The sequence below is a fragment of the Apodemus sylvaticus genome, chromosome 1 (assembly GCF_947179515.1).
Source record: "Apodemus sylvaticus chromosome 1, mApoSyl1.1, whole genome shotgun sequence".
Taxonomy (NCBI): Eukaryota; Metazoa; Chordata; class Mammalia; order Rodentia; family Muridae; genus Apodemus; species Apodemus sylvaticus.
This window is the reverse complement of record NC_067472.1, coordinates 75,450,777-75,594,955: the sequence shown is the minus strand read 5'-3', so window position 1 is coordinate 75,594,955 and position 144,179 is coordinate 75,450,777. Positions and strand designations below refer to the sequence as shown.

General features: G+C 46.3%; 1 protein-coding gene across 3 annotated transcripts; it reads right to left on the bottom strand.

Moving 5' to 3' along the window:
* Window positions 1-26,458: 26,458 nt before the first annotated feature.
* Window positions 26,459-131,935, bottom strand: Fgfr2 (fibroblast growth factor receptor 2). Of its 3 annotated transcripts, none has more exons than XM_052197289.1 (18): window positions 131,459-131,935; window positions 127,348-127,665; window positions 107,975-108,241; window positions 106,813-106,890; window positions 94,721-94,890; window positions 85,001-85,124; window positions 66,745-66,935; window positions 64,208-64,352; window positions 62,037-62,233; window positions 51,237-51,388; window positions 47,795-47,916; window positions 45,463-45,573; window positions 42,860-43,050; window positions 36,799-36,921; window positions 35,663-35,733; window positions 33,787-33,924; window positions 31,775-31,880; window positions 26,459-28,144 (listed from the first exon to the last, which is right to left on the bottom strand). In XM_052197289.1, exons 2-18 carry the CDS (start codon window positions 127,511-127,513, stop codon window positions 27,980-27,982), a joined length of 2,517 nt encoding a protein of 838 aa, XP_052053249.1. In that variant the 5' UTR covers window positions 127,514-127,665; window positions 131,459-131,935; the 3' UTR covers window positions 26,459-27,979. The 3 variants fall into 3 exon arrangements, with proteins under 3 accessions (XP_052053249.1, XP_052053268.1, XP_052053259.1); XM_052197299.1 differs by lacking the exon at window positions 26,459-28,144 and adding an exon at window positions 28,154-28,236; XM_052197308.1 differs by lacking the exon at window positions 107,975-108,241.
* Window positions 131,936-144,179: the final 12,244 nt, after the last annotated feature.

The following is a 144,179-nucleotide window of genomic DNA, read 5'->3' as shown; positions in this document are numbered from 1 at the left end:
GTGAGCACCATGCTGTAGATCTATTGTGTCTGAGAAAGCAAAGGGATGGGACACTCACGTGCAAGCTGGCCTTGAGTCCCAGCACAGTGAGTCACAAAGTGAAAGAGGTAAAGACAATGATGGGGCCCGGGATATAGCCGAGTCAGAAAATGTCTTAACCACACAAGCACAAGGACCTGAGCTTAACCACCAGCACACATGTGAAAAGCTGGGTGACGTGACACGTAATCATAATTCCAGTGTTGGGGAAGTGGAGGCAGGGGAATATAATTTCTTGGGGTTCACAGAACAGCCAGCCTAGCTTTCTTGATGAGCTGGAGGCTGGTGAGAAACCTTGTCTCAGAAAACAAGGTCCCAGAAAAATGGAAGCCAAGGTTGCCTCTATATACATACATACATGCATACATGCATACACACACACATACATACATACATACATATTCTCTCTCTCCTCTCCCCTCTCCCTCCCTCCTCCCCCCCCTCTCTCTCTCTCACACACACACACACACACAGGAACCAGACTAGACCATGATGAAGTCCTATGACTGAAAGCCTTTTGCGTCATTGCTTATGTGAGGGGCAGACATTCATTCCCCCACAGAAAATGAAGCAGCGTTTAACCATCACAAGGAACAAAAATACCTTTAATCTTTGCCTGGAGTGAATTGGCAGTAGAACTCCACTCCGGGGAGCCAGGAACAGAGCTTGAAGCTAAGGGAGATGTTCCTAGGGAAGGGATGGAACGGGCATGCCTTAAATAAACTGCAGGTTTTGTTAGACATACTTTCTGCCCTCTTTTAATAGTTAACTTGACCCCAGCTCAGGAATCCAAGATAGCAAAGCATCTATTGTGCCCCTGGAGAAAGCTTTGCAAATCTGGATGCCTTACAGTCTTGGCTACAGCCATTTGTCCCTGTGATTCACGCATGGCCCTTCCCTCGTGGATCTTACAGCCCTCCAGACCCACACGGAGCTTATCTCCAGCAGGAGACTCAAGGGTTTATGATTTTAAAACATAACTTGAGTAAGTCTCCTTCTTATCTCAGAATGAGTTTCCCTCTCACTCTGCGTCCCAGCTGCTTCTTGCTGCCCAGCCAGACTCCTGCAGAGATAAAAATACAACTCATTTAGGTAAATGATTAAATTGAAAGTTACAATATTACCAATTAAGTTTGAACAAAGAAGGGGGAGAAGAAAGCAAATTGTTTGAGAGGGTCAAGAGAGTGCCTGTCCTCCCATGCAACCCCCGGGGGGCCCTCACCCTGGAGATCGATGAAGGTCTCATGAAAGCCCTTGGGAGAGCCTCCCCTACTGCCTGTCACTGGGCTCTCCACTTTCCACCTCAGAACAACTACTTATTGTCTCGTGTGTGTGTGTGTGTGTGTGTGAGAGAGAGAGAGAGAGAGAGAGAGAGAGAGAGAGAGAGAGAGTCTCTGAGTCTCTGAGTCTCTGAGTCTGTCTGTTCATTGGGCCATGGAAGGAACCTTTCAGAGTTGAGCATAGTTCTTGAACCTACCAGTTCTGAGGTTTCTGGGAAAGAAGATGCAGGGTGCATGAATAGAATTAGGGTGATGGCACATGGTGGATTACTTAGAGTAGTAAAACTGACTGTAACGAATACAGATAACAGACAAAGATAAAATAGCCACCAGGGCATATGATAGGGCAGGACCAGGATGGGGGCACACGTGGGGTGAGGGGAGAAGTCCCTTTTGTGCCCAATGTTATCCCTCTCAAAGGCCAGCCCCACATCGGCACAAACCCAAGCCTGAGAATCAGTGTCTTCCCTATACCAGAAATGCTGGGTATTGCTCTTACTACATCCTTACTCCAGCTCTATTACCCACAGATTCCCAAAGGTCAGAACAGGATCCATCCCTCCACCTGAATGTTGTGTGATAGGAGAGACACATTCTAGCAAGCCAAAACTTGTCTCTCCATCCTGGCCATGCACCGGCAATCCCCACAACTTCATCCTAACTTCTGTTGAATTCCTAATCGCAGGAACCCCCAGGTAGCCTGGACAAGAAGATCTGGGGCACCCTCCAGATCCTCACTGAGAATATAAGAAGCCATGGAAAGTGACATCCATTGTTCTTGTTTCATTTTGCCCTAGATCCCAGCCCTGCACTGCTGCTGAGGATGGGCAAAACAATATGCCCTCATTGAACCAAGCCAGCTGTCACTCAACCGTCTTCTAGAAATTAGTCACACCCCCAGGAAACCAGCGCCACAACTCTAGCTTTCACCACTGCAGCCGCTGGGATGCAGAGGTTGATGGGAGAACCAATATGTTGCAGGAACATGTGTCAGGAGAACAGTGTGTACGTGGAACCAGTTTTGAGAGTGGAACAGTTTCCTGTGTGGTGGTCCACTCAGAACACTGGTCTGGAAGTTTGCATTGACCCTCAAACCACACAGGGTCCCTGACCATGACCCAGCTTGACCTTAGCCTTGGGGGTTTCATTTGATTCTTCTTCTTCTTTTTTTTTTTTTTTTTTTTTTTTTTTTTTTTTTTGGTATAATGTTTCATTTGCTTTTTAGCTACAGGGAAAAAAATGAGTAGACAATACCAAGTTCCCTTTGTTAGCATTCTAGCTAAGCTCCACCCCACAGTTACCTGGTAGGCCTGACCCACTGTAAAAGGGCCTTCTTGCCCCCTTCTCCCTCTCTTGTTCTCTTACACTCTCGTTTCTCTCTTGCCCTCTTGGGCTCTTCCCTTTCCTTCCTCCTCTCTGCCCCAAATTAGCAGAAGTATGTTATCTCCGATTTACCAAGACAAGTATATATGATCTTATTTTTCCTCTTTAAAATGATGTTGGTAGAGAAGTAGAATCACAACAAAGCTGAGGTCACAGCTTTACCAAGTCTAGTCAGGAACATTCAACCCCCATGCATTACAGGATATTTGATCACACTCTAAAACCCAAGATTGTGTTGTTTACTGGAAAAACCTGTTTCTGATTGTGGTGTGGCTTAGCCTTAGCACACATCTTTAATCCCTCTGGCTGGAATACAGACACACCCTTAGTACACACCTTTAATCCCAAACATTGAAGGTAAAGCTAGTTTGTAAAAGGAAGCACCCATGTATGAAAGTGATACTAATTGAGTGGTAGACAAAGTGATGAATCTGAGAAAGATTTGACAGAATGGGACATGCCCAACTCTCACAAGAACAGAGAAAGAAGAGAAGCTACTTAAGAGAAGGCAGTACAGAGAGATGGAGGAGGCAGTTTTACTGGGACAGTTGTACAGAGACAGATTGCAGAGAGAGAGAGAGCAAGCTAGACACACATGAAGACAGGACAAGCCAGAGAATAGGAAGGAACCAGAAGATTAGAACAGATTGCTAAAGGAAGTATGAAGCTAAGCAGAACAATTTAGTCAGAACCTGAGAGAGAAGCCAGTTTGGATCAGTCAGCTGGGTGAGGAGTTTGGGCCAGAACGGCTGAGTTGAACCAGCCAGCCAGAGTTCAGAAAGACATAGGAAGGGGTGAGCTTATTCAGCAGCAAGTCTCAGAGGCTGAAAACATTCTAGGCCTAGATTAGATTGTACAGAGACTAGAAACTTCCAGGACTAGGCCTAGGTCAGTATACAGAGGCAGTAAGCCTCTGAGACAACTATTACATCAGGAGAATAAAAGACACTTTTTCATCCATGCCCCCCCCCCCGCCCCGCCCCAGTCTCTGACTAGAATACAGCATTCACTGATCACCATTACAGCTCTTGTCAGGATCCCACAGCAGAGCTGAGCTCAGTGGTACTCTAGTCTGACCAACAGGGACAATGGCAGAGAGTGGAGGCCTCATCTTGGACCCTTGTGTGAGAGTAACTAGGTTGGATACAGTTGATATCCACATTACACTGAACTTGATAGGAGATGAGAATGGCCAAGGGAAGGCAAGACATAGCCACACCAAACAACTGCTCTCAAAGTGTCACCAAGGCAGCCGCTGGAGTTCCCAGGACTTTCTCCAGGGCTCCTGAGTGTATAATAGTTTTCATAGCAATACTGTGAAATACTATTCCATCCTCATTCTTGAAACACCATACAAACAAGGTTTCCTGTCCATATGATATGCTATTTCTCAACAGATTGAATACATAAGCAGTTATAAAAATCCCAACTGTCTTCTGTTAAAGCAGACAATAAAGAATTTTTCAAAAAGTTTTTTAAAAAAATAGCCACTTTCCCCTTTTTAATATATTTTATTATGTGTATTTTATGTGCACTCATTTGTATATGTGTGGGCATGCATATGACAGGTACATATGTGGAGCTCAGAAAACAAAGTGGGTTTGGGGATTGAACTTAGGTTTTCAAGCTTGGTGGTAAGGTCCCTTACCCACTGAGGCATCCTACCTCTCGCCCTTCTGTTTACAAGAGTCTGAACGAAGCTGAGAAGAAGCAGTGGGCAGAGCCTTTTGGACAGGCTAGCAGCTGACAAACATCTGGGCACACACCAGGCACAGCATGCACACAGGTCTACAGAGAGCAAGGGCTCAGAGGGAGAGGTGCTTTCCTACACAAGCGGAAGTAATTACATCCAAAATTCAAATTTCTAGTAACCATGCTATAATTAACCAGAGTTGGGGACATCATATAAACAATCTGTTACCAACAACCTTCTGGGATGCACCACAACCTTGTCTCAATCCAGACTCCATCCCAGGAACTGGGCATTCACGTAACCAACATAACCACTGGATACCACTCATTTGCTGATTGCTCAAGTCATGCTTATTTATTTAAGCCCTGTGTAATCAGAGGCATAGAAGGCACCACAGAGATACTGAGAGACCAGGTCCCTGACCCTAGGAGATGTGAAGTGCAGTGGAACATTCTGGAAGGTTGTTTCATTATAAGAAGTGGTAAAGATTTCAATCCCACATCTCATATGTGTTAGAACTGGTAGGAAGCCAAGTCCGAATGCCTCTCATCCACCCTGACATCTCTGGAGGTGAGGCATGCCTCCTTGCAGCCTCCTAGGCAATCCCTTCTGTTCCCTCTCATTAATAGAACTCCTTTACCAACTCCAGCACTCTCGCTTCTGGCTCCAACCTTGGACCAGAGTGTCGCCATTTCTCACAACATACCCTTTTCACGTGTGTAAAACCCCTATTATTTCTATAAAGAAGAATCAGAGTAGGAACAAGATTACTCATGTATCTGTCTCCACAGGCACGTTTGGATGACCTTAAACTTCTGATCCTTCTGTCTTCGATTCTCAAGATTAAAGACGTGCACCACTACACCATGTTTGCATAGTGCTGGGTCTAGAACCTAGGACTTCAAGCATGCTTGATATAAATTCTCCCACTCATCTACAATCCCCACCTCCTGAATGCCTCATCTTGCTCTGGGAAGGCAAAGTGCCTGGATCTCCCCTGACCCAATGGCTTCCTCGAGTCTCCCTGTGCTGTTTCTGTTTCTGTGATTCTGGATGCAGACCCAGGCTCCATAGCTCTTCTTGCCCTTGCAACAGTCATAACTTAGAGATAACAGGAGCCCCCACAGTTCAGCTAGGTGGCCAGGCTCCCCCTGGGTGGGGGACACTCACTAGGAAAGGTCAACATGGCTTTGTTAGAACAGAGATAACCCTCCTGAGTAGAGAGGATCCCAGCTATCTAATCAGCTGCTTTCCCAGGCCTTCCTCTTGGACTGTATATGCAGTTGTAAAAGAGAACAGCCCAGAGCCAAGGGCACTGCATTCCTTTCTTTATTTCCTTTTCCTTTCCTTCTTTTTAGCCTAAGAATTAGGTCCAGGCATAGTGCAACATTTTATCTTCCTTCCTTTCTTTTTTTTTAATCGAATAGCTGTATCAAAAATGCTCAAAGTATGCAACGTGACCCAGGATGAGCCAGTCCCCTGAGCTGGCCCCAGGCTGCACTCTATACTATCTGTAGCAGGGGCTCCTGGGACATGTATGGGAAAGGTTGCCAAAGCATGTGTGGAGGGAGTGGGGCAGGACTCCATGCTGGGGTATGGAGGATGCCAAATATAGTTAACAGGGCTGGGGGACAGCAGAGGGGCCAGGCCCGGGTGAGAAGGCCATTTCTAAGAAAGTTTTGAAGTCCTTCCTTCTTAAAACCTTTAGCCAAGCCAAGACCACGAGAAAACACCTGAACCCAGGGAACAGTGGAGCCCACATCCCTGCAACATGTGGTCTGCTAACATCCAAATCTTGAAAATACCTGCCAGGGAAGAAAAGAGGAAGATTCCAGCACAGGCCTTGTCTGCTTGTGCACACACGCGTGCATACACACACACTTTCATTCCCTCTGCCTTTCTTCTGAGGATCTGCATTTCAGCTCCTATGTTATAACCTAGTCACATCCCTATTCCCTATTTTCAAGACACAGATAGAAGCTTGGGTCTTTAAAAAAAAGGAGATATCTGAGCTGTTGAGCTAGAACCCTTCTCCTGCAGTCATTTATTTCCTGTGCATTCCCTCACCTTGGTGTTAGGTCTTAAAGCCAGGACAAGTCTCACTCAGACCCTGTGGGTCCTCCCGGCCCTTCTCACCCCACCCCAAACCTCTCCCTCCCAGGAGCTGGACTTTCTGCTTGCCTACCCTCAGCCTGATCACCAGCTAACTCAGCTAACTCATTTTGGCTACTCAGATCTCAGATTATTTGTTTGTTTGTTTGTTTGTTTTCATTCAGGCAGTGTGTAAATTTCCCTTGCCCTGGTATGGTCAGAACCACGCATGCAGTAGATGCTTAATACATGAGGGTTAGGGTGAATATGAGTCCATAGATGATATCCCCTTGGGGAAATTTAGAGATCCTCTGTGTTCGCTCAGTGGGTTGTCAACCAAAGGCACAGCCTTAGTTTCCCTCTCTAAACTAATAATTTCCTAGGACCTGAGACCCTGGGTTTCCTCTGCCCTTCCTCCTATCAGGACCACTTGCTGATAGCCTCAAAGAAGACCCTGTTAGATCCTAACTTTTAACTTCAGTCTCTCCTGCCCTGGAGCTTCAGAGCTTAGGACTTGGGGGAGTTCATATAATTGCTGCCCATAGCTCCCCAAGACCATCCCTGGGTGGTCCCTGAAGACCTCAGGTACACAGGACTGGGGGTTCAGAGGCCTGACTCCCAAGCCCTAGCAGATGGCGCTCTGAAGGAGGAAACAGGCCTGCAGTTTCCTTTCTCAGTATCTTTGTCACCACTACCTGCTGAGCCAAGTCATCTCTCGAAATGAGCGGTCAGCTCTGAACAGGCTGTTCTCAGGCCTGTGCCACTTAATAGTGTATCCCTGGTTCTAAGATGCTTAAGAGAGGTGTACCACAGAGAGAGACTCAAAGGCCTCCCAGATGCCTGGGCCGTTCCAGCACCACACCGTGGGCATTTATTTCCAGCTTGCTGGTTCTTCAACCCACATCCTGTCTCCTCTCTTTCTCCTCAAGCTGTGCTATGCTGATTTCCTTCTGAGGAAAGAGCTCTTTGTCACTTGGACACAGTGTAATGGGGACTGTCATTCCTGACATATAACCTCCTCAAGCCCAACCACAGACTCCTGACGCCCCAAGCAGAGTATACACAGTCTCCCAGGAATCTAACAGATGAGCAGAGCCAAGGTGCTGCCCCTACCCTAGCCGCAGCTCTATGGCTACCTTCCGTCTGCTTCCACCAAGGGTACCCTCAGGGAAGCCAAGTCTTCATGCATTTGCCCTCACAGCCCAGTCTTCTCTCTGATGCTTCCAACTGCCCCCATGTCTTCAACTTCCTGCTCTGTTTCATGTAACCAGTAAGCCCTAAATGATATGCTGCATCCTAGGGCGAAAGCAAGGAGATCATACCTTTCACTGTTGTGAGCAGTCTGAGCCACACTCATGCTATGGTGGCAGAGGTAGAGCTGGGGCAAGCCAGAGCTCTAAGCCTGACACCACCTACTGCACAGGCTTGGTCTAAGGACTCACAGCCATCTCTAAAATGGCAATGTATTCTCTCCTTGTGGCACTGGGGTGTGTGTTGATAAAATGTACAGAGGTCACTTGGATGTAGTCAGGAGTGGCCAGTGGGAGTCACAGGTACAGTCCTCATCTGCACATTCTCTATGCTCCCCCCATGCGTTCATCCCAGGAGGCATCTCATCTGGGAATTCTAAATCCGCCTCCTGCTGATCAAACACACCAGAGTCACCTCCGTGCTTCTGGGCTGTGCAGAAACAGGGGTTGTCCCAGCAGAGCCTTCCAAAGCCCCTCTCAGAAAAAGGCTTTTCGACATAAGAGTAGGTCGGCTGCCAAGTTGAAACAACACATAAACCTTAGAACCCGCAGATTTGAGGGAATTCTAATCTTGGCCTAAACTGGCAGAAGGGGAGGTATGGGGGGAGGGGAAGATGAGTCAGAGATTCCACCCTTCTGAGGGGGCAGCCTAATATGGCGTTAGGGAGCCAAGGGAGACGACTTAGGTATGCCTGGATTTTCAGACTGGAGCCATGACTCTGGCCAGGGACCAGCTGTGCACCCCCACATGCTTGCACACACCTACCTCGCAGACACACAGAGTAGAGCTTGGGATAGCAAACAAATCAAAACTGAGGACCAGATCAGCTTGGAAGAAGCCAGATGACCTACTTGCAGCTTGACACATGAGGTGACAACAGCCAGCCTCCACCCAGAATGCACTGGGGCTCAGCCCCATGTGGCCCTGTATCAGCCCATGGCTGACTCTAAAGTCTCCTAAATGAAGCTGCCTTTGGGTCTGTGATACAATACACATGCTGTGAGTAATGAGGCTTCATCCCAAAGGGCCTCTCAGCATATGTCAACACTAGGAGGGAAAGGCTTCCAGAGGTGAGATTTCAACTCCCACCATACTCTATAGCTTATGAAACACGAGTCCAAGATGGCATTTGAAGGAGCAAGTGGGGAAGTTAGTCCAATCCTGGCTAGGCTCCTTCTAGCCGTGTGACTGTGGGCATAAGCTTTGACCACCTATAAACTGACGGAAGTGAGTGGAGGGATGCTCCTCATATCCAATGCTACTGAGAAGCATCTGGAAGGGAGTTTTGCTGAGCCCTGGCTCTGCAGACTGGGGAAGAGCCTAAGAATCTGCATTTCCAACAAGTCCCTAGGGCTAAATTAAGAGGGGGAAAGGGTGCTTTATCTTGGATCCACATCCTAAGTCCTCTAATTAAACCAACTTAGATCACATGTCTGGCCAATAGTATATGGCCACCTTGTGGTAACTGGCCAGGTCAAGGTCCTGGGCTCCATCCCTGGAGTCAGAATTAGTCAACACCCCCTAGAAACTCAACCAACAGGAGTAGGGTTGTTGGAATGAGTCAGGGGAGGTGAGCAGTAATTGCCTATGGTGGCGGGCACGGCAGAGATATCATGGAGTCCAGACGGCTCTGTTCCCTCCAGAATGCCTGTCTAGTTGTTTGGATCCTCTGTTGAAGAGATCAGATCTTGGTGGTGTTCGCTAGATGGAGCTTCTGACTAGGGTGGGAACATTCTAGAAAGATACCTTCTTCTCCCTCAGTAAGGACAAGGCCTGTTACAGGGGAATTTGGTTTTCCTGCAGAAAAACCTCAGCAATACTCCCTAGTCACCTGAATGCTCCAACTTCAAACCCATGCTTTGAAACAAACAGAAAACTAGCTTAGTCTCAGATCCAAAGATGTTTATTAATTTTTTTCTAAGAAAATGTGAACAAACACCTACCTTCCCCACAGAAGGCACCCACAACAGACCAAAGTGTAACCACTGACCTCCATCTTGGCAAACCAGCAAGGCTACCTGGCCTACTTAAAGAGCAGAAGTGAAGGTTTGCTTCCAAGAGAATGGGTGACCCCCCAAAATAGAAGAACCAGTAAAGAGTCTTACCCAGCATGCATGACAACTTCTCCTTAGCTGCAGAAATGGAAGCTCCTCTTCAGCAAACCTCCCACACATACTCTCTGAACACTCTCCCCTCCCAAAACCTTGAGATGAAGTACAGCTGGTGCAGAACTGCACACAGCTGGGTGGGACATATAAGGGGTGGCTGAATTCAATGGTGAGGATCTAATGTTCCTTCTCTAGCCTCTCTTTTTATAAGGGAACACCAACAGGCCTCATCTTGAGGGTCTTCTCCAGGTAGTCCTAGGAGGATATTGTTGATACATGAAGTCTGCTTCTGACCTCAGCGAGACTCCTGAGAAATGAAGACGATGATGGTGACAATGATGATGATGACGATGACAACGATGACAATGATGAGGTTGTTGCTGCTGGTGGTAATATGCCTCTCCCTTTGTCCTTGGGGGCTTTGGCACTTCCTCCGCGGTGCCCTTTGGGACCCAGAGGTTCAGGTTTGCACTTATCTGCTTTAAACAATTTGCCTTCCTTTCAGACTGGGCCTGAGCTGGCCCACCCAGGTCCACTAGTCGAGGATATAAAGATAACAGACTAAATCCTGTACCAGGAGTGGCTCTCAGATTTAAATCTCAATTGTATTCAATCAGGCTTGAGACCCATTTACTGAAAATAATTAGAGAGTACCACCATAGTGGAGGCCCTGGCTCAAGAAGGCTGAATTGAATAAAACAAGGCCCCATGACCTTGTGTAACCTCTGCTTCCATCTCCGGACTTCCATTTCCTCAGCACCCAACATAATTGTAAGCATTTTTCTCTTGTAGGTGTCCGCGAGTATCTGATAAGAACTGATAAATCGTAGCAATGATCATTTGATGCGCACAACATTGATGAAGCCCTTCCTATGGGTCACGAGCTCTCGGACCAGTTAACACATCTTCAAGCTCTGGAGTCTTGGAGAAGATAAGACTTGAGGATAACCCACAATTCCCGCCTTCACTGAGCCTTGCATAAAATGGGAATTCTGCCTGGAAGAAAGCTGGGCAGGCTTTGGAAGGGTAGGATATCTGACAAAGGCCTTGACTCCCTTACCACAAAAGGGTATCTGAAGGGGAAGGCTGTAGATAGAATGAGCCAAAGGTATGTTACCAGCAGCCTGTTTGTCAAGGGGGTGGTGGCTTCAGGGTGGCCGGAATGTGAAGTTCCAAAGGGGAAGGATATGACAATATCCTGGAAAACTGGTTGTTTAACATGCATTAATTTGGGCCTTGCCCCGGGGCAACAAGAGGCAACAGGAGTTTGAAACAAGAGAAAGGAATGGGATTGTAGGGTTTAATAAACAAAACAAGAAACAAAACTGAAACTGGTAATAGAGTAGAAAATGGGGACAGAGAGAAAGAGATGAGGCCAATTGGGAGGCTAAAGCCAAGCAAAGATGCAGACAAGGCCTGACCGTAGAAATGGGAAAGAGGGCCTGGGGTTAGTACATTTTGTAGGAAGTGGTGGCCAACTGAATATTATATATACACAAATATATATATATGTATATGTGTATATATATATACACACACACACAGAGAGAGGCAGAGAGGCAGGGAGAAGAAGAGACAGAGAGACAGAGAGACAGAGAGGCAGAGAGATATCTCTAGCTTAGGAGGCTAGGAGGCTGGGTAGACATTTTGACAGAGTAGGAAGTACAAGAAGTAGGAACCGTGCAAATGGAGCTTGTGGGCAAGTATCAGGAATAGTTACATTTCCTTCAGGCCACCACCACACACTTAGCACAGCCTAGCTCTTTAAAACAGAAAGAGACTCGGGAAAGAAAGAGTCAGCTTTTAAAACTTTCCCTGAGAATACCTCCGAGAGGCCTCAAGCTCCATTTTCTGATCATTCCATCCAGATTGTTACAAATACATCCCTAGGATAAAACACAACCACAAATGCAAACCGCTCCTCGTAGAGGGCCGAAGCATGCCCGGGTATTCTCCTCAGCTACCATTAATTAACACACTTAAGAAATATTATCTACTTTAAAATTCTGCCAAAGTCCAGCATCTGTCTTCAGCTCACATGGGAGTCCTCCTTTATGTAACCCTGACCTTGTAGGGGAAAAAAGAGAAAATGCCGATCTTAACCATGGAATAAATATAGGGATGATGGCTTTAAAATTAGAGGTTGGAAGAATGGTATACTGTGAAATCCCAAACCTCGGGCATGGTCTAGGGAGCCACAAACCACACAGATTTGAACTTCAAGAGGAGATGATGTTTTGAAGGGCTTGGAAATAAAGAGACCCAGGTTCCGCTGGGGAAGGATGGATTCTCATCCAAAATGCATCTTTATGGCTGGGCTCTTGGGCCCGGAAAGTGTTCCTCATGGAAATGCTGAGCAGTCTCTGCAAATCCTACACCAGCGAGGTCTCCAGTTTGAGAAAAATCAGACTTTCCCTGCAACTAGGTCAACTGGCTGGGCAGCAGGAGGTTCCCTGGGAGTCTGGGTTTTCCAGGACTTTAAAGAAAGACTCCATTATGGACAGGAATGTCTCTCTTTCTTTAAATGTTTTTATTCCTTTACAATGTCATACATACCTCCCTCTCCATTATCCCCTCTCTTTTACTTCTCCTCTCACAGAGACATTTCTTCTCAACAAGCCCCACCCCATTTCTTGTCTTGTTTTTTTGTTTGTATCATGGCCCGCTGCAAAGAACTAAGGTTGCTTGTTTGAGCATGAAAGGTTATTTATTTGAGTAAGGACCATTTACCAAAGGCTATGCCACTGAAGACTATGACACCTCTTCAGGAGCCTGGCCCTGCCTCCGCTGCCGCCTCTGTCAACCATTAACTCTCACTATAGCTCCTTGAGGAGAAATAGAGCCCAGGGAAGTCTCTCTAATCCTTGATGAGATGTGAACTGACCCAGCCTTATGCAGATTGGCAGTGCTGCGGGCTCATGTGTGCCACAGCCTTGCCACTGGGCTGAGATTTCTTACTAGCTTTGCTTCCTTTTGAAGCCCAGTGAACTGCTTGTGAGAACAAAGAGGCAACCAGACAAAAATCTCTTGTCCAGAGATGTTGTTTGTGAGCTCTATATCATCAACAGTCCTGAACCACTAAGCACCACTCAGGAGTCCAAAGCTCAAGTGTCACAAACACAAGAAGATACATCTGAGGAGTGATGCTGGGTGGTAAGACAGACATTGGCCAGACGAGATATTTTGTGCCCAGCCTAAAAGGAACACCCTCTTACCCACCCCACCAGGGACTGTGGCTGTAAGGAAAAGCAAGCCAACGGCACCAACACTGACATTTCTAAAAGACTCGTTGAAATATGCACAACCCCTTGAAAGCCTCTAAATTTTAACATCGAGAACAAGTTCCAAAATATCTTAGACATAACACGGGCCAAGCAAAGCACAGCACACTGGCGCCCTTCAAGATCTGGGCTCTGTTGCCTCCCAACGTTATCAAGACAGAATTTCAACGCGTCAGTGGAAGGAGAGTGAGTCCTTGTAGCATGCAGGGTGAGGGTACAGCCAACTTCCAGCCTAAGACCCTACCTACCAACACCTGTGTGGTTCAGGCTCCGTTCCTCAATCTGTGAGGAGAGGGGAAGGGCAAGGGGAACATCAGGGACTGTCTACAGCCAGGAGTCTATACCTGTGGCCAATAGAGCCATTCACCGAATAAGGTATTGAGAAGCCCTTAAGCTTATGATGATTCAAGATTAGGTGTAGCCCTGGGTGAAATGGGTACCAGGTTCCAAGTCTCAGGGCATAGCTCATGGGGACTCTTCAGAAACTCTGGTTGAAACTGGACTGAGAAGAAGAAGCCACGACATTTGAGATACAGTGGCTACGCCATGTTTGTACAGGTATCAGACCTCAGCTATCTCTTTCATCCTTATCTTTACAAGAGGCTCAGAAGGCAGGGGCCTTATCAAGGCCTTTGTCTACATTTGGAAGAAGAGGAACTGGAGTTTCAGCAGGGCTAAGGCAGGCAGGCAGAAACAAGAGCAACAAGGAAAACACAGAAAGGCAAAATACTTCTTCACAATTGCATCTTATCTGGTTATTTTCCTCTACTAACATTAGTTAGTATACTCAAAAGACTTCCACTTTAACATTGGCTTGGGTTACTAAGAGGGAAAGGGAGGCAAAGACCTTAATCATGGAATAAATATAGGATATAGTAGCTTCAAAAGGTCACTAGCAAGAGGCTAGAAGTAGGTTATGATAAACTGGGGGCAGGTCTCTGTAAGGAAAAGCCACTCTGTCTGGGCAGTAAGCTCCCAGCTTCTATTGGAAGAATAAGGCCTACTGTGGAGAATGGGTCATTTTTAGACCCATCTACACCCATTCGGGAGCTGTGTTCCAGTTAGTGTAACAAACTCCCCTTCAACCTAGACTCCATTTCTGTCTGTCTGTTTTAAATTCTCATACCACTAGAATACTCTTCTCTTACAACTCAGTTTAAAAACAAATGAGTTAAGTCTAAAATGAAGGAGGCTCTCTCCTCTCTCTGATATTATCCTTCACACATTGAAGGTGGGAAGGGTGGAACTTTGTACATGTCTATTTGATATCTGTGAAAGACAGGTCTGCTGGACCACCCTTATGTCTGGGCATCCTACTATCAGGGCGGACATAGTGGATGTGTTTCTATCTCCTGTCCCCTGAGAGAAAAAGTGTCCCTTTCTCCAGCGTTTGCCCTTGGAACAGCCAGAGCCATCCGGGGAACTCCTCTCTGGCTTAGCATAGGCAACTGTGTCTCAGGAGTTTATACCCTTAAGCAAATCTTGGAAAGGAACTTGAATCTGTGCCTTGCGTCCTTTCCATGCTCTGTAGTTGACAGTTTCAATTATTGGTACAGGGTCTCATTCAGTAGCCCAGGCTGGCCTTGAGTCCTACATCTTCTTACCTCAACTTAGAGAGTGCTGTAGTTGCAGATGTGGATCACCATGCTCAACCTATCAAGTATTCTGTCATATTTGTATGTTCACTTCTTCTGCAGCCATGGGGGTGAACCCAGAGCCTAGCAATGGAGTCACATCCCCGGCCGATCTGCTCGGATTTCTTATTTGCACACACACATGTTTCAGATTTTTGTCTCTTCTCAGGGTTTTCTCAAGGTTGCCTGAGAACAGCCATCTAGAGAGCTGGACCAAAGGTTACAGTCTTGCCCTTCTGCTATGCTTGGGAAACCTGGGAACACAGGGCCTGAGTATTCAGTAGGGTCATCTGGATGGTGGGGGCCCGAAGTCCAACTTGTAGACTCATTGATGCTGTGTTTCCTGACTACTGTGTCATTTCTTCTCAGCTTTCCTTGAAAATGAAGGGCTCCTGGTATCCCACACAGTGAATATCAGAAAGAGGAGGCAAATGCTGGCTTTGAAGCCAGCAGCCACTCAAAAGTTACCCTACAGGCCTGGGAAAGCAAGACTGTACCCACAGCTCATGCCTTGATCCATGAGGAAACCTAGTTTGTATATCTTCAGTAGATAATATCTAGGATTAACTATGACAGCATGGAGAGAGAGAGAAAGAGAAGAAGAAAGAAGAAGAAGAAGAAGAAGAAGAAGAAGAAGAAGAAGAAGAAGAAGAAGAAGAGGAGGAGGAGGAGGAGGAGGAGGAGGAGGAGGAGGAGGAGGAGGAGGAGGAGGAGGAGGAGGAGGAGGAGGAGGAGGAGGAGGAGGGGAGAGGAGGAGGAGGAGGAGAGGAGGAGGAGGAGGAGAGGAGGAGGAGGAGGAGAGGAGGAGGAGGAGGAGAGGAGGAGGAGGAGGAGAGGAGGAGGAGGAGGAGAGGAGGAGGAGGAGAGGAGGAGGAGAAGGAGAGGAGGAGGAGGAGAAGAAGAAGAAGAAGAAGAAGAAGAAGAAGAAGAAGAAGAAGAAGAAGAAGAAGAAGAAGAAGAAGAAGAAGAGAAGTCATTATAGCCTTGTGTGTTATACTGATATGTTAAATTATCATTTGTTATTTGAGTTCACTGAGAAGCTGACTCTGCAGCTAGGGTTGCCCTCCCTGGTTTTAGACCCTAGCATAGTTATCTCAAAGCATCTTCCCAAGCCTCTTGTCCAGGTGTGGGCTTCCCCTATGACTCTGTGACAGGGGAGGAGAGAGAATAACAAAGGAACTCAAGCGTGAAAACAGTGTGTCCTTAACAACAACTAGGAGGTGAACATTTCCATCGGGGGAGTGGGGCAGTTATTATTTTTATCCTATCCCATGATATGCAAGCAATCAGTAAGGGAAGCCAGAATCTACCGCAGCTGCTCATCCACAGAGAAAGCTCCGCCAGGAAGTCCAGCTACTGCCTCAATTTCCTCAGTTGGGTTTTCCTGAATGTTGTGAGAACTTGATATGATGCTGTTGTCTCAATCTGTTGCTATTTGTTCTTTGGCTTGGAGGACACCTTACCCAAGGGGACATGGGGACATACCACTCCATTTGGGTACTCTCTCAGCCGAGTGTCTCAATGGGACATTCTCAGTTTATTTCTGCAGAAGGTTTTAAGTCCCTGGTTTGATGGGGTCTTTCTATCCATCGTCATTTATCAAAGGACCTCTTGCTGTTTATTCTTTTACATTGGCTTGATATATATGTAATAAACTCATTCATTCAGAACTGAAAGTATGGCTGTCATAGATTGTTTCTGGACTGTGGAGAAAAGAAAAATGAGTTGAGGACATCACACCCTTCCACCATGACCAAATTCACACCCAAGCTCCAACTATCAACATGACTGGTTTTGGATTGGGTTGGTATTAAGGTTGAAAAGGGTTGTAAGGGTAGGAACTTCGTTACTTTTCTTCTTGCTGTAACAAAACAAAACAAAAACAGCAAATGCAACCTATGTCAAAAGGCCCTGTTTGGCTCACGGCCCAAGGGGACAGCTGCAGGACTTTGAGGCAATCTGTCAGGTTAGGAAGCTGAGAGTGATGGCTATCCACCATGCCCTGCTAGCTTTTTCTTTTTTATGCAATCTGGGACCCAGGCTTAGGAAATGTTACCATCCACTTTAGGGTGGGTCTTCCTACCTTAATTAACCTAGTCAAGATAACACCTTACAGGCGAGTTTAGAGATGATTTGTCTTCTGGGGGTTTTAGATCCTGTCAAGTCGATGATATTACCCATCATAGGCCTTATCCAATAGGATTCCAGTAGGAAGAGTCTCTCTCTCTCTCTCTCTCTCTCTCTCTCTCTCTCTCTCTCTCTCTCTCTCTCTCTCCCTCTTCTTCTCTCTCTCTCTCTCTCTCTCTCTCTCTCTCTCTCTCTCTCTCTCTCTCTCTCTCTCTCTCTCTCCCCCTCACACTCTATGTCCTTCTCTCCTGCCTTTCTGGCTAAGTACCAAAGAAAGACCACATGAGGATTCCGAAACATATGGCCATCTGTAAGCCAAGAAGAGAGAAACTTCCAGAGCCCAGCAGACGGCTCCCTGAACTTTTGGCCTAAAAGACTGTGAGGAGATAAGGTTCTATTACTTAAGCTTCCTGACTGAAGGATTTTTATCCTGGCAGCCAGAGCTAGAATTATGAGGATGAAACTAAAAGATGAGGGGGAAAGAGACTTTGCAAGGGCCAGGTACCACCCAGGGGTCTTTCTGCCTATTGCCCTCTTCCCTGCCTCAAAAACCACAAGAGATCCTATTCTCATCTATGAAATGCCTTTCCTCTCATGGAAATAGGTTGTGGCTACACATATACCAAGAGTATACCAAGGCCCTTGGCTCTGCCGAGTAGCAAACACTTTCCCGGCAGGGGCTACGTTAAACATACACCTGAGTCTCCCTTCACCTGTAATTCTGAGGTCACTTTAGTTTTGCAAGCCTCAATCTATCTGTATCCCTCTGGAGATCAGCCTGGGCTGTTAGAAGCTTCCTCAAGGAGATACAAGGGATTTAAGCAGGGTGGGAGGAATACCCCATCCTCCTTATCTTCAGGATTGGAGAAAAGGGATGCTCAGAACTTGGATACAGCTGGCTGCTTGGGAGAAAGACTGAGATCCAAAATACTCCAGCTAAGTTAGACTCCAACATGTGTTGAGGTTAGAGTGCATAGTCAGGGAGCCATCTTGGCCTCTCACATTCAACCCCCACCAAAACTATTTTGGTTTATACAAAATCAGTGTGCTTGGTGTACAAATGTGCTCTGAGTCAAATCCCCAACTCCCCAAGCCCCTTTCCATATAGATCTCAGTCAATTTGTACCTAAAGAATTTCCAGAACCATCCATGCCTCCCCTGATCCCATACCCCACCACCCTTTCTCACTAACTGCTCTCCAAGCCCTTTGAACTCTCCTGTTAAGATGCTCCAAGGCCACGTAAAGGATCTTAAGTAACCAGCTGGTCCTATACAATCCACGCCATAAGAATCGTGAATGTTCTTATTGTTCTGAGAAGCTGTTGAAGCCTCATCTCCAAGAGAGTGTGTGTGCTCGCACAGACAACCATAAGCGGCTCTTCTCAGGTTCTTCTCGGGGTCGTCCCCAGCCCACAGGTGCCCTGTAAATCAGGCCAGGCCAACAATGCACACCTTCGCCGTGTTCTCTGCATCTTCTTCTCTGGTAAGCCCGCCCAGGCTTTGAAAGGGGGTCTAAGTTTCCACCCTGGGGATCTGCACAGGGCTCAGCTTCCCTAGAGTGGCTGTGTACCCAGCTTCCTTTATGAAAGGTCACCCCTTTGTCTCCTATCTCCTGCACTTGACTAAATTTACCCACTGTCAGGTCAGTAAAATAAGAGCTGAGGGCTTGATCAGCTTACAGCCTCATTTGGGAGACAAGGGGTTGTTGAAACTGGATCTGAGCACTTTGATTATCAGTCTCTGTCACCTGTACACATTACAGCATATGGAGGCTTTTCTGTGGATCTGTTTACACGGGGGAGTTGTGTGTGGATTTATGGGGCAAGTGGCTCTTGGGTCATTTCACGTCTGCAGCAACTAGAGCTTTGTGAATACTTTTAACTGCAGTTGTTGAAAAGAATAGAAAAATGAAAGAAAGAAAGAAAGAAAGAAAGAAAGAAAGAAAGAAAGAAAGAAAGAAAGAAAGAAAGAAAGAAAGAAAGAAAGAAAGAAAGAGAGAGAGAGAGAGAAGAAAGAAAGGAAAGGAAAGGAAAAAGGAAAGGAAAGGAAAAGGAAAGGAAAGGAAAGGAAAGAAAAGAAAGGAAAAGAAAAGAAAGAAAGAAATCACTCCTAGTTATGTGTCCAGGTGAACTACAGTGGCTCCGATAAAGAGCTATCCTGTGTGATCTTTGCATTCTGAAGGGAAGGCAACAAAAGGCCTCAGTCACAGAAATCTGAATTCACACAATAGCACCAAAGCGAGGGAAACCACAACTAGGCCAGCAAGCCCATGAGAGAGTCATCCCCAAGCCCATGAGAGGGTCATCCCCAAGCCCATGAGAGAGTCATCCCCAAGCCCATGAGAAGGTCATCCCCAAGCCCGTGAGAGGGGTCAGCCCCCTGTCCCTGCTATTCCAGACCAGTCAAGGAAGATAGTATTACAGGGCAGGGTGTTCCCTCAGTATAGAGGCCTGGTTTTCATCTTGCCAAACAAGCAAGCTGAATGGTAACCTCTCACCCTCTCTCCTTCTGGTAGAACAGTCACTTTGACTTAGCCCTTGGTTTGTGGATCTCTGTGGTAACCTTCCTTTGAAGAACAGTGGCATGTTGCTACGTGGTACTCTGGGGATGAAATGGTGTCAGGGGGGCAGGTTAGACATCTGTTATTGTCAAAGCACATTAAAAAGAGCTGCCTGGTCAGAGGATGTTTGGTGTGTTTACCACACCCCTCAGGTCTCTCTCTCTCTCTATCTCTCTCTCTGTCTCTCTCTCTCTCTCCTTATTTATTTTTAATGTGTAAGTGTGTTGCCTGTATATATATGTATACCACTCCTGTAGTCTCCATGGAGACCAGGAGAGGGTATAAGATACCCTGGAACTGGAGTTTAAAGCCACATCATGTGAGTACTGGGAACCAAACCAGGTCCTCTGCAGCAAGTGCTTTTAACCACTGAGCCATCTCTTCTGTCTCATCAGCTCTCTCTTTTGATCTGATGGCATTCTTGAAGCATCATCCACTTTCAGCACCTTGATACCTCCAAAGCTCTTACCTATGAACCACCTTCAAGGGCCCAGCATCGCACTGGCACATCCTGTCTGATGCAGGGGCCACCACAGTTTTTCCACAAACAACAATGGGTGGCTGGCACACATTCTCAGTCTTCTCACAGGCCCTCTCTGTTCAACCACTCCACACTGCCATCACCCACCAAGGCTACCTTAGACATTATGTAAATGAAGAGGTATGGCTGGCTCCCAGTAAAGCCCTATCTATGAACATTGAAACTGGAGCTTCAATGTATATATCGCAAAATATAAAAAAAAGTTTTACCCATTAAAAGATTAAGTGTTGCTTATCATACAGGAAACACAAAAGTGGGCAAGAGGTCCAGATGGGTCCAAAGATCTCATTTCATCACTGATCTAAGCATGACAAACAGGCTTTCTCACTACCACACTCCCAGTCCTGTGATTTGCCATGGGTTTTACAGGTTAATATTTATTAATTTTCCTTTTCCTTTGCCCCTCTGGCTATTCATGGTGACAGCAGCAACCCATGAGATGTCTTCTACGTTTTGGTTCGACCTAAAGTCAGCAAGAGGCCACCACCAAAGGGCTGGGCCCCTAAGAAGAGACCATGCCAGGAAAGAGGTTTCCTATTATGATTTCTGCAGTAAAAATTTGTGCAAGAAACACGCAACATTTCCCACAGGAAGCAGCAAATGCCATGTGGAAGGGGCCCTGGGTCTGTGTGAGCCTCCAGTCCAGCTGCCTTTTTCTACTGAAAACTCAGCCAAAGGGTAGGGATGTTGGTACAGTGCTCATCTATCATGCAGGGGCCTTAGCATATGTGTTTCAGTCCCCAGCATCACATATAAGTGTGTACAGTGGCACACACTTGTGATTCCAGCACTTAGAAGATAGTGGCAAGAAGATCAGAAGTTCAAGGTCACTCTTGGATTTATAGAGGTTCTGAGCCAGCCTTGGATGTATGAGGCCTTGTATTTAAAAAGAAAGAACAAGATACTTTACTGTTAACCAGGGCCCAGACAACTTCCCGGCCTGACGCATAACAGTCCATCCACACAGCTGAGTCAGCCTCTGACTTGAAGAATGCCAGTCTGCTTGGTTCTTCAGTGTAGAATCTCCCTCTGTCAGAGGTATTCACTGTGGTTTGCTCATCACAACACCACACCTGGATCTAGAATCTTGCCTTGGAAAAACCTTCCAGAACTACTAACCCCATCTGTTCTGGCTTTTGGATCAGGGTACAAAATCCACTCACCAGCTTGGTGTGTTCCATTCTAAAAATGGCGAATGGTCCTTGAACGACCGGATGGACGGAGGCCCCTTGCTTGGCTACGGCTTGCCTACAAAGGTGAGCTGAGCAGGTTGAATGCTGTGCAAACATCATGATCATTTGAGATTTTGATCATTATCTTCAGTAATTTAAAACACAGTGGATGTTTTTGTTTGATTTAAAAGAAGAGCTCACCAGGTAGTTCACTGGGTGAAGCGCCCAAGTCTGACAACTGAGTGTGACCTTTGTAATCTGTGTAAAGAAGGAAAGATAGAATTGTCCCTACAGAGTTTTCCCTTGACCTCCATAAGTGTGCCACGGCATGTGCTTGCCCACACACACATGACACTTAAAAAGTAATAAATTAAATACATTTTTAAAAAGAGGCATTCCAGGTAGCTGAAGTGGGTTCAAGATACCCCAAGACTAAGTTCTCCACACAAAGGAGATTTATTTGCCCCAGAGGGACAGAGGGCAGAGAGAAGGGACAAAGACAGGAGATACAAGAAGAGGGAGTAAAGGGGAGAGGCAAGGGGGAGGGCTAAGAGGCTGGAAGCGGTATCTATCCCTGCAGGGAGTGGGGGCATGACAGTGACCAAAGGACTGTCCTCGGATGGTCAGGAGACAAACATGGCCCATAGGAAAATGGCAGTTTGTAGAGCTAAGAGGGGGAAAGCTGTGTTAGGATGAGGTATTTCATTTTGATTGGGCATGTTAATTAAGTGAGCCAAAGGGGATTTTGATTGCAGAAACTGCAATACTTTGATAGCTAGACCTTGGTAGCCAGTCTCAGGAGGAGAAAGTGGCCAAATAAGGGAATAGACCCTGGTAGCTAGCTTTAAAAATGTAATCTAATGGTTTTTAGCAAGGCAGAGGGAATCAGGGAGAAGGGCAAGGCCTGCCAGAGCCGTATGCAGTGGGCTAGAGTCCCGTTAGATGTGGGAGAGGGACATGGTCCTGGTCATACTCACAACCAAACAGCAGTAAGGATGATGATGATGATGATGATGATGATGATAATGATTGTGTGTGTGTGTGTGTGTGTGCGCGCACACGTGCGCGCATATGTGTGTCACACACATCTGGAAGTCAGAGGACAACTTGAAGATGTCAGCTCTCTCCCTTCACCTTGTGGGTCCTGGGGACTGAATTCAGGCTGTCAGGCTTGGCGGCAAGCATGCTTGCTTACCCACTAAGCCATCTTGCTTTTTGTTCATTTGTTTTTGAGACAGGGTCACTCTATATGGCCTATCCCACTGACCTCAACCTTGAGATATTCCTACCTCAGTCCTGCTTCCTGAATACTGGGGTCATTACATTACATCGCCATTCTAAACTCCTCCTCTATTCTTGGTTTATCTACTGATGTGTTCTAGTTCCAAGTACATCAGGCTATACAGTTTGACTTACGTACGTCTGATACAGGCAAAATTCACTTAAGTACTCCAAACAAAGGAATTACAAGAGGACCGAGAGCCTGAATAGACATACCCAGGAGGACACAGAGTTCTTTGTGGAGAAGCAGAGTCACTTGTCCACATATATTTTAAACTAAACGTTATCTCTGAACTGCTCTGTTCCTAAGGCTCCACGTAGAAAATATTTGGCACTGCTGACTGTATGTCCACTATCTGTACTGTGACTCTCATGACTCCTAAGTCTGAACTGCAAAGTAATTTTGAGGTGTCTATTCAAAACTTCCCCCAAAGTCTCAGGAAAACAGAAGCTAAAGGGGACCTGTTCAGAATGCCATGTAAGATGTGGAAAGTTTCTCCTGTCCTTGCCCAGAATTGTCTGCCAACTCCCTTCAAGGCTTCCTAGGATAAACTGTAAGAGGAGATAAGCTCCGCTTTCATCTCCTAAAAACATCAAAATAATAAATAAATAACCTCAAAACACAGGCTGGAGGACTCCCATGTGCATACACAAGCAATGGCACATTCATCAGTCCCACAGGCTGCTCAAGGCTGCCCGGCTATATTTGGAAGAAAACTGGGGATTCGAGGTAGAGATGAACCAGAAAGTGTCTTACTGTCATCAGGTGCTGGCTTCTTCCTTCATCTCTCAGCCAGGAGGGAAAGGATGGAATATTTGACATCTCAGTATTGTGTAGCTTTTCCTGGGACCACATAGCCAAGTGCCTCCTCACTGCAGAGACTACACCAACAGACCAATGGAACATTCTCGCCCAAGTCTGACAATCTACTGGGCTTACTTATAGGAACGTGGGTGAAGGATTCCTTACAGGAGTTTGGGTGAACTCCGTCAGATGGCTGTATCACCAAAGTCACCCAGCATGGATAATGACTTCCTCATATCTACAGCTAAATAGCCCCTTCAGTTAACCTATACTCTCCCAAGACCATGTGTGGCAGGGGCAGAACTACATACAGCTAGGAGAGAAGCACAGGAGGGAAGGGAGAGCTGGAAACTCAGGTGAGTGTCTCTGGGGAAGAGGGTAAATCACGACTACTCTGGTTAAGGTGGTAACGGCTGCTACATCAGAGGACAGCATCAGCAACACTCAGCCTTTCCATTCCATAAGAACTCACAAGACCTCCCAGTTACTGAAACTAACTGTAAGTGTGGAGAGCAGACCAAATCATTTGGAAGAGAGTAGTCTTTTCTTAAAAGCCCAGTAAGATAGTATATGCCTTTGACCCATGATCTGAGCAGTACCCACCCCCTCAGCTCTAAGTCCAGAAAGCAGACACTTCATGCCTATGAAGATGCAATAATAAAAACGTGGACAATAGCAAGTGTGATCAAGGACGTGGGAAAACCGGCACATTGTTAGTGGGAACATAAAACAGGGCAACGGATTAGGAAATGAGATGATAATTCCTCAAAAGTTCAGACATGGAGTTATCCTATGACCCAGCAATTCTACCACTAGGCCTATGCCCAAGAGAAACAAAAACACATGAACCAACTCCCACCACTACCACTAAAAATAAATAACCCACCTCTACATGGATGTTAAAAAGCACTGTTATTTATAAAGTTCATCAGTAGGGGAACAAATACTGCAATATATCCATGTAATAGAATTTAATTTGGAAACAAGATGGCACTTGCTACAATATGAATGAGCCTTATGCTAAATGAATGACACCAGACACAGAAGGTCACCTACTGTAGGAACCAATGTGTGTGAACTGCCTCATCAGAGAACAGATGAGAATTGCTAGAAAGAGTTTGGAAAGGCTGCTAATGGGTCCTGGGTTTCTTTTTGGAAACTGGAAATTAAATCAGAAGACATTCAGATATTATGGTAATGATGGCCATATAGCACTGTGAATATACTTTACAAAAACCACTAGCATGTATAAAATATCACCAGGAAGAGAGGGACCGTCTGCAGGAGATAAGCCCCTACAGGTAATCCTTCTGGTGAGACCTATAATGAATATCTAGATAGAACCTGGGACTTGCCCAACACAACCAAGGCGTATGAAGCATGCCAGTTGATTCTACTCCAGCTTGCTTACCAAGCCTCTCTATGGCACTAGGCAGAGCCATGGTCTTAGTTGTTTAGACTATTTCCTATTTGGGTGACTCTTAGAAACCTACAGTTCAGTTTCAAGTTTCTATCTGCACTAGCTAAGCTCTCTGGAATGTTCTAGAAACCTTTATTAGCCAGGACAAGTTGGCAGCACTACTTCAGAACGGTGTTAGGACCTTGATCCACAGCTGCACACATCTGTAGTGACACTGTACTGTGAACTTGTTTTCATTTCCTGAGTGTGAGGTTCAGAAACATTCTCCAACACCAGATAGCGAGAAGTTTCCTGGGTAAGAGGCTAAGTGGTGGACAAGGAGAGCCTCGTATGCCCAAGGAACCCACTGAACTCTCCCAAAGAGCTGTCTTTGTAGCCCAACAGTCCATCTTCTCTTCACTATTACAGGCCACAATTATCATGGGAATTTAAGACACCCTTCTGAATGTGTTCTTCCTACCTGGAAACAACAGGGCCCAGGACATACCCCAAATACCTGCCGTCTTTTAGTTCTTCACAGATAAACTGATTTCCAGGTTCACTGACAACCATCTACTCCCCAAAGCTTTCCTTCAGTATTGGGGAGTGGCCCTGAACTGCAGGATTCTTAACAAGCTCTGTGTATATTTTTTTAGGGCAGGTTTAAAAAACAAGAAGCTATTCCTATCTTTTTCACGAATGTCCTGTTTTCTTTCCCTCCGTGACAAATCTCTCAAAATAATTCTAAAACTAAAATGGCCAATAACTGCTTTAGGATTCCTGTTGACCCAGCTCCCTGAAACAGACAAGAAGTTCAGCAGTTTGCACCATAGTCTACAGAGTTGTAGCCACGGTATCCTGGGAGATGTGCAGGGCTGATCTGCTGGAGATTAATGAACATTAGCTCCCCAGCCTGGGCTTAAATAGACCTACATCAGCAGCAGGTCCATTCTGCCCCACACCAAGGGCATCCAACGTTGGGAATAGCCAGCCAGCAGCATAAGCAGCCTGCACCCAGGTGACTGTTTTCACACCCTTTCTTAACGCTCTGCTGGAGATGGAACCCAGGGCCTAATGCTTGTAAAGCAAACACTGGGCTGCTGAGCTACAGCCCAGCCCATGAACTTTATTTTTTTACTCACATTCTTTTGGTGGGGTCATTACCTTGCTCTACTAATAAGAAACAGAAGCACAGACCAGAACCAAATGCCACCCTCCTGGGGCCTTTGCTTTACCCACGACCCAAGTCCAACAGGGACAGCAGGACAGCATGTTTAGTGACTGACCAACAGCCCCACACCACCGCAGCTCCATCTGTGCATCTCCCTATCTAAGTGAAGAAGCTGTTCCTAAGGAAATCTAATGGTAACTGATAGGTCCTAGATCCGCATGTGCAGACAAGAAAAACACTCAGTTTTAGTGGCAGGAAATGAATTCTCTCTGTGTGCATTATAAGGAGGGTAGCCTGGAATGTGGCAGGTCCCAGCACCCAGCCAATCTGAGTGTTGTCACTGCTACCTCCCCATCCTTAAGTCATCCTTAAGGTCCTCTCTGTGCTGCTCCTCTGAAAAGTCTGAAGGACCCAGGAAGAAACCCTGTCTTCCTCTGTTGAGATGATGGCATGGAGTCTATCCAGGGTTGAATCAACTTCTGGCTCTTCACTCATCAACCTGTCCCAGGCACTGCTGTTCCCAGGCAACCCCTCTGGCAAGTCACCCCAACGCATGGCCTATTAGCTTTGCCTCTTGGGCATCCACACCACCAAGTACTATCCACACCTCCAAGCGCAGGAAACCATTTGGTAAGACACGAATGTTAAAAAAATAAGCTGCGTGACATTTATTTTGTCTTGTTAACATTAATATCTGTAGAAACATTTTTTATTGTCAGTATAAAAATTAACAGGTTTTATTAAATACTTTCTCCAATTTCAAAACACATAAAATCAGTGTAATCTGCATTCATGTCGCATGACTGTAGCAAAGTGAGTGGGTGTATCCAAAGCAAAACACAATACTTGAATACAGAGATCAACATCAACAATCAACGTTATCTTGTCGGATGTAGCTATTGGGCCAGATCTTTTAGTGAGGTGAGGTCTTGTAAGAAGTGAGTAGAAGCCTGAAACAAACCCTTAAGAAGATGGAAGGAGGTCCCAAACTCTCAACAGAATGATGCTGGGCTTTTGATATTCTGAGAGGATGGAGATTTCCTCAAAGGGCTTTGGATGCTGAAGAACCTGACGCTGTTATTAAAACTCACGGAGGAGACACAAGGCAAATGTGATGGGTGTGTGACTCAGGCAGAAGGCCAGCTGCTAAACAAGAGCCACCTGCTATCATTCCAATGGAAGTCTGTTCTCCAGAGAGGTGAGGAAGGCATCTTGGGATGAGGATGCTGGTACCATTTGTCTTGGGAAGTCTGGTTAATTGTTACACTGGGGTGACAGAGTTTAACAGGTTTCTTGAAACATGGGCATTGAGGTGTCTAGATATAATCATTGGACAGCAGAGTTGAAACACAAATAAATCAAAACATCATTTCCCCCCAAATTAGTCATATATCGTAAATATTTCTCTTCTCCAAGGATCCAATAACCAGTTAAGTCCAAGCAATAGATTAACTAGTCCTCTGTGCTGCCTGCATAGAAATGCCACTTAAATTACAAAAAAAAAAAACTATAGATGATTAATTGTTTCGTATATTACCAATTCGTTAATAAATTAATGTGACACCATTTTCCCTGAAAGCAAAAGTCTTTTCCCACCTCTGCTTGGCGAAAATTAAGAAATTCTAAGAACAGCATTTAGCAAATATCTATTTAAAAAAAAAAAAAGACCAATTTTCTAGGTGCATCAGGACATCCATTTAAAATCAATACAAAAAATAATTCCTTGTAAATATATAATATATATTTATACATAATTTGAATATATTTACATACATCCAGCACCTATATACTGCGTTTGTGCTCTGTAAGTATGTGCTGACATATATCTTCTCCAATTATTACAAAATTAACAAGGAAGGCAGAACACCTGTCTGCCTTGAGTCCAACTCGGGCACAGCCAGCACACATGATAGGTCAGAGAGGGTGGCGAGGTGGCTTGTGGCTGTCCACTTATCAGGGAACAGTCTTCCTTTCCTGGGAAGGTAACATGTTTCCAACTGTAGAAATCTTTACACACGTGACAAATATGCTTTCCCACTATTTACTCCTCTGATCCATATATACAAGTGGAGGCGTGTCACACGCTCTGGAGGCACAGCCTCTCTGCTCAGTGTAAGTAGGTTCCTGGTGCTGTCCTGTTTGGGGACAGGAAGACACGTTCGCTCATGTTTTAACACTGCCGTTTATGTGCGGATATTGAGGCAGGCAGGGTTCATAAGGCATGGGGTCTGGAGAAAACACAGAATCATCCCCTGAAGAACAAGAGCTCCTTGTGTCGGGGTAACTAGGAGAATACTGTTCGAGTGGCTGGGTGAGGTCCAAGTATTCCTGCAAGAAGGGAAGAGAGACGTTTTATTTCACCTTGGGTCAGGATAACAAGGTGAATACGGTTCGAGAGGCTGACTGAGGTCCAAGTATTCCTGCAAGAAGGGAAGAGAAGAATCTCATTTTAAACAGAAGCTCCTGAGACATCTCTATCAGATTTGGGAAGGGACAGGGAACCCCCAGGAAGGTTTCCAGCTCACCCCACTGCACAAAGACCTCGCTGATACCCCAACTCCATCCATTCCAGGCTGCCCTGAACTTTTCTCTTATAACATGGCATCCATAAACCACCAGCAAGCAGTAGACTTAGAAAAAAGCACAGTGAGCTGCCTACAGGACCTAGGTGACCTGCTATACACAGCCCTCTTCACTACGGCTCAAGGGTGGAGTTTAAGGCCTGGTGAAGTAAACCCATCAGGACCCCTTTTCAAAGCCGGGAAATGAATCTGGATTTTCTGAATCACATTCTACAGTTGCCATTGCTAGGATCATGTAGGGGGGAGGCTTCTTCTTTTGTTGCACATTTAACAGATGTAATTCATTACCCTCAGGAGCTCCAGAGTAAGCAATATGAACAGGTTAGGGAAAGGCTTGGATCCCCTCATGGACGTTAAACCCATAATGGGCTGTCAAAGGAAGCCTAGGGAAAGGGAAGTTTCAGTATTGAAACCGTGAAGTTCATAAAAGTTTCTCTGCTCCCCAAAGCATCCCTGGCTGCTGCCGGAGGTCCCTTTGGGTCACTCTCGTCCTCTAGCTCAGAGCAGGGCTCAGGCCCATGGGTGTTTCTGTTTGGCCCATGAACTAAAGCAACTTCTCAACAGTTGTACATGGCTGGTAGAAAACTCAAATTGAATCATAACTTACAGCAGCCAATGGCATGAAATGATATAAATTTATATAAAATTATATAAATTTCCCAATTTCAGAGTCCATAAAGTTTAGTGGAACACAGACATTTATTTACATAGACTTGAGGCTGCTTTCATGCTAGAATGGTGGTTTTGACAGAGACCATAAGGCCTTGAAGCTGAAAATCTTTACTCTGGGCCTTACAGAAAGAAAGTACTTAGTAACTGACTCTAGACAAAACTGGGAAAGATTTCTCTCTGTGTCTCTGCCTCTGTGTGTCTTTCTTTGTGTCTCTTTTACTGTGTCTCCCTATGTCTCTGTGTCTGTGTCTCCTGTATCTCTCTGTGTTTCTCTGTCTCTTTCTGTGTATATCTGTTTCCTTCCTTCCTCCCTTCCTCCCTCCCTCTTTCCTTCCTTCCTTCCTCCCTCCCTCTTTCCTTCCTTCCTTCCTTCCTTCCTTCCTTCCTTCCTTCCTTCCTTCCTTCCTTCCTTCCTTCCTATAAGGATCTCAAGTATCCAGGCTGGCTAACAATACTATGTGGTTAAGAATAACTTTGAACTTCTAATCCTCCTGCATCTATCTCTCCAAGTGCTAAGATTACAGGTGTGTGCAACCATGCTCAGTTTATATAGTGCTGGGGGATTAGACCTGGGGCTGTGTGTACACTCAGCAAGCACTCTTATCAACTGAGTTATACCCCCAGCCCTGATAAGATTTCTAACCAGGGGTCTTTCTTGACTCCCTGTCTAAGGCACTGGCACAATAGGGTGGCTTTGCCTATGTACCCAATAGCCAGCAACTCCTCTATGACAGAGGGTTTTTCTGAGAGGGGACAAAAAGCGCAGACTACAGCACAAACCACCTCAGCCTTATCAGCAGAGAGCCCATGGAATGTCGGCAACCACACGGTTTAAAAGACAAAAACCACTATAATTCATCACCAGGGTTGGCAAGAGAGAGAGTCGCCATCCAAGAAGGGGATGTATCGGCTCCAACAACATCAGCATTAACCGCACAACCAGAAACAAACACACCCACCACATCAAAAGAGGACTTTTTGCTTACAATGATAAAAATGAAATCTTGTCCTAAATGGAACCATTTTTCTTAAGCATGTGGTAATGATTTTAAGAAGGAAAGAAACTTCGATTTTTATATCCGTTAGACAATATGGCATTCTGCTTTCTTATTTTAGAATAGACATATAAAGTTCAGTAGGAATGGGTCCCCCTTTAAGCATAAATATATCAATACGTAACTTTGAGCACAGACCTGGGATCATTAAATGAAATGCCTAATGCCCTTCCCAGTTTCTAAATGAAGCTGTAAATTTCAGATCTGATTTGGGGTGGGGGAAGAGTATCATTAGATTCCAAGCCTAGGGTTAAAGGAACTTAGGCTAGAAACAACAGTTTTGGCAGGAGAAGAAAGTTGGCTTTTTTTTCTCTCCCCCCTTGAACTATTCCTTTCCTTTCAACTTCTGAAGGTCAGCTGTGTTCATTTAAATGCAAGCTCTCCCTTTATCCAGCACAAGCCACAGCCAAGAGCACAAGATAGGGTTGCCACATTAAGGCTTTCTATCTCTACACTGGGCTGCTTTTCTTTGTCTTTTTAATCGCTCTATTTGTTTTCCAAAACAGAAATTGACTGTATTCTTTTCCTTTTTAAGTGTTAGAGAGATTCAAAAACTATTTTATTGTTGTGAAAACAACTGCATCTACCTTTTCTCTGGGAGGTAGTATTGTTTGGCTCAGAAAATATCTCAAAATTCATGTACAGTTTCTATCAGGGGTTTCCGCTGACTGGGTGGGCCTACCTGTTCATAGAATATTCCTTCTAAAACCCTAAAGATCATTCAATTTATGTTGAAGCCAGAGACAGGGCTGTATTTATGCAAAGAGTAATAGAAAATGATATCTTTGATTGGCATAAATTATAGAGAAAATAAAATATTTTATGTGCATAGTCACATGGATTCGGTGTGCACGCATGTGGAAGCCTTGTTTTATGAGACAGGAGCTCTCTTGGGACCAGAAGCTTGACTACTAGGTTAGGTCAGCTGGTCACTGAATTCCAGGGATCCACCAGTCTCTGCTTCCCCAATGTTGGGATTACTAGGGTAGCCCCCCGACATACACACCACACCAGGCTTTCCGTATGAGTTCTGGGTATCAAACCCATGCTTGTGTGGCAAGCACGCTGCTGACAACTAGCTCCACACCCCTCAACCCCACCCCTATGATAAATATTTTAACTACAGGCACCAGCTGTCACTTAAAAATCCTGTCACTTATAACAGAATTATATAATGTAAGTCACACATGTCACACAGAAAGATCCAAGCCACATGCCTTTCCAGACAGGATCACATAAGGCAAGTGACATGTGGAAAGGGCAGAATGTCACTGCCTCCCGTCTAGCTGGTCAGCGGCCGGGCAAAGGCAGCATTCACATTAACCAACAGGACACAAAATCCGGGGTGCTTGTTACATGCCAGCGCCCTCCCACGCACACCAAAAAATGCTAACACAAAACATTTCCACCTCTTCCTCTGTCTACACAGACATCCTGGGCCTCAGCCTCTAGCCTTGTGAGTCAGAATTCTCAAAGTTCAGTTCTGAGGTGGGGGGGGGGGGGGAAACTGACTGAAAAGGAATATGCAGTTCAACTCTGCCTGACCTAGAAATGGTGGGGCTACCAACTCCAACACTGGAGCCTGTATTCAACAAACAGGCATCTCCTGAGCAAGCAGGGTCTCTGAGCTTTTGGAGGGACGCTTTTACCTCATTGGTTGTGAGAGTCAGAATTCGATCCAAGTCTTCAACCAACTGCTTGAATGTGGGTCTCTGTGAGGGCACAGCATGCCAGCAGTCCCTCATCATCATGTACCTGGGAAAAGGAGTTCTCTGGTCAACTGATGTCATTAAGCATGTGATGTACAGATGTGATTACTTTTAACAGGTGGCACGGAGACATGCCCTAGATAAAAAAATATAACCGCAAACACTGTACAAACACTACCATTGCAGAAACTGTTCTGCACCCAGAATATTACAGGAGGGTGGCTCTGTACCCAGACAGGTCTGTGTGTGTGTGTGTGTGTGTGTGTGTGTGTATGCGCACATGCACTTCACTGCTATCTCTGTGACAGTGTGACCTACCACAGTACTGGATACTTCTCAGAATCCTCTAGAGAGTAAGGAGACAGGTTTACACACTGCTTTCCTTCTCTCTCCCCAAATACTCCCGCCTGAACTATACTTTGGAGTTTGTTTTAAAAACTCTGTTGGCAAAAGTTCCTCAGTTTAAATATATATATATATATATATATATATATATATATATATATATATATATTCAGAAACCACAACTTGAAGGCTTATGCAGACTAATCTGCCACCACAGAGCTTTGTGCTAACTTCCTGATCAACTCTTGGGGCAGTCCGAGCTTCCCCCTTTATCTTGATTATGAGTTTCGACAGTCCCTCTATGTTAGAAAAAGTCATAGGAACACGAGGCACACAATAAATGCCTTTATATAATACGCTATAAAAAGTGGCCATTCATTAGCTCTCCACTGTACACCAGAAAGTGCTCATGGGATTACAGCTCTAAAATCCCCATGAAGAAGCACACAATAGCAGGCAGTCTCTGGGACAATCGCTTTCTCAGTCTGCCCCAGAGGAGGGGCAGCACAAGGCACGCGTCATTAACACAACACAATTTCTCGTACAGTGTGAGGGAGGAATCCTAGAAACCAGCTCACATTTTCATACTCAGAAATGGTACCCAGCGATAGCACCAGTATAAACTTGAATTCCCTGCTTTAGATATGGGTAAGCAAACACAATAACCCATTCAATCTGAGGGAGTGACAACTTTCTTTTCCTCTCTATTTTTTGTTCTTGCACACTTGCATGTTTGTGTGTGTGTGTGTATGCAGGCATGCATGTACATTTTGGGGTTGGAGGTCAACCATGGATACTGTTCTTCAGAAACCATCTACCTTATGCTTTGAAATAGAGTCCCTCACTGAGACTTGAAGTTTGATGTTTTAGGCTAGGCTGGTCAGCTAGCGAACCCCAAGGATGCCTGTCTCCACTTGTGCGGTCTGTGGGACTGTAAGCACACACACCATTGCACCCAGCTTTTTATGTGGGTCTTAGGAATGAGCTCAAGTCCTCAAACTTGTATGGTGATCACTTTACCAAATGAGCTACCTCCCCACTTTGTCAAACATTAACTTATTTTCACTTTATTTTATCAAAAAAAAAAAAAAAAAAGGGTCTAATTTTGTGGCCCAGGCTGGTCTCAACCTTGCCTCCTGCTCCAGCCTCCATAATGCTGGGATCACAGTATGAGCCACCACGCCTAGCTGTCATGTCAATCATCAGAGATTAAAGGTGCTTTGGAAGGAGCCTATCTCCAACTTGGCATTGCCAATGCTGGGAATAACCATGCACATTTTACGGGGGCAGCCCCACAGCATCCGAGCTCAGTATCTGACCTATAGAGTGTCCCTGTCACCGTGTGGCTCTCCCTTCCCATAGGCAACCATATTTAAGGCCCACTCCATACACTTTGGCAGGATGCTGCTCCTTCTTTTGGATAAGTTAGCTGCTTGTGTAAGTATCTATCTCAATACTGGGATTGAACCCAGGCAGCTCCAGCCATTCTTCTTCTGCTTAGAGCCATGTTTAGAAAACGGGAGTCTGAGGAACCCAAGATACATCTGGAAAGAGGGCAGATGTGGCAAGCCCACTACACTGTCAGCAGGGGTGGCTACAGCCCTTACAGCTCATTGGTGCAGTTGGTAGGCTTGTCCATCCTGTGTCCCTCTTTGAGCAGTTTAAAAAGTTCCTCCACGGGAATCCCTGGGTAGGGTGAGCCCCCTAAAGTAAAGATCTCCCACATTAACACCCCGAAGGACCAGCTGCAAAGAAAAGAGAAAACATAGCATTAGTAATGCGTCCAGATTGTAGAAACCTAAACATGTCAGTTAAAAAAATAAACACCCACTCGCTTCTTACATCCATAGATAAATGAGCCCTCCCACCATCCATCCCACATGCCCTTTCCTGACCCCCAAGGAGTTTCCCTAAGTGAGGACGACATGGGGATGGTCTGATGGAATTTTCCATGGGTAGACAAAGAGCCAGACCACCATCTCTTAAAGCTCTTTGTCTTTTGTGTGGTGATAGTCGTGCGGATGGGGTGGGAGCTGGGGAGGGGTGGGAGTGGGTGGGAGGGTCTTGACTCCTTGACTTCAGACTTCTCTCTAAATCACCCATCTCGCTTTATGGCTGACACAAGAACCTGGATCTACAGATGACAGAATAAGGCCAGAAAAGCTGACTCTGTGAGAGGATGCCTGCCCTCAATTGCAGGGCAGATGCTACAACTTAGTGTGATGTGAAGGGAGCCAGCACAGGCAGGGCTGGGATTAGCATGGAGGAATTTCATGCCCCAAGAGAAGTGCATCAGACAGCAGAGAGTGAGGACACCGCTCAGGGAGCCCTCTGTCCTCTGTACTTGATTTCACAAAGAACCACATCTGGATCTCCACAACCGAGTTTGGGGCACTCAAGTCTTTGATATAATCAAGCAGAGAATCAGAGGTTATTTGTGTCCTACAGTTCTGGAAATTCATGCACATTGACTCTGCAAGATCAGCTTCAACCCTGACACTGTTCCTGGTTTTACCAAGCAAGGGCCACAATATAGACAAAGCCAGCCCCAAGCTTTAGTGTATTCATACACATGAGAACTGTGACTTCTTCCTCCTAGAAAGGCTGATGGGACCAAGCATGCTGGTGTAGATTTAATACCTGTATCAGAAACCTTTAACCCAACCAAACACACAAACAAACAAAAACCCAGCCCATCCAAATAAAACACAAAACAAAACAAAACAGCAACAAAAACCTATGGTCTTTTGGAATAATTATAGATCCACAGGAACTGGCAAAAAGAAGCCCCTTTTACCCATTTTCTCCCCAAAACATCTTTCAGCTAAATTCCCCAATCTATAATATCAGTTGGAGCTTGGCTCTAGCAGTAGTTTATATGAGTCATCAGAGAAATATTATGTCATTTCTACTGTATTTCTAGAATGTTATCAAAGACCAAGACAAGACTTAAAATATTATAGTAACCATAGTTAGCAGAGTGGTGGTCATCCTAACTGATCTGCCTTATCCAGCATCAACCTCTCAGGACAAGCCTGAGCCAGAGAAGAATTACATACTCCTAAATTAGAAAGAAGGGCTTCAGTCTTTTCTTTTTTCTAGTTTTTATAAAGATAGGTTTACACTATGTTTTTCCTGGCCAACCTTGAACTTAGTGCATGTGGTCTCGGTTGGTCTTGAACTTAGGATCCTCCTGAGTACTAGGGCATACATTTGCACTCCCAGGCCCAGCTAAGAGTGTTTCTTTAAGGGAATGAAGAACATACCACCCACTGTGATCTGCCATCTGTGATAGCTGGAGGTACCTCCACTCTGTCTCCACCTTTCAAAGGTAGGCAGATCAGTAACCAAACACTGGGCACCAGTCTCCCATAAAGTCCTGCCATCTGAGACCCCAGACTCCCATGCCTTCTATGAACACGTGGGATCTGTACTATTTCTACAACTCAACCCATGTATAAGCCAAGGACAGAAGTTACTTACACATCACTCTGATGAGTGTAAACTCTATCAAAAAGGGCTTCAGGAGCCATCCACTTGACTGGAAGTCGCCCCTGCAAGAAAATGGAAAAGCCTGTCGATTTTACAAGAGTACTGCTGTAGGCTCAACAGAACCTTGCCCTATGTAATCAAGCGGACTCATTTTTGTAGCCCACATAGGCCCACAATTTAACAATTAGCCCAGGGTAGGCCCAGACTCTTAGCAGCCCTCCTGCCTCAACTTTTGGGCTCCCATACCTGGCTGCCTAATCTTGCCAAAAATTAAAATAAAGGACTCAAGAACCACACTGATTGGTAGGGCCTCTTCTGCAATGTGTAGAAAGAGACACTGAGTCCTGGGAGACAAGTCTGTGCTGGAATGCAGAGAAAGTGACTGTGTTGACATGTACAGGGCCCCAGGGAAAAAAAAAAGTAAGGCACCAGATCAAGTCCCAGGACTTCCTGGCTGGTTCCAAGAACCAGGTCTGGAAAGTAGACTTTGGTTCCTTTCTCTTTCCCATTTCTCTACTCCAACCTGTCTTGAATTTGGGCTCCAAACCTGAACACCCACCCAGCACCCAGTGGTAGGCATCCCTGGCTCCCTCACACTCCTGGGTATCCACCCACCTTACACTCTGAGTGAAGAGATGCCTTTCTAATGGATTTCATCAATATAATACTAGGGCAGGAATAAGCTCCAACTAGCTCTGTATATAATGGCTAAGATGCATAGATATAGTTCTTTGAATAAACTATCAAAGTGGCATTTCTTTATATTCTCATTATCATCTACCTCATAACACACAAATATATCCCAATACAGCTCTAGGCAAACATGAGCCGAGCAAATGCCCAAGTTCTAGTGATTGCTGTAAGAGCTGAACCATCTCCACATCCCCTGATTATGAAGAAAGCCACAGAAAGCCCTGGAGGCGTTAGATTGCTATTCTGTATAAAATAGCACTCCATGTATATATACTAGCCCTCTCTCAGATATCACCTAAATTTGCTGATCAAGAGTTAGCAAAGCAACAGAATGCAATACAGAGGGGAGAATTGCAGCAATTCTCCCACCAATACATCTGCATCATTCAGTAACCTCTCATGCCCCACCCCCCAGTGTTACATCACACACTCACATTTGTAGTCTTTTTATAATAGTCTATGTTGTTGATATCCCTGGCCAGGCCAAAGTCTGCTATCTTCATCACGTTGTTTTCTGTTACCAACACGTTTCTGGCTGCCAAATCCCGATGGATACACTGTAATTGAGGAAGAAGAGAGAGAGAGATATAATCCCAACGTGTTTTGAGAAACAAAGAAAAACACTCTTAGAAAAGCATAAGACAGAAAATATACCCCAAGTCAAAAAACTGGGTGCAGATTACTACAAGAGCCATACTGGGCTGTAAATTCAACCAGCTCAACATCACAGGAGGCTCACACATCACACAAGACGTGATAATCATCCATCGTCATTTGAATAAACAAACAAAGGCCCTGGTCATCTCGGAAAGTAACAGTTGATTATATAACCGCATTCTCTTTGATCTTCAAGTGTCCTACAGCACTGCTCTATCTCCTGCAGCTTCACACAGACTTGACATTAGACACCATTCTAAAATCTTTGAGCTCAACACTTGCTCTTCCTACCCAGGTCAGCTTGACCTTCAGACAACCAAGTTAAACTCCAACAGTCTTCTTCATTCGTGACCACTTCTCTAACACTGTGACCTCATGTCCCCCATCAGTTGGTCTCAGCAAGGTCTAGTTCTATCATTTCTACCTTTCCTTTCCCTAAGTGGTGTCCAGCCTGGCCTCTAGGCTGTACAAGGACCCTCCTCACTGTCAGACCCAACGAATCTCTTCCGACGGCCCCACGTTTGCCCTCTCTGCAGCTTTGGACACTGCAGAGGTCTGTTTCTGGAAATGGTTCCTTCATACCAGCCTCTCCCAACTTTCCTCTCGCTTCACTCTCTTGCAGATTTGGGCTGACTCTCCTCTTCCCATGTCCCTCAAAAGCAAAGAAACTGTGGCATGCTGTTTGCCTGTTTCTTCTATCCTGTAGCATCAATTCTTAGATACAGAAAGCAGAGACAAACCCTACCTCCCTCTTGGCCTCTGCTGAGACTCTTAGTGTCAGGTCACTCTAGGACATTTCCACAGACAGTAATGCCCTCTTGACTTCTTAAGGCCAATGTTTCTACTCCTCTGATTCCTATGCTTGTTCCTTATTCAGAAAGGGTCATACTCTATACTAGGAGCACTCCAGCTCCTAGGCAGCTCTGAGGTCTGTCCTGTATCACTCATCCCTTAGGCCAGGCTGTGGTCCCTGTCCTTCCCCTACCTCTGTGGACTGCAATTCTGACTGCCCAGAAGCTTTCTTGATTCCGCTTTTCCACCTCTTTCACTATGTGCTTCAGACACAGCACAGCATGTCCTCTTCTGACTCCCTGCCCAGCCAGTACTCATCAGTCCACATTCTTAGGTGCGGTTCGTTACAACACCCAGCCTGTGCAGGGGTGAAACTGTCTGCACATACATCAGGACCTGGTACTGCGATGTTTGCTATGATACATCTGATGGGAGGATGGTCTGTGCCAACAGGAACCATGGTCTCAGGAAGGTTTGGTCATTATTGTTTCCAAAGGCCATGTTTTCCTTTGCTACTGGGTCTCAGGCATACTGTAGCAGTCTGTGACTTCATTAAGGTACCTGGTAAACAGAACTCCTGATCACCTACCTCTATTTTTTAGAAGAGCATCACCCTCGAATGCCTTTCTAGAGGTTACAAACTAAGGTTAACTGGTGCATGAAGCACAGAGACTTCCTCTACTGGATGAGCGAACTGGGAATGCCTTATTGTAAGTTCTCCATGAAATGACCAAGTAAAAACGGAAGAAGCCTGACTGTGTTTGAAACATGAATAAGGAGTTATTTTAACTCTGCCCTCATCCACGCCCCAGCATCCCCTGTGTTCCCTTGCATATGTGGGTGGGCCGAAACCCAAAGACGAGGAAGCAGGCAAGCCACCCAAGTCTGTGTGTCCCCTGCCAGACTAGGAGCGGGAAATCTGAGAGCTCCCGGGGCTGCCTGCAGCTCTGCCTGGGCTGGAGTGCAACGCCGGTTTGGAGGCCTCTTCAGATCCAACTTCCAAGGGCCTAGCCAAGTTCTCCTGGTGGTATGTTCTTGCTGACACGTGCTCTCTGTGTTTGGCAGTCTTGAGTGGCCAGAAGAATCTAGCTTCCCCTGCAGGGGGCTCCGACCACACATAGAGGTTCAGCAGGGGCAGAGAGGCTGCCATAGGCTACTGCTACCATCTTGCTCACTCTCTGTCCCAGGATTCTGGAAAAGACCAGGAGCTAAATAGAACCACACTGTGTCTGGCCAATGTAGGCTCTCAAAAGGTGGCTGGCAGTCAGCGATCACCATGTTATTTGTAAGGACACTTCTACTCCCACTGCTTCTGTAACCCCCAAATGTCTTCATTCCCTCTTTGCAAAGTTCATGTGACAGTCCTCGCTCCACTATGCCTACTGGCCGCAACCCAAAATGTCTCAGGTCCACAACACTGGGTGGGTTGGAACCACAGCCAGAGTCATTGGCCAGCATGCTCCTTCCCTGACCCTGAGCAGGGACACACAACTGACCTCAACCTAAGCCCAGAAACCCTGTTAGTGGCACCCAGGAGTGACATCCTGACCTCTCTGACTCTTTTATCTCAGCTTCCCCCCAATTCACATCATATGGAAGTCACACCCTCTTCTTTGGCCTTGTAATGATGTGTGGCCCTTCAGGGCTGAGCTTCATCCTTTGCTTGCTGGCAGAGATGTTTAACTCACATCTCAGAGATGTTTAATGTGAGCTCTTCATTTTCCACAGAAATTACTCCCTGCCCTGCTTCCTGGTTCCCAGGTCTTCCTCCAGTTAGGAACACCACCATTCAGTTTCTCAAGTCAGATATCAGAAGCTGTTTTTATTTTGATCACTCTGCTTCCCTAATCAAACTACTACCATGACAGCAGAGCATGCCCAAATTCCAACTACCAACTTGTTTTACGTGTCTTGGGACCTGATAAAATTTGGCCCAAAGAGGATCTCAGTGATTGCAATGTGCCACACAAGAGCAAACTGTAAAGCACACAGGATCATAATACTCTCCTTCGATAGCTCTACATAGCCCCAAGGGCCAAGCCCAGAGTCCCAGCCTCGCCTGTAAGGCCCCGAGTGAGAGGTTTTATCACAGTGTTTCTGATTGTTTATACACTTACTCTTTTAATTCCACATTTACTAGCATTTTTTCCCTACTGTTACTCATGACTCCTGTTTTAAGAAATCAAGAATGTAGCTGGGCAGTGGTGGCGCACGCCTGTAATCCCAGCACTTGGGAAGCAGAGGCAGGCGGATTTCTGAGTTCGAGGCCAGCCTGGTCTATTGAGTGAGTTCCAGGACAGCCGGGGCTACACAGAGAAACCCTGTCTCAAAACAAAACAAAACAAAACAAAACAAAACAAAAAACCAAAAAACAAAACAAAACAAAACAAAAAAAAAGAAATCAAGAATGACACCTCACTGGACCCAGAGAACAAGTATGTGGGGAATCTTGAGCCAGCTCTACCACTTCTCTCAGCAGCAAGCCCTGCCGCATACAAGCACTCCCCATCTCCTAGCAAGGACGCCCAGCAGCAACCAAGCCTAGAGAAGCTAACAGACTGCCTACGGCTGACTGCCTGGAACAGGGTTCCATGTGAAATAGTTCAAACATGTCAAGAGGAAATCATGCCACAGCTATCCACATCTGCCATATTTGTTTATGATGTGTGTTCACTCCCTATGTCCAGTGCACAGACATCAAAACCAAATACACACATATATGCATGTACACATATACATACATGCACATACACACATACATTTATGCACATGTATGTATACATATACATAAAATGCACACAAGTACATATATACACATGTGCGGGTGCAAACACAGTGTGAGCATACACACACACACACACACACACACACACACACACACACACAAATCCTGCCGTTTTTTTTATTGATGATCACTTGTTCTGCGAGCTGCAACTTCACATCTTAGTTCCTCAATGTTTCCTAACCTCAAAATCCAAAACAATTGCAGTGTTGATGGGATGCCATGAGTATAAATGTCCAGATCTTAAACCTTTGCTTTATGCACAAAATCATTAAGAATACCATGTAAAGGTACCTTCTGGCTATGTGGATACAGTTCATAGAAAACAGTTGATTTTAACAGATTTGAGTCTCATTTAGATCATGTCTTCTTACACACAGACAAATGTTACAAAGTGTAACCTTGAAACTCTAACTCTGGTTTTTAAAATTTTGAGGTAAGAGATTTCCCAGCCACACATCCCCACCTAACACAATGACACAGCCACCCCATCCAGGCTCCCATCTTAAAACAATGTCATGATGACTCCTGCCTAAATCCAACATGAACACGGCAATGGCATTTAAGATACAGTCTGTTCTCAATTATCAGCTGTTTATAGTAAATCTAACCATCACCTCCCAATCCAAGGAGCCATCCAGGATTGTCACACTTCTTCATCTGGGTGTTTTGTCTCTTAGCCTCCTTCAGTCTATCTGTCTGTCTCCCATCCCACATCCCCCACCTTTTTGTTTGTTTGTATTTGTTTGTTTGTTTTTCAAGATAGGATTTCTCTGCACAGCTCTGGCTATCCTGAAATTCACTCTGTAGAGCAGGCTGGCCTCCAACTATCTCTGCCTCCCAAGTGCTGGGATTAAAAGGCATGTGTCACCACTGGTCAGCAAATGTCTGTCTGTTTCTCATTGTTAAAGATTTTCTCAGGGGCACCCCGCTCCCCACCATATGCACACACACCATACATGTATAAAATCAGAATTCAAAACTTTAAATTTGGCTTCTAAAAACCTCTATCTTAGGGAGTTTTATAGTGGCTTGAACAAAAAAGAAAGAAAAGATAAAAGAAGGAAAATGCATAAGCTGTAAGCTGTAAACTCTCAAGCAAATAGAAAAAGAAAAAAGTAAATAAAACAAAGTGCAACTGGGAGCACATACAACTGGGAGCACATATAACTCGGAGCACATACAACTGGGAGCACATACAACTGGGAGCACATACAACTGGGAGCACATACAACTGGGAGCACATACAACTGGGAGCACATACAACTCGGAGCACATACAACTCAGAGCACATACAACTGGGAGCACATACAACTGGGAGCACATACAACTGGGAGCACATACAACTCGGAGCACATACAACTCAGCGCACATACAACTCGGAGCACATAACTCTAAGCCATGCTCCCAGGTGATGGGGAGCAGGGCTGAGAAGCAGTGCATGCCTCCTGCGCCATCTGACCAGCTCACCTCATTCACTCTTGACACTAACGAAGCCCCTGGGCGAGTCCAGATTAATGACCCTTCAAGTAGCCCAGGCTGCAAGTAATAGAAGAGCACCCCTCCAGGGGATCCTTTGTCTCTGACACCCTGAGGAGTTAGAGACAAGGAACTGCAGCAAGCTCCACTCCAGGTAGGACCCAAGCATCTCTGTGCACAGAGCACTCTGCCTCTAAGTGTGGGAGTGAGGGCTTGGGGATCTTAGGTCCTCTGAAATACCCATGAAAATTCTGGGCACCTGCCTCGCAGCTTCCAGAACTGCTGGAATGTTTAGAGTTCCATTGTAAGTGGCTTGCTTGGAATGCCAACCATTTACCTCAGGGGACCTGGCCAACTTCTGACCACAGAGTCACCGAAGGAGACAAAATAAACAGATATCCCAGACTCTTGATGTCAAAAATACTCCTGTGCTCCATGTCCATTCTCAGATCATTTAATTCCACATCAAGCTCAACAATCTAAATTTAACACCCAAGTCTGTGGCCCAAGCTCACTGGAACGAAGCCAGGCCATCCCAGGAGCGTCCCACCTGCCCTGCCTCAAAGCAGAGTCCGCTCTCCTGCAGTTGTTATAAGTTTGTGAGGCTGCACTGGCCTTTCAAGAGTCCATTAAACCGGAATATGAATAACACCATAAATATTTCCCAGGTTGTACAAGACAGGCTAGGACTAGATCAAGAGAATGACCACGTCTGAACCACCCAGCTTCTTCAAAGACACTTAACTGGCATTTGCATCCAACCAAATAGAATGGGAAGGACTCACTTTTTGGGAAGCCAAATACTCCATGCCTCTAGCCAGCTGGTAGGTGCAGGACACTAAGTCCTTGAAGGTCATCTGTTCCTCGGGGACTCGGTTAATGTCATAAGAGTACTCCATGCCGGGTGGCCTCCGGGCTCGGAGGTATTCCCGGAGGTTGCCTTTCGATGCATATTCAACTATGACGTAGAGAGGTCCTAGGACAGAGGGGAGAAGCTCCTTAAAGCAGGGAAGGCAGGAGGAGCTATTCTGGGGCGACTCAGCAAAGGCTTTAGTCATTACAACCTAGAGTGGATTTGTGGTGCTGAGGATTAAACCCAGAACCTTGAACACAACAAGGTAGAAAGTGCTAGATAAGAACGCCATTGCTCAGAGGTAGCCCCAACCTTATTCTTTTTTAAAGCTTTATCACTCATAAAGACCTGGGTAAAATGGGAACATCTCCATTTCTAATCTTTCCAAAATGATGATCAACACGATATCTTCCAAAGGCTTAAAGAATTAAAAGACACAGTAGTAACAACTTTCCAATGGATGCCCTTCTTTCCTCTAGAGCGGTGGCTCTCAACCTTCCTTTGTTTGTTTGTTTATTTGTTTTTTGTTTTGTTTTGTTGGTTTTTTGTTTTGTTTTTATTTTCTATATTCTTTATTTACATTCTAAATGATTTTACCTTTCCCAGTTCCCCCCTCCCCATAAGTCCCATAAGCCCTCTTTCCTCTGCCTATTCCCCAATCAACCCCCTCCCATTTCTCTGTCCTGGAAATCCCCTACATTGCTGCATCAAGTCTTCCCAGGACCAGGGCCCTCTCCTTCCTTCTTCTTGGGAATGATTTGATATGTGAGTTGTGTCTTGGGTATTCAGAGCTTCTGGGCTACTATCCACTTATCAGTGACTGCATTCCATGTGTATTCTTTTTATAATAGCCAGAAGCTGGAAAGAACCCAGATGTCCCTCAATGGAGGAATGGATACAGAAAATGTGGTATATTTACACAATGGAATACTACTCAGCCATTAAAAACAATGAATTCATGAAATTCTTAGGCAAATGGTTGGCTCTCAACTTTCCTGATGCTGTAGTGACCTCCAGCCATAAAATCACTCTGTTGCTACTTCATAGCTATAATTTTGCTACTGTTACAAATCATAATGTAAATATCTGTATTTTCTGATGGTCTTGGGGGACGCCCCATGGGGGTAGAATGACTCACAGGTTGAGAAACACTGCTGTCTTCCTGGAAGGGCAATGTCCATCAGAAAGAAGCAGGGCCATTCTAGGTCGCTTGAGCTACTGTGTGTGTGTGTGTGTGTGTGTGTGTGTGTGTGTGTGTGTGTGTGTGTGTGTACAAGCATGTGCATACACCTGTATGATAAGGATAAGTAAATATTAAATTTTACAGGATAAAATAAAAGATAGAATTTAAATGACTTCGAACAGCCAGAGCATGGTGTAGACCCAAAGGCTGGAGAGAATGGTCCCCAGGTCACATCCTGCCCAATACTGGTCAGGATCATCACATTTTATTGTCACACAGTCATGCCCATTCATTTCCCTATCATATAAGATGTTTGTTCAATACAACGGCAGTGACAAGAATCTGTAACAGAGACCACAGTTCCACAAAAGTCTAAAATATCTACGATTGCCCTTTGGAGAAGAAGGTTCCAGTCTCTGCACACCTGAAAGAGAAGCTGCACAAGCAATTTTCAAATCTACTAATCACTGTCAAGTGGATTTCTGAAATACCAGGAGGCACTCCTGAGAGGAGCCAGGGAACCAGTCCCCTGGGGCTGGGGGCTGGGGGAGGGAGGGGGGCTGCTCTTTCCTTCCACCTCCCTCTTCTGCTTAGCCATCTGCTGCCTAAAGCAAGACAGGATGCTGCAGTCCCCATTTTGAGAGAAGAACTTCTCAACCGAAGCACACTGCTCTTATTTTAAGAAATCTCTCTTAAGCCCCTCACACAACAAAAGCATCAGCAGAAATTCGTTTCTAAAGAAGCCCCCACTTCCAACTTTCCATGCCCCCTAGAGGGCAGACACAGACCTGCTGTGCACCCATGGCTGGTAACTTCTTCCTAAGGGTAGAGTGAAAGTGACTCTTAAAAATTCTGCCTATATGTGTGGATATGTTTGGATTTGTATCTTCAGATACACATGTGGGTATTTATGCTTATATATGAGAGCCAGAAGACAGCCTTGTTTTTTAGACAGGGTCTCTCCTTAACCAGGAACTCACCGAGAAGGCTAAGCTAGTGGGCCAGTGAGTCCCAGGATCCATCTCCCTCTGTCTCCTCAGTGCTAGGATCGTAAGAGCTCAATTTTAGATATGGATTCTAAAAATCCACCCCAATCCTCATGCTGCAAGGCCAGCCCTCTAAGGATCAAACTGTCTCCCAGGCTCTACATTTGAATGTTTTTGAGACAGTCTTCCCAGGTACCCCAGGCTGGTATTAAACTTGTGATTCTTCTGTTTCAGCGTCTTGAGTGCCTAGGTGTGTACAATATGCCTGATGGGAAAATGCACTCTTGAGATGCTCTAAAAGCAGAAACCCAATGCTGGCAGCCAGTGGCGTAGTATGGAGAGAAAACACACCCTTCTCATACTCACCATCTTGAGTGCAGGCCCCCAGGAGATTGATGATGTTCTTATGTTTACCAATCATCTTCATCATCTCCATCTCTGACACCAGATCAGAAAGGTCCTTCTCTGTGGCATCGTCTATGAACACGAATTAGGTGAGTCATAAATCAGCCAGTTTCTCCCAACTCCCAAGCTATCACTCTTGGACATCAAACTCTTTAAATACCATGAGTTTAAACTTAAAACCAGAAACACTTCCCCATCTAATCAGTGAAGAGATAAAAGCTGAGGCAGGGGAGTGCTGTGCTCAATATCAAAGAGATAACCAGAGACCACATGGTCAAGAGTTGGAACCAAATCTAGGCCCCCAATACTAAGGACAAGTCTTCTGAAGTGAAGTACTTGATCATGAATTAACCCCACCCTCTGATGAATCTAAGGTACCTTCTAGAAAACACATCAGATTCCCTGATGTCCCCCAAACAACTCAGAGAATGATGGAGAGGAAGCCATAGGAGAAACATTGGGAACCACTAGAAAATTTTTTTACAGAGCATAAATTCCAAACAGAGCCTTTAGCTTATTCAAAGTCAGGCCCAGCCCATAAGTACATCTACAAATGTGTGGCATATAGAAACAGTCTGGGTGAGCAAAAAGGACCTCGTTAAAGCTCCAACTCTCACCTTAGCAGAGATGTAAGTCACATCTCATATACATGGCACATGCATGGCAGAGGCCCAACACAACATGGGTTCCCAGAGAGCTTCAAACAAGAGGAAGAGCATTTCCAGGGCACCGTACTCTCCTCTCAGTTAATTCTGCTGTCACTTGGATTCTTATAATACTAGCAAGCAAACCCAGCACCATGTGCAGGACACTCAAGTGTTCTACCACTGAGCTAATTCAATACAGAAATAATTAAAAAGTACATCTGAGCTAAAGAGAAAGAAAGAAAGAGAGAAAGAAAGAAAGAAAGAAAGAAAGAAAGAAAGAAAGAAAGAAAGAAAGAAAGAAAGAAAGAAAGAAAGAAAGAAAGAAAAGAAAAAGGACTGAATGTGGTTTTAAAAATGACATCTATCCTGATAATACAGAGAAGAGGACAGGGACAGGGAAAAGAGGCCTATGGAGGGACACATGGCTCAGCATGCTGTGTTCCCTACACCTCAGCCGTACTCTGGCTGTCACAAAGGATGTTGAAAAGGCTTTGGGACCAATGTTCTCTGACCATGATGAAAAGGATGTCAGGCAATCTTGCTTAAAGGGGCACACCAACCCCTAAACCTCCCTTTTGCAATAGCCCCAGGGATCTCAAAACCAGAGGTTCTGTGGAAAGCAGTATGATATCTGATCCTTCCCAAGCCACAGCTTCCAGTAGGTACCAAGGGCTGTCTTGGCCCTGGTACCCAGATATTTGCTATTTCCTCCCTGGTATCAGTCTCCAAAGAAAGGAGCAACCCAGATTTCACTGGGAGTCTCAGGTCAATAACTAAAAATGACAAAATAAACTATGTCCCAGCCCTTTCTTGTCTGCATGTTCTCAGCAGAGAGGGATGTGGTGAGTGTCCTGTCAAAGAAAGGAAAGGTCTGACTCCTGAGCCCATGCCACATCCCACATGCCCAGGACAGACCTCTCTGCCCACAAGCCAGGGAACATTGAGCATGGAATTTTCCTTTCTGAGATCCCCACAATGGGATTTATAATGTGACCTTTTCCTTTAAGTCTTCCTATAAAAGAATACCATGCAAGAATAAGTCAATAGTTGAAAGTAAGTTAAGCTTCTTGGGCTTGGCCGCCAAGTTGTGTTAGAAAGGTTGTGTATCAACTTTCAGCCCCCCTCCCCCAAAAAAACCCAAACGGGCATTTATATTATGGTCTTATTGTTTACATGTCCCTGAGATTCTGCAGCAGACCCAATTCTGTTGTTTGTTCCTTTTTGGCTTCTAAGTGACTGTTTGAATCCATATTTTGACAGATGTGGCATTCTGTCTCCAGGGACTCTAATACCTACCTCTCCTTATTTGTGTGTTATTAGTCTGGGTTCCTATCAATCCCCACCTAAACCCCCTAAACTTTCTAAGCCCATGGACACACAGAGATGAAGACAATCAGGACCTCTTCTAATGAGTTAGAGAACAGTTCAACCCAGCAAGCTACAACTTGCTCCTGAACTGGCTTTTCTTTTTAAGTACACACAGCTCAAGGTAAATCCTCTGTCTCAGATGCTCATTTATCCTGAAAACCCCCTCAACCTCCAGGTCAAGTATGTGCTCCCTGACCCCACATCACTGCAGAGTTCACATGTCACAAAAGGAGTGCTCCCGATAAGACCCTCTCCTTCCCACCCATCCGCCCACTCACCTTTCAACATCTTCACTGCCACGGTGACCGCCTCCTTGGGTTTGTCTTTATCGATTCCCACTGCTTCAGCCATGACTACTTGCCCGAAGCAACCTTCCCCCAGGGGTTTGCCCAGCGTCAGCCTAAATGTGTAAATAGGGGATTAGCACACCGAGAGTCTGGCTGAGGGGCACTGGGAGGGAAATTCCAGAACTAAATATAAAAATCTTCCAGAGGCATGCATATGGAACCAATGAGGCGCCCATGCACATGCAGGGTATTTTCTTAGTGATGTTTTTCCAGAACGTCAATTACTGTTGGAGGGACTATTAAATTTCACATTTGTACTCATGATTTATTTTCTTTTTCTTTATGGAAGGTGTCCTTGCTAGCGAGGTGGTCAGGCTCCCTGCATGCCAACCAGGAGGAGCTTTTGGTCTTGAGCCAATTAAATATTTATAATTTAAAATGTCGCAGAAGAGAAAAAAAAGTGAAAGGCTGTTCATATTTTCTGTCCCTGCAAAGTGGCAGCTTTCAAATCACTATTATTCAATATCGGTAGATTTTTATAGTTACACTGATTGCCAAGTTTCAGGGTAGAAATCTTCAGTACCTTTCAAAGAATTTGTGGTTTCTCATTGAGAGAAACTTCTAGAAAACAGGCATAATATCTTTTTGACATAAGTTTAGAAATCCTTATCACTACCCAAAGTAAACAAGGAAAAAAATAAAAAGAAAACAGCACAAATTACATTTTTAAGCATTAAAGTTTTATACACGACAAATGACCCAACATTATTTTAGGTGTTCTGGAAGCCAGAAGAATAGGGAAGTCTCTGGAATGCTTAAGAGTGTGGTTTTTATTTTTATGTATGTATTTTTTTTTTTTACGATTTATTTCTAATTATGTGTGCACGTGGTTCTGGGGAGAGAGTATGGGTATGTAAGTATAGGCACCCAAGGAGCCCAGATAGATTTCCCAGATCTAGAGTTATAGGAGGTTGTGAGCCACCCCTCATGGGTGCTGGGAACCGAACTCTTGTCCTTTACAAGAGCACTAAACCACAGAGGCACCTCTGCAGCCTGAGCATGCTTTTGAAGTTTTAAACATAGGGCCCGGTACAGCCAAGTACTGAGTTATCCTTAGTAGACAGCGTTTGCAGTAAGCACACACACAATGCTTTGGAAAGCTCACAAAAAGAAAAGAAAATGGAGATCTCTCTGTTGAAGGCACCTCCCTTTTAGTCAAGAACTAAAATTAAATTGAACATCTTGGCCGAAAATAAACATTTGCGTTGGAAAATGGCTAATTTATGTCCTGTTGCCCTGTTACTACAACCATAACAAACCTCTCTTTGTGTAACTTCTGCCTCCAACCTAATAAACCGTTTCTAAATAGCCTTCATTCATTGGAAGTTTGCTCCACCTACATCTGTGCTAAACAGTGCTTGGAAATGCATAGCGATCAGATTTTCCACACTTGGGTACCCCCGGGTGGGAGCTGCCGGGCAACACAGACTCACACTGTTGACTGTGGGGCCACAGGTGGCCCAAAGCACAGACTCAACCTGAAAGCCGCAAGCTTTTAACCTAGGAGCACACTCCCCAGTCCAGCCTTGTATACACCCGAATGTGCACACTCCCCAGGCCAGCATTGTACACACGGGAATGCACACTCGAGCACAGCTATGTATATAATCATACCCATCTAGGAGGCTGGCAAGGGTCAAGAGAAACATACCTTCCTTGCTCAAAATTCTGTAGGTAAAGAAACCATTCTTTGTGTTTTCTTTGATACCTCACCCAAAAATCGTCCACTAAACATTCCCTGAATGAACGAAGGAATGAATGAATGCTCTTTTCACTGCAGTACATAAATAAACTGGAAGTTCTTTCCACTGACATAAGACAGACTACATAGATGTTCCTCAGCCCTGGATGAGCATATATGTAAAGATCTCTAAGTTGGGAAGCAAAGTACCTGGAATAGTGTGACAGGGAGATCCAGGGGTCCCAAGCTTCCTTTCCCTTTCAACTAGAATTGGCCATACCCAGTCTTGGGAAAGCTTATCTTTGTGTTTCTGAATCTCTGTATACACACACACACACACACACACACACACACACACACACACACCATGGTGTGTATGTGTTAAGCATATCACTAACATATTCTTAGGAAGACACTGCAAATGTCAAGATAGGCAGACTAGTTGTCTTCAAGCAAGCTGGGAGCTTATTCCTGTGTCTTTGATGCAGAAAGAGCCAATTTTTCCACCTTCTGTTACTCTCTAGCTGTTTAGACTCTAATCCTATAAGAAGGAAGCTGCCAGCCTTCTAGGATCCTCACTTCCCAGAGCTAAGGTTGGTCTTCGACCTCAAGGGCAGAGGCTGGTAGCCTACCATCTGTACCAGCAGCTCTGTTAAATGCATCATCTTGCTGAAGCTTATAATTCGAAGGTCCCTGATTACCAAGACATAGGTGGAAATGAGAGAACTTCCACAACCAAGAACTGTGCTTAGTGTCGGGAGGTACACACCATGACCCTCATGTCATAGGCAAGAAATTCAGAGAACTGAGTGACTCCCTCAGGTCACCCCCAGCCATTGGCTGGCAGAACTTGGGTCAAATCCATCCAAGCCATAGGCCAACATGCATAAAGTTATTCAGGATGGGTCAAAAGAAAACAACTCCTGGCAAGACCCCATCCAAGCCTGTGTAGCAACCTTGTGCCTCAGTACACAACTAGACACCCCTCTATCGACCAAAGTACTGTAGACCAAAGAAATCAGATGTCAGGTAGAAGATTTGAAACTTTTCAATCCAACATTATACTAATAACTATTAAACAAAAACTAAACAAGACCAAAATAGATCCTTAAGGTTATTTCTTGTCACCAGAAGTTGGAATGTTAGCTTTGTTTTAAAGACTGCATAACTCTCAGCTGGAGAGATGTCTCAGCGATTAAGAACACGGGCTGCTCTTCCAGAGGTCCTGAGTTCAATTCCCACCAACTACATGGTGGCTCACAACCATCTGTAACTGGATCTGATGCCCTCTACTGGTGTTCATGAGGAGAGCTATAGCCTACTCACATACATAAAATAAATTTAAAAATTGTTTTAAAAAAAAGTCTGCATAAGTCTTTTATTACATGACTGGGTTTGAATTGTGTAGAAACTTAAACAATGATAACCAGACCACCTTGCTTGGTGACTAGTTAGGACTTTGTAGCTCTGCTTTGAGGCACTATTTATAAAACAAACAAACAAGCAAGCAAGCAAACAAAAATTCAAAAAAGTTTTTTCCAGGAGTTGGTTATTTCAAGGCGCAATCGCATTCCTGTTGACAATGTCAGAGTAAGACCTTTGCAGCTAAAGGTCATGAAAGGAAAATGTCAATCCAATATTCCCACTTACATGCAAGCATTATCTAGGGCCATGCCCAGAAGGAATACTTACTTATCTCTGGGGAATTCCCACTTTGGATCCTCTGGCAACTCGTACTCTGAGACCCCTGCTAGCATTGGGGTGTCCGCTGTTGAGGACAGACGTGTCGTTATCCTCACCAGTGGGGTGTTGGAGTTCATGGAAGAGCTGGACTCGGCCGAAACCTGTATACAAAATACGAAGAAGCAGATGTAATGCTGGTTCTACCTGAGGAGGCTGGAAGTGAGCTGGGACCCAGCCAGAGTGTGAGGTCTTACAAAGAAAGGGGAAGGAACCAGGAAAAAAAACAAAACAAACAACAGAAAACTGAACTAAACAACAAACAACCAAAACAAAAACACAAAACACAAACAAACAACAGGGACCAAAATGAAAAGTCACAGGATCCCAAGGTCAGATTTCCAATAAAAATGTTTCCAGAAGTTTAATTATAGTATTTCTTCTTTTCGTCTTAACTTTAAAAATTAGGGTTGTTTTTTTTTTTTAATTTTATGTACATGGGTGTTTTGCCTACATGTATGTCAGTGTGAAGATGTCAGACTGGAACTGCAGTTACAGACAGTTGTGAGCTGCCATATGGGTGCTGGGAACCGAACCAGGTCCCCTAGAAGAGCAGCCAGTGCTCTGAGCTGAGGAGTCTCTCAGCACCTTATCTTAATTATTTTAAGACAGCCACTTAAGAATGTACAGAGGACCCTACTGACAGCATTACAGGTTTTTTTGTTTTGTTTTTTGTTTTTGTTTTGCTTTTCCTTGTTCAGATAACCAAGATCCTCTTAGTCCTGCTCAGCCTAAGATCAATGCTGTGCTTCTGAGAGCTCCTGAGATTTGCTAACTCGAAGGCTGGGCTCAGTTATAGGGTGCTGGACAAGCATGGACAAGACCTCACATTCAATGTCCACCACCATAAAATAAAAACACAACCAAAATCAAGTCAGCAGGGAGGAATTCACAAGTACTTAACTAAAGAGTTCATCCACGCTGCTTTTGCCTCCAGAATGTAAAGGAAGATCGCAAGGAAAGAGCTGTAGGGCAGCCTGGTGTGGTGGTTTGAATACTTTGTCCATAGGGAGTGGCACTATTAGGAGCTAAGGCCTTGTTAGATAGAGAAAGTTTGTCACTGTTGGACGGGGCTGGACTTTGAGGTTTCCTTTGCTCAAACTCATTCCAGTGTGACACACAATCCCCTTCTGCTGCTTGTGGCTCAAGATGTAGAATTCTTGGTTCCTTCTCCAGCACCGTGTCTGCCAGGAAGCTGCCATGCTTCCCATCGTGGTGATAATTAACTAAACCTCTGAAACTATAAGCAAGCCCCAATTAAATGTTCTTCTTTATAAGAGTTGCATTAGTGGTGATATCTCTTTGCAGTAATAAAACCTTAACTAAGACATAGGAAAGTGCATTCTGGTAACTCAAAAGTCTTTTATTCAAGGAAATTTGAGTCCTGGACACCAGGAGGTTATTCTCCATGTATCCCCAGTCCTTCTGAAACTTGATGATGCACAGACCATTTAGTGAAAATGGGCTGATTCTTGTCACTTTAACTTCAGGAAGCAGAGCACTGTGAATTCATGAGACCAAGGGTTGAGGAAAAGACATTTTCACTCAGAACCATATGGGAAGGATCCTCTCTCACCTGGCAGCACACAGGGTGGGCTTCGCCAAGTTTTCTGGTTTACCTTGATGTATATCAGTCTACGTCAGACCCAGTGTGTCTGTCTCGTAAACACACCGTCTCTCCTTGGCTGATGTCTGGGAAAGAAAATATACGCAGAACCCACAGAAAGCCTATGCCTGGGTATGACTATACAATCTTGATGTGATTGTGGGCTGTTGGATACTGTTTCACCTCAGACCACAACTGAGGCTCTTTGGTCCAGGACACATGGAGTGTGAGGTTAGACAAGAGCCACCCAGGCAGCATACCAGGCCACCCTTGTTTCCAGCTCCCGTAGGGGTGACAATCCCCCGCTGAGTATACAAGCTCCTTCTCAATCCAGCCCGCAAAGAAGACACCAAAGGAACTTTCACATGTGGATCCTAGACTTTCATCAGAGGAACCCAAGGGCCTATGTTCTTCCCAGGACTGCCTCTCTGGCAAGTCCCTCTGCTCTTTGGAAACCCAACTACCCTTAATGGAACTGAGGAAAAGTGTTTGCAGTATTAAAGTCAGTGATGTGCAAGGTTATCCTTGGCTACCTAATGAGTTCCCAGAGACCTTCTCCCACCCCCGCAAAAAAGCCACAAAGAAATGTTAACATCAGTAGGCAAATTTTGATATGAAATCTTATTGTCATTTAAAATACACATAAGGGCATTTCTGAACCTTCAAAATGTCTTTTGGAAAGGGGGAAGGTAATTTTCTTTTTAAATTAAAAAAATGTATCTGTGTGCATGTGTTTGTGTGCATATCCGTGTGGGGGGTCAGAGGACAACTTCTGAGGGTCAGGTCTCATTTTCTACCACGTAGGTTCTGAGGACAGAGCATGGAACCTCAGGCTTGTCCATAAATGCCTTTGCCCATTGGATCATCTCACCAACCCCCAAGGAGAAGCTATGCATAAATTACGCTATACAGATAGGACATTTATTCACTGTGCCACAACAAAAATTGATACTTTAAAAAAAAAAAAGGAACCTGATAATTTTGTAATAGAGAGCCACACATTCAAAGATCCCAATCTCTAAGGCCAATCCAGAAGCAAGCCAGGGAAGATGGGCTAGGAAACACAGAAGTGCCTCTAGAATCCACTCCCCTTGTCCCCTATCCCTACTCCTTTGTTTCAGAAAAGGTGATCCACCCCAGCCTATCAAAAGATGACTCCCAGGCCCCTTCCACTGCCCACATGGTGTCCACTCTAGCTGTGGTGAGCAGGCTGCATCAGAAACCAGGAGCTTCCTGACAACATCAAGATGTCCACCTTCCACCTGGCCACAAAAACATCATGAGCTTCATCTACAGAGAAGGAACTCAGAAGATTCTGGAATGGGGCTGGTCCATAGTGCTTCCTTGGAACCACCCACCTGACTCATTCTGAATCAAGGTCACAAGCTATGCTTGCAAAAGGCATGTCATTTTTTTTTTTTTTTAATTTTTAAGATCTTGCTGGAAGTCCTTCCATACAAATCATCTCCTAGTAGAAATATAGTAAAAATCCACACCAGAGGATCAGAGGTAAGAAGCTACAGCCAAACTAGTAAACGTCAGCCCAGTAATGAGACAACATAGACCTCGGAGAGCAAAGAGCCAGCAGAGGCCGTGTGCAGCCAGGATACTCTTTATAGGGCCGTCATCAGCTTGGTTCTGTATCACTGGACCCTAAAGTTCCAAGTTTAATTGTTAGGACCCACTGTGTGCTAAATCCAGTGAGGAGGGCACACTAATTGGGGACGCTCAGGAGAGCACAGTTCTGAATGATGTTACTGGCCGGAAGCTAGTGGCACATCGCAGCTTCTGTGGCTTGCCCCTGGGAGTCAGTACTCACCCCATGGAGGCTTACAGGATGGGTTGTGACCACAGGCATTTTCTGGAAGGATATCTTAGGGTTTAGCCATGGTCGCCTTCAGAGAGAGAGGTCAAGAGTTGGGAGGCAAGACAGGAAATGTTTTCTGGAAAGATATCTAAGGATTTAGCAGTGGTCATCTTTGGAGAGAGAGAGAAATCAAGACTAGGGAGTAAGGTAAGAAACAAGTCTTATTCTAGAACTTCCTACACCATTTAGATTGTATTACCTTGGTCTTATGTTTCTTTTGTATTTTAGTAGACATTCTTTCTTTAGCCAAAATATCATTTGGAATAAAAACAAAGATGAACACCGAGAAAGGAAGGCACAGGTTGAATTATGTAGACTTCAGTTTAGAAACTAGCAAGACCCCCATTTGCACTTCTCTCTTGTCCCCTCAGGCTGTTTTGTGATGTTTCCATATCCTTCAGCGTGTGACCTGGTGACCCTCAAGGGCCAAGATGCCCTGGGTCTATGTCTCCATTATAATGTACACTACCTGTGAGTCTCAGGCAGTCTCAGTCACAGCTCATAGAGTTAGCTGGACAGAATGAAGACAGCATTAAGTGCTTACTGCTGAGCTGGGACAGCCATAGCTCACCGGACTGCTCTACTGGGTGGGTTTGTTCTGATGTTAGATGGAATGCGCATTAACAGCATGTCTGATTTACAAAATTGGACCCTAAACTGCCAGCCAGGATGGCCTGGAGCTCCAGTAAGCAAGATTTTTTTTTTTTTTTTAATGTAGGAACTGGGGGAAAGGAAGAAAAGCTGTAGGGCAGCAAGGTCCCGCCGGTGACTATGACTTAGGGGTTACCTCAAATCAGAGAGATTTGCCATCTAGTCTGACATTAACTGCTTGTGGAGAACTTTGACCCAAACAGAATGCACACCACAGGCCTGTGGTGCGAGCTTACCATACACATACCCACCACACAACAGAGCACCCCCCACAAGATTTTAATGTGAACATTTTCAAAATAGAAAACAAGAGGAAAAAAAATCTAAAATAATATGGAAGAAGAAAAAACATTGCTAGTCATTGGTATTAAAATATAAAATGCTGCAGCTATTGGTGTTAAAATATAAAACTGCCTTAACTTGTGGGAATTTTGTTTGATATAAAGTGCAGATTCAGGTTCAATGTACAAGTCTGGAAAATACCTTTGTAAAAAACACCCAGAGAGAGAAAGGGTAAGAAAATACGCAAAGTATATGAACACACAGAATCTGCTCTCCCTGTCTACAGAGGTATATCTTAATTTCACCTCCATGCGTTTTACTATACTTTTAAAATCCCCTCTGGGGCTGTAAAGCATGGCTGGCTTTCTCTTCACTCGCCTCTTCTCAGAAAATCAACCTGTCTGGAGGGCTTGGCAAAGTCTCCAGCAGGGGTTCCCGGAGGAACCCTGCCTTTCAGGGGTTCCTTGCCTCTGAATTGTGGCCCCACCGCCCACTTTGGACGGTTCCTCACACCACTGAATTACAGACTTTCTTCTCTTTCTTTTGTATTTATAACTTCCCTCCTCAGATATTCTTCCGTCCTTAATCTAGAAACTTCGACTTTGGAGTTTCTATTTCAACGCACTTAAAAATATCCTACTGTTAGAAGCCACTTATAAACAATAAATGCTAACACTCTAGTAAACTGTTTCTCCGCCCACTCAAAATCTTGGCAGGCGGTTTTTAGAAAGCCACACACTCTTCAGAGTCTCCAATTCGGCAGCCTTACATGCCGGGATCTCTTTACCACGTGCCATAAATCAAGCTTTTAACTAAATGTGCTTTTCATATATTTCCACGGTACATACGGGAGATTAACAGAGGAAGTGGGTTTTCTCCCCTTTTTCTTTTTAAAGGGCCACCAAGTAAGAGCGGTCTCCCTTCATGCTGGATTATGCTGAACATCCAGGAGACCTTCCAGAAGACGGAGCAGGCGGAAGTGAAGACGCTACGGGGAGGGGGTGAGTCAGGTTTGTCTCTATTGCTGAGGATTGACATACGCCCTTGAACCACTGCAGACTGAAGACACCCTCGGGCTTCCAGGCAGCAGATGGAGCCTTCCACATCAGAACAGAAGGCCAGTGTGTACATTGTTCTATCTTAAGTCTAGCCCCACACACCTCTACAACCAAGCAGAAAACCTGTACCACGCCAAGTTTCAGGAGGCTTCTGGGGGTGGATGTTTTTCTCCTTCCATAACAAAGTCTAGGTAATCACTCACACTGCCCCTTAAACGGCCTCCCCCTCCTCTAGACACTTGTCACGATAAAAGCACCTGGCTCAGGTGTTCAGATTCTACTTGGTATAGCTCAGCAGCAAAAGTCCAGGGTAGATCTCAGTCAAAGAAGCATATCTTTCCGAGGCTGAGAGAAAAGACAGGCCAAATTGGGGGACAAGGAAAGCAATCGATCCCTACGAAAGTGAAGACTCCACTTGGGTCATCCACAACTATCCAGCTGCCCAAATGTTCCACAGAACCAGTACACTGCAACTCTGGATCGACTACACAATGAAGGAGATTCCAGGTTATGGTGTTGGGCTGCTCAGCAGTCAGAACTCACTTTCCCTGAGTTTCATATACTCTGGAATTAAGTGTTCCTCCACCCCATCCCTAATAACCACGGGCCTCAAAGGCATTATGAAATCGCTCTCTGGTTTTCTCAGCTACCCATGTCAGTGGCTGAGGCTGGAAACAAACTCACTACAGCCCCGTGTGAGACTGGGAGATGGGTAAGCTATAGATTCATCTGGACACAGGCAATCAATAGATAGTTGGATCTCCATCTTGCCCCACTAAACTTCTATCTCCAGAGAAGAGCCAACACAACCTGGGACAGCTTGTCAACAAACACAGCACTCCACAGAAAAGGCTTCCTCTGTCCTGCCCTATACCCACACCCCACCTCCCCAACAAGGGACTTATGGAAATCACAGAAGGCAAATCCTTCCACTTGGACTCAGGAGTACACAAAGACCACTTCCCAGTGAGGGTCCAGTTGGGTCACAAGGTGCCCTTCTCTAGGTGGGCTACCGCCATTTAACACCAGGTACTAAGAAGTAGACGCAGGTGAGCAAGCTCCTATAAAGTGTCCAGTCCTAGCCTTGGACGAAAGGGATGAATCCTCATTAATAGGGAGATCCCACAGGCTGTCCCGCCAAAACGTTGCTTATCTTTCCCCAAGCATCAATGTACATACAATGTCTCCCAAAATTAATATTTACTAGAAAGACTATAAAGAATATATTTGATACAGAAAACAAACAAACAAAAGCCCTGCCTTTTTACCTCAGAAAAATAAGTGAAATGCCTGATTTAAATAGGTTCAGGGTAGGGAAGCAAACATCAAGGAGAAAGAAGGATCGAGAAGATGGCTCAGTAGGTAAAACAACCTGCCTTCCTTGACCTGAGAGCAATCTCCAGGAGCTACATTAAAAAAAAAAAAAAGGCTTGGTAAGCGACCCTTGGAATCCTAACAGGGAGGAGGAGAAGGTGGAGCCAACTGGGGCCCCAGGACTCACAGGCCAGACAGCCTAGCCTCCTTGGCTAATTCCAGGCCACTGGGTGAGAAACTTAGCACAAAAAGAGAGTCAGGAGTGGACAACACCTGAGGAATGACACCTGAGGTTGTCTTTCCGCTTCAGCACACATTCTGTACACACCTACACACCTGAGCACTCATGCACCTATGGGCTCATGCACACGGCAAAACAACATGAATAAACAAAACAACTTTTCTTGTTCTAAAGCAAAGACAAAGATGGAGCAGATGGAGAGAGGCATGAGCCCCACACTGTGCTGGGCCAGGGCCAGGAGGACCAAACATGGACGCTGCATTGTAGAAAAGCTCTCGGGCCAACACAAAATAAAGCCTAGCTTCTTAATGCCTGGGAGCACCGCTCCTCCAGACATCTGATTACAGGCTCATCTGTCGCCAGGTAAAGGCATGCTTGGCATCCCTGTGGAATTCACTCTGTCATTAAGCTATCTGCGGGCCTTTGTGGGACCTTTCCCTCTAGCCACAGCCTGATTCTCGATAAGCATCTCCACCTCCTCCTCTTCCTCCTCCTCCTCTTCCTCTTCCTCCTCCTCCTCTTCCTCAAAGTGGGTCTGTGCTTTGGGAAATCCTTTGGGAAGAGGCAGTTAGGACCACACTCTCCCATGACTTTAGGAAATGCTGGGGTATTATCAGTACCTTTTCAACCCATTTATCTCCCAGAGACTTACTCAGCCAGAGAGCCTGGGCCTCACACACTTTTCTTATACAGTGTGACCCTGAAGAAACATTTCAAAAGGACCTTCACTAACCTTGCAGCCAGTGGTAAATGGGTAGGCTTTCTCTGACACAAAACTGGCTTAATTATTTTCCTTGGTGATACTGGGGACTGGGCAAGCTAGGCGAGCACTCTACCACTGAGCCACACTTCCAGCCCATGAATCCTGATTTAGGCCCTTGCACTAAAAGAAACCGTGCACTCAGTAAATAACAATGAATAAAAGAAAAAAGGAAGGCAAATGAGAAGAACCCAACTTTTCCCTCTAGTCACACAGGGAAAAAAATATAGATAGATAGATAGATAGATAGATAGATAGATAGATAGATAGATAGATAGATAAAATGGACAGCTTAGGTGGAGACCAACGGACAATGAAGAAACTCAGTTGGACAAACAAAAAGGGAGACATGCTATGCTGAACACATGTGCCAAAGGGAACTCCAGGGCACCTGTCTTCTTCACATAAAGCAAAAGAAAGAAGGCTGCAGCAGGTGTGAATTTTTTTTTTCTTTAAAATATGATGGAGTCAATAAAACCTGACTGAACCTGACCTGTTGGATTCCTGGGAACCAACCTGGTGGTAGAGGAAGGCGCTGGCCCCCATGTAAGTTGTCCCCTGGCCACCACAGACACGCTATGCCATGTGTATGCCCACATACAAACATATAAACACAGACACACACAACACACACACGCCTGAGTGACATAAATATAGAAATGTAAAAAGAGTTTTCTTTAAAAGTGGTGGGGCCTGGAGAGATAGTTCAGTTACTAGAAGCATTTGCTGCTCTTGCAGAGGACCCAAGTTCTAGTCCCAGCACCCACATCAGAAAGCTCACAACTACCTGTACTCCAGCTTCCAAGAGCTCCTGTACACATGTGTAAACATGCACGCCTGTGCGCGCACACACACACACAAACAAAGATCACTTTTTTGTTGTTTATTTGTTTTGTTTTTTTCGGGGTTTTTGAGACAGGGTTTCTCTGTGTAGTCCTGGCTGTCCTGAACTCACTTTGTAGACCAGGCTGGCCTTGAACTCAGAAATCCGCCTGCCTCTGCCTCCCAAGTGCTGGGATTAAAGGCGTGCGACACCAAAGCCCAGCTTCAAAGATCACTTTTTTAAATGATGAAATAATTATGGGTCAGTGGCCTATTTACCTGAAGTTCTGGATTTCATTTGTTTCCTCTATTATAAAAACAAATGATAAGACAGCACGTCATTCCCTTTACTTAAACTCCCAGCTCCAGAGTGCAGAGGTTAAGAATGGCCCAGGGCTAAGAGATGGGGAGAGGCTGTGAAGGAGTGGCCAAAGGAGTGGATGGACATTCAGCCTGAAGCCTTAGCACTATCTAGCCAGGTGAGAGTTTTACTAATGGACTCTTCCCGCAACTCGTTAGGCAACAAGCTTAACTTCAGCACCATCTTGCCTCTCCAGTCCCACAAATGACAGTAGTGTCACTCAAAGTAGCACAACATTCTCAGGACCAAAAGGAACCCACTGAGCCTTTTTGACTCCACACTCAACAGCTGGCCAATGGCTGCATCTGACATGTGCTCCAAATTATATCTTAAACCTCTACAAGAAGCACCTGTTGGAAACTAGAGGCTTCAAGGACGTGGACAAGGACCTGCTTAGCCTATAGTGTGTAACTAGGTTGAGAACAGCCAAGGCCCTGTGTCCAAGCCACAACTGGCCTGCTGGTTCCCACCTTGTCCACAGAAAGGGCCCACAGAAAGGGCCTTGCTAGTTGACAGCCCAGGAAAGGCAGGGTGGGGTTGAACCCAGAGATTCTTAAGGCATTACACAATATCACCCAAGGAAGAGTTTAAAATACAGACTCTTACAGATCCATTCAAGAACTACTGAATAAGAATTTCTAGGGTTGAACCTAACAAATATGCAGTTTTAACAAACACCTCCCAGTTCTAGACGTTGGTCATTTCAATTGCTAATTAAAAAATAGTGACAATCTTATCAGAATCAAATTCGAAACCGTATCATAAAGATTTACGTTCACAAATCCCTTAGACCCATGAACAAGCACAGAAGCCAAGCATTTTTCCTTATCCACCTTTGAAGGGCTTTGTTTTATGACACAGTGAAGGTTCTATCTTGCCTTTCCTCCCCTAAAGCCAGCCATCAAAGACCAAGCTCAAGGTTAAAGGTAATTTTCTCCCTGTTCTACATAGTAATCATCTTATCTGGGGGCTGGAGAACTGTCTCTGTGGTTAAAGAGGGCTTGCTGCTCTTCTAGAAGACCAGAGTTCATTTCCCACCACCTATGCTGGGAAGTTCACGATTGCCTTAACTCTAGCACTAGTGGACCTGACACTCTCTTTTGGCCTCCGCAGCCACGCGCACACATGTACTTACAACCCAAATACACACACACACACAACCACCCTATCACTGAATCCATAGCCACACCTGTAACCTGCAACAATAAACTATAAGCATACAATGTTATTTCAAAAATGAGACAGATTCAGCCCAAACCCAGTTTAGAAGGAATCACAGACCACTTTTATGCAAGCATTAGTTCTCGTGTACCTCCATTCCCTATGTTTCTGATCTCTACTTAATACAGTAAATCAAAGAAAACTAAACTCTCCTTCCTATTAAGGAAAAAAACTGAACCTGAACATCCTGCTTCATAAGGAAGCAATGGACCCCAGAAGAACATGCCTATTCTACCAAAGAGCCCAGTGCTAGAGTCTTCGCACAGGCCCAGAGGGCATGGCCTCCTTCAGCCTCAAGAGTTAACTGTCCACTGCACTGGGCAGCTCCAATCTTTACCCTACTGTCCTTTAAAACTAGACTCAACCTAACAAGCCCAAAGCAGCACTGTCACTTAATGTTTTTTAGTCCCAACCGCTGACTGAACCTCCACACAGTGGCAGGTTAGAATTGCCCGCAGTTCTGAAGCTCACAGAAGTTAGAGGGAGAATCAAAGCAGAGGAAAACCAAGAGCTGGCTGGGTGGTGGAGGGGAGTAAATTTCTTCAAACTCTTTATCTACTTTCTGTTACCTGTCTCCGCAGGGGGATGCGCTTGGTCAGCTTGTGCACAGCTGGCTGGCTGCTGAAGTCTGGCTTCTTGGTCGTGGTTTTCATTCGGCAAAAGATGACTGTTACCACCATGCAGGCGATTAGGAAGACCCCTATGCAGTAAATAGCTATCTCCAGGTAATCTGGGGAAGCTGTGATCTCCTTCTCTCTCACAGGCGCTGGGTTGCAGATCACAGGAGAGGGACAAATAAGCAGGCCACAAAGTTAGGATACCAGAGGAATGGATCAAAACATACTTCAAGGAATGATGCCAAAGACATCAAGGGCTTCCCTATCAACAGGTCAATGCAGAAGGATACCCAGATGCAGAGCAGATAGGTGCCTCCTGCCTGGGCCTCTTCAAATGCTAACGAAGAGCCAAGGGTTCCTCAGTTTATCACTACAGCCCAGGCAGCCAGGCACCTTCTCCAGCCTCACGGGGCAGCTGCCACCAGTGAGCAGCTGATACCACATCTTAATGGGAGACTACAAGGCCACATTCTGCTAGGCTCCTGGTCAGAGCAGGACACCCAGTACACCCAGCACAGGAGGACTGTCTTTCATGATGGCTGCTCAGCATCAACCAAACAAAACTGTTTAAAGGGAGTTCACCCACTGTTGTTTCTAAGGAGACAGGGACAATGCTTGCTAGCTAGGGCGGTGCCTCCAGGGGAAGAGGACCACAGCTCCACAGGGCTCACCCTCAACTAGTAAGCTGGCCCAAAATGTTTTGGTGAGTCCCTTCATACAGTCCAGAATATTATTCAGTTAAGCAAACAGATGTATCAACCTTGAAATAGTTATATATATATATATATATATATATATATATATATATATTACTTAATAACCACTAAAATGGTTGTATATCCCATTATATTAACTTGTTAGTGAACCTTTAACATCATGATGGTACTGCATATGAGTAGAAATGTGATTAACTTAGCACATTCTTCTGTCAACCATATCGGTCCCTCCTTAGTCCTCAATTGGTCAGTCTACAAGCAGTGTATTTCCAAATATGATTATTCTCAAGCTGCAACTCCTTAGAGGGTAGTACTGTCAGGCAAATTGGTTAAGAAGTGCCAGGTAGGCACTTACAGAGCGTGGCATTGTAAGTACAAGCAAGCTCAGGAGAGGCATCTCTCTTTCAGGAATAAATACAGAGAGGATTCATAACATAACCAAAGGGGCAGGTGGATGCAACGGTTATTATTCTCAAGCTTATACATTTTAATCAGAAAAATAAATATTTGCAAAGACAGTCAAAACTCTTAGCAGCACAGCACAAAAACGAAATGATCCATTTATCCTGACAAGCTGTAACACAAGCATGCAGTAGGCATGGCACTCTAGAAACAAGGCACTCCTAACAGGAGGGAAGAGCGTCACGTGCTGCAACCCAGTCTATGCAGTTTTCCAAAGGAAATGCTAGGCAATGCATGAAGAGAGAAGAGCAGCATATACCAAGAAGCAGGACTAGAACAGAGGCATTGGTTAAAGACTTAGACAGCAATGGGCTTTGCTGATGTTTATTTCTCTATGAGGCAGAAATAACATCGAGCCCGAGACAGCATACGCATGCTTTTGCAGTAAAAGCAAGCCGAGAGTCCACTCTATCGAGGCATGCAGCAAGCCACCCGATTCCCAAGGTAATACACTGCTTCTGTACACTTCCCTTCAGAGGTGCTTCCTGGGCACCCCATTACAAATCTATCTGCACTCAAATGAGACATAAGCAGGTGGGACCGAGAGGCACCAAACCACATACAGGCTTTTACCAAAGTGGAATTTACAACGGGAAAAAATTACTTTGAATTTCACAAAGTAATTTTTGACTTCCTTCTTGGGGGGGGGGGGATCTTGTGGGAGATGGGCTCATTGAGTCAACAATTCAGTGATTCACTAAGATTATAAGATCCCTTTGGGCTTTAAAGGTGATATTTTATTTGATCATAAATTCTAGTATGGGATCTCCTTGTGCATGAATTTCTAAGGTGGTTTCTTGTTCTGGGGGCGTCATTTGGAACATTTTGGGGGTATCTTTATGCAATGGATAAATGGGGCTATCTCTAAGAACAGAAGCTGTGTTAATTTTATAGCAATCAACCAAGGAAAGAAGCCAACCCACGGAGAGAAAGAGCAGTATGTACCTGGCAGAACTGTCAACCATGCAGAGTGAAAGGATATCCCGATAGAATTACCCGCCAAGCACGTATATTCCCCCGCATCCTCAAAAGTTACATTCCGAATATACAGAACCTCAATCTCTTTGTCCGTGGTGTTAACACCGGCAGCCTAGAAAACAAACGAAGCAAGAAAAGGGCTAGACATAGGAATGATTGTGGAGGGGGCCTTGGAACCAAGAGGCCTCGTCCCAGAGGATCCAGGGGGTGCTGGCCATCAGGAGATTCCAACTGCAGCCCATCCACAAAGCCCACAACCGAGAGACACTGAGAGCCACCGGCCAGCTCACCTCTGCAGGCCCGTCACCACACCGGCGTCACCACCTAGACATGCATGCAATTGAACGCATGGAAAAATCAGCCCACAGAGTCCGTCCTCTTTGAATTTGTTTTCATTTGGATTTGAGGGTGGGTGGGTTCCAAAAAGTTGAATACCCAGAGGACTAATCTGGGTTCTGGTCCTGCTGGATGCAGACTCTCCCACTGTGAAAAGGGGGAGGTTCCATCTTATGTAGGATGGTACAAAACATGGCAGAGCAGGGGGACATCTCACACGTCCCTCGGGCTCCATGGGAACAGGGTAGGAGGTTATCTTGGTTACCAGATTCTGGTTAACTTCACTCAAGCTAAAATCTTCTTGCTTTACATATCATTGAAAGAACATGGCAGAAAACATCATACTGGTAACAGAAAAACTGGACTTGTAGTCTGTTTTGTTTCTAATGTGAATGTCTGCGTGTGAAGAATAACTGAAAACTCCACCGATGGTCTGCCGTCACCATCCTTCAGTGTCACAGTCACGGGAAGATAACTAGCCTCCAGTTCTGGATAGGATCCGGAGTGGGACCAAACCAAAGAACAGATCTTTCATTAGGTGAATGCTATCATGCTAGCACTTCTCCGCGTAACCGGCATAAAAAGCAACATGAGTCTGGCTTAATAATCAGATAGCGTAGCCTCGACAGGCATGCCAGGTCCATGTGCACTCACACACAGTGATCACGGGACTTGTGCAGTCCAAACAAGACAGACCAGAAAGAGGGGCATGAAAACAGGGTTGGGAGTGAGGGGAATCTTCAAGGACTTTGAACATTGTGGGCATTTTTCCATGGCCACTGGCATGACACCAGCGGCACCACCAAAGAAAGATCATTATAAATATACCAAGGCCACGAGAGTTATTCTAGAAGCTTGCCTGCTGCTTCCCAAAGCACCGAGTCTTTTTAACTCCTATATCCAGTTTTCTTTAAAAAAAAAAAAAACAAAAACAAAAAAAACAAAAAATACACAAACACAAAAACATTGTTACCTTGCTGTTTGGGCAGGACAGTGAGCCAGGCAGACTGGTTGGCCTGCCCTATATAATTGGAGACCTTACATATATATTCCCCAGCATCCATCTCCGTCACATTGAACAGAGCCAGCACTTCTGCATTGGAGCTATTTATCCCCGAGTGCTAGAACAGACATAGGAAAACAATATAACGGCCAACCGGGAAGGACTCGGTGCTGCCTATGGTCCCACCACCAACACACCACAAGAAAACAATCTCCACTGATTACATCTAAAGAGCTGTGGGAGGGAGGAGAACAAAATCTGTCAAGTGGTGGAGAACAGAAGTGATCCGAGCCGGCGGAAGAGGTGGCCAGTTGGTGGGACGGGTGAGCAGCATTCCGGGATGACCGTCTCTCTCCAGCACTTTGGATCCTGGGTATGGCTGGCTAGAGAGAAGACTATAGGTTGAGAGTTCTTCATGAGCCGCCTGTTGCTCCTATAGTTGAATAGTTAGACTGACTGTTGTATACTCCCTGGGAGCGTGGTAGGCAGGCAGACAGTGGCTTAGAATTGACAATACAGACTCAGCTTAGCATGCTCAAGAGCAGGCTAGGCCCAAAAACTAAAGCCACAAAAAAATGGGTACATGAAAAAAATGATTTCTTTTAATATAAAGGGAAAGAAATTCTCCTTTAGTTTACAGATGCAAAAAAACAAAAAACAAAAAACCCAGCCACACACACATGCACACGCACACCATTTACTCTCTAGACCACACAAACATCATAAAAGGTTAGAGAGAATTTTTTCGAAAAAGAAAGTTGAATTGTTTGTAACGACTAAAATTTGATTCAAATGTTATTATTAATATAGCGTTACATGTCATAAAAACATCAGAAAAACACTGTCTAGAGCTTTCCAGTTATTTCCATCTACTCTACCCTGTTTACTCTCTATGTCGCCTTGTGATCAGTACCCCACCCCAGCTTTAGTGTCTCCTCAGGGCTAATAAACAGGAGAAGCCTCTGGTTCCAAGCACAGCAGCACCTCCCTCCCTCTGCAGCCCCCTCCAGAAATGTTATTAACAGGCTTAATGGCGACCTATTCTTTAACACACTCTAGTCCATAAAAAGAACCATCTCTGAACTCCAACAGGCCATCAAAGACCCTGGCCAAATCTCCAAGGGCGCCCTCACCACCGGCCTCTTAAGATTCAGAAAGCTCTTACCTTCAGCACCTTGAGGTAGGGCAGCCCATCAGGCCCGTATTTACTGCCATTCTTTTCCACGTGCTTGATCCACTGGATATGGGGCTGGGCGTCGCTGTAAACCTTGCAGACGAACTCCACATCCCCTCCAACCACTGTGGAGGCATTTGCAGGCAGTCCAGCTTGGAGGATGGGCCGGTGTGGTGATCGCTCTGATGGAGACAGGCAATGGGAGGGGGAGAGAGCAATAAATAAGTTGTGTAGTCCAGAGGGCTGTCGGGGGAACTCAAGCCAAAAAGGCCTCCGTCTGCTGGCTGACTCCATTGGAATAACATAGGAGCCCCATGCACAACACAGCTGACTTCAAAGCGGATCACTGAAGCACAAGCCTTGTAAAGGATAACTTATTTAGAGAATCAGAAAAAGAACGCATTACTCTGGGAGTTATAGACTACCTAATGAACAAGGGGAAATTCTTTACTGTAGCAACCCGAGAGACAGATGGAGTGGGTAGAAGGCCACTTATTCACTTATTTGGCTTGAGATGATGCCCAGATTCATTTTAAACATGAGGTAGGGAGCACAGACAAGTGACACGCTACTCTTAAGGTTGTGTTGAATACCAAGAGAAGTTCTCCTAGGCATGATCTCTCCCAGTCAGTCGCTAAGATGCTCTGGGAAGTCTTGTGTCTCCAGCTCTAAAAAGCAAATTAGAAACCAAAGCTCCAAACACAATTAAACCAAACCTACTGGATCCCTCTTGTTATCATGAGGGTATGATAACCACTCCATTCAGTGGTTCTTTCTTTCTTTCTTTCTTTTTAATTTTTTTGTTCTGTTTGGAGACATGGTTTCTCTATATAGCTCTGGCTGTCCTGAAACTCACTCTGTAGCCAAGGCTGCCCTCAAACTCAGAAATCCTGCCTCTGCCTCCCCAGTGCTGGGATTAAAGTCACACACCACCACTGCCATGCTCAGTGGTTCTTTCTTTAGTCATTCATCCATTTGACAAGTACCGATTGTCACTGTGCGCCAGGCACCAGATGCATAGAAGTAGATATTCCTTAGCATATTCTGATGTGGCACTAAAGAAACACAAGGACAGATGCCTGTTTCCAGACTATGTTTCATAGTGCCAGAGGAGGCCCTACAAGAGGGATGCTTAGCCTTTCCTTTCTAGGCTCACTAAGAAGAGTCTCAACAAAGCACATTTCTCCTTGTCTTATATCAGAAGATTGTACTGCAGAAGAGAGGCGTTCTTGGTAGAAACCCATAGAGGGACCAGGTCAAGGTCTGCTTGCACCTACACATGAGGTCCCTAAAGAACTAGGTAATGTCCAATTAAAAGTAGACTAAGGGATTTCTCCAAAGACCTACAAATGACTAACAAGCAGCTGAAAGGATGCTTAGCATCAGTAATCGTTAGGAAAATGCAAATCAAAACTATCATTAAAGAGATAATAAGTCCAGTACAGCTGAGGGGCTGGAGAGTGAACCCCCGTACCAAGGCGGTGGGAATACAATTGTGAGGGTAAGGACAGGAAGCTGGAGTTAAAAAAAAAAAAAAACAAAGCAATTCATCTGATCCAGCAACTCTCAGTTCAGTGAGGATCTGAGATACAGCCATCACAAAGCTCTTCACAACAACCCAGAGTTTAATTTAGTCAACACCCTCAATGCCCATCAACGGAAGAATGGGTAAAATAAAAACTCTAGTCTCTATATACAATGGAGAAACTAACCAGCTTTAAAAAGAAGAAAAGCATGCAATTTGATGACAATTGACAATGGGAGTGGACCTGGAGGACATTATGCTAGGAAAAAATATGTTAGTCACGGGACAAATACTGTGTGAGGCCACTTGTAAGGAGGCATCTAAAGCTCTCAATTCATATATCAAAAGAATAGAATTGTGGTGGGCAGGCGTGGAGAAGAGGAGAAATGGAGTGGCTAATCACAGAATATAAACTTTCAGTTACATAAAGGGAATATATTCTAGAGATCTGGTCTACCTAAGATAGAAGATAAGGGTCTCTGCACTTAAAGCTAGGAGTACATCATGTTACTGCTCTTATAACAGTAAAATAAATGCCGAACAAATAAATGGATGATTGGGATGATTGAGAGACAGAAAGAATTAACTATAATGGACTGGGCTGATGTCTAATTTCAAATAAAAACACTGATTACAAAGTGACTGGAACCTTCCTCACAGCAGTTAGCGCTATCAATAGCCACATGCACCTTGGTTACCAACCTATTCCCAAATCATGCTGATATACCCAAACTCTTCTCTTTTCTTCTTTCTCCAACAGAGTTCTACTGTCCTAGCTTAACAAATACAATTCAGGCAGGGCAGAGCACAATGGTGGCACACATCTTTCATCTCAGTACTTGGAGGCAGAGTCAAATAGATTTCTGAGTTCGAGGCCAGTCTGGTCTATACAGTGAATTCTAGCCAAGGCTAACATACTAAGGCTTTGCCTCATAATGCCAACAAAATAATATCTAAGAGAAATAAAACGAACCCTACACACCAGCCACCACTGCCACCAAACCAGCTCGCCTTCCCAGGGATGGCCCTACGTTTGAGATTCCCACACACTGGGCTGGAAGTAGCAAATTAGAATGATAGGTCTCTTCCTTTCTGTATTGGGACCTTTCTGATTAAAATATCATCCTGCAGAATTTGCTGAACCAGAGCCAGACTGTATACAAATAGACTCTACTCTATAAGATCATCTCTGGCCCTTAAGAAACTTTTTTAAAAGAGAAGAAAATGTTGGAGCACATTTCATTCTGGAATCTTCCATCACTTCATAGACACCTACATTGCACTGCAATAAAGATAAAAATTTCAGAGCCCCCCAAAGAGTCATCCATCTCCTCCTTTATCACCCATGTAGAATAGAGAAGTTGAACTGTTCATTTTTGTGACTGGAAAAAAAATCTGAAAGCTTCATTTCTTCATACATCACAGGACACCCACTACTCTTTTGGGATGAAGTGCTGCTTCTGGAATGGGTCAGAAGGACTTGGATGCCACCGAGAATGGCCAAGGTTTGCTTTAAATCCAGCTGGGCCTTTTAAAATGGGAAGGATAGAATTAAGTCCCTGTATTATACCTGCCAAGCACATGCAACAGGAAATCTACCTGCAGGATAGAAGCTGACCTCTGGGCTGGTTGCTGCCAGCCAAACTCACAAATAGGCTCATTTCTACTTGTCAAATACCAAGAAGGTCATTTCCTTCTCACAAAAGAAAAGTTGCAGGGCCGATCGGATGGTTCTGTTGATCGAGCACCTCCTGCATAAGCTTGCTGTCCTGAGTTTAATCCTCTAGACCATGCATTTAAAAAGCTAAGTGGGACAACACATGACTGAAACCTAAACTGGAAAAGTGGAGAAGAAGGTCCTTGGAACTCACAAGCCGGCCTAGACAAATCTGTGAGTTCCAGGTTCAACGGGAATCCCTGCCTAAAAAGAGAAATAATAAAGTTGAGGGTGGGTAAGAACAGCTGCTTCTAGCCCCCACACGCGTTTAAGTGCACGCCTGTGCGTTTGCACGTGTCTGTTCCTGTGTGTGTGTGTATGCGTGTGTGTGTGTGTGTGTGTGTGTGTGTGTATACATGTGAATACAGGTCTTGAAGGCCAGAGGAGAGTACTGGATTCCCTGAAGATGGAGTTACATGCAGTTCTGAGTAACCATCATGAGTTCTAGGAACTGAACTTGGATCCTCTGCAAGAACAGTGCACTCTTGGCCACAAAGCTCTCTCTCCAGCCCCAGGGGAGGAATTTTAATTATCAGTTCATTCCCTGACTTGGTTTTTCCAATTTTATACTCACAAACATGCTTTTATGTATGTGTCCATGCATGTGCACATGTGTGCGTGCGCATGTACGGGCAGCGTAACTTTCCTTGGAAATAGAAGTACTACAAAATCTCTTAAGGTTCTGAGCCAGATCTACGGAATTTCATTGCAAGCCTTTTTTATTAGCCATACTTGTGTCTAAAAACCCCATCTCATATGCAAACATGACACACGAATAACACTGCCCATGAACAAGGAGTGCTTTCAGCACACAGCATCTCCCACACCAGCCTTGGGCAGGGAATCGGTCGCGGGGGTAGCACTGGCAGGGCCTGGTCCAGAGCTTGCTGTCTTGTTTTCCTTGTGGTCAAAGGGCTGCTGAGCTCCGGTTATTAAGTTATTCCAAGCTATCCGGACTATTTTCACCCAAAGGGAAAAAAGGAGACTTTTGCAATGGTTCAGTCTTATATAACATTTGCAAATTACAGCATACTGAATGTTACAGCTCGCAGTCTTGAAATTCATCTTTTCAAATTTTCTCACCTTATACAAAATAACCTCCAAACTACCCACTCTCCCCTCTCGGCTCTTTCTCACTTTGGGCAGAAAAAAACTGCAAGTACAGTTGCTGTGTAATAGAAACCTTACACCGTCTTCCAAAACTTCTTACAGCTGCGCTCAGTATAAAATGAAACCTCAGAGAATGTTATTTAAAATGTTTTGAAAAAGTCAGTAGGCCTCATGTTTCATTTCTCCACATCAGGCTTTGATTTCCTTTGCAACCCTAGTCTCTGCCCTTAAACAAGTTGAAGAATGAGGCCCGAAACGTCTTGGAAAAGGCCCCAGGATGCCAGCATCTGCCATCTTGTCCTCGGCCATCGATCTGATGTCAACAGACCCTGAACAACAGCTATTGGCCTGGAGGAGCTGGGGGTACAGCACCCATGACCACAGCGCTCAGAAACACCGAGACAGGAGGAACAGAAGTTCCATGTCAACATGGGCTGCAGAGTAAGACCTTGTCATGGGGGTTTGGGGGAGGGATAAAAAAATGCAGCCACCAGGATGCTGGTGGAAGTGCATAGAAAACTTCTGGAAAGCTAAGATGCAAATAAATCAGATGCTGGTGAGGAGGACTGGCACAGGTGGCCCCGTGTAGCCTTCCCGGTGGGCACAGGAGAAGAGGGTGAGGCCCCAGAATGATAGTTCTCCATAAAGCTCCCCTGAACCTCATCTAGCCCCAGGCAAATCAAAGCCCACAGGTTTGCAGCTCCTCACAGCACACTGAAGTAAAGGGATTAGGCCTGGGAATTATTTCTGGACGAGAGACTGAAGCCCATTGCTGGCTCAGCTCTTCTACGTGACAACAAAAATCACATCTCCTCCAGCAGGCAGGATTTACAGAGAGGCAAGCTTCTCTTATAGCATGTTGAACTCGCAGATATTATAGAAAACACATTTTTCCTTTTCCAGGGGAGTGAGTGAAATAAATACTAGGAAAAGGGGCTAAGCCCACGGGCAGCTTACCTCTACTTCTGGACTACAATTTGAAAATGGTTACAATTTGGACTTAGAGGCTGCTGATCCATGAGTCCAGAAGGCAGGGAAGAAAGGGGGAGGGGCTTTTAAACAGCCTTTGGAGGCCCCTGTGTGAATTTCAAATTAAGACACAGTGGAAACACAGTCCAAAGGGTGGGGCCGTGGCTGATGAGACAGTTGGCCTGCAGCTCTGGAATGAGGTTCCTTTGAATAAATGCTTAGTAAATACAGCCTGAAGTGCTTTAAAATACATGTGCTCCCGCCTCTCTCTCTCTCTCTTTCTCTCTCTCTCTCTCTCTCTCTCTCTCTCTCTCTCTCTCTCTCTCTTTCTCTCTCTCTCTCTCTCTCTCTCTCTCTCCCCCACCCCACCCCCATCCCCCACCCCTACCCCCAGACCCCTTGCTTCAAGTATCTACTTCACCACAGCAGAAAGCCCAGCTGCTGAGAGACTACATAGACACATTAACTCTCAAACCTAGCACTGTAGCTGGGAGCCAAGACGCAGCCAAAGAGGGGCAAGGGACAACAGCCCTCTTCATTCCACGGTTATTATGGAGCTGGGGGGAGGGGGAAGGGAAAGGGGAAATACCTGAGTGACAGAGAATAAGTCTTTGTTAATTGACCACTGGAACTTTATAACATGTCAGGACTCCTCAGGATGTAATGATGTGTTTGCATAAGATACACCTACAATTGCTGTGACAGAGCAGAGGCCTCCGGTCTACAGATGCTGGTAAACAGGTATCTCAGGGATCAGAGGACCAGACTCTTAAATCACACCTATAAATTAATCAAGCCGAGGGCCCCTGGTTTCCAGTCTCCTGAGTTTTTCTTCTCAAAAGTTAAGCAGCGCTTATTACTCCCTGCCCCACTCCCCCAAAAGTCGAAAGCTACTTTCTCTAGCAGCGAGACTGAAGCCGTGCCGAGTTCCCAGGAAGGCCCTGGAAGCAGCCAGCGTCCTCTCGGACAGCCCATTCACTGAAGGATAACCTCGCCTGCTCCGTCCTTAAATCAAAACTTAATTGCCCTTCTTCCAAGATGGCGGTTTCTTAGCAACTGCAGAGGGCCGAAGAGAGAAAGAACATCCTGCGATTTGCAAGACAAGTAAAAACAAGAGAGAAGTCTTTTTTTTTTTTCTTTCTAAAGCCGACCTGACTTTTCTCTCACCAAGAACACACTACACCGGTTGGTGAGGCGTGGCTATGAGGGGAGGCAGCCATCAGAGCCACTGATGTTCAGAGCCCAAGATCCCGCTAAAGGCCTCACGCTTGTGACAATTAGCAGTGAGTTCACTGCCCCGTCAGGCCTCTGCAGACAAATTCGTACCGGCCAGGCTCAAGCCAGTTGGATTCTGAGTTTTGTTTTCCCTAACCTTTTCCCAGCCTCTAGCTATCAGCACAAAAGACAGTCAGAACTAAAAGTGATCAGTGGAGAAGGTGGTGTGAGGATCAAGGGAGCAGTAGACTTTCAGAATGAGTGCTGGTACCCAGGACAAGGACAAGAGTGCATAATCAGTCTGCCCCACCCCCTGTCTCCTGTCTCTGTCGATCTCTCCCCACCCCTCCTCCACCCCTACACCCGTACACCCGTAGCCCTGGAACTTATTATAAAGACTAGGTTGGCCTTGAACTCAGAGATCTGTCTGTCTCTGCCTCCTGAGTTATTTACTTTTAAAATGCAGGGTCTTGCTTTGTAGCCCAAGCTGGGCTTGAACTCACGATCATCCTACCTTGGCTTCTCCAGTGTTAGGTGTTGGGTGATAGGCATGCACCATTAGACCTAGGGTTCTTCATGGGCTGTTTCCTCTCTTCTCTTTCTTCTCCTCTGTCTTCTTTTGTGCGCACGCGCGCGCGCGCGCGCGCACACACACACACACACACACGCCCATGTGTGCAGGTTCACACCTTTCTGTGGAGGCCAGGTCAATACAGCGTGTGTCTCCCTTGGCTACTCTCTCCCTCAGTTTTATTTTATGACTGTATGTCAATGTACACCATGACACTGTGTAGAGTGGGTTCTTGCCTTCCACATTACGTGGGTTCCAAGGATCAAACTATGGTCATCAGGATTGTATGGGCAAATACTGTAACCACTGAACTACCTCACCAGCTCCTCCCTTTTCATTTTGAGATCTTACAGATCGGGGAGCTCATCAGCTGACTTGGTTAGCTAGTCAACAAAACCAAGAGGTTCTCCAGTCTCTGCCTCCCCAGCTTGTTTTGCATGGATTCTGGGGATCTGAACTCAGGGCCTCATGTCTACACAATAAGCATTATACCCACTGAGCTGTCCTAAAAAAGACTTATTTTTGCTCTTTTTAATAATGTGTGTTAAGGAGGTGCTGAGTATACGCACTTAAGAGCTCAGAGACATTAGATCTTCCAGAGCTGGAGTCCCCAGGCAGTTGTGAGCCACCTGATATGGGTGCTAGGAACCAAATTGGGGTCCTCTGCAAGAAGAACATGCACTTTTAACCACAGAGCAGTGCCTGGCTTACTGCCTTCCCCTCTTCTGATCTTCACTCCTGTTCCAGCAGGTAGCCGCCCCTCCTGTTGGAACATCTGCCTATGCAAAGTCTTGCAGAATCAGGCTGGGGCTTTGGATGTCTCCAACCAACCCCACCCAGACCCTCTCCCACACCTTTGCAGAGTCTGAAGAACAAGGTTGTTTAGGAAGAGATGAGTGTCTCTCCTCCAGTGCCGAGGTCCCCAAATGACTTATGAAGGGTGCACCATGCAAAATGCTAGAAGCAAAACAGCACTAATTCTTCTGTGCTTGCTCACTGGCGTGGACAGACAGCAAAGGGCTGGCTGGGCTCAGAGCCTGGGAAGACCCAAACATGTAGAAGCAAAATACCCTAATGAATGTCACAGAGAATGACTGGCTTGGAATTGAGAGCCTTCTACCTGCTGGGTTGTCAATTTAGATCTTCTTAGGCAAATTATAGGAGCTGAGCTTGGTGTCATTTATACCCCAAATGTTTAAGACACCCTTGAGCTCAGAAACTTCAGGGGTATGACAGCACTGTCAACTCTTACCTCATGTTTTGATTCCAAAGGGCCTGTGCTTTTCTTTACAGAGGACTTGGCTCTCCGGAGGTAAACAAGACTCAGGAGATAGACAAGGATGATGTTTTAAGTGTGTTAAATATCACTAAACCAGATCTTCAAAAACAATTCAAAATGGTCAGTTGTATGCTATACGTATAGCCCAGGCTGGCTTCAACCTGGCCATACTGATGACCATGCCCTTAGATTTTTGATCCTTCTGCCTCCCCCTGGGATTATAGGCATACACTGGTGCATCCAGTTCCTGTGGTACTGGGGTGAAATCTGGGGCTTCGTGTTTGCTAGGCAAACACTCTACATCTGAGCTACATCTCCAGCCCAGCCACAGCTTTGTTGTTGTTGTTGTTGTTGTTGTTATAGTAAAGGAGACATAGGAAATGTGACAATATCGTTAAATCAATGCAGTTTATTCCTAGGGTAATGACAAACCCACCCTCTTAGTGAAGTCTACTACCTTGATCCGTTTACTAAATGACAGTTGTTCTCTCAATACCAAGTCTACATAAGGTCCCCACTACACTGGCCTTTGGTGTGGATGCTGATGTCAATTCAGACGTCAGATGTCCACAATCTCCCGCCTGAGGAGCAGAGGTAAACACAGCTGAGATCCACCCTACTGGGCGGGACACTGTAAAGCCCTGCATCTCACTAGCCTAAGAGGAGCAGGACAATTCAGGAATGTGTGATCTAGCTGGTGCGCGCAGTGCCGGGCTGCCTTCACAGGAAAAGCATGCCAAAGAAGGTTTTGCTCTTTTATTTAAATTGCTCAGGCAATAAAGACATCCTCTTGTCAGAAAGGGTGAACTCCAGATTAGACTCCATCTTTTCTCATGTGATTTGCAAAGAAACAAAATGGGAATCACTGGAAAACCCCCAAAGCCAAAATTTTATGCCTTGGGTTTCAAAGGCTATGCAAATATCTATCTGAAAGGATCAAGCAGGCCTATTTTTAGAAATATGTCCTAGAAAAGTATTCACAGGTGCCCAATAAATAGATGTATACCAAGCTTGTTATGGTCATGTTGTAAAGGAAAAAAAGGATATGCACAGCCTAAATATGATGACATACTATGGCCCTGTCAGCAGCGTATGGGCCACAAGGATGAACTGAAATAGACTGGCATGTGTAGGCACAAGGGCAACTTGGTTCCCATTATCAACTTTCACCATTTAGAAAAGCCTTCCTTGGAGGAAGTCCGGAGGGAGGGAGAGCTCTGTGCTAATCCCTTGGAGGTCTCGTCTGCTCCTGGGGTGGATCAAGCAGAAGGAAAAGCTCTCAGCACATCTGAGCAAACAAGAAATGTCTCCCTCAGGTAGAGACAACATGAGAAGCTAGAGGATCAACTGTTTGTTTTCCTAGAGCCAAAACAGGGTGCTCGAGATTAATTGTAGCTCACGATGCGCTCACGTAGCAGAAAGGCTTGGAATCATCACCCAGATCCCAACACTACACTGACAAGACAGAATTCATCATCACAATACAACAGGGAAGATGTTCTAACCTCTCCCTCCAAACCAGGACAGGGACTTCCTCACTGTCTCCTTCACAGAAAAACAGGACACCGGCTACATAACAGCACCAATGTCCTTGGTCACCTCCTCCCACGGCCTCCTGCTCTACACCTGCATGAGAAACCTATACCAGTAAAAAGCACACCCTTCCAAATCAAAGCTCCTACTGAGCAGCACACCCTGGCCGCATTCTCTCTTCTCCTTGTCTGTGGACATAAAAACCAAACAGGAAGGTGTGAACTCAATCACAATAGCAGGCTGTTCTGAGGGAAGGGGGTCCATGAGTGCAAACTTTCATGCATCACTCACAAGGGGAAGGACATTGGGCCACTGCCATATTGACTCCTAACAAGAGCTGACATCAGACTCAATGACCTGGCCCTTTAGTTCATAAAGGCAGGTGCTGATTAAGCTGTATGAATACATGTATTTAAAAACTGTAGCTTTTCTGTTTCAGAATTTGAAATATGTTAAGATTTCAAATATAAATATATAAATATAAATATATAACTCAAATATAAATGACTCATGGACTAGTTTCTCCATTACAGGGTAAATGTGTTTTATCTAAAATGCCTGGGGCCTGCAGTGCTTCAAGTTAGGGCATTTCCTGGATGTCAGGCTATGTGTGAATCTGCTTTGCTGGTTGACCATCTGTAATTCCAAAACCCTGAAATCCTAAATTCTCCAAAATCTGAAACTTGTAGCATGACCATTCTTGACTGACAATACAATAAATTAGAGAATTAAGAAGTTTGGGAGACTGGATTTGCAGATTAGCCGTGTTTAACCCAAGGGGCCCGTTACTGCACACTGTTGTTATGGTCCACGAATGAATACATTCTCAAGCTAAACCTGTTCCCAGGCTGCATGTGGTTAAGTAGCTTTCTCTCTACCTGCTGCCACCTGCACTTTCTATGCACAGTCCCAGGAAAACACGTCAGGACATTAACCTGACCTCAACACTGCTACACCTCCCAGCTCCTACCACAGATTCTGTGCCATAGATCAGACAGCCAACCAAACATCAGCCCTCTTTGTTGGTCACCTTCACCAACTTGCCAGAACTGGGGGGAATCAGTAACCTTCCTTCCCCAACTGTAGTCAAAGGGCTTCTGAAGGTCCTCAGAACAGAGCAAAAATAGACTATTAACCAAGCACTGATAGATCCCTACCATATTGGTGTCTACAAGCCCCCTTCTGCGAGGGCTAACTTCTTCCAGGAAAGCACTCATTTGCCAGGCAGTGCCTTGGAAGCACCTGACCGCTGACCAGTCTTTGCCCCTGGAAGCCCTGTGGTAAGACAGGAATGTGGAGCCGCTCTGGAGCAATGAAATCTCATTAACCAGCTTTGACCCCAGGGAGTTTTGAAATCCCCATCAAGAGAGTACTAAGGCTCAGCACCCCTGTAATGAGGAATAGGCTGAGTGTGTGTCTCAGCCTGGAGACGGGTGAGGAAGCACAGGATTGCCTAATAAGCGTGCGGATCTCCCGGGGCCGGATTTAGAGCCATGCTCTCGTAGCACCTCTTTCTTGTCTGGGTGCGCCAAACAAAGCAGGTTGTTGCCCATCTTGGTTTGAGTCAGGAATGCCCTCCCTCCAAAGCCTCAGGTTCTGAATGCTTGAATCTCAGCTGGTGGCACTGTTTTGAGGGCTGGAGAGGGCCTTTAGGGTTTGTGACCTGGCTGCCAAAAGTAAGTCCCTAAAAGTGGGCCTTTGGAAGGTAGACCAGGCCACAGATCAACGGGGACGCACTTCCTGCACACTGCTACTCTGGGACTAGGATTCCGTGTTCTTTCACAAAGGCTGTCACTGTGAACTATCAGCTGCATACAACCTTAACCCTCAGCTCATGCACGATGGAGGGAAGAGGGGCTTTCTACCTCCCTCTGGCTAGGTTTCCTAAGTCCAGAACTGGCAGAGAGAGATAGCTCCAGCATGGTATCAAGCTACAACAAGAAATAGGATAGTGTCTGCCCGCAGCAAGATCAGAAATATAGAGAGATCTAGGTGAGGCCCAGAGGCCAAGCAACCACTGGAAGGCCTCTGAGGGTCTCAGAGCTGAAACCTGGCTGGCGCTGGAAGAACAAGGCTTACAAGCAAGAGTGGAAGAGAAGCCAACACTCAGTGTTAAGACCTCTAGATCTTGGCTAGGAGTCATTTAAGTTCTGTACCCAAGATTCCCCCTGTGACATCAAGTTCTAAGAAGCCAATGAGATGGAAACTAAGACTCTCATCTTTTTCAGAAGAAAGCAAGGAGATCCTATTAGTGGAAGTTTCTATAATGAACTCAATGACTAAGTGATTCACTATCAAACATCCTATTGCCACGTCTTTATTTTCATCCATATAGCCCAGGCTGGTCCCAAACTCATTTTGTAGCCAAAGATTACCATGGACTTCTAATCCTCTCCATAATTACTAAGATTACAGGCATACCATACTATACTTGGTTATATGCAGTCTGGGGGTGGGGGGAAGTCACACATAGGACTTCATCATGTATTCTAGGGAAGCTCTCTACCAACTGAGCCACACCCCTGTCCCGGCCCCTACTATCACATCAAGGACATGAACACTCTTCCAGATCCACAAGCAGGTCCTGAGTTGGATATCAGGCTCCTCTGATCCCTTCCTCACTGCTATGAGATCATACTGAAGCCTTTGTCATCCTAGCTTCCATGTAGCAAACCAATGCTTTGTGCAATTTCTTCCTCTCACTGGAGACTGCCAGAGGCTCCAGGCCAGGGGTCAGCCACACAGCGGGGCTTAACAGTCTAAGCAAGACTTCATTCTTCTTAAATACACACCTGAGGTACTCTGCACAGGGTACCAGGCTGTAACCCATCACGTCTAGTGCTGAGCCGTGGAGGATTTGTGTCAAGGGCTAGCCGACAGTGTCTTTCTGGCCTACCAGTGACAGGCCAGGACAGGACTGGTGGTAAAGGCTGAGCTACCTCCAGCCAGAAGAGAAGGACAGCAAATGGCAGTCCTAACCATCCAACACCTGAGCTGGGAGATGAGATTCCAGAGAATTTCTTTAAACTAATAAGGGATCAGGCATGTTATTCAGACCTCCACTGCACCCTCCCCACCCCCATCCAATACCAAATATCAGGAGAAAAGAGTCACCAATAAGTATCCAATAGTCTCTGGGAACACTGAAGTATAATGGTTAGCAAGAAAAAAGGCTCGTAATTCAGAGCTGAAGGGGCTACAAGAGTGAAGAAGGGTACTAACCCCTCACTTCTTCATAAATATGCATGTATGTATGAATACATACATGTATGCATTTATGTATCCTTGCCTTCGTGTGGATCCAAGTGTGTATGTACCTGTGTTGGTCTGAGGTTCACATCAGGAATTTCCTTGATTATTTTTCTACCATATTCTTTGTAACAGGGTCTTTCTAACTCGGAGCTCCCCAACAGAGCTAATCACACTAACTCGCCTACGCAGTATCCTGTCTCAGCCCTCCAGAGCTGGGACTGCCATGCTGGCCCAGCATTACCTGGGTTCTAAGGATTCAAACTCCTGTCCACTAGTCCCCAAGTCCATTGGCTTGACAAGTGCTTTATCTACGGATCAGTCTCCCCTTGCCTGAAACAAATCTTCTGAATTAGAGCCAAGGGGACCAAGTCTGAGATGCCTACTGTAGTGTCTTCTCTAAGTCCTTGTACAAGTCACTGACCCCTGCTGGGCCCAGATCTCCTCAGCCTTGAGATGAGGTGAGGGATGGAAGGAGGAATAAGGAGGCTCTATGATACTCTGCAAGTCAGGCAGCCAAACCAGTCTAAGATGACAGCATTACCCAAAGATGCAAAGTCAGCAGGAAAGAGAACTTCACCCACTGGTCCCCAGATGGCACTCAATTTGCCTAATTAAGACTTGTGGGGCTCGGGAGATGGCTCAGTCAGTAAAACACCTGCTTTTCAAGTATGAGAACCTGGGTTTGATTCGCTCAAATGCATGTAAAAAAAAAAGCCAGGCATAATGATGTAGGCTTGCAATCCCAGAGCTGAGAAGGCACAGACGTGCTGACCAGTCAGCCTAACCTAACTGCTCAGCTCAAGGCCCCAGTGACAGACCTTGTGAAGAGGAGGAGGAGGAGGGAGAGGGGGAGGGCGAGGAGGGGGAGGAAGAAGAGTTGGAGGAAGTGGGGAGGAGGAAGAGGAAGAAGAGTGAAAGGCTCCGGTGGACTAGCACAGAAGTTGACCTCTAGCAGCCACACACTCCTAGACTATGCATAAACACACAAATGCACACAGACACACTTCTTCAAGTTGAGATTAACAAAAGTTTTTAAAGAGTAATCCGAGTGGGGACTTCTGCTACAGCGGTTTTAAGGCACTAATGCGGCCATCAAGCAAGCGAGACAAACTCTTTGCAACGCTGCTGGTTATAATGCAGCTTCAGAAGAGCCTGACAACTCTCCTGGTGCCCAGATGTTTCTGACATCAGGCTGGCTACTCTTATCACTACACCAAGCCGTATTTGTTCCTATCATGCCAGGACCTCCGTTCTTGGGTCAGACCCAAGAGATGTGGGTGGTGGCGGGATGTCCCTCAGATCAAGGACTTCAGCATCTTCACCGAACAATCACAGTGAAGACTCACTGCCTCCTGTAGTCATTTACCCGGCAGGCTGTTTTATTATTGCCACAATCACCAAGGCATGGCTTCATGCTAATTTTCCTTTGCTGTAAATGGCTGCAAAGTAATGGTGTCAATTTTAATGAGGATCAAGCAAGGGTCCTAAAGAGACCTTGTACATGAAGATCGACCCCCTCACACATGACAATGACCTGCTGTTTTATTCCAGGACACAAGAGTGTCACTTAAATCATACAGCTTCATGGCTTTTGCATGGGAGTGCAGGAGTGGAGTGTCCAGTCTCGATGCTCCCTCCCAACACCTGAACCACAGACAGAGCTAGCACAGGGACAGGCCTTCCATCCGCTGCCAACGGTTTCTAGTTTTCGGTGAAGTACAGCGGCAACTGAGACCCTGTTACCACACAGCAAAGTACGGCATTTGGGCTCCAGGGCCACCAGGAGTTTGTTGCCTACGCCTGAATCTTTTCTTTTTCCACTTGCCAAGATGCTCAGAATTACTGCCAACCCTGTAAGTCTCTACGAGGCTCTCCGGCTGACTCACTTCTCGTTTTATTAGACGTTCTCCAAAGCACGATGCAGCTTTGAGAGAGAGAGAGAAAGAGAGAGGGAGAGAGAGTTTCCAACACCTCCAACTTTACTGAAAATGTCTTATATTCCACTGACTTTTGACTATTTATAAAGAAGGCTCAAGACTTAGAAAAAAAAAATCACTGGAGCTGTGCTTTAATGGATATCCCCAACCAGCATTTCGTCATTATTGGCCCGGGTTGAGCTGGGCGATCTCCCAAACTTGTGACATAATCAGGCCTCTCTCTGCATTACTCCATACACTCCACGCTCCCTCCGCATCACACCACTGAATCATATGCTCTTTTCAGCAGGACTGATTGCCAGGGGATTAACATTAGACAGCCCAGTTCCATTATTCAGCAGGTCCATTCAAACCCCAGCCCGAAACTCTGAGAGAGACTTCAGAGCTTTCACAGGGGTGAGCTGCCAGAGAGCTCAAAGGGGAGGGGGGAGGAGGGCTTTTGAATGTTTAACACAACAACTCAAGCTAAAACCTGCTGTAAGCAAGACCCTGGGGCTACAGCAGCCCTGCCTTGACTCCTCAATTCTTGGAATGGCCCCAACCATGAATAATTTGTAGACCTGTGCTAGGCTGTCCCAAAGGACTACTACAGAACAATTATTTTTTTTTCTCCATAATAAATTACTTAATTTTAAACTTAAGTATTCAGAACTTTTAGCCCCAAATCTGGCATTCTTAATGCAAACAGTTTGTGTCAGATTTGTCGGTGCAGCCTGAAGTAAATCCCAAGTCATGTGCTCTTTGATGAATGGATTTAGAGCCATTTGTGACAAAAGAAATCCTCTCACACGTCATTCCTGTGTCTGTGTGTTTACTAAAATATTGGAGTCTAGCACACCACGAATGTCTCTATAAGAAACAGGACCAGAGCCAGGCCTGATGACACAGGTCTTAAGAGGAGCTACCAATCAGAACGCTGAGGCAGAAAGAAGATTGAAACGTTGACCCGCCTGGGCAACTTAACAAGATCTCATCTCAATTGACAATATACATATTTTCAAAAATGCCTGGAAGATGGCTCAGTGATAGAGTAGTTGCCTAATTTCAGCCCTCAGTATTTGAGAATGGGACACAAACCAGGTATGGGGGCAGGTGATCCAGGAGTGTTCAAGATCACCCTCAACTACCACAAGTTCAAGGCTAGCCTGGACTACATAAGACTCTATCGCAAAAAAAACAAACAACAGCAAAAATAAATAAATAAATAAATAAATAAATAAATAAATAAATAAATAAATAAGAAGTAAGAAAGAAGGCTCTGGCACTCTTTTATGAATAGTTATAGGATAAATATTACACAGTGACCTATCAAATTTTACACTAAGACTCCTAAATAACTCATACTCTTGACATTGAATGTTTACACCCATATGTAAGCTAAAAGACTGCATGCTATGCTGTGCTTTATAAGGCAGTTTTGTGAGTATAACCTCACTTAACCAGACAGTAAAATCAATATGACTTTCTGTTTAACTTTTAGTTAAACCTAAATCTTCCAATTCAACAAATCTATGTGGTTTGGTTAATCCTGTATTGAGACAGGTTTTCACTGGTTCTTGGGTAATTCAAGAATTTGCAGAATCTCCCTTCAAATAATTTATGTCTTATGAAAGAGACAGAAATATCTATAAGTAAGATAATACCCAGGGCCATGAATGCAGAGGAAATGATGTAGCAGAGTCTGTGTTTACAGTGGGTAGATCCATTTGTGTCACCTTATCACCTGTGAGAAAGCAAAACGAACTGACTCCTCAGTCATCAATCTGCACACATAAGAGTAACCCAAAGAAATGACCAAGGACAGAGTGACAGGTGAGTGTCACTCTGCCTGAGAAGTGAGAGCACAGAAAGCTCCTTTAGGAAGAGATCTGAGCCCGCCATCCTTGTGACACAGAGCAGTCCTAGCTGCAGACTCGGGTCAGTAACTGTCAGCAAACACCATTGGCTTCACAGGACCTAGAATCACCTAGAAGACAAACCTCAGGGCAAGTTTGTGCAGGAGTTTCTAGATTAAGTTAATAAAGATGGGAAGACCCACCCTAAAAGTGGGCACCCCATTAAGTTTATTGTACAAGAAGAGAAAAGCAAGCTGGTGGTAGTATTCATCTGTTTCCTGACCACAGGAAACAGATAAAATAGATGATACAATGTGACCAGGTACCTTGCTCCTGACCCCATGCCTGACATGTCACATGTCATGACAATCATGACAGACTCAAAGTGGGAACCCAAATGTACCCTTCCTTCCTAAGTTGCTTTTGCTAAGTATTCTGTGCAACAATGAGAAAAGTAACTTATGTCGCAACCAATCAAATCTCTTGAGTAGTCACAACACAAACTCATGATAAACAGTAAAACTTGGGAAGAAATGTCCCATTCTGGAACTACAGGCTGTGTAGCCTTAAGATGGGAAATGAAAATGACTTACTTATGTGTGCTCTGTGACAAAAAACATATTTGTGAGTCTCTGACATAGGTGGCTTCCTTTGCTCAGAGGGATAGGCATTGAACTACCTAACGACCATTTCTGACATTGACTGTTTTTCTTCCAGCCAGGCTCAGACTCAATCATTATATTAACTGTTTCTTTACACTTCAGGCCCTGTGATAAGTTGCCCTTCTTTAAACAATGTTGCCTCTCTTTTAAAAACAAAATTTCCCAGGGCTGGAAAGGTGGCTCAGCAGCTAAGAGCAAGCATTGCTCTTCCAGAGGATCTGAGTTCTGTTCCCAACATCCACACTGGTGTTACACGACTGCCCAGCACTCTAGCTCCAGGAAATCCAGCGCCCTCTTCTGTCCACTACAGGCACTACACTCACTTGCATATATCCACACAGACACACACTTACAAACATAATCAAAGTTTCCCTGCGCACACTTAAGACTATTCAAAGTAATCTTAGCTTCTAGAATGAAATGTTTTATCCACATCCATCTGATAAAAGATGACACTTAGGACCCAAGATCTCCCCCAAGATCTCCCCCAAGCTCATAGAAACAGAACACAGTCATTTGGCAGATGAGACCTTCTCAGATGACATCTTATGGATACAAAAGGGAGAGAAGACAATTCTCCTTAAATGTGAGGTAAAAAATAACTTCACCACCATGGTTTTAAAGGAGTCAAGGCAAACTCACCAACAACGTCAAGGTGGTAGGTGTGGTTGATGGATCCGTATTCATTCTCCACCAGGCAGGTGTAATTGCCTTTGTCTGATGGGACCACACTTTCCATAATAAGGCTCCAGTGCTGGTTTCGTACCTGAAAGAGTCAAAGGAATGATAGTTCTTTATCCCAGACTAAGCACCAGATGCAAGCAGTATGAATGAAATTGGCTGGATCCAAGTTGAGCTCATAGACAAAACATGTTCAGTACGTACACGGCCTGGGTTCAATGCCCAGGAAGTTGGTGGAAGCAGAGAATGGAGAGGATTTGTAAACTGTCCTACAATTAACATTCAGAACACTTTCCCTAGAACAGCTTGACAGACTGGTATTCAGGAGCCTGTAAACGTGTGTCCTTGCCTTGGATTTGAGGTTCCATTAGGAGAACCTACATGGCCAAGAGGTCCAACTGGCAAACCTCACGATGTCATACCTCACTGGTGGGCAACCATCCTCCCACCAGGAGACTGAAGTCCCCAGAGCACCACAGAATCACCTAGAGCCCACACCGGTGATCGCCGGCTGTATGCTACACCTTCTGCCTTAGCTAATTCAATTCCCTCAAGAAGTCTTTGGGTCTGATCTATTATTGTTCCTAGGACAGTTTGTTTCATTCTCTGGGCCCCAGGATAGTATGTTTCCACTGGGACCATGGGTCTGCCCCTCCCCCTCCCTGATGGGAAGATAAATAAATGGCCCATGGTCCTGGTATTCCCAGAATTCCAGACATGGGAGCAAGGACTCCAAGTTGCTTATCTGTTTGTTTGTAAATGTCTTGAGACTTTGCAAAGATAAGAAGCTCACATAAAACTAAGCTATTATGACTCCCACCCACAGCCTGTCAGCTCACATGAGGTTCTAATGCTCTCATCTTGTGAGAACCTAAAGTAGGCAATGGGGAAAGGGACTTCATAGTCAGGCCCTTCTATGAACAGAGGGCGGGGCAGCTGTCCCAGGATGCACCTGCGAACGAGAGCAATGGTATGCTGTGGTGGTAACTGCCGAGTGGAGCTTCTGCTACTGAGCTCAAAGCCAAGATCACTGTCTCCACTAGGATGTCACATAGCACCACTGGGGTGAGGGCTGGATCCCTCTTAATAGCACAAGCAGAGGGTTAGAAATGAGGAGGGGCAGTTACCTTGCTTAGATGCCACTGACCCTAACCCTTGCATAATCGTGGAGTTACCTCAGAGTCCAGCACAGGGAGGTGATAAAGGAAGCCCGACTTGCAAGCCGGATAGGTGGGGAGAAGGAAAGAATCTGAGGGCTTCGGACTGGTGACAGAGGTCTGTGTTCTACTCAAAAGACTCACATTGGTCCCCTTGCAGGACCAGCAAGACTGCCTGAGAAAAAGCAGTGCCCCCTACATCATTCAACATGAGTGTCCTGCTCGGGGGAAGTCATACCAAGTCCATAGTCTTATGGGAACCTATCAAGTTCCTGTCCCAGGGTGCTACTTGGAGATGTCACTCTGAGGGATGGAGGCGAAGGCCCCGGCTAGAGCTTCTACAGAACTCAAGGCAGATGGGGACACAAGGGGACCCTCTGTGTCAGGCTTTCTGAATGAGCAGAACTGGTTCTCTCCCTGCCAGTCACATGGAAGGTAGTTTAGGGAGTCAGCCACAGGCTCCAGAGTCCACGCTTCATAATCCAGCCCTGAGCCCTGCTGTAAATATTCAGTTCTTTGAGCCCCCGCTCAAATGTCATGCCTGTGAGCCTTTAATCTGGGCAGCGCCTCACTCTGGACCCCATCCAAACTGTCAATGTCTTTCTTGTGCCTGGATTCAGACCCTGGCACACGGCATGTTCCAAATGGACTTGCCCACGAACTGCTAAGAGAGGTGACGCTGGCTACCCAAGCCATCAGATCTTGGCTTGGGGCAACACAGCCCAGCAGCTGCCTTTTTGGATACCACCCCCATACCCCCTCTCAGAGCACATGATCAGCCAAGTGTTCTCTTAGGTCTATGGCATTCTAAGAAAGGATCTTGGATATTAACTTCTTAGAGACACACTACAAATATGAGTAAGTTAACATGGATAAAATGTTTTTGCAACAAGAAGCACATATACCAAAGTGGGCATTTCCACCCCTTCTAGAACCCTGTTACTCAGTATTTCCAGCTTTCTAGAACCTTGTGACTCCATTAATAACTTCCCACATGCAGTGACATTCATATTTTCTCCCTAACACCTCTGCTCCCAATTGAATTCCTTGACATATCATGAGACCCAAACATTAAAGATATGGCATTTTCCAAGGGTTGCTCTTAGAGACTAAACTGCCAACAGCAGGGCCTGGATGCTTCTGTAGAGGAATGCCTACCTATTGTCCATTAGCAACTGCTTAAACAACTGTAGTAGCAACTCTTTAAGAAACCAAAGGCACCGGGTTTGGAAATTTATTAAGTCAGTGTTTGCACACCATGCTTCTGTATGACCTGAAGCAGACACCCATGCAGGAGCAGATACCAGTGCAGAAAGCACGTGACATGCACTGTGCCCATCAGCATGCTCTGAGTATCTCTGAGCTGCAGGGCCACAATTATTTTGTCATTCCAATCAAATGCATGTACACTGTTTTTGCACATGGAATATAACCACCTCCCCCCAAATCTAAGACTCTGCTCATCCTCATTAGCAATCAAGGGAATGCAAATTAAAACAATAATGAGACACTTGTTCAGCAGCTGATTAACAAAAATTGGGAAGATTGGTGTCACTTCAGAACCCGGTAAGTGAATAAAAGGGAACACAGACACCAAAGGGGAACAGCGACAAAAAAACCAGAGAAACCAGTCTGAGGAATAAGGCGGCGGGCACCCATTAAAGCTAATGACACTTTTGCTTGTTGTTGCTGTTGTTTAAGTGTGTAATGCTACTTCTGGGTATCTTGTCCACAGAAAATAACCAGTCAAGCCCAGGGGCAAGTTTGAGACTCAGTGAGAGAGAGACCTTGCCTCACCAAATAAGACGGAAAGTCACTGAGGAAGACTTTTGATGCCTTCAGCATCAAACCCGTGTATTTGTGTGTGTGTGTGTGTGTGTGTGTGTGTGTGTGTGTGTGTACAGAGAAATACCGAGACGCGTGAAATGAAAGCCAATGTCTCCTCAGCCGGCTGCTGGGTCCTAAATCCTGCTCTGGGGTATGTTTCTCTCCTGGGTCTCTCTAGCTGACCAAGAACAAAAGGCCAGGGACAGGAGGAGCCCTGCACCAAGCAACATTCCCGTAACTCGTTATTTTCATTCCTGCCCACAGCCAAATTTGTGCGGAATTCCTCGTTATTTGTCAGCTGCCAAGGAACAGAATTGGCGAGCAGAGTTCTAAAACTATGTTCACCAAGGTCTTTCTTGAAATAACATTTCAGTATTGAAACAAAGCAGACTGAAGCTAAGCCCCTGAGCTCTTTAACCAGGAGCACACAAAAGCAGATTCCACAAATGTTCCACACCCCACCCAAAGGAGGACAGAAGGCAGCCCAGACAGGGTTTTTTTGTTTTTGTTTTTGTTTTGTTTTTGTGGGTGTGGGTTTTGTTTTGTTTTTTTCCAGACTCCTGCGATCCCAAACCTCTCTAAATGCCTTTGAAAGCCTTGGCTGTGTTCAAGTAGCAACACGGAATGAAGATTTAACTTATGCAGAATCAAAATGTGTCACCAAAAAGTCAAAGGTCAAAGGCCCCAACTGTCACCTGGATGTTTGGCTTCCTCATTGCAAAACGACAAAATATTCAAAGATTTCCAAATCCCCAGGTGTTCGCTAACAAGTAGAATAAACATCCAGAAGCTGTGCCCTGAGCCAGCTCGAAGGAGGTATCCATGTGACAACAGATGCCCTGTGACTTCCCAGCAATAAAAATCCCTGTAGTCCAGGCTTCAGAAAGGCAATCTATAAATACACCCGTGGTTGAGAAGATACATGAAATCTCACTATTCCATCCCAGAGCTCTATTTCCAGGAGACTCCTAGGGGTGCCAAAGCACCACTTCTGAATGCACCTGTATACAAGTCTCACACGTGTGTGGAGGGCCTTGCATTTAGCTGCCTGTCATCAGCCAGATGTGAAGGCAAACACTTGTTAATGCTTAAACCAGCATTGATGAGTAGCGGTTTGCTTTGCTGTGGGGTTATCCAGAGAACTGTACCATCAGACCTTCTACCGCAGTGGTTCTCAACCTGTGCATCGTGACCTCTTTGGGGGTCAGAGAACCCTTTCACAGGGGCTCACCTAAGACCATTTGCTATGATTCACAGCAGTAGCACGCTTACAGTTATGACATAGCAACGAAAATAATCTTACGGTTTGGGGGGGGGGGTCACCACAACGGGAGGAACTGTATTAAAGAGTTGCCCCTTTAGGAAGGTTTAGAGCCACTGATCTACAACCACAGGTGGAAACTGAATCTCTACACTCAGATCAGTAAACAAGCCCTGACTCTCGGCAGAGGAGGTGTGTCTTACACCACAAAATGCAAGCTTCAGGCAATGAAGGCGCTAACAAACTGGGGAGCAACAGGGCCTTCAGCACCTTCTGAATTCAGCTCTTTAACCATACTGACCCTCAAGAACTGCCTATGATCCAGCAACCCCACTAACAATATACCCCAAGGGCCTCAAGGCAAGGGCTCAGACACATTCACATAAACTACAACAAAAGGTGCTGGGCATAGCCATTGGGTGGGATGCTGATCAATCATAAAATAAATTAATTAATAATTTAATTAATAATCAATTAATCTTGATTTATAATGTAAAATAGATGGACCCTGAATCGATTAAGTAGAATAAGCTGGGCACATAAAAGGCAAACAGCCTGTGGTCACTTTTACAGGAGGTGCTAAGAAAAAGCAAATTTAAAGACAAAAAAAATAGACTTGAGAACCCTCAAGTGATGGGGAAGGGGTCATTTCTTAATGGGTGCAGACATTTTATTTGGAGTAACAAAAGAGGTCTTGGAGGTTAAAAAACAATGATCAAAGAAGATGGCATTCTAGGTATTCTAGAACAGGTTTTGGTGGGTTTATTTTGATTTGTTTTTTAAGTATCATAAACCAGAGAGGTGACAGAACTTGGAAGAACAAATGAATACCACACACACACACACACACACACACACACACACACACACACACACGACAGAGGTGCAGAATGCCAAATATTTCTACCTGTCTCTTACACTGAAAGGAATCTGAGTTCCTTTTTAAAGATTTGATTGTTTTTAAGTTTTAATCATGTGTTCTATGTGGGAAGATATGCACATGCAGATGCAGGCACCCTCAGAGGCACACCAGATCTCTGGGTGCTGAGAACTGAACCCAGATCCTCTAACTTGACCACTACATGTTCTTAACCACTGAACCATCCCTCCAGCTCAAGTTTTGGTCCCATTTCTTAATTCTCTGATTTCAAGTGGTTTTGTGTTTCCCCCTTCAGCGGCCTCAGGCATAAGTCATTCCAAAGCATCCTGGGGTGTGGTGGCCAAGGGCCACAAAGCCATAAACAAGTCAGAAGAGCTTGAGGGACTGGCCTGGCCATCCAAGCCCCGTGTGGGCTCCAGAGCGACAGGTTTATGAAGAAACAAGAAAAGTCACACAAATAACCAATGTTCCTTTACGGAAACTTCCAGGTCTCTGGCTTGCTGGAAAAACATACCATGGAAAACTTGACACCTTGCTTCATTAAGAGGCAAACAGACAGAAATCAGAGGGGTGAGGGTTGGGGCTTGGCAGGCCCTCTCTGTGGCTGGCATTGGAGTTGGGTAAGGCTCTTCAATTAGGTATCTGTCTTAGGACATGGAACTGCCTCTAAGATCCATAGCCTGAGTGTGATTCCTGGGACCCATCTGGTGAAATGAGAAAACCAATTCCCTCCCATAGGTTGTCCTCTGGCCTCAACAAGATCACACACACACAACACACACACACACACACACACACATACACAAAGTAAGCTTTTTTTTTAAGTAGGTTTCTCCTTTCTGTTGTTGAGACACGTAAAACTATAGTCTGTACACAGCACCTCAGGTCAAGTGTTTGCAGGTACATTTTCTTTAGGCGTTCACTTAGCAGTGAAGGAAAATCAAAAGGAGAACCCCACACGGAGACCAAGATACCTAACCCTGTGCCATGAAAGCCCAGAGGAAGTTTACAAACCTTCACAACCTAGGAGCCCTGGGAGGGTTTAATGCATCTTCAGTGAGAATTATGCTTTAGGGAACATGTTTGCTGAGCTGAAAGCTAAGACTTTCCAAATTCCCAGAAAGCCCTGGGGCTCTGCAGAATTTCTAAATTTCCAGTATCATCACCACAATGAATGTCCTATCAGGGTCAACTTTATTGCCCTGATGTGAAAATCTCTATTGCACAATCATTTACATTGGGCAGGTCACCTCAGGGGTGACCAGGCCACAGCCTCTTTCTGCATGCACCAGGGAAAGATCAGGTGAGCACAAAGGCCAGGGCCATACATTCCAAAGGCCGCTCGCCCTTCATCCTGTCCACCCTCTTTCCCTTATTTTCTGGGGAGTGGGCATATGTAAGTATTTGTTTCTGTCTGCATGTGAGTGGAGACCCAGAGATATAATTTGGGTATCTCCCTCTCTACCTTATTTTTTGAGACTGGATCGCTCACCAAACCTGACTTGGCAAGACTAGCTGGCGATTGAACTCCAGTCCTGGGACTGCAGGCACACACCATGGCATCTGCCCTTTGTTTTTTGTTTGTTTGTTTGTTGTTTTTTGTTTTTGTTTTGGTGGGTTCTAGTCTTGAACTCGGGTCCTCATGTTTGCACAGCAAGCACTTTACCAACTGAGCCATCCCTCTGGGCTTTATTTTGTAAGCATCAAAATGTCCTTTAGAGTTAGAATTTTGCTCCTATTCATCCAAATTCCTTTCTCCTTCCCTCTAGAAACAGCTCAAACACGGATTAACAAAAACTCCCAGGATTGGTGGGAGGGTTGGGGAGATGTGGTTAAGAACATCAGCTGCTCTTGCAGAAACCCCAGTTCCTACATGGTGGCTCACAACTGCAATTCCAGTTCCAGGGTTCTAACGCCTTCTTCTGACCTCTGAGGGCATCAGGCACACATGCATGTACACCCAGGTACACTCGTGTACATGCAGGTGACACTCATATACAAAAAACAAACAGATAAATCTTAAAAACACAAAACAGCCTGGCCGTGTGTCCTCATAGGCTACAGCCATCTTGGGGGGAGAGGGGGTGTCCTCCTGGGTGCTCTCAATTAGCACAACGTTGTCACGGGTAATTAAAGCTACCTGCACCTGTTAAAAATCAAGGGCATTCCCTCATTAAGCCTAGTGTCTAACAGCTCCGGAATCATAATCACTCATTCACATTTGCAAAATGTTCCTTACCCATGATAATGATGTACGGCCCATTTATTTTAAGACCACGAGTCTCTAGAGACTCACAAGCACACTTGGTACCTGCTTAAGAGTTGTCTTCCTGAGCAGAATTAGTTACCTACCAGGGTCCTGACCGCCATTCTCACAGTAAAACAGTAAGTAAGCAAAACGTTGAAACTGTTATCAATTCTGAGTTTCCCTGCAAGTCAGAGTGGTGCACCAGTCTGGGGGGAGCAGAGTTTATGTGGTGTGACTCTCCCTTTCTAAGCTGCAATACCTAATGAAATCTTTGCCATTTGGTTATTTTCACTTATTTTAGAGTCTACCTTCCAATACCACTGTCTAAGGACTGAACTAAAAACAGGAGCTGCTTCTAACAACATGGAGACATTGCAGCAGAGGCCTGAAGAGTCCCCATGCCTGTGGTCCAGCAGACCCGCCCTTCTTTGCACTCAACTTCCCAACCTAGACAAAGTCTTACAAGCTTTCTCCATCTTCTTCTAGGTTTGGGCCTAGACATGTGCTCATTTTTAAAGGTTAAAACCAAGGGGCAAAAAATTACTACAGAAGCAAATAATCCTTTAAAGATGAAAGCCTGCTCAGCCAGTCGCAGGCATCCGACAGGTGGGAGGAAGCTGACATAGTTCTGCAGGGTGGCACGGGGGCTGGGTACCACAGTGCCAGGTTAAACACAGGGAGAGAGCATTCTGCCCACACCCCAAGGCTGCCTCCAAGAACGCCCCTCCCACCTGGTTTTTAGACACTGGGCAGCCGTGCCTTCTCTTTACCCACGCTGGAAGCTTCTAAGATGGGTCTTAGTGATACTTTTGGCATGCCAGCCCTTGGCTCGGCTCCTCCCTGGGGACCTGTTTAATTAAAGGGAAGAGGGAAAGAGCTGGAACGCTGCTCCTACAGTGAGGTTGCAGAGGCTGTGAGGTACTTGTTCTTCCGACCGACCTCCTCTGTCTGCTTACCCTGGAGATGACAGCTGGTACCATGTCACTGGCTATGCTCTGGCCCATGTGGCAAGAAGCATGAGAGGGAGTCCTAATGACAAATGAACAGTTCCTTCCCCCGCCAAGAACCTAGCCCTAACTAAAACTTTGGCATAGTTCTGGGAGAAACCTAGAGGAAAGACCCCCACTAGGCTGCACTTGAGTTTGCAGCAAAACTGTGAGGTGCTGACTGTAAAGCCACAACTTGAAGCAGCTTGCTACACGGTGACTGACAATTCATACACCCTTGCCATTTTCAAATGCACAGGAACACGGTCCCTTAAATCCTCTTCATGTGCAAAATTCTTAAAATAATTCTGGCCAGACTAAATAATTTGAAAATTCCATCTCTTTCTTTCAAACAAAGTTAAACCAAAACCACCACCACTGCCACCACCACCACAACTTTCCAGCTAATCCCCAAAGAGACCAGCCTGCCTCCGCTCCCTGAGGTCTCACACGGAAGGCATGTGCCACCAGACCTGGCTATCCCTGGTTCTTCTCTATTCTCCCACTGTGCCGAGACCACACTTCCTTGCATGCCCATCGGACACAGCATATGCTTGTGACGTCATCCTTAGCTTTATCTAACTGCTAGCTCTCAAGTTGGCTTCCCTGCCACACCAGGCTCCCTCTGACTCGAGGCCACATCTAGTCTGGCTTGCATAGCTTCTTCAGTGCTCAGGCAGTGTCCAATATGAGGATACTTAATCAATGATGCTGAATGGATGAGCGAAAGCATAAGGAACACCCCTAGGTATGTTCAATCACCAACACTGAAAGAAGGAGCACAACCACACTTAGCAATCCCGGGGAGCCATCCCAGGAGGACACAGAGATGCTGTCACCCAGCTCCTCAGTAAGGGATGAGACTAAGTTTTAGGCCGTTCTCTGATGGGCCCTTAAGCATCCTTGGTGATGGAGAATCAGGAGCTGCTTCTGGCATTGTCCAGCATCTCCCCAGATTAACTAATACTAGTTCATCCTCCCCTCCTCTAAGCTAAGCTATTCACTCTTACTACAATTCCACCCTCACAGGCTGGCTGCACCAGTTCAAGTTTTACAGGCCATAAAGCATATAGAAAACAGACCCTCAACTTTCGACCCCCTGGTTATTAAACTCTCCTCGTGTAAAGGAGAATGCAAATGGAGACTAGCTTTAAAATTACAGGGGCGTCCGGGGTGATCTCTTAAACATATCAGACAGTGACGTGATCAATTACAATCATTGTGTCTTTATAAAAACACATATTCCCTCTGGTCCTGCCAATTCCAGAGGACTTTAAAAAATAAACATCTGGAAATACAGGGTTTTAGAAGCTCAGTCCTACCTTATAGCCTCCGATGCGATGCTCCTGTTTAAACTCCTTCCCGTTTTTTAACCATCTCATTGTGGGTGTTGGATTCCCCCCAGCTGGACAGCGGAACTTCACAGTGTTGGCAGCAGGGACTGCATGGAGCCGCTTCTCCATCTTTTCTGTGTTGGTCCAGTATGGTGCTCCTGAGTCAGAAGACAATGAAATATATGTATATGAAGGAACGGCCTCATCAACTCAACGAAGGTAGAACCGCTTTGCTGTACAGGAAAGGATCTGATTTTCTTTTGACTCTTTGGATAATATTTATGTTAGGAAAATATTTTCAGAAGTCTGGTCCAGCTGGCCTAGCAGAAGGTCCCCAGAGGGGCTGCTTATTGGGTTATGCCTATTAACAGGGAAAAAAAGCATGAGAAGCACCTTCTCTCGTGCTCCTGTCTGGTGCCAAAAAAATAATTCCATGTCAAACCATGCTTTAAAATGCTACTTTATATTCACAGAAACAGTCCATGTAATAACAAAGGCTCAGTCCTCCAAAAATACATCATTTCAGATCACCGCGCCTATTAAATGGTCAAATATACACATTGTAAAAATAAACTGTCCTCGGGGACCATATCAATTTACAGATCAGAACTTTCTTTCTGTGTGGGCACAGGCAGAGGGGTGTTCGGGTGCATGTGCATGTGTGTTAGGTCAGAGGTCAACCTCAGGTGCCTGTTCCTCAAGTTCCAAAAAAATAAGTATGTTATTGTTTTAGACAAGGTCTCTCAGTGGCCTGGAATGTCCCAGGTAAGTGAGGCTGGCCCGCCACTGAGCTCCCAGGGACCTGTATGCTTCCATTTCCCCAGCCCTGGGATTACAAGCATATGTCATGATATCAGGTTTTTTCTAATGGGTTCTGGGTAATCAAACTCAAGTCCTCATACTTACAGAGTAAGTACTTCACCTACTGACTAACCTTTTAACCAGCCCGAGCAGTCCTATAAATGGCAATTGATAATGATAGCATAAGTTGTCATCTTAGCATGGTAAAATGATCCAGGGAGCCATCATTAATTTCCTAGCATCTTATATGGTAAATCAAAATACTGTATTGTTAAATATATCTTAATTTTTTTAATGAAAGAGAACTTTTTCCTTTCCAGTGGTAGTTATAAGCACTATAATCCTAACACCGTGCCTAAACTTATTAAGAGGCAACTAATCAAATGCTAAGTCCCCTAAGTGGCCCTCAGTCACAGGTACAAGTGACTTATTAAGCCCAGAAAAGGAGGTAGATCTTTCCATGACCAAGTAACAAGCACAGTGCATCTTATACACAGGTGCCGCAGCCTCCGTCCAGAATGCTGCCATAAATTCCTCACGCCTGGACGAATGGCTCGGGGCTGCTAGTGACCCAGTGCTTGCTTGCCAAGCACTGTTCTAAGAGCTTGTACATGCTTAGCATGCACAGGACGCCTCCCAACATCCCAGTAATCCCCAGGGAGCTATTGCCATCCCTGCTGCAGGTCGAGGAAACTGAGGTAAGACATTACCTGCCAATCATCACAGCACCAAGAAACTTGCAACTGACATTTAACCAAGATCATCAGTCTGATGCCCCAATCCCAGTCCTTATCCTAGTCTTCCTTGCTAATGCAGACCAGGTTCACCATGAAGTCAAGCCTGCTACGCCACCTTCTAGACACTAAAAACTAGAATCTGAGATAGTCAGTTAGGGTGACCACTTCAACGTTCAGTATTGTCCAGAACTTCCACAGAAATACTTTCCACATGGTGAGGGTCAGCAGGAGCCGCACACACTCCACAAACCAGAGGCAAAATGGCCACAGTCAGGGAGCATATGGAGGTTGGGGGAGATATGTCAACCTGAAGAGCCAAGCTCTCCTGTAACAATCACTTTCTGGAATAACTGCACTATCCCCTGCTCTTGACAGCTGCCACAAGAGGCAAAGCTGAGATTCCTCATGAAGGCCACAGTGCATCTTCTTCACGCTAATGCATCCCCAAGAGTCAAGATGGTGGGATTTCGGTGGCAACCTCATGACATCAAGACCGTGCAAAGCCATAGTTGCTTACCCATTTGGAGCAGAGGGAAAGCAGGAGGGGGAGGGGAGAAGGGAAGGAGAGCAGGAGGGGAAGGGAGAAGGTGAGAGAGAAAGGCAAAGAAAAAAGAAAAGAGGCTATACAAGCTCTTACCAATCCAGTTGCATTTGTGATATGCACCTGTGATATGCATCAATGAGAGGACCTTGCAGCCTGGGTACTGAATGCTTATAAACACATCCATTCTTCTGAAAGCTCATGGGGGGGATGGGAGGGCCTACTGGACTCCCACTTATCACAAGACCCCAAGGGCCTAGCATACCCTGAAACAATTTCAAGCATCTTCCATTTTAAAAGCTTCTACTTAGAAAAATCCATCCAAAGCCACTGAAAGCAGCCATTGAGATCCCCAAATAAATAATGACCTTTGTCCCTACACAAAGACTTTAACAAATCTGACCTAAATGGAAAGTATACCTCATGCCGTCAGGTGTCTGGACTCATGTCATTTGTTTAAGTAAACACAATGGCCTATTCACATGAATTAGCTAAATATTAATGCAGTCACTCTTTCAGATAGCATCAATTACTGCTGGGCTGAGTTCTGGAATGCCCTTTTTTTTTTTTTAAACATAAAAGAATCCAACAAATAGGTGCTTACAAACTATTAGGCATGATTTTCATGTTCTCTGAGATCAAAAAGGAGGGGTTGGCCTCAGGAATCAGGAATGTTCTTTTCCACTCTAAGCCATCAACAAGGCTGCACCACCGCAGGGGTCTGCTCCCCAGCTGCATGCAATGCACGGCCCTGACTTGCGGCCACCTATGCCTTCATCCTGTGGCCGGGGAATGACTTAGAGAAAAGGACAAAAGAATGCTGTGGGGATTTCTAGCAGGTGGTTGCCTCCCTGGAGTGAAACTACATCTAGAAAATCTGCTCACACAAAACAGACACTAGCCACACACCACAGAGGGCATGGCTTCCCGCCTCAGTCACAGAGACCCACGGTGGGTGGGGGCACGATGAAATCCAATCACAACAAGTCTGTAGCTGGAACCGAATTTCACAACAGTCCCAGGAGCTGAAAGGTCATTGAGCTAAGTTGTTCGAGATACCTGTATGCCAGGGAAGGGTCACCCCAATGCTCTGCTGGGCTCCTGACTTTCTGGCCAGTGCCACTCTATTGAGAGCTACACCAGACAAACACCTTTACAACCAAACCTCCCTTTAAGATGGCAAGTGCGCATATTTTTTTTTAAAAAAAAAAACTAAACATGATGGTTGAGGAAGAGATGAAACCATTTTATTACTTATAACAATAACATTATTTTTATTGTATCGCTCTCCCTGATATGAACTTAAAGGAGCTACACGATCTAGAAAAAGAATATCCCTATCCAAGCATCCTATTGTCTTCCTGCCACAGCAGCCTCCTGTCCTTTCATACAGTCTTGTTATGTAGCCCAGGCTAGTCTCAAATTAAAATCCTGCCTCATCCTCCCTAGTGCTGGAATTGCAGGTCCAATACTCAGGACTCTCTGCAGACTCTTCCTGTTTCCTGACATTTCCAAAGTAACCACATACAAATGTCCAGAAACCAAATAACTAGAATTTACAACCAGAGAAAACAAGAAGCAGGCATCTTGGAGAAAGCAAGGCAGCCTCTATCCTCCCAAAGCTTGGGAGCATTTCAGAAATTCCATGGAGCAGGAACTCCTGCACCAGGGCAAAAACCTGCAGAAGCGGAGACCATCCTGCTACCTAGCAGATGGTCACACGAGGTTATTCAACAACCTTACTGGAAATGAGTCTGCAAGCCAAGAGCACATGAGGCTGTCTGAAATCAGGAACAGGAGCAGCTGCTTTCTCTCTCTCTCCCTCAGCATCACCTTAGGAATACACAGAACACACACAAAGTCACGTGACTGATCAGAATGGACTTCGGAATAGACCTCCGAAGGCACCAAGGGTGAAGCGCACTGAGTCACTTGGGAGTAAACGAGCAGACTTCTCTTTGGCGCTGACATCCAGCTATCTCCTCACGGCACACACAGCGAACGAAAAAAGTCCCATTAGTCACAAAACACTAACAAGAAGCAAATCAAAAGAACAGAGAGTTGCATCCTAAGAAGTAAATAAAATCCCATCACAAAGATGCTGCCAACCTCCTTAGAGCCATTCACCTCTGTACCAGCACCAATCACCTCTCCGAAGTCAGCCCAGGCAGCCTTTCACTCTGTTAAAATGCAACTGAATACTGAATGACTCTAACTCTACTCAGTGCCCCCCCACACACACAAGCACCCCATGGCCATCCTTAACCACTCTGTCCCACCACGAAGGTCCACCCTCCCTCCTCTAGATAGGCTGTTGCATTGTCAACGATGCCAGCTTCCACAATGGGTGTCTGTCCATCAGAACACTTGCTGATGGCCACCAGCTAGCAAGCATAGAATGAAATAGGCCACAGCTTGAGCTGCAGTCAGCCTCTAAGGTAAAGCGGGAGGATGGGTGACTGGGCAAACCTTTAAACCTAGGAAGCTCTTCTGAGAAGCTTCCAATATTCTTTCCAGGCTTCTGTGTGCTATGCAGGTATTGATTTTTGTCAACAAATGGTAGGACTAAGGGGAGGGGGGTTGACCCTGCAATTTAACCTTAATGATAAAAACTTAAGCTATTGGGCCTGCCCCCATAAAAACCTTACACGGCCAAGTATTGACAGCTAAGGTTTACGGGCTTCTAGGTCCAGAATCAAAATGCAAGCACAGCCCAATATTTTAAAGGAAAAACAGAGGCTCATATTACAATGTTCCTCCATCTGGCTTGATGGACGACAGAATCAATGTCACCCAGAAAGGTTAAGTGATTTGATCAAGGTCATGAAGCCAGCAGCCAGGCCGAGGCTAGCCCGGAGTCTCCAGCCCCCTTAGCAATGCTCTTTATCCACACCAGGCTGCCCTGTGAACTCTCCCACAGTAATTAAGTCAAAAGTTCAAGATTTATGTGAGCCAGGGAGGCTGACGACTGCCAACTGTATTTTTATTGATGGAGAATTTTTAAAGTGCACAGGCTGTTTCAGCTCTTAGATCAAGTCTCCCCGACTCCCTCAAGCCTCACTAAGGCCCCTGACTTAAGTCTATAATTAGGGCTTTTAAAAATATCACTAATCGGGACATCTGAATGCTGTGCCCCCTGATGTGTTTGTTTTGTTTTGTTTTAAAGGTCACTATCCTTGCAACAGACCAACATTCATCTACTTCAGTTTGATATGAATCGAGAGAGACCAAATCTAGCAGTTAGACCAGAGTGTCACTTAAAAAGGAGTAGCGTCTTAGTGAGTCTTCTCTCGCCATGAAGAGACGCCATGAGATGCAGCTCTTATAAGAGAAAGCATTTAACTGAGGGCTGGCTTACAGTGTCAGAGGTCAGTCCATTATCATCATGGTGAGAAGAAGCGTGGCAGTGTGCAGTCACACATGGCGCTAGAGAAGTCAATCGAAAGTTCTACATCCTGATCCACGTGCAACAAGAAAAAGACACGGCCAGGCATGGGGCACACCTGTAATCCCAGCACTTGGGAGGCAGAGGCAGGCGGATTTCTGAGTCCGAGGCCAGCCTGTTCTACAGAGTGAGTTCCAGGACAGCCAGGGCTACACAGAGAAACCCCGTCTTGAAAAAAACAAAAACAAAACAACAACAACAACAAAAAAGAAACCTCAAAGCCCATCTTGGTGACACACCTCTTCCAACAAGGCCATACCTCCTAATCCTTCCCAAACAGTGCCATTCCCTGGTGACTGAGTGTTCAAATACACAAGCCTTTGGTTGGGGAGCATTTTTATTCAAACCACCATAGCCTGGCTTCTAGAAATCTCTATCAAACAGTTCACTGACCAGTGAGGTATTTAATCAGAAACACATGGTGGGTTGGGGGGTGGGGGGAACAGGGGAGAGGGGAGGTGTGACATCACTCACAAGAGAAATGACTAGAGTCTCCTGGGAGGTTGCCTCCAAGATGTTCTGCAAGGTAAGGCATCTCAGCCAGCAACTGTACAGCTGACCAGGCCGGGTTGAGAAGGAAGAGCTAGCTGTTCAAGGGTCACCAGCAGGGCCTTCTGTGATAAGGCATCGGAACGGACCTACTGATGAGGTTTCAGTTAGGAGGAATTTCCAGAACATTCGGCAGCCTACACGCTTTTGTCTTAAAAAAAAAAACAAAAAAACAAAAAAACCCACAATCATCAGAACAGTGATGGTTCAGGACTATTAATAGCAACCAGGTAACCAGTCAAAGGATCCGAGACCTCAGACTATATCCCTAGTTCCTCCTAGCCCTCTCCCAGGAAAAAAAAGAAAAGAAAACTGCCTTTCTCTCTGATGTGGAGCACGTGGCGTTTGTAGGTCTCCACAGGGATGAAAACAAAATGGAAAATCCCTTGCCACTAGAAAGGACCACTCCAAAGAGCAGAATCTTGTCCTGCTGTCTACCCCTCCACTTAAGCAAGAGAGACAAACTTTGAGCCTAACATGATCTACCCAAGAACTAACTCTCAGAATCTTCCACGAATCTGCTGCCAGGTAATCTATGGAGACACTTAAATTCCCAGGGAAGGCAAGAACTAAGTAAGTAAGCTACCTTTTCCCATGCTGGTGCACAAATGTAGAAACTTGTACACCCTTAGTCTGGATACATTGCAAAATCATAGCAATCACCCGTTCAGTCCAGAGAAAACAGGTTCAGTTGACCTGAGGATGATGTCAGCAGATTCCTGAACTCAGGAGCTAGTGCAGGCAAGGTGTGAGGTCATTAGCTAGTCAGGTGCTAAAATGTGACCTAGGGACACACTTCACACCTGTGACAGGAAGGCTTGATTTAAAAGAGGAAGGGAAGCCTATCTATCTTGTCAGCCTGTGCAGGAATGCAGGGGAAAATGCCTCCAAAAGAACCCCACTGTGGGCAAGCCTATAGGGTGTTTTGTTAATTAGTGGTTGATTGATGGGGGAAAGGCCCAGCCCATTGTGTGTGGTCCCACACACCTCTTCCCTCTTGCTCCCAGGCTAGTGGTCCTGGGTTCTATAAGAAAGCAGGCTGAGCAAGCCATGGGGGAGCAAGCCAGTAAGCAGCACCCCTCCATGGCCTCTACCTCAGCTCCGGCCCCTAGGATCCTACCTTCATTGCTGTTGATGGTGAGCTTCTACATGGAACTGTGAGCCAGATAAACTCTGTCCTCCCCAACTTGTTTTTAGTCCCGCTGTTTTATCACAGCAATAGTAACCCTAAGGCACTGATTATAGGAATGTTTTATCTCTTTCCACTGAGTAGGTTCCAGGAATAACTCGGGTCACCAGGCTTGGTGGCAGGTACCTTTCTACCCACTGAACCATCTTCCAGCCCTCTTAATTCTTGGTTTGTTGCTTTTGTGCTGTCTATACACTACATGGGACTGACCACCTCTGGGCATCACGGAAGTTTGCCTTCCTACACTGATAAATGACTATCTGGCAATCTGACAGAAGGGATGTCCTATATGACATTTTTCAAGCTAGAAGATACAAACTTGGTACATGAAGTATCCCAAAAGGAAGCAGGGAAACGGTGCTCACATGCCCCAAGACTACCACAGTCCACCCTGTCTGAGGCTAACTTTACTTAAGGCAAATAATATTCAAACACACACCCCAAGCGGCATCTCAAGACAACAGAGGCACCAGGCACATCTGGTGTGGACAAAAGGATGTTTCCAGGTGGTTGAAAATGCAAAGAATTTCGAACTTCTGCGTTTTCTCTAACAATCAGGTCAGGTATTTGACACCTGAGGTGGCAGGAGGAAAAAACAAAAGTTCCAATAGTCACATCCCCTTCCCCACCTTGCCAAGTGTCCTAGCCCTGACATTCTTTGTCTGCACACACAAGCCACAGCTGCTTAATCTCAGCTGCCCCAGGCTGCACCTGTGAATCAGAGCAGCCTAATCACGCTAACAGATGGCAGAGGCCAAGTAGTCAGCTAAGAACTGCTATCCCTTTAAGTAGCATCTACTGTTTCACAGGGCCCTCCCTGCAGCAGTATCTGGCTGGTACAGCTAACACCAGCCCTTAATCGCCACACAGCACCTATCTTGGGGACAGAGCTGGTGCCATTCGAGAGCTAATTACCAACCCCCTCCCCCCAACTGCAAAGTGAAAGTGTAGCACCCATTGCACCACATTCTCCTGCCTGGCTCTTCTGCACAGATGCCAGACAGTTAGACTTAGTCACAGCAGAAGGTCTGGAAGTCCGCATCAGTATGAGCCACGAAGAGATTGTTATCACTTGGCCTTGGTTGTTACATAACCCATACCTACTCTTACACAGCATTACATCACATGGACTCCTAGTGACGTAGTCAGGCAGCATACTTGACCCAGCACAGAACAGTTCCCAGGTGTGCCAGCAAAACCAAGTGGGTAGAACCTGATGTCTCAATCAGTCATGGAGGTACCTACAGTATCATTTGAGAGCTATAAACAACCACACAAACTTGTCATTCCATGACCATGGGTACCAGGCTGCGAGTGGCTGGATATCCCCCCTTCACTCCCTGAGATAGGTTTCTGGTCATTATAACAAGACTTGCTGCTCTCTGCATTAGGGGTTCCTGAAGGCAGTGCCTGAGCCAGCAGCCAGCACCAGGGCCCTCCAGAGTCGGTTCGGGAGGGTTCCACCTCCTGCTTCAGGCAGAGCCAACAGTAACTATGAACGACACACTCTGCTAAGTCCTCATGCTATCAGAGGACAGTAGGAACAGGAACAGGCCTTTGCAAGGCTGTCCCACCTCACAGTAGCGCACACTTTCCCTGCCTTCTTGATTCTTATGAACGTGAATGGTAGTGTGAGCCTGTTTAGAGCAAATCTGTGTGTGTGTGTGTGTGTGTGTGTGTGTGTATACCCCTATCCCAGCAGTTCTCACACCTTAATGTAAAATGAAACACACTCATACAGACACATGGACAGATAGACAGACACACACATCTCTAACTAACTAGGTCTAAGGACAAGCTTACGAAATGTGCATCTCTATCTAGGGAGAACCCAGGTGATCCACTGCTGGTCCAGGCATACTTTGAAAACCACATTCCTAAGTGTTCATTCTCCCTAGAGTAAAAATTGTATTAACCAAATCATTTCTCTTTATGCCAGTTGAGAGAACTAGGGCAAAGCCAAAAAATTCAGTGGTGTGACAATATTCATCCCGGGACCTAACAACATTCCCCCCTTAGCTATCACAGGCTAAGAGGTGGTACTTTCAGTTAGTGATACAAGAATAACTGAACATTCAGAGGCAACAAAATGAATCTAGACACAGACCTTGCAAACTGATCACAACTGGGAAATAAACATAAAGCACAAAACTATAAAACTCATACAAAGCGACAGGATTGCCCTTGGGTTTGCTCCTGACTTCAACACCAGTGGCGAGGGGACCCACAAGAGAGCTGATAAGCAAGGCTTCCTGTGAATTCAAAAATGCTTGCTCTGTGAGACACTGTTGAAACAAAGGTATTCACACAGCAGGAGAGAGGATTTGAAAAGAGAGAGAGGACTGCTATCCAAAATATACAATGAGCTCTTGAAACTCAACAATAAGAAAACAAACAACCCAATTAAAAAATAAGCCAAAATCTTTGTCAGGCGCTCGCCAAAGCACATATGGGATGGTAATCAGGCACATGAAAAGATGTTTCCCATTCCTGGTCATAGGGAAATGTGTTCTAGAAGGGCAAAAACTCACAGCACCAACATCACAAAATGGTGCCAGGGTCGCCAAGCAAGGGGTGCTCTCCTTTGTGGATGGTGGCACCGCAGAACATTCTGGCTGCTTTGAAGAGTGGTTTGGCAAGCTTCCAATGACTCTGAACTTACCACAGCATCTAATTGTCATGTTCCAAAGGGAAAAAGAGGAAATGTATAGCTAAACAAACCCACACCTTGTTTAGGGCATCTCTCTACTTGTGACTGCCGAGCCCAGGCAACAGCTAAGCTATCTTTCAATGGGGAATGCATAAGCCCATGTACACACAAACCAGTGAGCGCCATTCAGGACAAAGCAAAGAATTAGCTGAAGTCTATGGGAGATTCAGAAGAAATGTAATGCACAGCACTAGAGGGGAGACGCCCATCTGAAAAGCCTATGTGGTCTGTAAATCTAACATATGATATTTCTGAACAAGCAAAGCTACAGAAATATTGTGGTGCCTAAGGGCCAGGCAGGAGTGTATGTGAATAAGTGATTCTCAACAATGTTTAGGACAATAAGATCTGTGTAGTACCACAATGATAGAGGTGTGTCCTTATTCATTTCCCTAAGTCCCAGGGCCTGCAGTGAACCCCAGTGACCACAGGCTTTGGTCTCTAAGGCTGAGTCAAGGTGGCCTCTTCAGTGGTCTCTCTCCAATGTTGTTCACAATGGGAGGTGCTGTACTTGGGGCAGGGGAAAGTATGTGATATTTTATTTAAGAACTGTTTTATTATGGGCTGGCAAGATTGCTCAGTGGTTAAGAGTCCATGCTGTTCTGTATAGAGGAACAGAGTTCAAATCTCAGCACCCACCTAAAGTAGCTTACACTTGCCCATAAGTCCAGTTCCAAGGGATGCAATGCACATATGAACATACATACAGAGAGACAAATACATATGTATAAACAAACCTTTAAAGAAAAGTATTTTATTTAAGAATAAAATCTCTTAATTTTACTGTGAGCTGTTCTAATTGCACCTGCTTTCTTTCTGACCCTCCTGCCTCCACCTCTGGGGTCCTGAGACTATGGGCATGTGCCACCATGCTCAGCTGAGGAAGTGTTGGGGATTGAAAGCAGGGCTTTTTACCAGTCAAGATACATCACCATAGGCTCATTTTAATCAGTAAATGCTATTATTTATGACCCATTTAAATTTACTTGCGACAAAAAAAATAGCCTTTCACAATAACACTGAATACATAAAGTTAAAAAACAAACAAAAACAGTTGCCAATATAGCTTCTCTCTAGAACAGTCCAGCCCTACCTAAAGAGCATAACTAATTCCATGTTTTGCTTCTTTGTGGAACAAACATTCACAAGCACTCAAGTCTTCGCAGCATACTGTCCTTTAATACCCCCACCTTCCCAGAAGACACTGCTGCCACTCCCATCTGAGGCACAGGTAGCAAATGACCAACTGAGAAGTAGTGAATCAAGACTAGAACTTAGGCTGCCAACTCCCAGCCGCCAGCCATTTCTTACTCAGCAAGTCAGTGACGTCAAGAGTGAGTGCCTGGTGTCCACCTTAAAACACGTCAGCATTCGCTCCCTTTCTCACCAACATCCTCAAAGCAAGACATACCTCCTGCCCTCAGCAAGGGCAATGTTGCAAAGGCAAGGGTCTCTAAGTCCCCAAAAACTTGTATTCCGGGACAGATAATTCCTTGTTAAGCTATACACTGAGTATAAGGAGCATCTCTGGCCTCCAACCACAAGCCTCTACCAGCTCCCACAGAGAACTTCCAAAAATAGATTAGTCAACAAGGTGGCTCAAGCCTGTGGGCCCAGTACTCATGAGGCCCATGGAAGGATTACAGGAGCTAGGGATTCAAGTCCAGCCTGAGCATCAAAGTTCATACCTTGTTTCTATAAATTAATAAAGCAACAGTAGTAATGAAATACTCCGGGGAGCAGAGGAAGGCAATCAACCCTAAGTCAGGAAAGGCATGATGGGAGTTATGAAGCAAACCAAGATGGCCACAATTCCACTAGTGGTCTACCTATGAATACTGATAGACCAAAGAAGACAGTCAAACCACGGACAGAAGTAGTGTTTGTTTGGAAGAGAAAGCTGTTGACACAAGAAGAACAGACAAGTGGCGAGACGGTGGACAGCAACACAGTTTATTCTCAAGTTGGAAAATAGGGACAGGAGACAGAGCAGGGAACAGTGAAGGCCAGGGGACACAGCACTGGGCATGGAGGAGTCGACAGGACACAGGTGACAGGCCGGACTCCCTGTCACTCCTCTCGGGGACCTTCGGAGGTAGGTTACTTACTCTGGTTGCTCCTGTTCTCACTGACAAAGTCTTCGGAGCTATCTGTGTCGTCCTCCTCATCTCCAGATGAGATGGTATCTGCATTCAAAAGAACATACGTGTGGATGTGTTGGCAAGGGCAAAGGGTCACTGTCACCTGCAGCCGAGTGAGCTCTCCAAGTGATCACCCTCCTCAGAGTGAGCTCAACCACCCAGGAGGAACATCAGAGACCGGGCAGTGTCAGGAAGTGTCCCTCTGCCAGGAGTCGCTCTCTGAGCCTCAGGGTTTTCTGCTTTCTCAGTTTTTAAGCCTCAAAGAGTATTCAAGTCCCTAACAATTTTCTGAATGACTTGGTTACTTTTATTTTATGCGCATCGGTGTTTTGCTTGCATATATTTCTGTGTAAGGGTGTCAGAGCCCTTGAAACTGTAGTTAGAGACAGTTGTAAGTTGCCCTGTGGGTGCTGGGAATTGAACCCTGGCCTTCTGGAAGAACAGCCAGTGCTCCAACCACTGAGCCATCTCTCCAGGTCCACCTCTGACAAATTTTGACTCTGTAATAACCAAACTTGGATTTGTTTCTCCTTTTTAGCATTTGGGGTTCCCTTCAAGACAGAAATGACTCCTAACAAGACATTTTCCTGTGTGGGCCTTCTGACTGCTAACTAACTTTCTGAAGGTAGAATTCCCAACTTGGCCACAAAAGAGGCCTGGTGCTACCCATCCCTTTACTATACGGCAGGAAATAACAAGGAGAGAGGCTCAGGAGTTTAATAAAAGAACTAAACTCCAGCTCCCTGTCTGCATTTCAATTGTATACTATAAGCGTCAAGAATGCTGGGCAGTGTGGGACTGAGAAGTCTGTGCACTGCTGCTTGTCGGATCTCTGTCACTTGTAAACTGTGTGGTACATCAAATCCCAGTGAGGGATTTCAGAAATAGTCAGCCAGGTACACTACACCTGTGGTCTCAGCTCTTGGGAGGATGATGCGAGGCCAGGGGTTCAAGTCCAGCCTGGGCAACCTTGTCTCAAATGAATAAAGAACAAATTGACACTGGTGCCTGGCAGTCTATGAATGCAGTTCACTGGTGATTTCACTCGGCCACAAAAAAATTAGTAATAATTTCCAATCAGAAAACAGCTACAGAAGAGATAGAGGGTCACACTCATAAGCCAACTCACCTGTGACATTCACCATGAAGTACCAAGTTTCACTGTCTACCGTCCTAGCTGCAGTACAAGCATAGAGGCCGGAGTCTCTAGGCGTGGCACCTTTTATCTGGAGGTACTCCCCAATAAGCACTGTCCTATTGTTGGGCCCCAAGTGCACCCCATCCTTAGTCCAACTGATCACGGCGGCATCTTTCAACATGCACTGCAACTCTAGCGATTCCCCGGGGGCCACCACGTACGCTTCTGGTTGGGAGATTTGGTATTTGGTTGGTGGCTCTGCAGAAGAGGTGGGAGAGAGAAGACAGAGGCAGATGGGAAAGAGGGAGAAAAAGAAGGTCCGACAACGGTCAGTGGAGGCCAGTTCTTCCCCAGGAGGTGCTTGTCTCACAAATGGCCCCAGGAGGTATCCATCTCTCCCCACACCCCAGCAGCCAGGAAGCAGCCTGCACCCAGACTTGACTGACAGCACTAGCAACAATGGCCGCAGAAGCATCCAGCAGAAGCTGTCCTGGGTTGGTTTGTTCCACAGAATGTAAACAGGGCTTTTAAAACCAACCAAACCCTACAGTGGAAGAAAAATCCACGAGAAAATTTTAAAGTTGCTTGCCATTCAGCTAGCCATTCAGTATGGCTGTACATGTGATACACACACACCACACACAGACACACACATCACACACGGACACGCTCTCACACTGACTTAGCTACTTAGTCACATTTCACTTAGCGGTTATCATAACACCAAGCTTTTGAATATAAAAATGTCTCAGATTCAAGGGGCAAACAGACCCATCTACAAAACTCTTCACCACTTAGGAAGTGGCAGCTATTGGCTTGATCATTTTTACGAGTTCTCAGGGTCTGGTCAGTACTGATCTGTACTGGGTAAGCTGGGACATTCCATCTTCCTCAAAATGACAGATGCCTGGGGTCCTTTAACTTCCAAAGAAAGAAAAGTAAGGAGTCCCTGGCAATTAATGACCCCGCACTGTATATCAGCCATATATATATATATATATATATATATATATATATATATATATACCATATGTATACACACACACACACACACAGACTGTATGTACTGGATAAGTAGCATGTACTATCCGACATGCTACTAGTGAAGCCAGATCCATCCTGCCCACCAACCCACCCACTCTCCCAGGGTCCCTGATCTCAGCATCCTTCTCTTCTTTATGAACACAAGGTCCTCCCTCTCACTGCCGATTAGGCCAGCTCCTCCTCTGCTGCCCAGGTCAGTCATGGCCTCCTATGGTCCACCACCCTGCATCAGTCACCTGGCTGGAAACCAAAGAGGTCTCTTCCATTCGAAAGTCCATCTGTCTACCCCGTACCTCCAAACACTTAAATAGACACATTGCCTATGGGTGTCCTGACTTCTGGAGGGAACCTTCAAATGAGAAAGCTCAGTTCTGATAGGTCATTGTGCCCCATGCCCGTCCCATCTCTACACTGTACACCTTTGCTGTACATGGAAAAAGCAGACATTGAACACCATCACAGTCCCCTAAGAGACAGGGCAGAATGAAACCAACTATAATCCAACCTACCAGCTTCTCCCAAAAGCAAGAAGGAAGCTCCTGACCTTGCTCAGGGCCAGGGTGGCCACGAGGGCTCATGAAATAAGCTTTTATCCCCACAGTGAGAGCTGTGAATGGTACCCAGAGTCCCAAGCCTGGAAAACACAATGCTTCCTTCCCCCTCACTGGGACGGTTCCAGATCCGGGCAGCGGCATCACAAGGCAATTATTCTGCCCAGAGCCCACTCAAAAAGAACAAATCTCCCCCACAACTAAAATACAGTCAATTCATGTTTCAGTCCTGCTATTTAATAAACATCTGGTCCAAGCAGCAGCCAACACAAGGGGCCTGAGGCTTCTCACAAGGGACCCCCACTTCAAATGCACACAGCCAAGAGGGTTACAGATGTTCAACAGTACAGGAACACAGAACCCACAGAGGGAAGAAAACAGAAGTTGATGAGACACAAAAACACCCCCCACAAAAAAGGAGGCAGAAAGCAAACCCAACTGACAACCAGGTAAGGTTTCAAAGGCTTGTTTTTCTCACCCTCTGTTTACTGACCACCTACCACGGGCCAAGCTGTGTTCTGCACACTCAGGAAGCAACAGGGGAGTAGCCATGTCCCTGCCCTGGTGGACCCTCCATTGTGGCGGGGCAAACGAAAGTGAATAAAAAACTCACAGAAAATAGCAAGTGTGTAAGCCTTAAGGGTGAGGCAGCTAGGGAGCAGTTCACGTAGCATAGCGGTTCACATGGAAATGGTGGGCAAGGGCCCCGTGGGCAGCAGGAGCCAGCAAAGCCTGGCCTGAGGGCCAGGGCAGCCACGCGCTTCTGTAAACAAAGACTTCTTGGAGCAGTGCCATGCTGTTTGGGTCTGTATTGTCTGGGGCCGCTTTTATGTTACAAGGACAGACCAGAGTCATTGCAGAAAAGGTCTCATGGCCTACACGCCCCAAGCACTGATACATTGTCCTCACTGGGGGTGTTTCGGCTTCTGCAGTAGGAGAGGATGCGAGTCTACTCCAAGGAGTAGCAGCCACCCCGTAGCTAACGCTCAGAGCCAAATTTGAAAGACATTGAGAATTCGGTTGGAAGGCCTTCCCCGCCCATTTAAACCAAGAGGCAGCGGACCTGAGAGGCTAAGCGAACAAGGGAGAGGCAGGCCTGGAAAGATGGCTCCGTGGATGAAGGCACACTTGCCTAAACCAAGTTTGGTTCCCAGAAACCCGTAAAAAAGGTAGAAGAGGAGGAAGGAATTGACTCCACCAGACTGTACTCTGGACACAGCATGGCAGATGTGTCTACACACACTCACATCTCTCTCTCTCTCTCTCTCTCTCTCTCTCTCTCTCTCTCTCTCTCTCTCACACACACACACACACACACACACACACACACACACACACACACACACTGAGAATGATAAACCACAGCAACAACAAGTGAAATAAAGGGTTCATATTTTTAAGGACAAGGAAGAGAAATAAAGAGGGGAAGAGGCTCAGTTTGACCCTAAGTCTCATACCATCTGCCATTCTGGTCTTAACAGCTTTAAACCAAAGATTCATACAATGTTAAAAATGATACAATGTTAAAAATGATACAATGTTAAAAATGATGGAGCCTTAAAGGCTATGCCATCCACTGAGAAATCCTTCCAGCCACAACTGAGGTCAGTCATCCGCTGTTGTTCTCAAGCTATGTCCGTGGTGCTTCACTATGCTCAGAAACAACTGGATTTTTATCTCAAGACTTTCACTGATGGGCCCCCATCTCACTCAGTGAACGGTGAGGACAGGTCGGCATGCTCAAAATGGGAAACTCTCTAGTTTCCCAGGAAGATGGCTGGCTTCTGAGACAATATAAAGTATTGTCTGCAAGCACATCAGAAAGATAAGTATCTATGAAATCAAGTCATCCTAATGTCAAGGCCTCCTCCCAGGTATCTGCCTTGGATAAGACAGAAAGCATAACTCCCCTATGGCCTTTCCACAAGAGGCCCCACTTAGGGGTCAGCAGCATCAGCAGTAAGCAATGCTACCTCCTCCTTGGCTATCCTAGGGAGCAGGGAGATCAGATGAATACAAGAAAAGAAAGGGCAGAAAGAAAGGAGGTCAAACACCAGAGAGGGGGAAGAAACAGGAAAGAGAAGGCTATTGAAGGATAGACAAGGGCTGGAGAGATGGCTCAACAGTTAAGAGCACTAACTGCTCTTCCAAAGGTTCTGAGTTCAAGTCCCAGCAACCACATGGTGCCTCACAACCATCTATAATGAGATCTGACGCCCTCTTCTGGTGTGTCTGAACACAGCTACAGTGTACTTAGATATAATAATAAATAAATCTTAAAGGAGGAGGAGGAAGAGGAGGAGGAAGAGGGCCATAAGGGAATGAGAATAAAAAGTCAACCCGACAGCAATCTCAGGACATGGATCTAGTTGGTAGCTCCCTGCAAATGGATCACACATGAGATACATCATGGACCAGGGTACTAAGAACATGGAACCCAAGTGGCATGCTGAGAAGGTGCCATCCTGTTCCCGCCTAGCCTTGGAGCTGAGAGACCTGACTGCTTCTCTTCTGTGCCTGAATCCTTCACGGGGCTTTGGGGCTGACTCCTCACCATCATCGCTTTCCAATGTGGTGTTACAACTCTAAATCGTAACCACCTCATAGTGTCCCATAAGGGGCCAAGACACCAAGGACACTGTGCTTACCACAGCCCGCCTGTCATTCCCACTCAGACAGCCTTCCGACACAGACACAGGCCGCTCCTTGCTGGACTCTGCCAAGCTGCTCTGTGTAACACGTGACAGTTGACACAGAGCAAGGAACTCCCTGGGAAATCCAAACAGTCTCTTTTATAGCAATATCAACATTTCCTGGATTGAGCATTTCTGATGCCGGGGCTTACTGGAGCACATGCTTCCAAGGTCCATCCTCTGCACTCGCCTCAACATGGTGGGGAAGAAAGTTCCAGAAGCTACGAGCAGGGGCACCAAATGCTCTTTCAGAAGTTTCTGCAGACAGCAAGTCTATTCTCGTACATTTTTCATAATTAAATGGAAACTTGGAAAGCAGTATGGGAGCTGGACCATACACTGCCTTTGTTACCTAAACTCTCTGAACAAACAAGGCAACATGTTTACTTTCTGGGAAGGCTCCGCTCAGCTGTTTCTACCTGCTACAAACACAACAGTGGCCTGTGGCTCTCCTGTGTGGAGGCTTAGCTATGTCTCTACACACAGGTTACAAACCCTTGAGACATGCCAGCAGTTTCTCAGATACTCAGAAAACAAAATCATAAAGGGCGTCTGTCACAGCATTGAAAGTCAATAATGAAAATATCAGCAGTGTTGAGGTATGGTGGTTCTCAGTGGGCATTTGGGAAGGTGGGCTAGGAGGGTCATAAGTTCAAAGTCTGCATAGGCTTCAGAGTTCAAGGCCTACCTAAGCTACTGAGTGCAGTCAGAGCTAGCCTGGGCTATGTAGTGAGGTTCTGTCTTTAAAAACACACACACACATGTGGCTGTCACCCTGCCATGAGCCTCCTTTCTTCCCAAAGATCCCTCAAGTCACTAGTCCCTGGGAGGTAATAGGGATTTAGAAATGAGGGGCTTCTGATCCAGGCAAAAGGGAAACTGAGGCAGAATCTTCCTGACCCTTCCCTGAGTCCTTCTACAGATCCATGGAGGTCACAATCTCTGGGTGGGACCTCACCCGATGTCACCAGCTTGTGTTTACCTTCCTGTAAGTTGGGGGGGGGGGGGTGACACTTTGCTATGTGTGAAGTCACCCTAGGAAGGGATCCCTCAAGAAGCAGATGAGGCCAAGGCTAAGACACCTCACTGCACACAAACAGACTTTTTCCTCAGCACCATCAGGATGGCCATCTTGAGGCTCCCGAACAGCTAGAGCGTCTGGAAGCAGGAAGCTGCTTCAGGTAATGTTTTTTGTTACCAAGCCAGCGATAGCAGCACTTCAGACTGTCACTTTTTATAATGTTTGCCTATAAACTTTTCCCGTGTGGTTGCTGAAATGGCGCCCGAGTGCAAACAGAGAACAGATGGACGTCCAAGTCCTGCCCTGGCCAATCATCTCCTACAGAACGCACGGCAGATTCCCACCATGCGGGGAGGAGGAGCCTCTCCTGACAACCCCCACCAACAATCATCCCACACCACACCAAGCCACTTCTAGGGTGTTCCCAGAATGACTTCTTTGTCGGTGTCTAAAGGATCTGAGGTAAAGATACAGTGGGGTACCTCAAATAGCCCCTCTTAGGGGGAGGTCTCCCCACAAGGCAATCTGATCCCAAAATAGACAGTACAAAGCAGAATCAGAGTAGATTCACCTAGAAGAGGGAAGTACAAAGAAGAAAGGGGGAGTTGAAGAGAGAGAGGAGGCAGGAGGGAAAGGCAAAGAGGAGGGTAGAGAAGAGGGCGTGGCCCCAGCAGGCGTGTCCTGTCAAGGGACTGGGCTGCCCAGCTAAACTGTCCCCACCTTCCTACACACCTCTAGCCCAGCAAGACTGCACAGGAACCCCCAGGGTGAGGACAATACCGTGACCCGCCCGGCGCTCTCCCAGACTGTGCCATCTAGTACAAGACAAATAAACACCACAGCCACAGGACTGCCAAAAGTCTTGACGGAGAATGGGGATCGAGCTGCCAAATGTCACTGCAAAGTCACAGGACACTGGGTTCCTAACAGGTGAGTGGCAGTGAGTTGACCCACTCTGCCCTCAGGGCCATAAGGATGTCCTGCAGTGGCCGCTCCACGGTCCTGGTGAGCCGTGTCACCGGCCACAGAACAGGGTACAGCGCTTGAAAGGTTCTTTGTAACTTCAAATCAAGGACGCTCAGATTGCAGGGCCGATGGTCCCTGAAGGCCTACCTAGGCTTTTAGAAACCAGTGACACCTGGCAAGACTGGGACCTTGGAGGAACCCCTCCTGTACATTTATTTTTTTGCATGGCATGATCAGCATGGGGCTGGCACCAGAGTTCAGTATAAAGATATTACGGACAATGGGGTCCTTTGGTGGAGTCAGAAAGAACCTCCTCTGCTAGCCTGTCCTCAGACACAAAGACGACACCCCAGAGCTGGCTGCTGCAGCTCCTACTCTTTCAAAGTCAACTTGCTCATCCTGATATCGTCCTTATAAGGCCTCTGTACAACTCATCCTTAAAGAGAGGAGGGGGCCAACACCCGCACAGGACAAAGATGAAAGTTTTCAACCTCAAGAAATACGGCTGCATAAAAAAAAAAATAGGAGGGGGGGTATGGATGGTAAGGCTAGGGAGAGGAGAGAGGTGGGTAGGCTGCCCTGGTTCTTTGTTTACCGATAGCTGGAGCATCTCTTCAGACACTCACGTTCCTGTTAGCATCACCCCCAGCAATAGCTACCTCAGCTGCAGTAGTCTGACGGCCCCAGAAACTCTGGGCTGGCTCAAGCCGTCCATCAGAGAGGACTAGAAGGTAGCAAATGTTTCAATATGGGAACCATTACACATTACGTACTTAGGCACACCCCTAGTAATTTAGGTTTGGCTTTGAGAAACAGGTTGAGCAGCCCTCCATGTTTGAAAGAAATTATGCCTGAGCCCAGGAGAAAATAAAAATGCAGAAAAGGCAGAAGGGCCTAAGAATGCCCTCTCTGGGGAATGAACCACTGCATCACCCAAGACCTGGATTCCAAGTGACTGCTTCACCCCTTACCCGCCTGCACCCCTCCCTCTCCCACCCAATCCTGTCCAAGTGGCAGCGGCACCTGGTCACAACAATATGCACTCAATTCCTACACTCCCAAGACTGAAGTTCCCACTGGGCCACCGAGACACGAGACATGAGCAGAGATCGGATCCGCACAGCCACACAAATCCCCCCAGCTATTGACGCTTTGCCTGAGCAAGAACTGAAAAATGGAACCTTTTGTTCTGAGAGGATATCCCAGAGAACTCAGCCATTAGATTCCACAGCACCCAGGAAGTACAAACTGGCATTACAAGTTATGTCAAAGTACCCAGCACCCGTGGCTCAGAGGCACAAAGAGGAGTCTGTATCCATGGTCTGGCCAGGCGGGCCCAGGCCTCCTGCATCCTGAAGGCACACTCTCAAGAGAAGGCACAGGCTTCCTAAGGTCTGCAGGACTCCTTGGGATAGACACACTGTTCCCCACACCTTGTCATTCAGGGCTGGATCCACAGACAAAGGCCTCGGGGAAAGTCAGCTGGATCTCACCTGGAGCCCTGTTACTGTTCCCCGTAGCTACAACATCAAGGGACAGCATAGGGGCTCCAAAAGAGGCGACGGCCTGAATGAAATGTACCCAACCTACAGTGATACAGTCTTAGATCTAGTTTAGTGTCTCTCTAGAAATGCATTTACATCATTACCCGAATACCACATCCCCCTTCTCCCCGCTCCCCTCGTTCATTCACATGGTGGCTTGCCTAGCCAGAGGTACTGTCTGTCCTCTGTCCCCTGTCCCTGTTCCCTGTACCCAAACTGCTACTCCATCTGAGAGGTTCCTGTGCAGTTTTCAAAACCCAAATGTTCCCTCTATAAGATTTCCAGACTCCAATTATGACGCACGCCATCACCCCATCCCCATGATGCCACAGCCTATGTTTCATTCACATAGAACACGCAGACATATTCACCCCTCACCCAACTGTCTCATGGAGACATTCCGAGAAGGTGGAGGAAGGAAAATGAATGCAATGGCCTAGGTTTCTCATACACCTGGACCTCCATCCAGGGTTAGCCTCTGGCATGGGCTGGGTGCTCATGGGCTCCTAGATGAGGGTGGTACTGCCAGCTCAGAAACCCTTTGTCCAAAGGTCAAAGCTTAAGACTTGCTGCTGTCCGTGCTCACGGTGAACGTCCCCCCTCCAACCCTGAGACCCCAGCAAGTCCAGCTGCTGGCAAAGAGCAGCACAGGGAGGGAACCCAAGGCTTTCTGAAAGTCCCTCCCTGACCCTGATGTGAGGAGCACACTGGGAGGAGCTCTGCACACAGTAGGGCAAGTGCTCTACCTGAAGCTCTGCCCCAGCCAGGAGCCGCCCCCACCGGGGCCTTGGTTTTATGGGTCACAACCTGATTCTAACAGGTCAGTGGAGGAGTCAGCAGAGGATTTAGACGGCCCCATGAGAATATCCACTTGCATTCCTCTGACTCCAAACCAGGGTTTTCTTTCAAATGAACAAACCTGTCACATCTTATAGACGCTGCTTCCCTAAGTGAGGATTCCTGCAAAGTTCTCAAGTGGAACTAAACATCTGCAGGTCTCGAAGGCTCCTCCTCATACAGACCATGCCTAATACCTGCTTCAAGGAGCCAGTAAGCCACAAGGCCTACAGTTTACTGTACCTTTGGGGGGCTGGGCTGACAGCTCATTCCATAAAGTGCTTGCCTTGCAAGCATGACTTTAATTCCTCAGAACCCACATTTAAAAAAAAAAAAAATCTAGTTGTGGTGAGAGAGACAGATACATCTCTAGGGGGCCCGCTGACTGACCAGCCAGCTTAGCCTACGTAAGTCAGTGAGAGACCCAGTCAATACAACCAAGGTGGACAATACTTGCACACCTGTTATTCATCCATTCAATGAGTACACACACCCAGTTACACCCTGGTCCCTACAGCAACAGGGTAAGTTATGATAACCCCTCCCCCCACCCCATGCTGGGAATCAGGGCCCTAATACCAAACTACAGACAGGCCCAAGAATCACAGTGCCTAAAGCAGCTACAGCTTGAGAACAGGCTTCCAATGAACTTAGGGTAATTGGCAGGTGTTCCCGGGGCCGAACCTCATTCCAGGGGCAAGTTTGCTCGGACTTCAAGTTGCCTGTGGCTCTTTAGAAGTTGTATCTGGAACAAGCTTGCCTCTCTGACACTGAGACAAATATTCAATAAATGGCATACACTCAAGTGGAGATATTTGCCCTCTAATTCCCTTAAGGAGCAGATCAATGCCCAAATCCTATATGACATTTTCCTTGTTCAGAGCAGCCCCTCCCTCCTCTGCTTGGTAAGTACTTTCTGAATAAAAGAATAGTTTAAAGTGGCCTGGTCACAAAGGCAAGGTTAAGAGTTAGCCCCAGAGGGCACTGCTGCCCCCTGCTTCTCTGACTCCACACCTTTGGGGGGGTATTGTTCAGCAAGTTTATTTAAAGGGCCTGGCCTTTCTTCTCTCAGCAGGACCCCAGTTATAATACCATTCAGAGACTGCAGATGTGTCCCCAGGACCAGACCCCTCCAAAGTTTCCCAGCCAATTGCAAATGAAGGGGCCAGCAGCTGGAGACTGAGGAGCAGATGGCCTTCCTCTTGGAATGGGTTTGATCCCGCTGTTGGGGCTCAGCGAACTCGGGCCTGCTTGGAAGCTGGAAGAGAATCTCTGCTAGAGGACCGGGTCGGCAAGCAGCTGGACAGCAATGACCTCATAGAAAGCTGCTTTCAGGAGAGGGCAGGGACCGTCCTGGAGCTGGGGGGGGGGGGGGGGGGACACCATTCCAGCTGCTCAACACCACAGGACCTAGAAAGGCAGGCCAGGGCCAGAAGGATCACTTTTCTGTAGTGTTTTGCAGGGGAAAGGAAGGATTCTCTGTCTGGGGATGCGATCCAGGAAGACTGAAAGCCACATCGGCTTGGAAGTTCCAAATTAAGATGGCACCACCATGGTTAACCTCTCTCTCCTGCCCGGCAGACCTCAGATTTGCCTGGAGGGGAAGGCTTTCAGAAAGCAAACAAATCTGAAAAGTGGCTCCCTTCAGACTTTACCACTGAGTCTAGGAAGATCCGGGCGAGGTGCCCAAACATTGTGGCTTCCTGAGGACAAGGTGTGTCACTATGCCAGGCAAGGGATCCATCCTTACTCTGCCCAAGACCAGCGTGGGGTGGGGGTGGGGCAGTTTCTGGCCCCTCAGCCCTTGCCATTTCCTGGCCTCCATGATGGCTGGGCAAGAAACCAATCAGAGACGTGAAGTGGCGGTAGCATGGGGCAGCTTCCTCGGACTGTTCACCCCTGCAAGGGGAAACACTTTTCTACAACAAAGATGAGACAGGAACTGGCTAGAGTGGTGCCAGCCTGTAATCTCAGCACTCAAGAGGTGGGGACAGAAGAATCAGACGTTCAAGGGCTACCTGAGACCCTAGGTCAACCAATCAACCAATAAGTTGGGAAACTAACTCAAAGGGAACTAATGACCCTGAGTCTGGAAAAGCACATCTATACATGGCGTCTTCTCTCTACCAGCTTGGGAAGTGGCCGTTATATGCAAGGGCTGGACAGCTCTGAGGGAAGCAGATGTGAGTTTTCCGGTCAACAATGACCCTGCCTCATTTCATACCTGCAGCCTCTGAGCGTCCCCACCCACTTCACAAATGACCTCTACACAGATCTGTATCCTTGTCGGTCACACTCACCTCCATACCCAGCAGCGACCAGAGGTCACTTTGTTTTTTTAAAGCCTCTGCTTGCTTTAAAAACAGGCTTCATTTCCTGGCTTCTTTTGCCCCTAGGGCCGCACTTCTCGGCCAAAGCTGGAAGGGGAGTGGGTGTCTTGGCTTCCAGCCTTTAGTTCTTGGAATTTTTTCCCTTTCTTTTCCCCCCTGGGGGAGGGGGAGGAGACAGAAGGTGAAGAGGAGATAGGGGAGTCCCTAATCTTTGGAGAAAAATGCTGGGATAGGGCCTCCACACCTGTCGTTTCCATGACCACAGGCTAAAGGAGTTCCAGGTAGCCCAGTGCAGGTGCTCTTTGATTTCTCCCCTTGTTGCAAAAAAGCAGAAATGCTGGAAGGAGAAGCTTGAAATGCCATCAAAACAGCAACTCAATCAAGCTAAGGCTTGGAGGATCCGGGAAAGGATGAGGAGCAGACGGCAAGAGCAAGATGGCTCTTGTTGTTCTGAGCTCTCGGCCAGTAGCTCAGTGTAAGTCACCATCTAGGGCTCTGTGCTGTGTCCCACTGGCCCCCGTGGCAGCAAAGGGTATAGAACAAGTCCCTACATAGCACCAGAGGCCATTATAAAAGAACTACAGAATATAAGTGCTAGAAATTTTTTATTGCCTGAAACTCTTCTTCAAAAGACTTAAGGAATGGGGTGTGGACAGGTGAGGGGGAAAACAGAATCAACCAATCTGTCTTCTAAAGTTTAATGTTCAAAGTAGGGGTGAAGAAAAAAACAAGAGGGGTACCCAACACCCCACCAAATATTTTCTTACTGAGGAAAGAGAAATGAGCTGTGAAATCCATCTTCCGCCAATAAATTCACCTAAAGGGTGGGTGTGTGGCCACTATGAAGTTGTCTGGAGACCACAGCATCTCTAAGAATTGCAAAAGTTTTATTCATGAAATGGGATCCTGGGCTCTGCCTGTTTATTGGGAAAGGGCAATTTGTCAACACCCCTAACACATGTGAGATGCTCCAGGTGGTTCTAAATGCCTGGCGCTCTCAGCACCAGCACCTTCATCATCATTACCAGGCATGGAGTGAGGAACATGAGGTCATCCGTCCTCACGGAAACCATCATTAGCCCGAGGACTGAGGTGAAGGACATGATCTCACCCTGAACCTCTGCCATCGTAAGCCCCTCCTAGAGGAACCATGCACATGAATACTCAGCCCTTCCACTATTCCGGATCCCAGCACAATCCCTTCTGTGCAGCCCAACGGAAGCCCAGCACCTAGCTCCTCCAGCAGGCAAACAGAAGACGGCATCTCGGGAGAAGATGGCCAAAGGCAAGCGCCACCTGTGATGGTGGGCAGGTTCTTCACTGGCCTGGGCAGGGCACAGCACACTACAACACACCCAACACACCCAACCAACTCATGCCAACCTCTCCACCACCCTTCACTGGCCTACAGTTGATCCTCTGGAAACCTCCAACAGAAGACTCTCCTGCCAAAATATACCCAAGACCACGACAAATTCTCACTATGTGCTGGGTGTGGTTATGGTTGACTTCCTTAAAAAAGAAAGGAAAAAAAAGTCAACCTTGAACACCTAGACTGTAAGCAGATAAAGGGTCACATGTCTAAACACCAGAGGACTTACAAAAAACCCAAGAAGGCAAAAAAGAGTTGGGTAAAGGAAAGCCTAATGTTCTTTTCTACTGAAAAATTGTCATTTATCATTATAGATTACAGGGTAAGCACCGTATTAGGTCTTTGAAATATGGGTTTTATTTACTTTGACAAAGGTATGGGGTGGGGCGGGGGATCAGCATTACCCCATACCTGTGCTGGGTCAGAAACTATAGTCCAGTTTGTATTCAATCTGCACAATTTAGAGAGATATTATCTAGGTATTTCACACAGGTTATCTCACTTGGCTGAGGTCAAGTAGATAGTAGAGACATTCAAACTCAGCTCCCAAGGGCGATTTCCTATGAGACTATACCTCCAGAAAGCACAACACATACTATTCAAAACAACTTTACTAGTTTCTACTTAATATTTTAAGTCAAATGTCAGGTCAGGATTCCTTAGTCTCTAAAGACCTGAGTGGTTTTAAATCTGAAACACATATCCCTACAGGCTGCATAGTCAGCAAGGTACCTGCTACAATCAGTTAAGCAACAGTCTTAGTGGAAATCCAAAGGGTTGGTGTGGACCAGGGAGGAGGCAGCTTGAAGGAAGGGCTAGTCAGCTGTCAGCTCTCAATGTGAACTTGAAAGGTTTCCAAAGAGAAAAAACTTGACAGAGATCTCTAGTCTCAAAGATCTCATTTCAATCCATAACAAGCGCACCAAGTTGACCATTTTCCGTGTTAGATACCTTTAAAGCACTTGGTCACATATGGAGAAAGAGAGAGAGAGAAAAAAAAACAAACAGTATTTGTAAACTGTCAGGTATAACAGTAAAAAACAAGTTCCAGGGTTAGGAAACAATGAAGGAATTTATATGAGTTGATTTCCTTCGTGCTCAGGATTGAGATGTCTCGGGGAAAGAGCTACATAAATAATACGAATAAACGCGCCGGCCAGGTTCTCCTTCCTGAATCTGTCAGCATTCTCCTTAGGAGCTATTTTTAACATCCTCATAAAACATGGTCACCATAACCTGAAATCTCTCTGTCCAGAAATGGCTTGGGATTCATGATTCTTTAGTTGGACAAGAAGTTAAAGAGGAGGTATGTGGCACGATGGTTCAGTTCCCTGACTTGACCCGGTCAAAAGCAAGCAGTGGACTTTCATTTATTCTCAACATGTAAAAAGTCCACAAAGCACACCTTTACCTATGGTGGCCTCAGGCAAACAAGCAGTGCATTCCACATTTAGCCACAGGGCTGGAAAGCCCTGGGTGGGGTAAAGACCACTGGTGCTATTTCAGGACCCACATGGCAGGTCACAACCACGTATATAACTCAGTTTCCAGGGGAAAACTCTTCTGGTCTCTGCCAGCACTAGATACATACATGGTGCATATACATGCATGCGGGCAAAATACATGTACACATAAAAATAAGTAAACCATAAAAGCAAAGTCCAAGTTTTTCAAAATTACTGAATATCTAGATACATGCTCTTTGAGAATGACCCACAGTTAAGAGTAGAAGTTGGGACAGAAGGATTGAAAGTTCTAGACCAACCTGAGCTACAGGGAAAACCCCAAGTCAGTCTGTGGGACATGCCCATCTCAAAAAATGAACCACCAGCACAAAAGAATGGTCACAGTTAGTCCAAGGTTAAGTATACTTTTGTAAAAACGACAACTTCAAGCTTTCAGCAAGTGTGTGTGTATGTGTGTGTGTGTGTTGGTTTGGTTTTTTGTTTGTCTTGTTTTCTGAAACAGAGTTTTTCTGTGGAGTCCTTGCACTCACTCTGTAGACCAAGCTGGCCTCAGTCTCAAAGAGCCACCAGCCTCTGCCTCCCTAGTATTGGGATTAAAGGTGTGTGCCACCACCGCCTTGCTCACCAACTGTATTTTAAGAAAAGGCTACTACTAAACACCTTTAGTCATCAGTGGAACTACCATCTTGAATTCTTTTTTCCCATCATTCTCTACAAAACAATAAAGACAGTAAGGGCAGTCCACGTGTGAGAAGAGAAGGGCGTGTGCAGATAACAGTAGGTCAGAGGCACTGGGTCCCCCAGCACCTGGAGGGAAAGACAATTAGGAGCACTTCCCTGTGGGTGTTGGGGACCCAACACTGGTCCTCTGTGGAAGGAGGATGTACTCTTAATCACAGAATCTTCGCTCCAACCCCTACAGGGACAGTTCTGCTCAGGAAACCCATAATTATCTGTAAAATAGCCTGCAGCATCCCTTCCCCCAAAATAACTCCTAGCTGCTGACCAAGGCAAGACACCCTGCTGGATCCATCCCAGGGATTCAATCAGAAATGGGAAAGTAAGACAGACCCTGCCGAAAGGGACTTAGTTGTCTTTTCATTACCTCCCTAACTATGTAAGGAGCCAAACTGTTTCTAAGTGTCCACAGGGCTACTGCATGCACAGGGCTACTGCATGCACTCCACGGAGAATGAGAACATTAAACATCCCCTTCCTGTTTAAACACTACCCCAGATATTTCATAACCATGTAATTATTCATTAAATCAGATATTGGAAACATCTCCTATTGGAATGCTTGGTTGTTTGAATTCTTACCCTCAAAGAAAGAGAGAGAGAGAGAGAGAGAGAGAGAGAGAGAGAGAGAGAGAGAGAGAGAGAGAGAGAAAGAAAGAAAGAAAGAAAGAAAGAAAGAAAGAAAGAAAGAAAGAAAGAAAGAAAGAAAGAAAGAAAGAAAGAAAAATGTGAAATATCTTGGAGCAGAAGGGACAGCTCAGTTCTTACAAGCATTGCTCTTGCAGAGGAATCCACATTCACTCCCACACCCAGTTCCCAGGCATCAAAAATCTCTGGCTTCCAGGGGAACCTGCACTCATGTGTATATCCTACCCAGAAATACACATACATATGCCTAATTTAAATAATTTAAAAATAAGTCTTAAAAACAGCAAAAGGTCTTTAGATGCTGGCTGAGAAGGGGTGGCTATTTTTTTAAGTAAGCAATTTAGTCTTTTAACTGATTTAAATAAACAGGCAACACAGACAGATAGACAGACAGTACACACATACACACACACACACACACACACACACAATCAGTGGGAGCCAGCAAGAGGGAGTTATATAAATGCCAATTTTCTGGGCTGGCCAGATTCTTGCTCTAGTAGTAATATTAAACACAGTTCTTTGCCCGTGAATTGTGAAATACACTATATTCTAATAAAGAATGTGGACTTCATTGTGTGTTTAACAGCACGCGCCTGCATTTGGTTTAATTGACCAAGAATAAGCCCTTGTTCCTCAGCGAACTATCAAGTTACAGTCAACTCTTCCATATTCACACTCACACAGAGCAACAGAAAATGCAGATGATAGGAAACACAAGACTTATGTTAAATCACCCACTGGCAGCATGCAGATATTTCTTTTCTCTTCTCCTAACTGGCAATTTAACATGGAGGGCTCAGACCACAGCACGTAGGATACTTTCTGACAAATGACTTGAACTACCCAGGGAAAAAACCCTTCAGCAAGTCTCCACGCAGGCAGGCAGACAGACGAGGTTTCTGCTGGTGACCATTATAAAGACTCACTTCAATCCAGAACAGCACCATCCCAGAGGACTGCCCAAGAATTAGTGGATGTGTTTTACTCCCCTACCCCACCCCACCCCCACCCCACCCCACCCCCACCCCACCCCCAGGCCACCCCTTTGCACATTTCACTTAACAGAGGGTGGGAAAGTAATTAAGGGTTTGGGGTTGGGAAAGCCCTTTTATTTTAGCTCCTACTGGGCTGGGGTAAACAGATTCCCTTAATGTCAACAATGACTTAATTAACCAGAGCAGGTGACAATGTCAGGGGGAATCTGAAAGTAAGAGCCCAGCCGGGCAGTAACCAGGCTTGACCACACTGGGAACATTCCGAATGTGAATCAATAGAGCAGCACTTGGAATAGGGACCACCCCTCCACAATCCACAACTATTGACACTGCTGTCCCTTGTTACAGGGATGGCCAGTTGGATACAATCATTTCTATTCTGAAATACTGAGTAAAATCTTATAGAGATGACTGTCTTCTTAGGTCAACTGACTTGACCCAACCCTGCTACTGCCACTTGAGAAAGTGTCCCGAGACACATGAACAGGATAGGATGGTGGGTGAGGACATACATTACATGACTGCATATGCTACACAGAAAGAACTACATGACTGAACATAACATCTCCCTAAAGGGTCAAAAGGGCTCCTTAGCAGTGAGGCATGGGCTCTTTCTAGGAACTTCCTGATTACCTATTAGTCCGGCCCAATGGACATTATCTAAACTGAGCTTCTAAATCAGCAAACCAATGTCTTCCACAGTAGAGCTTCAGAAGACAGAAGCTGAACTTAGTGTTTGCCAAAATTCCAGTTTCACCAAATATGGCGGCATACGCACATATTAGACACCAGAGCCCAGCATGGAGCCTAATCTCTAGCTTGATTGCCTTCTAATCACCTGGATATCAGTGGCAATACTGGTCTGACAGACAAGGAAAGCGAGCACAGACCCTGCAGAGATCCAGCGTCACCGCCTCCTCCATCCAAAAGCAACTTTCCTCTCAGCGTACCTTATGTGCTGCACTGAGAACTGGCATCACGTGTCCCCGCTTGCTGGGGGTGGTGATGGCCAAGGCTGCCATCAGTGCCAGGAGCTGTGCTTTCTGCTCTTTCTGTCCAGGTTGCTGGTAAAAACTAAACCTCTCGAGATGGCCCTCAGAAGGCATCTGGGAATGTTACTGTTCAATGACTATTGATAGAGATTCCACCAATCAAGGCTCTGGGATTTCTCTGCAGTTTCCAAGCCTGCACTGGAGAAACTCCACCTCAAGACATTTTTCTCTTTTCTTTTCTTTTCTTTTCTTTTTTCTTTTCTTTTCTTTTGTTTTCTTTTCTTTTTTCTTAGCATCTCCCAACTCTGGATGTGATTTGAACCTCATGCAAACTCTGAACCTATCAAAGTGCACCCAGGGGCATTGGCAAAGTGTGACCTACAACTTCTGGGCCTTCTCAGCCTCCCTCCCTAACCTTGCATGTACCGACCGGTCCCCAGGTGGTGGGATCTGCTTCCAACAATGCTCACATTGTTGGATGTCAGTTCTTACACAAAGAGCCATTTGGGGGACTCCAGCCCACTGTCCTTCCTCTCCCCCACCTGTCTTCTCCATACAAATGTCTTGTAACCTTTCTTAGGTAATTAGATGCAGTCCAGGAAACCCTCCAGGAGCATTTTATACTCTGCGACTGAAATCAACTCACAGCAACACTGCCCCGAGAGTCCAAATGAAAAATGACAATTCTTTCCTAACCGGGGCTGCTTCTGAAGCCCACAGCGTAGGAAATCCCAGCTCAGCTCCCCCACTTTGTGCTGAGCCACACACTCCAGGGAAAACCAGCAATTAGGGGAACATCCATTTTAATTATTAGCAAAATTAAAGAAGTGCAGACCAGACTTTCAGAAACCCAATCCTTTCCCCTCACATTAAGCCCTCTGAAAACATGTCACTGTTGCAGATCACACTCTCCCTGACGTCACAGGGTAAGTCTCAAAGAGATGGTTCCAAAAGAGGGCGTGCGACACACCTCATACACAAAAGTCCTACCATATTTTCTTTCCAAAGACACCTGGTAATTTATAACATTTCCAGGCATTTGTGTGGCCTGACATCCCCCAGTCTCATACACACAAAGCCAGCAAGAGTGCCTGGGTGGATGGATCCTACTGGGGACCCATTTCTCAAGCCCTCCTCTCAGATGGGTACATAGCCCTCATCCTTGGGAGGGGGGCAGAGTCTGTTCCCCCCCCCCAATCCCCTCTGGACGAACACACTGCTCCTCAGGACCCTGATTCAGGGTGCATGTCCACAGCGACTCAGCTGACCTGCCAGTACTCAGGACCGTGACAGACGCCAAAGCCGGCCGGCACCAGGTGGGCCCTCAGCAAACACGTTCATTAAGTGGCGATGACTGCTGCGATCCGCAGTGTCACGCTCGGATTACCACTCAAAAAATAACTCGCCTACCAATATTCCCTCCTGATGACAGATTCCCATGCTGCACCAAGCACAGAGGCTTGGCTTTGGACCACGTCTCCAAAGGGCCTGGGAGAAGGACCAGTTCTTTGCCCAGCTCAGTATTTTAGCCATGTCCTCCTCACAACTAGCTTCTCACATTTGCAACCAAGTGTGCAAAGCCAAACACACTAGTAAAATCTGGCGTGTCCTCGGATGGGGGAGACGCTTGGCAAATTCACTTTCGAATCTTCCCAACATAAAACCTGCCCCCTCTGTGATGCTGGGCGTTAGCACAGAGAGCTTACAACAGCTTAGAAACCAATCCAGCTCGGGCACGGCTCTCCATGCTCAAGTTCAGAGCCTTCCTTTCTCTTAAACAATGCGAGAAAATGTCAGTTTTCAGAGGCTGCCTATTTCCTTTAGCCAAAAGATAGTGATTCAAGGCTTTCCCTCCATCTAGAGAGCAACTGCAGAAGGCCACCGTCACCCTGCCAAGGTATGTCCCCTCCAGAGTGCTATAAGGCACTGGCTGAACAAGAACTGCCGCTGCCTCCCTTGCCCAAGCACAAAGAACAGAGCAAACCAAACTACTCCACCCCCGCCTGGGAGCCAAGACCCTCCTTTCCAGGCTGATGTAGAAGATGTGGAGGGAGACCACTCTCCTAAGGCAGCTGGCTGAAACAGGCCTTCCATTTAAAGACCGCTTCCCCCAGACACATCCCCAAAACAACTTGGTACCCTTAAAATGACATGTGAGAACTTACCTTCTGGTTCTAAAGTGGTCTCCTCAACTAAACTGAAGGAGGGCCGGGCCAGGGATAAGGTTGCCATGGTGACCAAGACCAGGCAGATGAAGCGCCCCCAGCTGACCATGGTCACAGTGCCAATCCCTGGTCCTCTTCCATATCTCCATGTGGACAGTAATCCCATCTGCACACTTCTTCTGAGACCATGGGCTACCTGCAATGGGCCAGGCAGCTGTGCTCAGGCTGCTGCTGCTGCTGCTGCTGTTGTTACTGCTGCTGCTGTTGTTACTGCTGCTGCTGTTGCTGCTGCTGCTGCTGCTGCGGCTGCTGCTGCCACTGAAAGAAATTCAGCCAGATTCAGTCTCTCCCCTGTGCCAACCTGCTTAAACCCAGATGGGATAAAACCGTCTCTCAGCCTCTCAATGTATTCGAAAACACATTCTTTCTCATTATAGGAAAAGCCTTCCATCCTCACCTCTGCGTCTCAGGGGTGTCCAGAGCAGTCCACAAGCTGGGGTAGACTAATCTTTTTTTAAAAGCTTACTTTTAAGAGACACCAAGATAAACCATCTCTGTAGGACCCAGCTACCCGGCTACACAGCATGCCCTTCCATCCTCTATGGAAGCTACCTTGTCGCTGAAGCAACTTGACCTTCCTTCCTTTCAAGGGCAACTGCAAAAAAAACCCGAGTTTAAAACGCTGGGCTTGGCATGACCAGCCTCATTAACTTCTCTTATTCCAGCTGGCCTTGCTTTAAGAAGCTGACTGGAGGAAGGCTTTGCTTTGCTCTGAGAACCGCATTTCAGCTGAGCCGGGCGGCACGTCCTCACTTCAGAATGGTTCTCAGAAAGAAAGGAGACCAACAGAATCAAAGAATCTCAGGAAGGCTACAAAAAAATTCCCACCAGTTTACACTTGTCAGAATTCATTTTCAGATGCAGGCGTGTATTTCAATCTTTCGCCAAGCAGCCACTTACAAAGAATGAGTTTAATCCAACCGGGGGATTCAAAGCCTGAATTCCCTTCCACTGACTACAAGGCAGTGTACAGGCATACTAACTAAATATCTTCAACCGACGTCAGAGGGTAGGATACAGAGCACATAGAACCCTTGATGAATAATTCAAGATTTTATTAGTAATGGTGATGATACGTACAAGCCGTCCTGGTATGTGATTGGCCTGGGAACTTTCAATACGCTAACCTATTGGCTAAACTTCCAAAGTATCAGTTACAAGGGGCACTCAGACTTACTAGATCCAAAGCAGAGAATGTCCCAAGCAAGCTTACCACAGTACAAATAACTTTACATTTGTTCAGCGTCTTCGGTGACTAAGCCTTGAGTCAGAATGCACAAGATTCAGAGAATTGCTGAAACCCAGGGCAGGAAAGGGCCGGGGGAAAACCACGGGCTTTGGGTGGCTTTTGGGGATGGGTAAGCATTTTAATGAAAAAGAGGAAGAGGAAAAAAAAAAAACAGTCTAATCCTGAGCTTTTGATGCTTTCAATTATGACACAGGATTGACACTGCCAGAAACCTCCCGGTCCTCGAACCTGTTCCTTTCACCCTTCACTGAGATGAAAAGGCAGAGGATGAACCATCTCCAAAGAGAAATAAGAAGCTGCCATTTGTTTTGGTTTTTTAATTACAGGTAAAATGCTATAGCTAACAACAAAAGCCAGAAGAGAGAGAGAGAGAGAGAGAGAGAGAGAGAGAGAGAGAGAGAGCATTTAGGTGCCCAGTGTTTTTAGACAACTTGAAAGATTTTTGTTCCCCAAGTCTTCTTTCTTCTTAAAGCCAAGAGTCCCAAAAGATAATTCCTTGTCTATGTCTACAAGCCTGTCAAAGGAGAGTACACAAACATACTCATTGATTTACTAAGAACTTTCAGAATGCAGGTAAATTCTCCCGCTCTCTAGAACTTTACAATCTCAGATCCTGGTAGGTCTTGCAGCTGGGTTCTCAGCTCACCCTCCCTACCAGCCACTACCCAGGAGTACCTCAGCTCCAGCTGAAGGACGAAGATGGCCAGTGCCCCAGGCTGACTCAACTTGAACGTTGGTTCTTCGAAGGCCCAGTCCCCACAGGAGCCCCCTCCTCAAACCTCTGTAAGGCGAGAAGTGAAGGCGGCAGGTCCGCGCAGCGCCTCACCGGAGTGGACAAAAGTGCTGAGCGACCTCCTAGGCAGGATAATTAGGTCCCAAGGCTCCGTGTTGGGAACACAGGCCCAGCGTGCTGCTGGCGGCCACAATCCCAGCTTCCTGCCTTCAATACCATAATCCTTCCTGGAGGCTGAGCCCCAGAGAAAGCCCCAGCGTGTTTATTTTCCTCCTGAAAGGGGGCTCTCTTCTCAGCCTACGAGGGAGGAGTCCTCACTCTCGCTCTGACGGATGACTCTTCACGGCCACCCGCCCCTTGGGGTCATCTCCACACTAGTCTGCCTCCAAAGACAGGCGAAGTGGCCGGCAGAAAGGGCCTGGCTGGTGAGCTTGCGCAGTGTTGTACACGTTTACACACTCTTCCCTGTCCAGTAAGAACGATTTAAGGCAAGCCCTGCGGGGTGATGGGGGTGGGGGGTGCTGCTACCTTAAAGGGTAATCCTAGGATACCTCAGCGGGCTGAGCAGTTGGCATTTTGTTCCCAAGTGGATTTCTCCTGGGAGAAGTCAATACTCCTAGGCTAATACTAAATGTAGCCCCCCTACCTTGGCTCAAGGCTCTCTTACTTCTTCACGGGGCCAAATAGGGAAGGGAGCTGTCCCGGGCTCGTGGCCGGGGAGGGGGAGGAGGGGAGGATGCGAGGGGGAGGGGGCCGAAGGGGGGGTTCTAAACACAACGAAATCCCAAAACTATAAGCTGCCTTAAGTAAGACCATAATCTCTACCCTACTGTTTTAGTGGGTACTCCGAGCAGCTTGGGGTGCACATCACCACCCTACTTCATTGTAGCATTTCTTTCATTTGTCAGCCTGGAATATCCTGCTTCGTCCCTCTTCTAGGAGCGCTAAAGAGCTCTGAGAAATCTGCATTTTAATTGACATTCCAACGAGTGCGGAGAGGGGCGCCTGATTGCTTTTCTATTCAAACTAAACAGGCTTTTCAGATGAAAATGAGTCCAGGCCAGTGGAAGATTTACAGGGATTTGGGACGCTTGGGACAATAGAGTTTTAAATGTTGATAGCGTTTCACACCAAACACATAATGGGTGCCGTGAGTTTGAAAGCAAGGCTGCCTTTAAGGGTAGGTTTTATTGAACTGGGGGGGGGGGGGGGGGGGCGTGAGGGGGGGGGCGTGAGGAAGGAAGATCTTGGGAAGTTTGCAGGGGCGCGGAGCCGAAGCTGGCTTCCCTCGCCTGCCCCCTGGCCGCGAGGGTGGAAGCCAACGCCACGCAGGGCTCTCGACCGATTCCCCCGCGCTGAAAGAATGAGCGCTCAAGTTAGAACTCGCCTGTGCTTTCAACATCTCGGCGCGGCTGCGGTCGGAGCAGCTAGGAGAACTAGGAAAAGTCGGTCCAGTTCGCCCCCTAGCCCCAGGCGCGCGGCGATCCCTTCTGCGCCAACCGCTGTGGCCGGGGAGGAACAGCCAGCATCGAAATCCCGGACCAGAGCCACTGCCTCCCCAAAGGTGTCACCCCGGCGTCTCCATCCCTTTAGGGATGTTGCCTGATACACCCCAGCATTTTCTCCCCAAGAAAGAACCTCTCCTAAGGGTCTGTGTAGTACCAGGCTGGAGCTTCCAGAATCCAAGGACCAGGCACCCCAAAGATGCCCTTCCCAAACCCCCGCCTATGGGCTGTGCCACTGGCAGGCAGCTCCATGGCGCGCCGGCTCTGAGCTCAAAGGAACGCGCCCAGTAGGCAGGACTGTGCCCGCCGAAGTCTGACAGGAAAGGGGTGCAGGCGGCAGAGGCAGATGTCAACATTTGGATGGAGGTGATGAAAGAACTCCCCCAAAGCCAGCCATCCGCATTCATCCACCCCTCCATCACCAATACAGCCAGAGACTGACAGGGCGCACCCCCAAATCGGTTTACCCGCGCCCTCATCTCGGGGATCCTGCGTCCCGCATCCTCCCACGGCACCACTTTCCCGGCTGGCGAAGCTCCCAGAGGCATTCGGCACGACGATTACCTTGAATGGCAGCGCTCCTCTGCGCTCGGTGCTGCGCCGGAGCCCAGAGTGGGTCGAGATGGAGCAGGCGATGAGCTCGGAGGAAAACTCCAAAAAGAGAACGATCCCTTGGGTCGCAGCCGGCGCCAAGGTTCCGAGGCTTCACGCGCGCCGGGGATCGCAGAATAGCGCGGACATGACGCCGGAGCTGCCCTCGGATCTGGGCAGCAGCAGAAGAAAGGACTGGGGCTTGGCGTTGCCTACTCCAAACTTTACTGGCGAGTGGTGAACACTCGCAGCGCTCAGGAACGCTGAGGCCCGGGGGCTCACGTCCGGCCCCCGCCAGCCCGGAAAGCAGTCGCCACGCCGGGCCAGGAACACACGGGCAGCCCCCGCGCCGGAGCTCTGGCGGCCTCGCACTCGATCGTCTGTGCGCCCGTTCCGCGCCCGCCGCCGCCGCTTGTCTCTCTCGGCGCTCTCCCCGCGCCGCCCGCGCCGCCGCAGCCTCCTCGGGCGGGTCACGCCCCCCGCTGAAACCCGAGCCGTTTCCTGGACGGCGGCGCCCGCTCTGCCAATCAGCGCCGCGCGCTGGGGCAGTCTCGAGCCCCGCGCTGCTCCCGACGCCTAGCAGCCGCAAAGAGACACCCGCCAGGCAGGCGAGGGGCCCCGCCGCGCTGCCCGCAGGGGTGCACAGATGACCCTGTTGGTGAACTGCCCTGTATGCCAGTGCCCCCGTCCCTAGCCAGCTTTGGTGCAGAGTGGATGTGTTAGCAAACAAATGACGGAATGCTGTGCAACTTCAGACACCTTAGAATAGGGCTGCAGCATACTGCGACCAGACATTTCACGTCATGAAGCTTTGAAGCTGGAAACAGCTTATGTTCATGGAAGATGTTATGTTTTCTTCTTCTGAACAATAAACAGGGGACATGTGTTTGCGAGGCCCTCCTTTAAGAAGGGAACGGGTGAATATAGATAATTGTACTCAATCGGCACATTTGCCTGCAGAGTGACATACTTAGATTCTGACAAGAAAACTGAAGATCGGAGAGGTTAACACAACTAGCTGCTGGTTGAGCCCTTTAATGTGGCTGCCTTGGAAAAAGCCAAAATCTACAACTGAAAACATCTTGTTTAATAGTAACAATGTAGATTAACATAAAGAAATCCAAAGGAGAGCTGGAGAAATGGATCGGCAGTTCAAAAGCTTCCTGCCTTCTAGAGGGCCAGAAGTCATTTGCTGGCATGATATCAGGCACTCACAATGGCCTGTAACCCCAGCCGCAGAGGCATCCAAAGCCTCTGGTCTCCTTAGGAAGCTGCACTTGTGATCACAAAGATTCAGGCACATAGTTTAAAAATAAAAATATTTAAAAGAAAGTGAGGCTGGAGAAATGGCTCCGTAGTTTTAAGAGCACCACCAGAGACAGGTTCAGTTCCCAGCATCCACTTGTTGGCTCACAACCACCTCTAACTCCAGTTCCAGGGTCCCGACGCCCTCTTCTGGCCTTCTAGAGATACTGCATGCACAGGGTGCAGACAGACACGCGGGCAAACATGCATACCAATCAAATAAAATGAAGAATAAATAAATAAATAAGAGAGAGGGACGGAGGGAGGGAGGAAAAGAGGGAAGGATGGAGGAAGGAAGGAAGAAAGGAAGGAAGGAAGGAAGGAAGGAAGGAAGGAAGGAAGGAAGGAAGGAAGGAAGGAAAGAAGGAAGGAAGGAAGGAACGAAGGAAGGAAGGGAAGAAATCAGAAAGAGTCTAGAGAATTGGAGATATAGCACAGTGGTAGAATGCTAGCCTTGCTGAGGCCCTGTGTCTAATCTTCATGCCACCTAAGAAAGAAACAAAGAAACAGAAAATACACTCACTCTATCAAAAAAAAAGTCATCTGATCTTGAGCAAATTGGATTCCTCTGACTCTTATACTTCTCTGTTGCAAAGCAGGATTCTTCAACTAAATGTCAGGCCAGGTTGTAAATGATTGGCATCTCCCATTTGTCTCTTCCACTAGACTATCTTGGGATCATTTATCTTTCAATATGCGTTCCCTTACCTTCATTCAACCCTTGAACAATTGTGCTTAAATTCAAGGCCACATAAATTGTAATCCTAGCACTCAGAAGTGTGAGGCAGGAGGATTGCCTTGAGTTTGGGCCAAGTTGGTCTACTTAGTAAGTTTGAAGACAGCTACATTTTGTCTAAATAAATTAAATTATTAATTATTGAGCCAAACATGGTACCTGCTATATTCCCAGACCTTGCATGATAAAGAAAAGTTCGGGAGTTTGAAAATAGTCTCTCTCAGGTACACACTGAGTTTGTATCAACCCTGGGCTATATGAGACCCTGACTCAAAAGGTCACTAAGTTCAGAAAAGCCTTAGACTCTTTCTGGTGCCTGCAGACAAACAAAGCCAGACTGTAAAGCCCACCTGGGAAGCAGGTTTGAAGAGGAGAGGTACCAGAATCCCCAATTCTCTCCTCTATGCCACTTACACAGGTGGATTCCTTAGGCCCCACGTGATTACGAGATCATCTTTATTCACAGCATAGCCCAGGGAAACTTTTATCCACATCACTACAAAGCGAGCGGGCAGCAAATCTATTTTCAATGCCTCAGGCAAATAGTCATGAAATTAGAATTTGGAAATTCAACACAAATAACGGCCCAATTTCCAGACGAAATGATCTGTTTGTGTTTAGTGGGAAAGGGGCGTGTCTGGATGAGATGTTCTGTGGCCTGGCTGGGAACCGCCTCAGCCAGGTGACACAGAGCCACTCCCTGGGGGTGTTCATGTGTGCTCATTCTCTGACCTGAAGTCACAATGGAAAGGCTAGGGTCCTGCTCCACTCCGCACTTCTATCTTTATGATCCCCACTGATGGGAAACTCCCCGTGTCTCAGGACAGAGCCCTCTCCCTACTGCAGTGGGTCCACCAGCCATTGAAAATGAGGTTAACACATTCTCACATAAATTAATGGCCCAGGAAGCCGCTGTCCCTGTCCCCCATTCATCCCTAGCTTTATAGATGCTGAATGGAAGGAAGTCCTTCCGCCGAAAACAAAAACACCTTCTTTAACATCAGAGGCAGTGTGCAGAATTTGTTCTTTATGGAGATGAAAAAGTAGCCGTCCATCCAAATGCCCTGATTGCCAAAGAGCACTTTTCCCCCCCAAGTTAGAAAAGCCACAAATCCACAGTAGGAAAATTTTAAGTTAAAAAAAAAATTTTTTTAAGTATGCTTGGAATTTTGGGGGAAAAAATTTAGTTTTGCATCATTTAGATTTCACGTGACCTCAATGGTCCAGGAAAGCTCTCCTCTCAGCCAGGCTTCTGAATGAGAAAATAATCTCTTTGCAGGTTTTTTACCCCCTCTCCCTTCTTCAAGTGGCTGGAACCCCTTTTGTCAATGGCCTCCCGTGAATGCTGTCACTAATAAGCCTATTAATGAGTTTCCATGGCCGAGTGTGAATAGGTAAATAGGGCCCAATCTGTTGAGGTTTGGGGCTGAGGGCAGAAAAGCCAGCAAGAACTCAAGGTGACAGTTTGAACTGAAGGCAGCTAGGCCGCAGGTTTCAGCTGAAAGAAACCCCAGACAAGGCCACATTCTCCACCCTCCACCCCCTACGGGGCCTCCTTTCTTCCCAATTTTGCCCTTTTATAAAACGTCTTGAGTAGTCGCCCTTTTCTCTTTCCCCAGAAGGCCTCATGACGCCCCCTCCCCCCCTACTCCAGTAATGATACATCAATGGAATGAAAGGGACTGAGGGCAGCAGAAACCAAGGCTCCGACCCATGGCACCCAGCAAACTGTGCGGTCAGCCCATCCCGGGAGAGGAGAAAGGGAAAGGGGCCGCCCACCGCTCTCGGTGAGATTCAGATGTTTAATTTTAATCATTTGTGTTTTAATGGCTTGTGTCTCCTTCACCATACGGAAAAGCTGGGGGAACAAAGGCTGTGTGGGACTGCCAGTTGGGCCTGGCTGCATGCAAAACGATGGGCTTTGGTCTTTACGTGACATCTCTATAATGTCCTAAATATGGCTGGGGTACAAGCTTGTGGTCCAGGACCACAGCCAGGCAACTTACTTCAGGGCGAGAAAAGAGCCCAATCAGTTTGTGGTATTTCACTGTATACACACACATATATATACATACACACATATATACACACATACATACATATATACATACACATACATACATATATACATATACAGCAGCAGTCTACCCCACACCCCTTCAGCAGCTGGTTTGGAAGCCAGACATAGTGATGAATACTTGTAATCCCAGCACTCAGGAGGTAGAGACACAGAGAGAATCAGAGGTTCAAAGACAGCCTCAGGTAGAGAGCTGGGGGGGCTATCCTGGGCTCCATGAGATTCTATCTTAAGAAGAGTGTGGCAGCTCCCCCACCCCCCCACACACACACCTTTCACTGTTAGGTCCTGGTGTGTGTGAACTGGAGCCAGTTACTTCAGTTTCCTGAGTTATCTGCTTTCTCAGTAGCAAAGGAGCTCTTCTATGTCATAGCTGTCACATGGATTCCAAAAAGCATGAACGAATGAAGACAGGACAGACATTAAGGGACTCCCAGGGGGTCCCAGAAACTTTGACACATGGGAGAAGCCATGTGTTCTATGGTAATCACCCCATAGGTTACTACTCCCAACCTCCCAGGACCATCAAGGACTGAACTTGTGGCTGCCCTATCATTACTGTGTTATTACTAATAATTAGTAAGAGCCTCCATTAATATATTCTGGAGCCATGACTGCCAACACGCCCTCCCATCCCCAGCGGAATAGCCCAACGAGAAACACCCAAGAGGTGGGCCTTAGCGTGGCCTTGGCTGCACAGAACATGGTTTCGCAGAATGGAGTAAGGCACCTCAGTGCTGGTCAGTAGCTGCTGTTTCTATCAGTAGTTTCTGGGGCATGTTGGAAGGACTGTATGGGGCCGGGTAGAAGTCACACATTACCGAGGACCACCCTACAAGGGGAAAAACAGCATAAACACAAGGATGCAGCAAATATGACAGCCTCTACCTCTTCTCTCCAGAGTCCACACAGCAGGGTTGCATATTCTCCCTCCTTTGCTGGGTAGATGAATAATTTCATAATTTAAAAATGTAGAGGAAAGGCCGTAGGTAGACGGTGTGGGCTCCCATCTCAACACTGCCCCCTTCTGCCCTGTGCTCAGTGGACGAGGATGAGCCCCTGCCCGCTGTTAACCTGACTCTGAGAAGGGAGCCTGTTGGCTGGCTGCGTAGGTAAGGCAGCCTCGCGCACAGCTAGGATGTCATAAGTCCCTTGACGGTTGACAAGGACCATGGGACAATAGAAACTGCACTAGGTCTGGGTACCCGGGTGTGGCTTTCATCTTCCGCCCGCATCTCTTAGCATATTTAGCTTGAATCCACTTGCAGGGTTGTCAAGTGGGCTGTGATTCTGAAGGCACCGTGCTCTTCACTATTAGCATAATTACGGTACACTCCCCCCCCCACCACACACACACACACACACACACACACACACACTCATCTAGCCTAAAAGATAAGCTTCTGACAATGTCTGGCAGGTCTCCGAACATCCTGGTCTACACCTTGAGGCCCGAAGAAACTGAGAGGTTGTCATTTACCTGTCACTGAAGGACATGATGTATTACAGGAACTTAGCATCTGTGTGGAAGAACAGACAGCTGTCTGAGAGCACTGCTCTTGACCCTTCTACTCATAATGAGCCTCTCCCAGGAAAACACCTCCAATCCCGGCCCATCGCTATTTAAGAGCAATGTACGGCATGTCATTCCTTGCCTGCAAGCCTCCAGGCCTTTCCAGCATCATCAGCAGCATCATCAGCATCATCAGCATCACCCCCAGCACACTGGGACAACCTCCTCTACAACAGTCCACCCCCACACCCCTTCAGCAGACTGCAGAGAAGTTATGCACATGGTTGTAACCAGTGCTTAAACAAATTATCATATGCAATTCTTCCTTTAGTTCCTACCTAGAGCCCTGTGCTCCAGTTTAGTAGCACTAGCCACGTTCTGGGAGTTCCAACGCCGTGTGTAGCTAGTGATACCATGGTGAACAAGATGCAGATGTGAGAGGCTTTTGCTGCCAAGACACTGCACTGAACTGTGGGCCAGACCCTTGCTAACTGCCTCCTCCTCCAGGAGGACCTCAGATTTCTTCCAACCCATTCCCATCTGGGCTACTCCCATGGCCTGTATAGGAGCACCAGAGGGACTTAGGACAGTGATTCTGATTCTCAACTTTCCTGATGCTGGGACTATTTAGTACAGTTCCTCATGTTGTGATGATCCCCCTCCCCTGACCATAAAATATGTGTGTTTTCCAGTGGTCTTAGACAACCCTTGTGAAAGGGTTGTTTGACCCCAAAGGGTCAAACCCCTAAGGGGTCGAGACCCACAGGTTGAAAACCGCTAATTTAGGAGAGAGAACTCTGCTGCTTAACATCAAACTCTGCTGCTTAGCGTGGAAACAGTATGGGAGAAACACTAGGGTGGTCTCCTTAGCAAATACAGTGTTTACCTCTGTTCCCCTGAAAATGAGTACGGATTCACCTACACATCCTGACACCTTCTTTGCATCAGTTCTTGTTTTTCAGGGGACTCCGATCACACTTGGAAAGGCATAGCCCCTGCCTGTCTGGGTTCACAAGGCTTGGCCCTGCCTGGCATGCTCGAGCAGTTTGGTGAGCTGTGCTTATAGCTGACAGGCCTACAGATAGATTCTCGCTGATTGACGGTGAGGGAAACAGCTTCTTTGGGTCTCTTTATAAGGTGCCCAGGAAGCATATTTCAATGAGGTTTTACACACAGTGACAGGGAGGTCTACCTGGAAATTAGGGAGAAAGAGCCATTTTCGGGCCAGGCTGACTTGTTTGCGGTGACCCAGTTTCCATGGCTTATGCCTCCTTTTCTGCCGATTTCTGCGTTTTCGTTATTCTATTTCTCGAGGGTGTGTGTCTATTTTGTCCAAATGTGTGAAGAAGTTGCCTTAATAAACCAAAAGGGAGAAAAACCAAAAGGATTTTGCTGCCCGGATCCTGCTAAACTCGAAGGAGGAGGCAGAGAATACAGCTCAGGATGCATATAAAACCGCAAACCCAGTAACCCTTCTAGGGTCCCAGAGCTCCTGTATTTTGTCCCCAGGCTGGGGATAAAGGCCATCAAGGAGTAGGAAGATTTCTTTAACAGATTTCTAAGAACAGTGCTGTGCAAAAGTTAACTCCTAATTTGAGCTGACACTAGGGGACCCAGGAAGAGGGTGGCTCCAGGTGAAGGAGACCTAGGACCTCAGCCTTTGTTGCTCAGCCTCAGCACAGGAGGGAGACGCTCAGCGGACGCTCGCGCCCCCGTGTGGCCATGGGCGTCCCTGCGGGCAGAAGAAAGGAGGGCAGGCAGGAGGACAGCACTCAGGGCTCTTGGTGGCCTGGCAGGGTGAGAGAGAAGGGGGGCTTCCAGGGCAGCTGGAGCATGGTCATCCCGACATTGTTCCGGACTTCCTCCAGCGGTTCCTGGGGTGTAGCTGATGCAGTGATCGGTGAGGGGGCGTGTCTTTAGAAAGAATCCAGCTGGTTGCCTAATCTTTACCCAGATGGACAGTCCTAGCCCTTGGTGTCTTGGGAGGGCATCGAGCCGGAATGGCGAGCATCAGCAGTCTGGAATGTTACTACTTCAGGCCTCTTCTCTGTCCACAGGGTGTGGAGCCCCTGGAAGGCAGTTCCACATTTCCAGCTAGTGGCTCCTTCTCTCCACTTGAATGAACAAGATTCCAAACAACCTCAGCAACTGTGCCTTAAGCTAGCGTCTCCTCTCTGCCCTTAACCTATCTTGCTGGAGTCCACCTGCACTGTAGGCCCCCAGGCCTGAGGACCCCAGCTCCCTTCTACCAAGGCCGGTCAGTGCCACACTCTGGGTTATACCCTTTTGTGAAAACCACCATATAGCCATCATTCCTGTTGTGGATACAAACGGTGTTGCCTGTTTCCTTGCTATGATAAAACACCATACCAACGTGTCTTAAGAGAGGAGGAAGGATTTCTTTTGGCTCAGTCATGTCTGGAATATCATGGGGGTAGGTCTTGAGGTAGCTGGTCATTTTGTTCCAACGGGGGGGGGGGGGAGGGATGTCTCCTTTTTATTCAATCCAGGAGCTTCACCCATAGAATGGAGCCACTCATATTTAGGGTGTGTCTACCTTCCTCAATCTAATTTACATGATCTAATGGAGCTGATGCACGGATACTTGTTTCCATGGTAATTCTAAACCTCATCAAATTAGCAAGCATGACTGACCATTGCCTTTAGGATCCTGGCCAGTTCTGCCTCCTCTCCACATGTCACCCAGCCAGAAATAGGAACCATTACCTTCCTTGTCCACAAAGTCATCTTGAGTTTTGATAGGTTCCCATTTGCAGGACCATGATTCAGTGGTTTTAGCATGGGTAGGGGCTTCCTGGAAGACAGTCACGGGGTGCTTACTTTATCCTAGCAACTGTGATAGTGGTCTTTTGGGGTGTATCTGCCTTCAAGCACAAGAACCATGAGAGGTAGCAGTAGGTGACCCTGATAACAAGTCAAGCCTTGGTGTTGGGAGCTTAGCCAAGATCACTGCTGTCATGGGGAAGGGACCAGCTAGAGATACTGATAGTGGCTCTATGGGCTGCATCTTTGGCTGACTCTAGTGGCTACAAACCTACAGCTGGAATGGACTCTGTGTCTGACCTGTTTCCCTATAAATCCTTGTATAAAATGAGCTCAGTGGATCACCAGGAAGGTCCTCTGTCTATAGACTCAAGTGCTTTTTGTCCCTGCATAGTCCTGGTTGTCTTGGAACTCACTCTGTAGACCAGGATTCACCCTGCTGACCTCAAACTCAAGAGATCTGCCTGCCTCTGACTACTGAGTGATTAAAGGTGTGTACCACCAGGCTGAAGAGACGACTCAGAGGTTAAGGGTAGATGGCTGCCCTTCCAGAGGTCCTGGGTTCAATTCCCAGCAACCACACAGTGGCTTACAACCATCTATTCTGGAATCTGATGCTTTCTTCTGGCATGCAAGTAGATTCATATTCATAAAGTCATAAGTAAATCTTTTTTAAAAATCAGAAAGATTTCAAACAAATTACCTGGTAGACCATAAGTTCTTAGAAAGATAAAAGTGAATCAAACCCCAACAAGGTAAATAACAAGATACAATGTAGATCCTGGTGGAAACTAATGAATGAAAACTGAGAAACAATAGATTCAATCACTCAAGCAGAGTTAGTTTTTTTTTAAAGAAAAAAAAAAGGTGTATTCCATCATCGCCCAGCTTGGTGTCCATAGACTCAACCAACTGAGAGAGAGATTTGGGAAAAAAATATATTTGCATTTGATGCATACACATTCTATGTGACTGTCATTTTCCCCAAACTATGCAGTAGAATGACTCTGTTGCATTTACACCGTCTCAGTTATCACACATAATTAGAAGCTGATTACCGTTTCCTGGAAGATGTACAGTTTATATGCAAACACCATACCGTTACATGTAAAAGGTTTGAGCAGGCCCAGATTAGGGTATCTATAGATGGCCATAGAGCAAACCCCACGCAGACAGAAAAGCACACATGAGACACTGACACCTAGTTCACAGTCTGCATAAACTGAAAGCCCACGTAAAGAGCCTTGTTCACCTTGAACCACGGACCCGTGCTCTATGTCATTTCCATACCAGAGCCTCTAGGCCCCACCCTTGATGGGGCCCAGCTCTAACCCTGGCCTCACTTTGCTGCTGCCTCTCTCTGCTGAGTGACATTAGGCAAATGGTGTGACCCCCTCCAGAACCCCTGCATCCCTATTGATGAGCTGTGACTCTCAAACATAACTGGCTTTGAAACTGACCATCCTCAGCAGTGGCTTACACCGTCCAAGGCAGGGTGCGTTCTCTCTTTCTTCTAATGCACCCTCCACATGGTCTAGAAAGCCACTCTATCCTTAGTGTCTCTGACGGCTTGAAGAATCGTTTATATCTTTTATATTCCTGTTTGCTCCTTTCAGCAAAGCATCCATTTGTTTTCTTTATAGAAATTCCTAGTGTGTTGAGAAAGGGATTAGAAACCATTGCTATACTCATTTCCCCCAAATGAGACACCACTTCAGAACTCTGAAGGCCCTGGTTGCCTAATCTGATATATATATATATATATATATATATATATATATATATATATATATAGCCTTGTTATATATGAATTTTTTAATATTGTATTATATTTCCCTAGCATCATATGAGCAAATATCACGATATAGATATATCTCAAAGCATTATTCATAATTTATTTGAAATTCAGATTTAATTGAGTATCTAGCTTTAAATATGGCCTCCCCATCCACCCTCTTCCCATGCTAAATAGGAGCCAGACTTGTGGTGTTCCACATTGCTTTTCTGTTACTGTGATAAAACACTGACCAAAAACAATGTTGGCGAGGGAACAGTTTATTTCACCGTATATGTTATATGTGTTCATCATGGAGGGACATCAAGGCAGGGAAGGACCCTGGAGGCAGGAACTAAAGCAGGGACCATGGAGGAGTGCTGCTTACGGGCTTGTTCCCAGGTTCACCTTCAGCTACCTTCCCAAGAACGGAACCCCCCACGGTGTTCTCCTGCATCAGTTGTAATCAAGACATGTCCACAGGCTGATCTGACATAGGCAACTCCCCAATTGAGGTTCCACCTTCCCAAGTGACTCTAAGTTGTGTCAAGTAAAACCCACCAGGACATTTGGGTAAAGTGGCTGAGCAAATCCAAGGAACTAAAAGCTTTCTTCCCCTCTGGATTTACGCAAGAAGAACCTTGTGAGGATAGGAAGGTAGGCCTGAAGAAGACTGTGATGACTTACTCGAGTTTGGTTTCCTGGGCCTCTGTGGTAACCTGAGCTTTCATAGCAGCTGATTTTACGTTGATAGAGCCATTCACACCTTCGGCAGTATTTACAATCATGTCTTTTTACCCGAGCTTCCTGTTGAATGAGCTACCACCCGGAAGTAGAACCTGAACCATTGAAAACGCTGTGATAGTTGGTTGTCAACTGTGCATGCAGGATGTCCATCAGTTCTTGCCACCATGATGGTCATTATGAAACCCCACCCTTAGAGCACCAGATTCTCCAGGAGTCACAGTAGAGTAATGACTCTCAGGAGGGAGCCTGGATCCCTCGGCAGACAGGGACCATATGCCCCAAGAATAATACACCATCGGTTCCCTAGGTTTTCTGCTAGGTTAGCTGAGGACTTAGGAGGGATGGGTACCAGCCTGTTAGAGCACTCCTCTCAGCCTATTGATGGGGCTGTGGCGCCCCATCTTGACAACACTATATGGAACTCAGGCACAGACAGAGCTTTTGTCCTTGAAGAAGACAGAAGAAGTCCTGCTCCAAACGTGGCTGCCTCCAGAGTCTTTACTTCTCAGATCTCGCCCTGCTACTGGCTCTGGTCCTCTGAGCATGCTTTCTGTTGGAATATTATCTTCATGGTTGTGAGTGGTCTCTGATGACCTCACCAGTCCATATCCCCTACCTCGTCCCTCTTACCTCTCTGCCACTGTCTTATTCCCAGATCCCCTCTATCTACTGTGTTCGCCTCTGCCACACATCCCTTAGCGCCAGAGAGCTAACTCTGTCTGGGTCTTTGGTTTCCGTTTGACTTGGGCTCCACACAGCTAGGTCACCTAGCCTCCGTATGCCACCTATGTTGGTTGCCACGCCTGCTCTGTAAATGGCGTATAGCTCCCTATTCTGCTATAACCAGTTACCATGAGCTCACAGACTAAAAAAAACATGAAGGTGTTCTTGCTGGCTCAAGGACCAGAAGTCTGGGTGGGATCTGCTGCTCACAGATGCTCTAGGCAAGAATCTGCCTCTCCATTCACACAGGGTACCAGCTAGATTCTGCTCTGGCACTCTGCATCTCTGGGCAGGTACGTCATGCATCCAGCAGGAAGCCTCTCTCAGCTCCTCTTTCCAATCTCAAAGTCAGCACAACATATAGGGCGCCATGCAGAGCGGAGTCTTGTCTCCTGACTCATACCTGCGCCAGCTGGGAGAAGTTGTCCCTTTTGAAGAGTTCACCTGCTTCCAGAGATGGCCCATCCAAATAACCTTGTAGGTATTTTTGCTTTATTTTGTTTTTCGAGACAGGGTTTCTCTGTGTAGCCCTGGCTGTCCTGAAACTCAGTCTGTAGACCAAGCTGATCTTGAACCAGAGATTTACCTGTTTCTGTCTCCCATGCCCTGGGATTAAAGCTGTGCACCACTACCACCCTGCAAATAAACTCTTAGTTTTAAGGTACTTTTTCTACCTGCAAAGTTATTTTACTAGGTTCAGGGCATTGAAACAGGAACATCCTGAGGGGAACCAAACAGAGAAGAAGACACCTTGCTTCAGAGAGAGAAAAAGAAAATCTTCTCCAGAGGCTATTGTTACAAAACCTCAATGACTGGTGACCAAGCCAACCCTCTCACAGGCTCTGGAGGCAGGAAGTCCCTAAGGAAGATGACTGAGGAGCTGGGCTCTCTTTTTACAGCCACAGGAGACTCTTTCTTCTCCTTTTCTAGCCATCCCGGACCATGAGGCACTCTTATAGTCCCTTGGCTTGTGACTTGGCCCTTCAGTGGCTGTATCTACTGTCACCCCATCCGTTATTCCTCCCACATGACCTT

Coding starts and splice junctions, on each gene's coding strand:
- Fgfr2 (XM_052197289.1), bottom strand. CDS start 127,513: ATGGGATTACTGTCCACATGGAGATATGGAAGAGGACCAGGGATTGGC. Junction 106,891..107,974: donor CTTCATGGTGAATGTCACAG/GTGAGTTGGCTT, acceptor TTTTGAATGCAG/ATACCATCTCATCTGGAGAT. Junction 28,145..31,774: donor TGACTCTCACAACCAATGAG/GTAAAAGCGTCC, acceptor CCCTTCTTGCAG/GAATACTTGGACCTCACCCA.